General features: G+C 41.4%; 8 protein-coding genes across 10 annotated transcripts; all 8 read right to left on the minus strand.

Annotated features, from left to right (window-relative positions):
• Nucleotides 1-2,166: 2,166 nt before the first annotated feature.
• On the minus strand, nucleotides 2,167-9,878 carry LOC136365288 (leukocyte elastase inhibitor-like). The gene is made up of 6 exons (XM_066325601.1): nucleotides 9,656-9,878; nucleotides 7,936-8,073; nucleotides 7,206-7,323; nucleotides 6,828-6,970; nucleotides 5,070-5,237; nucleotides 2,167-3,598 (listed from the first exon to the last, which is right to left on the minus strand). Exons 1-6 carry the CDS (start codon nucleotides 9,821-9,823, stop codon nucleotides 3,113-3,115), a joined length of 1,221 nt encoding a protein of 406 aa, XP_066181698.1. The 5' UTR covers nucleotides 9,824-9,878; the 3' UTR covers nucleotides 2,167-3,112.
• Nucleotides 9,879-11,357: 1,479 nt separating this feature from the next.
• On the minus strand, nucleotides 11,358-21,093 carry LOC136365297 (serpin B6-like). 3 transcript variants are annotated; one of them, XM_066325614.1, is made up of 8 exons: nucleotides 20,970-21,093; nucleotides 18,604-18,712; nucleotides 18,043-18,220; nucleotides 17,035-17,172; nucleotides 16,294-16,411; nucleotides 15,915-16,057; nucleotides 13,478-13,645; nucleotides 11,358-12,506 (listed from the first exon to the last, which is right to left on the minus strand). In XM_066325614.1, the coding sequence occupies exons 3-8, from the start codon at nucleotides 18,208-18,210 to the stop codon at nucleotides 12,102-12,104; spliced, it is 1,140 nt and encodes a 379-aa protein (XP_066181711.1). In that variant the 5' UTR covers nucleotides 18,211-18,220; nucleotides 18,604-18,712; nucleotides 20,970-21,093; the 3' UTR covers nucleotides 11,358-12,101. The 3 variants fall into 3 exon arrangements, with proteins under 3 accessions (XP_066181711.1, XP_066181732.1, XP_066181721.1); XM_066325635.1 differs by having other exon boundaries at nucleotides 18,604-18,707; nucleotides 20,970-21,087; XM_066325624.1 differs by lacking the exon at nucleotides 20,970-21,093 and having other exon boundaries at nucleotides 18,604-19,193.
• A 300-nt stretch (nucleotides 21,094-21,393) lies between these two features.
• On the minus strand, nucleotides 21,394-33,019 carry LOC136365279 (heterochromatin-associated protein MENT-like). Its single transcript, XM_066325590.1, has 8 exons — nucleotides 32,919-33,019; nucleotides 31,279-31,454; nucleotides 30,163-30,249; nucleotides 28,456-28,593; nucleotides 26,388-26,505; nucleotides 25,486-25,628; nucleotides 23,283-23,450; nucleotides 21,394-22,395 (listed from the first exon to the last, which is right to left on the minus strand). The coding sequence occupies exons 2-8, from the start codon at nucleotides 31,444-31,446 to the stop codon at nucleotides 21,994-21,996; spliced, it is 1,224 nt and encodes a 407-aa protein (XP_066181687.1). The 5' UTR covers nucleotides 31,447-31,454; nucleotides 32,919-33,019; the 3' UTR covers nucleotides 21,394-21,993.
• A 5,078-nt stretch (nucleotides 33,020-38,097) lies between these two features.
• On the minus strand, nucleotides 38,098-48,259 carry LOC136365328 (heterochromatin-associated protein MENT-like). Its single transcript, XM_066325687.1, has 8 exons — nucleotides 46,118-48,259; nucleotides 44,697-44,873; nucleotides 44,273-44,356; nucleotides 43,742-43,879; nucleotides 43,100-43,217; nucleotides 42,275-42,417; nucleotides 40,662-40,829; nucleotides 38,098-39,592 (listed from the first exon to the last, which is right to left on the minus strand). Exons 2-8 carry the CDS (start codon nucleotides 44,862-44,864, stop codon nucleotides 39,179-39,181), a joined length of 1,233 nt encoding a protein of 410 aa, XP_066181784.1. The 5' UTR covers nucleotides 44,865-44,873; nucleotides 46,118-48,259; the 3' UTR covers nucleotides 38,098-39,178.
• A 273-nt stretch (nucleotides 48,260-48,532) lies between these two features.
• On the minus strand, nucleotides 48,533-56,327 carry LOC136365320 (serpin B10-like). Its single transcript, XM_066325675.1, has 8 exons — nucleotides 56,069-56,327; nucleotides 54,806-54,983; nucleotides 53,688-53,801; nucleotides 51,962-52,096; nucleotides 51,470-51,587; nucleotides 50,941-51,083; nucleotides 50,214-50,369; nucleotides 48,533-49,386 (listed from the first exon to the last, which is right to left on the minus strand). The coding sequence occupies exons 2-8, from the start codon at nucleotides 54,971-54,973 to the stop codon at nucleotides 48,985-48,987; spliced, it is 1,236 nt and encodes a 411-aa protein (XP_066181772.1). The 5' UTR covers nucleotides 54,974-54,983; nucleotides 56,069-56,327; the 3' UTR covers nucleotides 48,533-48,984.
• A 10,059-nt stretch (nucleotides 56,328-66,386) lies between these two features.
• LOC136365363 (ovalbumin-like) lies at nucleotides 66,387-71,479 on the minus strand. The gene is made up of 7 exons (XM_066325744.1): nucleotides 71,301-71,479; nucleotides 70,614-70,664; nucleotides 69,938-70,066; nucleotides 69,161-69,278; nucleotides 68,353-68,495; nucleotides 68,021-68,176; nucleotides 66,387-66,924 (listed from the first exon to the last, which is right to left on the minus strand). The coding sequence occupies exons 1-7, from the start codon at nucleotides 71,466-71,468 to the stop codon at nucleotides 66,529-66,531; spliced, it is 1,161 nt and encodes a 386-aa protein (XP_066181841.1). The 5' UTR covers nucleotides 71,469-71,479; the 3' UTR covers nucleotides 66,387-66,528.
• Nucleotides 71,480-85,516: 14,037 nt separating this feature from the next.
• On the minus strand, nucleotides 85,517-90,034 carry LOC136365370 (ovalbumin-related protein Y-like). Its single transcript, XM_066325758.1, has 7 exons — nucleotides 89,867-90,034; nucleotides 89,181-89,231; nucleotides 88,466-88,594; nucleotides 87,592-87,709; nucleotides 87,216-87,358; nucleotides 86,716-86,871; nucleotides 85,517-85,941 (listed from the first exon to the last, which is right to left on the minus strand). The coding sequence occupies exons 1-7, from the start codon at nucleotides 90,032-90,034 to the stop codon at nucleotides 85,540-85,542; spliced, it is 1,167 nt and encodes a 388-aa protein (XP_066181855.1). The 3' UTR covers nucleotides 85,517-85,539.
• Nucleotides 90,035-99,332: 9,298 nt separating this feature from the next.
• On the minus strand, nucleotides 99,333-104,917 carry LOC136365374 (ovalbumin-like). Its single transcript, XM_066325771.1, has 7 exons — nucleotides 104,750-104,917; nucleotides 104,145-104,192; nucleotides 102,705-102,833; nucleotides 101,819-101,936; nucleotides 100,898-101,040; nucleotides 100,452-100,607; nucleotides 99,333-99,734 (listed from the first exon to the last, which is right to left on the minus strand). Exons 1-7 carry the CDS (start codon nucleotides 104,915-104,917, stop codon nucleotides 99,333-99,335), a joined length of 1,164 nt encoding a protein of 387 aa, XP_066181868.1.
• Nucleotides 104,918-106,444: the final 1,527 nt, after the last annotated feature.

Genomic DNA, 106,444 nt, shown 5'->3' on the forward strand with positions numbered 1-106,444 from the left:
GGTATCGTAAAGCTCTTTGGGCAAAAGCATGGTTTCCATTGTGGTGTGTTATATAGTCAGGAATAGTGTATTCCCCCACTGGATTTTCAAAGGTGAAATTGCCCCTTCTTAACACAGTCATCTAGTCCTCAGGCAACCTTGAGAAGGAACGAAAGCAGAATTTGTAAGCTGAAATATATGGGAGAGTCTTTTGCCAAAAAATAGCTCACAAAAGGTGTGGAGCAAAACCGAGTGCTACAGTGGTGTTTGCTAGCTTTGCTTGTTTCTTGCAGTGCAGATTTGCCTGTGGAACAACCAAGAGCAAATGTTTGGGAGATCTTAGCCAAGGCAGCAGGTTCAGATACAATTTGCTCAACTGGAACCCAGAAAAGCCTTTTTCAACCTGTCTAGTAAAAGTAAAAGATTGGCTGATACCTATGTATTATGATCCCTTGACCAAAAAGCAACTTAATAGTAAGCCAGGTGAGGTTGCCAGTGGGAGCAATCCTGGGACATTTAGACCAAAGAACTTTCTAAGGCGTCTCTGAACCCCAAGAATTGGAAATTCTTGGTTCCTTAACCACAGATTTCTGTCTTCCATTTTCAAATAGCAATTGGCAAGAGAATGATGCTCTGAGGTACAATGTCACTCCCAACTACCTTGCTTTATAGGAACTCAAGGTTTTGGTGTAATTACTCAGGTAGCTGGGGTAGACTTTCCAGGGTTGACCAATATCCAAGACAATTACCAAAAGCATACTGGTTCATTTGTGGAGATAGGGCTTGGCAAGGCATTCCATTGTGCCTCAAAGGTGGTCCATGCAGTATTGGACAACTTACTGTGCTAGCACCTAGTGCTAAAACAGTCATTAAGAAAAAAACATAGAGGGAAAAAGATGCACCCATCTGTTGCAGTCGGCGGGAGAAATGCCGCAATCGATACGATGATCAGCAAGACTCGGTTTATTTAGAAGAGTTTACACAATTTATAACACACCTAATAAGCTCATGCATAGTACTAAAAGTAAGCTTACTATTGGCTATATGAAAAAACGCGGAACTAACCCCCACCTCTGCATTCCTGTGGCTTCTGCTACACATTTGATATTGTCCAGAGGTACCCTCAAGGACACAGTGCCCCTGACTATATAGATAAGGGCTGGCCAGCATCCTGTTGCTATCCAGCTGCAGATTGTTTACGTGACCTCTCGCAGCTAGCCATTCTCCTACACCCATCAATATGAAGAAAGCTGTAATTGTGGTTTTGTGCCTTGGAAAGCTGCCAAAAGGGTTTCAGCAGGTGTGTTACTCTCCCAACTTGCTTCTGCCATGGCATTGAAACAGTTAGATTGGGTTGGATGTCAGCTGAGTAAACAAACCAATGCCACATCCACTGCAATCGGTAATGTGCTGACCGACGTCAGCAGTCTTAGACATGCTACTTTTCAAAATCGAGCAGCAATTGATTGTGGTGGAATTTCTTAGAGATCAAGGACATCCTTTATATCTGGAGTGAAACTTGAGCAATTCCAGATTGGGCCCTTTGGTCTGCAGGGCCTGTGGACACCTGAGCCCACAGGGCCTGCAGGTCAGAGTGACGCAGTTAGAAATTCACGGTTGTGGCGCAGTAAAAATTCACAGTTTATATTAACGTGTTCTAATGGGAAATAATGGGTTTCTAAATGTAGAATTGTAGTTCTGACACTTTAGCCACCTTAAGACGTAGATAAGGGTGTTTGCATTCTCTGTATAGCCTGTAACTGTAGACTATGTAGTGAACCTATATAACTCACCGCGGGCTGGTAATAAAACGGAATTTGACGTGGTAGCCGCATCGGTTAGACGTGTCGTTTGTCCTGTCCGACCTCCTAATAGTTAGGGACCCTTGCTACAACTGATTTCCTTTTATTGGCACGTGGACATGGTTGTGAGAAATTTGAAGGATTGTGTTGTATGAACCTCTCTGATCACTCTGAATCCATTCACAAAAGTATACAAGAGCTGTAAGATTTAACAGGTCAGATCAAGGAAGACGATGGATCATGGCTAGATGATTTGTTCAAAGGATAGAACCCTACACGTTGGTTGAGGGAACTTTGCAAAATAGGTTCATGTGTGTTGGCCATTTCAGTCGTGGTACTAGGGGTGGTACCCTGTATACTTGGGTGTGTTCAATCCAATGATGGATGAAAGCATCAAAGAAGTTTTTATTGTACAAGAGAGAGATGTAGAAAGTGGAAGCACAGAAAGTACTCAAAATTCTATAAAGGTAGTGAATGCAAATATAGACATAGATGAAGGCTTTGAATTAAGGCCTTGGAACAGATGAGACTCATTAGAGCGGTAAACAGCAACTGCTACCGAATTTCACTCACATCCTTAAAATAGACCAAACCTTTTACAACAGTAAAATTCTTATGGTTTAAAAAAACAATGCCTAAAGCAAGCAAGAGAGATACTTTAGATAAGCAAAAAGAAGTATGAGAGACATATAATGTTGCTGATGTGCTTTTGTGTAGAAAACTTGTAATGTTGCTTTGTTAGCTGAAAAGACGCATATTGCAAGAGAGCTATGTAATGCAAGGTAGTTAAAAAGCAACAAAGTGAAGAGAGTTACTTTGTGGTTGTACCGAGCAGGAGAATTGTAGGAAATATTAAAGGTAATAAGACTTTAGAAATCTGAGAAAGCAGGCCCCAGAAACAGAAAGAACTAGAGAATTTAGAATCAGCTGTAATGGCAAAGTTTGAAAGTAGGAAAAGTTACAATAGTACAGCAAGCAAGGACATAAAAGAATATTCTGAGTCTTGGGGTTTGGCTAGGATAGATCTTGTGGCTGCAGAAGAATATGCTCAGCAAGACAGTAGAAAGTTTCAAGCTTAATCACGGAATATTGTTAATAGAAAGCATAAAAGCTAGCATTGTGTGACGCAGGTGTATGTCTGCTTTCTGTGATTGGTTAAAAGAATTGCCTGTAAGCTTTAACAATATGTTTGTTATTGGCTGGAAAACTTTTGAGATGCTCTGTAACAAAGAACTCTTTGGCTACTACTGGCAGATGTGACCTGATGCCATCCTTCAGCTATGTAAAATCCTCTTATGAGACTGGTGCCGCAATAAAGGTTTAAGAAACGCCTAGCAGTAGTCCCATCCCGTTGGTGCCTGAAGACCCAACACATGATGGCCCCTATGCTGCCAAGACATCTCCTCCTTAGGACAGCAAAACCTGCCACAGAACAAAATGCTGCCAGTTTTGTTGTGCCGGATGAAGAAGAGGAAGGGATGATCTGCAGTGAATTCCGCCTCTGGATCTATCATTTCAGAAAGCACGCAAAACTCTGCAGCTGTGGCAGCAGCTGCTTCAGTGCCTTCTTCATTGACTTCCACAAAGGACTTGTGAACCACTTCAGACAGCACCAGCTCCTTGCCAGATGAGATTCCTGAGAAGTCTGCCTTCCCCAAGTCAAATGCATCAGGCATTCCCATGCGGCTCAGAACAGGTTTCAGATCGTAGTTTTCTTCCAGTTTAAATCTGGGTAAATACACCATCACCTGTGTAGACCTCATCATTTCTGGACTGATCCAATCTATCATCTTCTCATAAGTAAGTTCTCTTTCCAGCTGAAGGAAAATCACAAATTCACTTCATTACAATGGAAAGATAGTCAAAGTTACTGCGCCAAAATACTGATGACTCTGTTTGTGCAAAAAAAGCACATAACATGCATCTTCTTTTGCCCCCACCAATTACCTCAAAGACAGGGGGGGTTATTTTCTTTTCATTTTAATATAGGGAAGAAATGTAAAGAAAACCTTCGTAATAAACTCCCTGCTCGCAGTGCCAAAGAGCCCAAACTTGTATCTTGCCCTCACCACAAAAGAGATGCTGCCCTTTCCTGAGAGCCCCTGTCCAGGCAGTGAGGCACACACCCCCTGCCAGCTGCTCAGCACAGAACATCTAGAGGACAAGCCACAGGACTTCCAAAGAGCCCACCCAAAATCCCCCTCTCCACATTCCAACAATGTGCCTTCAGCACAAATGCAGATGACCTCTGCTCCTCAGCAGGGACATCTCTTCTTCCACAGCTTCTGCCTAAGGCAGCAGCACACAGCCTGAGCAGCAAGGACATGGCACGGGAAGTCACTCTGGAGACAGGGAGCAGAGGGACATTTCTGCTGGCCTCGAGTACCAGCAACACAATTGCTCTGGGACTGAACGACTGAATGGATGGCAGAATCTAATAGGATGAAGTTTAATGAGTCCAAATGCCGACTCCTGCATTTTGACCACAATAGCCCCTGCAGTGTTATAGGCTGGGGATGTTGTGGCTGGACAGTGCCCGGGCAGAAAGGGACCTGGGGGTACTGGTGACAGCAGCTGAACAGTAGCCAGCAGTGCGCCCAGGTGGCCAAGAAGGCCAACGGCATCCTGGCCAGTATCAGGAATAGTGAGGCCAGCAGGAGCAGGGAGGTCATTCTTCCCTTGTACTCGGCACTGGTCAGGCCACACCTTGAGTGCTGTGTCCAGTTCTGGGCCCTCAGTTTAGGAAGGACGTTGAGATGCTTGAACATGTCCAGAGGAGGCAATGAGGCTGGTGAGGGGCTTGGAACACAAGGCCTGTGAGGGAGCTGAGGGACTGAGGGAGCTGGGGATGTTTAGCCTGGCAAAAAGGAGACTCAGATGTCACCTTATCACTCTCTACAGCTTCCTGAAAGGTGGCTGTAGCCAGGTGAGGGTTGGCCTCTTTCTTCAGGCAGCAACTGACAGAATGAGAGGACACAGTCTTAAGCTGCACCAAGGGAAATAAAGCCCAGATAGCAGGAAAAAGTTTTTTACAGGAATGGCAATAGAGTATTGGAACGGTCTTATTGGGGAGGTGGTGGATTCACCATCTCTGGATGTGTTTAAGAAAAGACCAGAAGTGGCACTTAGTGCCATGGTTTAGCTGAGGTTAGGGTTGGGTTGGACTTGATGATCTCAGAGGTATTTCCAACCTAATGATTCTGATTTTGAACTGCAGGTCTCTGTGCAATATCAAACTTCTTCCCTGGAAGGATTCAGGCTGTCTTTGCACTCAGCTCAACAACTTACTCTTTCCAAGCCTGTGGATCCATCCCGGATTGCATCAGGGAGCAGGATGATCATGCTCAGTTCATTACCCACGTAGGGGAGCTCAAGGATTTTGGTCTGCAAGTCCCCAATGTAGGCCATCTTAAAATTTTCCTCTTTGAACATCATCTGCACAGGTCTGGTCTCATTCTAGAAATCAAGAGATGCCAACAGTTAGTGCTGAGCTTCCAGCTGGTCTCAAACTATGAAGCAAGCAGTGAGTTACTCAGGGCCTTTTAGGGTGTGACCAAAGACAACTGATCACACACCACAGAGCACAGACACTACCACTGTCTTTGGAAAGCACGAGGTAAAACTTGGCCAGGTGCAGCAGCAATGCACAATATTCCACCACAAGTCAAAAGACGATTATTCATCAGCCCTATATGCTGTTCGTGCTATATCTTCAAACGTGTCTATAAACTTACAAAGCTGCAGGGAATAGAACATGGAACAGAAACTGCCAATACTCCTGCCAGCTTTTTCAACACTTTCACACAGGGACAGAGCAAGGTGTCAGGAAATTAATCAGTCCAGCAGTCTCTGAAGTTCCTGTCAGAGGTAGTCTGGGGTAACAGAAACATTCCCTTATTTAAAAGCAACATTAGCATTTTCAAACATTCTGGCATTTATTTCATCAGTGCGAAAGGGACAGTTCCCAGACAGGCATGGGGGCTTCAGTCTTCCACAATGCTTCCTTCATGCAGGTGAGTTAAGAGTGGCACATTGCCAGTTCTTGTTAGTGACTCCTGGAGGCCAACCCAGAGCTGCAGGGGATCCTGAGGGGCAGCCACGGCCTGCCCATGCCACTGCCCAAGCCCCCATCAAAAGCACTAATCTGCTTCTAAAAACAAAACTGCAGAGCACACAGTTCTTCAAAGGAGATTTGTTCTCCATTTCTTTTGGAATGGCTTAGGGACGGAAGTGCAGCAAGGAAGCTCTGACTGAAGACCACCGAAATTCACAAGCTTTCACACCTCTCTTTGTGCTATATGCAAGGTTCTAGTAATTATGTCAAAGTTCAAAGAAGCTCAGCAAAGAGGGTGTTCATATGAAAGTGAGGGGGCATAAGGAATCTCACACAGCCTCTCCAAGCAAACCCTGCTTGAAAGGTTTAATTTCTTCAGAAAGGGGCTTGTTTCAGACAACATCCACCTAACGATGTGCCCTGGGTTGTAGTATAGGAAGTGCACAAAGTATTCTATGACCATCTTCATGAACTGATGAATCCAATTGTTGGAGCAGTGTCTTCCCAGGCCCCTCTCGCTCTGGGGTGCCTTATGTTAATGGCCCACCAAATGCCTTCCTGCATGACTCATAGGTAACTCCCTCCGGGAGCTATCTCTCTTTAATGGGCCATCAAGGACCCCCTTTATGACTCATCATCCCTTTGTGAGATGCTCTGCCCAGGGGGAGGAGCCAAGCATTCTCACCTGGATATAAGCTAAGATTTGGAACAATACAGGCAGCCCTTACACACTGGATGCCCAGAGGACCAGAGCTACCAGACCTTTCTACAGGATCACTGCTTCAGGAGCACCACCTCACCTGGACTGCTTCCATCACCCTGCTTAGGTTGTATCCTGATGATGTTAGAGGTCTTTTGTATCATTCCATTTATTTTATTTTACTTTTTTCCCCTTTTCTTCTCTTTAAATTGCATTTCTGACTTGGAGCCGCTGACTTGTTTTGCTTTCAAACCACAACACAGTGTATGGTTAGCATTTTAGCACATCATACCTTATTAATATGGAATGGCCTTTCTCTGGTACTGTCTTTGTTGAACTGCTCTCTCCAGCTGCCTTTGAAGTAGATGGCATTCACCAACACAAGTCTGGTCAGGGAATGGAGAATCCCCTCTGACAACAGGTTCTGAATTTTACCTTTACGGTACAAAAGAAAAATCCATATTATTTCATAGGTTGACATGCATCAAATTATGATCCAAAATAATATCTATTCTATATTTATTACACAATAGAGAAGAAATTTATGGACCATACAGAGCAATAGCCCTAATTTCAGTGGTTTGAATTCAAAATCCTACATCCTGAAGTAGGTGTTTACACCAACCATGGCTGCCATTCAACACAACTGGCCACTTGGCCAAGCACTCACCTTCAGTCCTTTCCTCTACCCAGCCATTGATTTGTTTCCTGCAATCCTCCCAAGCATGCACAAAGTCCATCTGCTCTAGGCCAGCATGGTAGGATTTCTGACTGGACTCTAGGAAAGACTAACAGGGACAGTCACAGCACACTGTCAGCAAGAGATTCACTCTCGTTCAGACACAGATGAGTCTTACGTTCTCCAAGGAAATCTGCCTGCCTTCCTTACACTCCTGCATACAAAGCCATTAAAGTTTTTGCTGACAAGTTCCTACTAGGACTTACATCACTTCTTTGGACTAGGAATCAATATTATTGTTATGGATTATGCACTCTACTACAAACTTCCACACTTCATTGACAATAATGTTAGGAGTATTTTTCATGTTTCTCTTTTGTGCTTCAGGGACATGACATACGATTTTATAGATCTGTAAAAGACTTTTGCTAAGAGATACATCAACCATTTGTCCCACAGCTAAATATGCGAATGGATGACAGAACCCCAGAGTGTAGAGACTGATGGATTTTACCCTGCTTGTGTCCACTCAGAACACTAATTATTTAAAGGACATTCTCCACCAGGTTCATACCCTGGGCTCTGGCAGAATCTATTGCACTCCTGGCAATCAGCCCAGAATATTTGAGAGGCAAACCCCTAAGCCTGCCTTCGATCTCCAGAAGAAAGGGGTAGCAAGTACATTCTACTAAGAATCATAACAAATTTAAGGGCTACTTACTGCAAGAAACTCCAAGGTCTTTTCTCCATAGAGCCGGTTTGCAGTTCTCAGGATGTATTTGGTGTTGGGATCATTAATTTCAGAGAGAAGGGACTGATACCCATTGTGAGCATCCTGAGCATTCTTCAGAGAAAGCACCTGCACAGAGACCAACATCCACAGCAGCGTCCAGAACTTCTCTAAACACACTTGGTCAGAATGACTCATTTAATATTAAAATTACTTTTAAGTGAACCGCTGTGACTTGAAGCCAAAAGATTTCTTCACCACACCACCCATCTGGAGCTTACCCTGCAGGGCATATCTGATGTACCCAGCAAGAGGTTGCACAAATCATAAATTAGGGAGCAGCAGAGCAGCAGCCCTGATTTTCATTCTGTAGCAATGCAGCCACATTCCCCAGGTATTCACAATGAGGAAGAGATTTGGGGTTCATTCTTTGCTTCACTTATAAAGCAAAGAAACAGAAACTTTGATGCTCTTCTCAGCATAATTTGCACAGTTACAACACAAAATCACCTGTTGGACAGTTTGAGCTGTACCTCAGGTACTGGATCTATTTCTGCTGTGCAGCATGCCAAAAAAACCCCTCCTAGATCTTACCTACTGAAAGAGACCAGGGAGACTCCGGGTGCATTTTCAGGGTGTCTTAGCAGGTGTAAGGGACCTCCCTACACCTTGAATGGCTTATTCACTTCTGCTTTGGAAAAATTTGTTATTTTCCCCTTTGACAAGGGGTAAATCAACACCTCTTGCTTTTCCAAACACCTCTCACTGTTTTTATAAGCCATGTTCTGAGGCTGTGGGCAGCCCTCAGGAGGTGAAGCACCTGTGAGGGGCTCATACCATTCTGGCCTCCTATAGAATGCATCACCAGCCCTCAGGCCAAGGGCTACAGGATCACAGAATGACTCAGGTGGGAAGGGGAAAATCTGCTACAAAGCCCTGCCCAAGCAGGGACACCTAGAGCTGGCAGTCCACAACTGCACCTAGATGGATTTGGAATATCTCCAATTATGGCAACAATGTAGGACTTGGAGAAAGTTTTATAAAGGGCATGGAAACAAGATACCAGTTGATACTCCCCTCCCACTTTGGGAAGGAAGCAAACATCAAAACCAAAAGCACTGGTTCTGCACCTCATATTGTCACTTCCTACATAAAATACAGGCCAAAAGATACTTGCTACCTGAACAAGTTCTTACAAAGGAGTAAACCAAGTTGCAGTTAGCAGTTTAAAATGCAGACAGTGACATTTTTTATATATTTCTTAGGTGGCTGCCTTTATTTTCGGTTTGTTTATTATGAAATAATATGTAGTATGTATCATATATATAGGATAGTATATATATGATATTATATCATATTATATGATATGTATTATGTAGCATATCATTTTAAGCCCAAGCAAATAAGGAAAAAAAAATTTATGTAGCCACCAACTGAGGATTAAAAACAATCCAGGTACCTCTTAGTTACATAAAAAAGATAATTGGTCTTAAAAACCACAAAATAAACCCAGGAAACTCTTAATCTCATCATGAACAAAGCCCACACTAAAACAAAAAAGAAAACGTGTTCTGTTTACACACACACCAGAGGAAGAGATCTGCTCTCTCACACCACAGTGACAACCACAACACGTCACAGACTGTAAGACACATCACTTCCTCAGATGATCACATGAAATGCCATCCATTTTAGATTTATTCTGACCTACCTTGTTTATTTGGGCTTCAGTGCTACCTCTTGCACCCTGCAGAACCATAGACAAAGCAGAAGAAATACTAAATGGTGAAAAGAACACATTCTGCCCACGGTTCTTCTCACACAGCTTTCTGAACAGCTCCACAGCAAAAGTGGTGTTTGCTGCACAGAGGCTTTCCATGCTTCTGAGCCTGGGACATAAAACACAGAACAACAATGGATCACATTGATTTCAATGCAAAACAGTTCTTTCTCTCCTTTAAACATTCCAGGGTAAAGTAGGCAGCAGAGGTTGGAAAATTATCAGCTCACTGGAGACTGATTTGGTGCCACAAGCACCTGAGATCCCACAATACACATTTGAGGAATTTTACCACTTTAGAGACTGCTACTGGATTTCCATCCCATACCTACACACCGTGGCATCCTTTGAGATGATAAACATTTTGGTCAACATTTTGATCAACATTTTGCACAACAGCATATTGTACAGGACTTCCTATGAAAGAAGCCTGTCTTGACTTCACACAGAAAATAACTGGCCTTTTTAGGGCAACCACCGGAGCCAAAGTCAGATGCGAGAGTGGTAGAATTACACACTCTTACCTTGTCCTAGCCAAGAGACCTTCAGTGGTAGCTGCAGCTTGCTTCTACGTGTGCACGCTGGGTTTGAAACCTGCCAGCCAGCCTGGGAGAAATCGGCAGAATGACATTGCATAAAAGCAAGAAAACCAGCAGGAATTTGTCACTGCAACATTCTCTTGCCAAAAACTCAAATCACAGCCATAAGAAAAAAAAAAAAAAAAAAAAAAAAAAAAAAAAAAAAACCACCCCAGAACTCTTCCCAAACAAACTAAAATCTTCAACCACACCAAGCATATGTCAGTCACACTCTAACAGAATATTTCTTCCCCACATTACTCAAATAACCCATCCTTACTGACCACTTCTAGTTAATTGCATTATATTAAAAACAATTCCTATCATTATAAGAATAAATTGGAAAGATTTGTGCTGGCCTGACTGCAGGTTAAAGTACTTCAGACTCACAGACCCTGCACGCCCCACACATTTCACTCACACAGCAGCTTTCCCCACACTTCTTACAGCAGAACTCTCACATTTGCTGCTTCCTCTCAGACCCAAATACGGGGAGGAGTTTATATCAGAATTTACGCGTTTCCTGCACGGTCCTCCCACAGAAATTCCAACTATCGCTGTCAGCTCTCCCCAGCGGACACACAATCGGCACGGCACCTTTCAAATGTTCTTCTACCGAGCTCTGTGCTAAAGAAAACGCCAGCACTTCCCGAGCCAGCATGGACAGCCACAGCCCAGAGCGCACCCGCACTTCCCTTTCCTCACTGCAGCCGCGCAAGCCTCGCACCCAAAGCCCTGCACAGCCCGCACCCCGCGCTGCCCCACCAGCGCTGCCAAGAGCGGGAGGCGAGCAGCGATCCCCGCCTCTCTTCCCGAGCCCGCCGCACGCCCGGAGGATGCCCCGCGGGCGGGGACAGGGCGGAGGCTGCCCCGCTCCCCTCCCGCCCCGCGCAGCCCCAGCGCAGCCGAGGCCGCTCGGCCGCGTCCCTGCCCGGCCGGGACAACCGCGGCGACAGCCAACGCTGTCCCTGCCCTGCGAGAGCTCCTCTGCTCCTGCCGCACACTCTGCAAGACGCCTGTAGCTTAGCCTTCAAACAGGAGAAAAACACCCATGCTGCGCTTACACGTCCTTTATTATGGCAGGAACAGGACCAACAAAGCACAACCCAATGTAAGGAAAGCTGGTGCAGCTGTATCCTTGAGAATATACAGGTAAACTGTGGTGTTTAGGAAAATATTAACAGTATAAACATATAACAGTGCAAAAAAAAAAAAAAAAATCAAGGCTTTGTCGTTCCAAGTGCATAGGCACCATGCGCCCCATTGTTACATTCTTTGTCAAAGGACCAGAACCAGGTGACAGGGAATAAACCCAGCTGTCCTGGGGTGATGAAACAAATAGACTCACCCCGCAAATAACTCAGAGGGACATCTGCTATAAAGGCATCCTTTCATTCACACCCTTGCCTAAGTGGTGGTCCAGTTGTTAGGACCAAAAACCCCACATCTATGAAGGATGCTCAGAAATACCTGGAACGACACTGCCACAAACTCCTCTCAGCTCCAGGCAATGGATCAAGGCACTAAATGGATGAGAGTGGAAGGTAAAAGGGGTGGACAGCTGCAAATATGTCAGCAAGAACCTGGAGACCTGCGCACACACGGGCAGGGGGGTTGGACATGGCAGCTGCTGTCTTTGTCTAAGCAGCTCTGTTATTCCTGCCAAGCCGGAGATCAAGACTGCAGAAGAGGGTTCAGGCACAGCTCAGAGAGACAATTAGTGCAAAAGGAGTCACCTTGTTCTAGGGAAGTGTAAATTTATTGTGTGATGACACCTATGCTGCCAAGACATCTCCTCCTTAGGGACAGCAAAACCTGCCACAGAACAAAATGCTGCCAGTTTTGTTGTGCCGGATGAAGAAGAGGAAGGGATGATCTGCAGTGAATTCTGGAACTCTCATTGCACAGCGCATCATCATCACTGCAGCTGTGGCAGCAGCTGCTTCAGTGCCTTCTTCATTGACTTCCACAAAGGACTTGTGAACCACTTCAGACAGCACCAGCTCCTTGCCAGATGAGATTCCTGAGAAGTCTGCCTTCCCCAAGTCAAATGCATCAGGCATTCCCATGCCGCTAAGAAGGGGTTTCAGATCATAGTTTTCTTCCAGTTTAAATCTGGGTAAAGACACCCTCACATTTGTAGAGTCCATCATTTCAGGATTGATCCAATCTATTAGCTTCTCATATGTAAGTTCCCCTTCCAGCTGAAGAAAAATTCAAAATTCACTTTGTTACAATGAGAATCAAGTCAGTGTTACATAAGTAAAAGAACTGAATTTTGGCATTTGTTTACACAGTATCAAAGACGCAACTTTTTTTTAACCTGGTTAGTGTATCTCAAGCCAAAACTGCAAGATCTATCTGTCACTTCAGAATACGGTCACCACCAAGATCATTACCAAATGTTTTTTTGGTGGGGGCAATAAGGATCAAGGCCCTCCATGTCAAGTTTACTTCAACAGAACATGTTAAATTGTTTGGGGGTTTTGGTTGTTTTTTGTTTCTTTGTTTTTATTGTTCACTTAAAGGAAAGAAAGGCACAGAAGAACAGCTAACAAGGATCCAAAGAAACCAAACCCAGTTCTTCTGTCTCTTTAACAAAGGTTCATCCTTCAGGCCAGTCAGCAGCATCATGAAAACAGTGCACTCACAAAGGCAGTTGGTCTTAGAAGACATAGTAATAAACTCCTTCGTCCAGAGCGCCAAAGAGCCCAAACTTCGGGCTCTTGTGGTATCCTACCCTCACCACAGAAGTGATCCTGCCCTTTCCTGTGAGTCCCTTTCCAGGCAGTGGGGCACACAACCCCTGCCAGCTGCTCAGCACAGAACATCTAGAGGACAAGCCACAGGACTTGCAAAGAGCCCACCCAAAATCCCCCTCTCCACATTCCAGCATCACCATCCTGTGCCTTCACCACAACCACAGCTGACCTCTGCTCCTCAGCAGGGACAGCTCTTCTTCCACAGCCTCTGCCTGAGGCAGCAGCACACAGCCTGAGCAGCAAGGACATGGCACGGGAAGTCACTCTGGGGACAGGGAGCAGAGGGACATTTCTGCTGGCCTTGAGCACCAGTGACACAACTGCTCTGCGACTGAACTGCAGGTCTCTCTGCAATGTCAGACTTCTTCCCTGGAAGGATTCAGGCTGTCTTTGCACTCAGATCAACAACTTACTCTTTCCAAGCCTGTGGATCCATCCTGGATTGCAGCAGGGAGCAGGATGATCATGCTCAGTTCATTACCCACATAGGGGAGCTCAAGGATTTTGGTCTGCAATTCCCCAATGTAAGTCATGTTAAAATTTGCCTCCTTGAACATCATCTGCACAGGTCTGGTCTCATTCTAGAAATCAAGAGATGCCAACAGTTAGTGCTGAGCTTCCAGCTGGTCTCAAAGTACAAAGCAGGCAGCCAGTTACTCAGGGCCTTTTAGGACTTGACCAAAGTGAACTGATCACACACCACAGAGCACAGACACTACACTCTCCCTTTTATGTAACTATATATCCTGAGATTTAAATTTTAGTTTTTAATGTAGAAATGTTTCTGAAAATTCCCTCAAGGCAAATATGTGTTCTTATCCTATTGTTCACGTCAGAACTAGTGACACTGAAGTGAGCTAGTAAGAAGCAGGGGCATTGTTCCTTGTTATAAATACGTAAGTCATTTCAATGTATGTATTTGTAGTCCATGTGGTTCCAAGCACTATAGCAAGACTTAAAATATTTTAAAATGTTTATTCTAAAACTACCAAGAAATTTAGAGTATTATTTTGGATTCTTAAAAGCCAGAAGGATAGTAAGAAGAGGAGAGATTTTATTCTCATTTTCATTCTCTGCTATCTTATTCCATTTCCATGTAGAGCATTAGCTACTATTGTTTACATAATTCTTTTCCTTCTCAGTTTCATTCCTTTCTCCCTTCTCTTCATGAGATTGTCACACAAGTAGCTCTTTGTTAATTAAGTAACTATTATTAATTAATTACGCAGAAATTATTTTGCAGTAACAGTGACACATAAAAAGGATTGACAAGCAATAGAAAAGCCACACAGCGATAGAAAATCATCCAGTGAGTCGTAAGTGCAAGAGTCACAGGAATAATTTCACAGGATATTGGAAAGGTTCCTGGGATGTCAAAGTAACTATCTGTTACTGAACAGGATGTAAAATAACCAGCTTAAGATTTCAGCTAACACCTCAGACTTCCAAATATTCACTGAAGACAAGGTATCAGGAACTGAATCAGTCCAGTCTCTGAAGTGCTCTTGTACAGAGTATGGGGTGAGCAGTAACACTTCCTTATTTAAAAGTGCTAGTGGCACTTAAAAATGTTCTTGGATTTATTTCACCAATGGTTAAGGGATAGCTCCCAGACAGGCATGAGGGCTTCAGTTTTCCACAATGGTTGGTTCAAGGAGGTGACATAAGAGCGGCACATTGCCAGTTCTTGATAATCAGTCCCAGAGGCCAACCTCTAGGGGCATGCGTGGACGGCAGGGACAAGGTACTCTGCAGACCTGAGATATTCTGGAAACATGCGGTTTTATTGCAAGGGTCATGGGTAAAGAGGGCTGCTTTCGGCCACCAGCCTCGGCTGAAGGGAAGCCCTTAAACAGAGAGGGAGAGAGAGAGGGGGGCTATGAGGTAAGGGAGGTAAGAAGAGTGCCGGGGTCAGGGCGGTAGGAGAGAGGGAGGTAGAAGAAGCAGAGAGAGAGAGCGGGCAAGAGAAGGGGTGAAGAGGCAAGAGAGGAAAAAGGGGCAAGAAGAGAAGAGGTAAGCAGTAAGTAAGAGAGTGAGGACCTTGTTCCAACACATTGTATCTCCTTTTGTGTTGAATATTCTAATTTACAGTGACCAACCGGCACAAGATACAAAACCTACAAACTTTCCATGGAACCTATGAGAACTACTAAATTATCATATCATCCTACATTCTAAACTCTAAAGACTATTCTTCTTATCTACTTTATCCTTGATGCCTTGGCAGGGGGGAGATGGACTGCATTCTTGGGCCCTTTTGTTTTCTGTCCTTTAACCTATCTCCAGTTAATCACCGTCTTCCTGCCTGCCATGCCTACATCTCAAAGCTGGCCTTCATTTCTGTTTCACTCACAGATTTTATATCTCCTATATTTCTTACCAGACAATCGTATCCATAAGCACTTCCTGTCCCATCTTTCCCAACACCAACCCAGAGCTGCAGGGGATCCTGAGGGGCAGCCATGGCCTGCCCATGCCACTGCCCAAGTTCCCATCAAAAGCACTGATCTGCTTCTGAAAACAAAACTGCAGAGCACACAGTTCTTCAAAAGGGATTTCTTACCATCTATTTTGGAATGGCTCAGGGCCAGAAATGCAGCAAGGAAAGCTCTGACCGAATTGACAAGCTTTCACACCTCTCTTTTTGCTATATGAAAGATTCTAGTAATTACACCAAAGTTCAGAGGAACTCAGCAAAGAGAGTATTCATATGAAAGGGAGGCGGCATAAGGAATCTCATACAGCCTATCCAAGGCAACCCTGCTTAAAAGATTTCATTTCTTCTCAAAGGTGCTTGTTTCAGACAACATCCACCTAATAGCATATTGTCAGCATTTTAGCACATCATACCTTATTAATATGGAATGGCCTTTCTCTGGTACTCTCTTTGTTGAACGGCTCTTCCCAGCTGCCTTTGAAGTAGATGGCATTCACCAACACAAGTCTGGTCAGGGAATTGAGAATCCCCTCTGCCAACAGGTTCTGAATTTTACCTTTATGATACAAAGGAAAAACACACATTATTTCACAGGTTGACTTGCATTGAATCATTATCCAAGATAGTATCTACTCTACATTTATAACACAACAGGGAAGAGATTCGTGGACCAGACACAGCAACAGCCTGAAATTTCAATTGTTTGAATTCACAATCCTGCATCCTGAAGTAGGTGTTTACACCAACCATGGCTGCCATTCAACACAACTGGCCACTTGGCCAAGCACTCACCTTCAGTCCTTTCCTCTACCCAGCCATTGATTTGTTTCCTGCAATCCTCCCAAGCATGCACAAAGTCCATCTGCTCTAGGCCAGCATGGTAGGATTTCTGACTGGACTCTAGGAAAGACTAACAGGGACAGTCACAACACATTGTCAGCAAGAGATTCACTCTCGTTCAGACACAGATGAGCCTTACGTTCTCCAAGGAAATCTGCCTGCCTTCCTTACACTCCTGCATACAAAGCCATTAAAGTTTTTGCTGACAAGTTCCTACTAGGATTTATACCACTTCTTTGGACTAGGAATCAATATTATTGTTATGGATTATGCACTCTACTACAAACTTGCACATTACATTGACAGTGATATGGGGGGTGTATTTTCTTGTTTCTCTTTTGTGCTTCAGGGACATGACATATGATTTTATAAGTTTCTGTAAAAGACAGAAAGAGATACGCTAAGAGATACATCAACCATTTGTCCCACAGCCAAATATGCGAATGGATGACAGAACCCCAGAGTGTAGAGACTGATGGATTTTACCCTGCTTGTGTCCACTCAGAACACTAATTATTTAAAGGACATTCTCCACCAGGTTCACACCCTGGGCTCTGGCAGAATCTATTGCACTCCTGGCAATCAGCCCAGAATATTTGAGAGGCAAACTCCAAAGCCTGCCTTCGATCTCCAGAAGAAAGAGGAAGCAAGTACATTCTAATAAGAATCATAACAAATTTGAGGGCTACTTACTGCAAGAAACTCCAAGGTCTTTTCTCCATAGAGCCGGTTTGCAGTTCTCAGGATGTATTTGGTGTTGGGATCATTAATTTCAGAGAGAAGGGATTGATACCCATTGTGAGCATCCTGAGCATTCTTCAGAGAAAGCACCTACACAGAGATCAACGTCGTCAGTGCTTATACAAGTAATAAATTCAGGAGTAGCACAGTCACAAGTTCTGATTTTCCTTCCCTCAAGGCAAGCGCTACAGGATCACAGAATGGCCCAGGTGGGAAGGGACCTGTGGGGACAATCTGCTACTGCCCAAGCAGGGACATCTACAGCCCATAGTTTAGGACTGTGTCCTGACGCATTCTGAGTATCTCCAACTATGGCAACAACATTAGGGTCTGAGAAATTTTTGTAAATAGTAAATGTAAGAAAAAAAACCCAGAGTTTTTTGTCTTCTCCCACTTTGCGAAAGAGCCAATCATCAGAACCAAAATGTCTGATTCTGCACTTAATATTGTCTGGTCATATGTAAAACACATGGCAAGTACTATGTGACACCTGAGCAAGTTTAAAACAAGAAAGTGTAAACCATGCTAACAGTTTGACTTTCAGTCACCGTGGATTTCTTTTTTTATGAATCTGGCTACATTTTGAAAACATATATTGCCTGATATTAAGCCCAAACAAGGAAGCAGAAAATGATAATTTATGTAGCTAGAGATTGATCAAGCCAACAACAACAAAAAACCAATTCCAAACCACATCTCTCAATTACATATTAAGGAGAATTGGTCTCAAAAACTACAAAAAGTCCCCATAAAATAAACCCAGGAAACTCTTCAGTTGATAACAAAGTAATCTCCTCCTTCAAAAACAATGAAAATTGATTTTGTTTACACACACACCAGAGGAACAGATCTGCTCTCTCACACCACTGTGACAACCACAACATGTCACAGACTGTAAGACACATCTTTTGCTCAATATGATCAAACCAAATGCAATCCACCAAGTTTATTCTGACCTACCTTGCTTATTTGGGCTTCAGTGCTACCTCTTGCACCCAGCAGAACCATAGACAAAGCAGAAGAAATACTAAATGGTGAAAAGAACACATTCTGCCCACGGTTCTTCTCACACAGCTTTCTGAACAGCTCCACAGCAAAAGTGGTGTTTGCTGCACAGAGGCTTTCCATGCTTCTGAGCCTGGGACATAAAACACAGAACAACAATGGATCACATTGATTTCAATACAAAACTGTTCTTTCTCCCCTTTAAACATTCCAGGGTAAACTAGACAGCAAAGGTTGGAAAATTATCTGCTCACTGGAGACTGATTTGGTGCCACAAGCACCTGAGATCCCACACTACACATTTGAGGAATTTTACCACTTTAGAGACTGCTACTGGATTTCCATCCCATACCTACACAGTGCGACACCTTTTGAGGTGGTCAGGCACAACAGCATTTTGGCCAGGACTTCTTGAAAGAAGTCTCTCCTGATTTCACACAGAAAATAATTTGCCTTTTTAGGGCAACCACCAGATCTGAAGTTAGACACCAGAGTGTCAGAATTACCAACTCTTACCTTCTCCAATTCAACAGACCTTCAGTGGTAGCTGCAGCTTGCTTCTATATGTGCACGCTGGGTTTTAAACCTGCCAGCGAGCCTGGGAGAAGTCAGCAGAATGACTTGGCTTACAAGATAAAGAAGGAAAGAAAAAATTTATGTTGCCAGCATGAGAGATGACTGCAATTTCCTGCTGTATTACAAAGAAAAAAAATCAAAGTTCATTTCTGTTCCATTTTATTGCTTGCAACATGGCAACGCACACAATCATAAACTCAGTGCCTGTCATACTCTATATACATCTGCTATAGGTAGTGAATCTGAGATTAAACACCACACCTATTAAATGAGCAATAAGTACTGAGTTAACCACAGATGAGTATCATAAGTCATCGTAAGATAAATGCTGATTGTTTTTACTGTCTCTGTGTTTTGTTCTTCCCTTTAGGCAGGGCCTAGCGTTGGCATGTTGCTACCAAATACAAAACCACCACCTAATTCATAGTACTGATTCATTATCTTAGCGAGTTGAAAAGATCCAAGTTTCCACATGCATACTTTTCCACCCAAGAAAATTCCTTGCTAGCACCTTTACTATAAACAGTAGCAATTTTATCCTATTTCTTTTCTCCTATAACTTAAAAAAATACAAACAAAAAAGCATGCTTAGATGGAAACAATCCTCAAGTTGTGTCTGAACAAATAATCTATGCACTGCACAGCATAAAGAAGAGACACATGGCATTCACATTGGTTACAATGACGACCAGAATTTTCCTACAGTCCCAGTACATGCAGACTGCTAGCAGTAAGGTTCTTTTGACCTCCGGGTCAAAACACACAGGAATAGTGACACCAGCATGCAGTTATTTTCTAGAAGGTGTCTGTAGGGCTTCCACAACAGGCAAGAATTTACAGACAAAAGGACGCAACTGACACTATTTGCCTGCCTAAAAATCAGGGGCATTTAACCATATCACATAATTAATATGTTAATAATATTCAACAGCTGGAACACAAGCCTAGGAGTGACATCTGCCCAGTGAACTATGCTTTCTCTGCAGCTCAGGAGTAGCAAGATAACTACAGACACCCTTCTCATCAGAGACAATACACAATGACTGCACTTTAAGGAACGAAAAACCTTATGATACATGTACGTATTGTCAGTCAATTGTAAACTGCTGCAAACCTCAGCCAAAGGGTTTGCTGTCAGCAAACCTCATTCCTCACTCTGCTCTCCCCATGCTCTGCAGGCCAGTGATGAGACACTTGTGCGGAGGTTTTATGTTCCTACCACTCTGAGTTTGAAGCATATATTCTCAGCAGTTGACACCTGTGCTTCAGGACAGTCTTTATGGATTGAAAGGCTGTATGTAGATCAATCAGCAGACAGTCACTGCAAGGTATCACCATGGGGAAACTACGGCAGGGTGTAGCTCTTCTCCAGCCTGAGGCCCAAGAGACACTTCCCACCAAAACTATGACGTGCATCAGTATCCAGCAAGCAAGGAACACTTCCCCAGGTCGTGTCAGCTACACTAGAGGAGTCTCAGGCTGACTCTTTCAAACTCAACCCCAGAGGGAACTCAGGGCAATAAGGGCCAGGCCGTGTCCACTGATAAAAGCTCTGTCTGTGGCACAGACACCCCTTTTCCCACACGCTGAATCAAAGTAGGCTTCTTTGAAGAAAGGCTTCATTTACGATTTGGAGAGTTGGGAGCGACGTTAAAACACCCGCAGGTCGAGACCGCGGACAGCTCCTGGCGGCGGCCTTTGGCACCGCAGCCTTCCCTGGGGCATTCCCTAAGCGCCGCCGCCTCTTGGCAGCTGGAGCCGCGGGGGAGCGGCTGGCATGCTCCTGGAGGGAGCGCCGGGAGCACGGGACACCTCCCGTGGGGCCAAGCCCGGGGCGGGGGCGGAAGAGGAACTCTCCGCTCCAGGGAGGGCCAAACCTTCGGCTTTTTGTGCCTCAGCTTGCTGGGGCAGTGTCAGAGTCCTCCCTGCCCTCCCTCGCCCCTGCGGAGCACAGGGGCCAGGAGCAGCGGGGACAACCCCAGAGCCCGGCCGTGCTCCCGCCGCACCTCCAGCTGCCAAGAAGTGGCGGTGTTTAGGGAATGCCAGGAAAGAGGGAACAACAACAACAACAACAACAACAAAAAAGACAAAGCACAGGAAAAGCAACGCCATTCAGCTCACTCCAAAAAATATCAAAAACACACACACACACAAAAAAAAAAAAAAAAAAAAAAAAAAAAGCCATCAAACCCTCCAAAAACAAAACCAAACTGCAAACCAAGAAAACCCTAAAAATCACAGGGACAGGACTCCCGTAGAAAACCTTCAGGACAACGCAGCAACAGCAGCGCGGCCGCGGCACTCACCCCGCCGGCCGCCGCGCTCCCTGTTCCCGGAAGCGCAGCCGGGCAGAGGGAAGGGACGGGAGCCCGGCCCCTCCCGGGATTTAGCCAGGGGCGGAGGCGCTCCCCCCCGCCCGCCGGGAACGGGAGCGCTCCAGCTCCTCCCGGCGAAATGGCGGCCGCCGCCTCGGTGCGGCCTCTCCCCTCCGCCCGTGGCTCCGCCGGCCAGTGCCCTGTTCCTCCTCCTCTGCCTCCCTCTCGTGGCAGAGCTGACAGAAAACACTCGTGGTCCGTGCGGCGTTATTAATTACCATTACTTATTTCTGAAGCTAGGATTGCTTTAGGCCACACTGAGCTGTTGCTGTAGGCAGACATCGTACGGGCTTAACCCTTCCTCGCATTCCTGAGGGTCCGAGTGAGGCAAATAGCCCTAAGAAGGGTATATATGTAAACATATATTATTTTTTTATTTTATTAAAAGGAGTCTGTGGAGCAACATGAGGGTTATCGGGAGCTGATAAACACTTTCAGCTGAGATGTGGAAAGAAAGCAAGGGAACGGCCGTAAGGTGAAGGTTGAGAGGATCTGCCTCCAGGCATAACTCAAGGGCTTAGTCTAGGGCTGGAAAACAGGAGCTGGGTCCCATTGCTACAGGCTGGGACCGCATCAGGATAAGCAGCCTTTACATGAGGGTGAGGAGAAAGCCTTTAGCAAAATATGTTTGTGCACAGTCCTGTGAGTGGGAGAGGTAGAAATGCCACAGGCTATAGTGGTAAGGACAGAGCTACCCATGGTAGCCTGATGCGAATGACAGCCAGGATTGCTCTGTGGTGATTCCTCAAGGCATCACACATTCCTTGTGGCACTGCTATGGTTGTCCTTTCAGCTCAGGAAGGAGACACTGGAGGAGATGTGCTTCAAGCGCCAGGGTATGTGGTCTGATGAAGAAAGGGTTCAAGTCCCACTGCCCTGATTGCAGAGAGCTTCAGGTTTGGGGTTTGCTTCTGTGCTAGCAAGCAAACCCCTCTTCTGGGCAAGGGCTCACTGACTAGGGCGAGCAAAGCCTGCCGAAGAAGAGGATGGTTTGTGATTTGTTGTGTCTGATGAAGAAAATAAAAGGGTGGTCAGCTTTGAAAGTCGTTGTTGGGACTCTTGATCTCATCATCAAGACACCTGTGGCAGCTGCTGCTTCGGTACCTTCTTCATTGACCTCCACAAAAGCTTTGTGAATAACTTGTGAGATGAAAAGATCCTTCTTCACAGACATCCCTGTGAAATCAGCTTGACCTGGATCAAAAGCATTTCGTATCCCCATGCTGCTCAGAGGGGGTTTAAGATCATAATTCTCTTCCACCTTCAGCTTGGGCAGGTACAGATCCACTTCAGCTTTCATCATATTGGCTGATTTGGTCCATTCAGCCAATTTCTCATACGTCAGCTCTCTTTCCACCTGCAATGAGTTGAGGAAGAAAACATTTGGAATGTTAAGGACAGAGACAAGACATGCACAGACCGGTGTCTTTATGCTTATCAAGAACATGTAAAACAAGACCCAACTACCAGCAGTGACTACAGATGGAACATGCATTGTATTTCAAGGCATGATCCTACAAAGTGCTGAGTGACTTATACTCCTGTTTATTTTCTTAAAGGTGGAAAAGTGTAGGCCTGAAGCCTCAGAGTAGTTCATTATTTTTTTTTTCTCTGGTGTGAAGAACATTGCTCTTTTTGCAATGTATTACTTATAACAATTATAATAGGTGCGTGATGTGTGCGTGTATATGGATAAATTTTCTCTTAGTAGTGATGATTGAATGGGATGCATGGGAACTGAGGTACAAATAAAAGTATTTGCCCTGCTCTGTTTAGAATCTGAAACTGATCCTGGCATAGTCATGAGCTGCTGTCGACACCTTTTGAGTCAGAGTACTCAGCACTTACTTTGAGAAACCTCACCATAGAGTATCAGCTGGAAATCTAGACTGAAAATGATATAAAAATGAATTAATACAGCCCTCAGGAGAAGATAGCTCTAGGGCATGGTGATTCAGTGGTGATCCTTGCTTTCCCTATGCTATACTGGCAATAGAAAAGGGGATACAAAAAAGTCTGACGCTTGTGTGGATATAGGTTTTAGATGTACTATGTTTGTAATGATACCCCATGTCCTGAATCCTAAGCTGAAAATCATGGTGTTACAGTTTCTGAAACCTAAGTATGAACACATCAGAGCTATTCTACTGTGATTTTGAAGCTACTCTACTTCTTCCTCACTTTTTTCATCTGTTTCTGTTACTGTTTCATAGTGTATGTGATGCAATGGTAGGTCAGCCTTACCAACTCCAAGCCAGTAGTGTTATCATTGATGTCATCAGGTAGGAGGATGAACATGCTGAGTTCATTTTCCACATATGGCAGCTCAATAATTCTGATTTTCATGGTGGTTTCATGGAGTATGAAAAATGTGTCTTTCAAAAACATCATCTGTACTGGTTTAGTCTTGGTCTAGAAAAAAATCAGACATAAAAATTACCTTATACATTAAAAGGATGATAAAATTTACTTGCTTCATTGAACTGAAAACAAGTACAAGATTCAGCAGCATCTGGATACCCTTTTTCTTTAGACAGTATCCCATACACCCCCTTTTCAACATCTTTGAGATCTTTATAAAAAATTAACATAAACACACAAGCTAAATACCTACTAACTGAGTCCCACGTAATGTATTTCTAAATTTAAAATAAAGAAGTTACCTTTGATAACCAAGTAACTCTGTTTGCAGGCCTTGCTTTAATTTAATTCACCCTGTGAATTAAATCCTCTCTGGCACCAATGTATTTGGTTTGCATGGTCGTGGGGAAGTTGCAGGAATGGCTTCTCTGAGGAGACATCAGAAGATGCCTCTGTCAGGCAGAGCCAGTTTCAGCCGGCTCCAGGATGGACTTGATACTGTTCAAATCTGAGCCAGTCAGTGACACTGGTAGTGCCTCTGTGATTGCATATTTAAGAAAGGGTAAAAACTGCTGCACAAAAGAAGCTGGGAGAGCTGAGTGAGATAATGTGGAAGAAACTGCCCTGAAGACACCTAGGTCAGTGAGGAAGGAGGAGAGAAGGGTGTTCCAGGGCCTGGAGCTGAGATTCCCCTGCAGCCTATGGTGAAGACAATGGTGATGCAAATACCCACCCTACACCCCATGGAGAACCCATGCTGGAGCAGGCTCCTGGCGGGACCTGTGATGCTGTGGAGAGCAGCCCTCTCAGGAGAAGGTTTTCTGGCATCACCTGTGACCCCACAGTGGACTCACACTGGAGCAGTCCTTGAAAAACTGCAGACCATGGAAGGACCCACACTGGGTGTGAAGGACTTTATCCCATGGAGAGGACCCCACATTTGATCAGAGGAAAAGTGTGAGGAGGAGGAGGGAGCTGTAGAGACAACGTGATGAGCTGACTACAACATTAGCCCATGCCCAGTCCCCTGCACTGTTTCGAGGCACAGGTGAGTCATGAGTAGTGTTGAGCCTAGGAGAAAGGGAGGGGTGGGTTGGAGGCACTTTGGTTGGTTTACTTCTCACTAACTTACTCTGAGAATTGGCAATAAATTAATTTCTTGAAGTTGAGCCTGTTCTTCCCATGATGGCAGTTGGTAAATGCTCTCCCTGTTCTTTCCCTGACCCATGACCTTTTCATCCTATATTTCTCCTCCTGTCCTATTGAGAAGGCGCAGTAATAGGGAGTCTTGGTGGGCGCCTGGTGGCTGGTCAAGGTCACCCACCACAACCAACTTGTAATGGATCCTAAAACTGCTCACGTAGCGTAGTAGGTTTCGGGTACACAGTCACATCAATTGCTTCACATTGTCTGGCATACAAAAGGTATTTGCACCCTTAATCTATGTCAAACAAAAAGCTTGTTTCCATTGACAAATAGTTTTGCTTGCTTTTGACACAGTCCGAAAATATGCGTGCAGTCAGCTACCGGGAATTGTCGATACATGATAGTTTTAAATACTGTTAGCTCAATGAATAGATCATCTGAATAGATCACCCTCGCACACTCAGCTGAAACGACAAACTCTGTGAAAATTCCCTGTGAGGTTTGGCACAGCACCCTGGGTGGGAACAACAACTGGATGAGATCCCACAATTGCAGGGTTCCGAGAGCAGAGTTGAGCTCTAGGTGTGTAAACATTGCTCTCAAAAGCAACTTGATCCCATCTGAAAATGTTACTTAGGGAAATTCCTTCTTGTCCTTAATCTACTTCCCTTAACCTGCTTAGTTTACTTTTTTTAAAAAGTCACTTTAACTGTTCTCAAGTATTTTGATACTGAGTAATAAATTAAAAATCCAGTTTTCATGGATATGCATAAATAAGACAATGCTGAATTATATTCACAGTTAGTATTCTCCCTGATATTATACCACTTTCTCATCTAAAAGTTGTGTTGTACTGGCATATGAAATACAGGTGAAGTATTTTCCCCTCAGTAACAGACATATTGACATAGGACAGCAGGCATATTGACAAGGACTTTACCTTGCTTATTCTGAAGGGCATCTCAGAAGTATTTTTCTCCAGAAATTTCTTTTCCCACTTTCCTTTGAAATAAATGGCATTTACTAAGACCAACACAGTGCGAGAATGGAGAGATCCTGCAGGCAGCAGACTATGTATTTTCCCTTCAAAATCAGACAAAGAGATTGTTATTCCAGTGTGACTGCGTAACTTGCCAATTTTAATTGTTCCTTGTTTATGCTTACCTCTCTTTTAAAAATGTTTGCATTTGGGAGGGCTTTTTACTGTACATTGTTACGTAGTACCTGTGGTAAAAACGACCTTTGAAGTGTCTCTGTATCCTTTGTTCAGAGATGTTGTTCAGGGGTGCCCCATCCCTGGAAGTGTTCAAGGCCAGGTTGGATGGGGCTTTGAGCAAGCTGGTCTAGTGGAAGATGTCCCTGTCCATGGCGGGGGGTTGGAACGAGATGATCCCTAAGATCCCTACCAACCTAAACCATCCTATTATTTATCTGTGGTTTTAAAAATTATATTTATTGGAGTTTTGGTAGTAAATGGCATTGGAAAGTGGATAAAGAAGAATAACTTGGATGTTCTGTGAAGTTGCTTGCAAGCAGCTGAGAAATGCAGAAATAAACCCCTCACTAATTATTGTGCAGCCGCACAGTATCTACCTGTGCATCTCCTTGAACAGCAATGATTCAGAGGCTACAGCATAAAGAATTGAGGGAAGGACCTTGTAAGCAGCAGCAGTTAGGTTGCAGAGAGGCATTCTTCAGACAATTTAGCTGCTGTACTTCGCTCATCACCTTCCTGCCCTGACTTTCCACCTTTTATGGACCCTTGGCTGCAAGAGCAATAAATGCAGAAATACAAAATATTTGAAAGTTAGACAAGAAAAAAGCCATCAGATTCATACTTACTCTCAGTTTTATTTTCTACCCATGAATTGATCTGTGCTCTGACTTGTTCTGAAGCTCTCTTAAAGTTTACAGGTTGTGGCTTTGCATTGTAATAGCTTGTAATGAGTTGTAAGAACTTCTGAAAGATAGGATTAAAGAATGTGTGCTTATTTACTTAAACTTGAGTCATAAAAATATTAATAATAATCAGTTTAACAGATTATACAATCTGCTAATACATAATTTAAGAAAATTTTGTTTATATGTAGTAACCTTTATAATAAGGTCTGATACATTCTTTTCTAAATATTAAGTAAGGACTGATCAAACTTCAGTGTCAAGGAAACTGATACTTCAAACTTTTGTGTTTGAAATTAAAGGTGGAAATTTTAAATTTTGAAATATCCATGAAACCCTTACATTTTTTAATTTCTCAAAATGACATTTTAATATAATCTAAATACTCTTTTCCTGCTTTATGAAGTAGTCTTCTGTACAAGTTGGAAGAATAGTCTCATATAAAGTTGAACAAAGGCTTTTAGTTTGCTTCAGAGGTGAGGAGCCTGCCAAAAAATTTGTGAGGACAATAAAAGGAATGTTCTGCTAGAATAAAGTCATGGCAGAAAAGCAGAATTAACATTTGCATTGCTATCTGCTGTGAAATCATTCATGGAGATTCCCAGCAGGAAATTCCCTCGATTCTCTGTAGAGCAAATGTACATTAGATTATGGAGAAAATGAGCAATACACATTCAGGACAAATTGCTGATTACTCAGGAAACCAAACAAACTCCAAAATCAAAGAACAGTAATCTCATTTAAAACCCTCTTCCAAAGACCAGGAAGATGATTAATACAACATTAGTTTTAAAAAGATTTCAGAGATATAGATAATTACAAGCTCATGAGTTGGTGTGGGGCACATTAATAGAATGAGCGTAGTGGGTGTATGGGTTAACGTGACTTATTGGAGGAGCATCAACAACATTTTGTAATAGGAAATCCAAAATCACAAATCTCTTGGAGTTTTCTGAAGGTGTTAGGAAGCAGATGGGCAAAAGGGCTGTGCCATTACAGTCTTTTTGGGTTACTGAAACACATTTTGTAGGGACTTGTCACCAAAGGCTGAGCATCCGTGGGACTACAGAGACAGACCTCATCTGTTTAAAAGAGTGAAAACCAAGAGTAGGAGAAAACAAACATTCACAATGAAGGGTTATTATTACTGGACTACCAGGAATATGTGTACTGGCATCTGTGCTACGGTATTTTTTCTATAAAACTAAACCCTAGATGTTTACATTAAAAAAAAATATATTAGCATATTTATAGGTGATCCCATAAAGTGTAAGATATAGGAAATGATTGTTATGGTTTAGGAATAGGGTATTGAAGCTGTAATGGACAGGTGCATAAGAAAAAAACTGCCTAATCATGGCCAAAAATGCAAGTAAAAATTAAAGAATTGTGAAGAAAAGAGTAGGCAACAAAAGAGAAATTTCTATAATGGCACTTTATAACACTATAGTGTGCCTCCACTGTCTGAGTATGCAATGCAGCTGTGGCTTCCCCACTCTCAGAAATGCTACAGTATGAAAGATACAGATACAGGGGATGAGGGTGATCAGAGATGTGGAGAAATGTCCATCAGAATAGAAATGAAGCAGCAGCAGTGCCAACAGGCAGCAAGCCCAAAGAGAACAGGGCCTTCTTGCAGTATATAGCTGAGGTGTGGAAATCCTGGTGCTGGAGTAGATTCAAAAGACAAGTGTGCAAAGTCCTGAAACAGTAGCTCATCAGGGTCTCTTAAGCAGACATGCCCTCTGGTTCAAGAAGTCCCTGAGCTGCAGATCAGTTGGTGGCCACAGCAGATTCGGGAGAAGAATCACTACACAGCTTTCTCATGCACTTGCCAAACTATTGTCCACTGCGAAAAGAGGTGGACCTGTTGCCTGCCCAAGGCTAGCCCACTATGGCTGTCCTTGTGTTCTCACTCAAACGCCAGTGCTATCATTTGGAACTTTTTATCATCTCTATTGATAATCACTCTTAATGTCAGCACATTCCCAAGTAAAGATGTTCAACTCACAGGCAATAATGGGTAGGTCTTTTCCTCGTACAGTCGGTTGGCACTCTTCAGCAAGTAAGTGCTTCTGCGTTTGTTGATGTCAGACAGGAGCTTTTTGAAGCCAGAGTGGATGTTTTCTGATCCCTCATGCTCAGGATCCTTGGAAAGAGACACCAATTAATATGTTTTTTTTTTTTTTTCCTGTTGCACCTGCTATGTTTCTTTAAATTATTCATGTTGTTTTAATTAAAAAGAAATTTCAGAGAATGAAACTCTTTTTTGAGTATGTTGCATGTTTGCAGCACTGTGTATAACTAGGTAAATGGATTTCTACCTGTAGAGCAATTAGTGCTTTGTAGGCTTTTGGGGGCATCACCTGATGGTGCTCCAAGGAAGCTGAGTCTCTTCATTTTTGTCATTTTCAGGCCTGATTTTCAGTTTCACAGGACATTTCAGTTTCACAGGGATTAATGCACCCTGGCAGCTTTTGAGAAGCTGTTCTACCCTCACAGAAACTAATGCCAGGGCAATAATTTACCAACTATTCAAATTTTCCCTGTTTCACATGGGTGTTTCTGTTGTTGTTTGGATTTTGGAGAGGGCTTGTTCTGGATGTCAGTGCTGATGGTTTTAGGGAGGATTGCTTGCCAGCTGTTGCCAGCTGTTGCTTTATAAATGGAGGAATGAGCTTCCAGCTGCTCCCTGCCAGCTCCCTGGATGCAGTGTCCTCCCCCACATCATGTACTGTGCCCTGCACATGAGACACTGAGAGTCTCTGCCACTGCCTCAGGGTGACTCAGGTCTGTCATTCCTTGCTATGGTCTTTTCTCACTCATGCTGCGATGTGGGCTGCCAGGGAGGACACCCAGGAAAGAACTTGGTAGCCAGAGGACACAGGATAGCAGAGGCTGAGTTTTTCAATGGGATGGGAGCAGAACAAAGAGGCAGTAGGGGGAAATACCTGAAGGAAAAGATTAGACAGACTTTGCTACAATTTATGACGTCAATGAGTTGTGTTCATTCATCTTGAAGAACCATCACACACCATCAAAGGAGAGAATTATATAATCCCTTTGCCACTTTTATTTGCCCTTTTTTATATTTTCATTTGCAGTTAGTCTAATTTCATTTATTTCAGCTGTCTTTTAGCTTCTATGCTGAAATAACCGTGGCTTTGAGTTTAATACTTTTCAGGGATTAGGGAGTTCATTTGTTGAAAAAGATCTGGGCAGTTTCTCTTGCTGGCAAGTCTCTGTGGAGATGATGAGCAAGAGTGAGTCAACACACATTACCTTATAGTGGAAATTTGTCTGCCTGATGTGTCTGTGCATACAAAGGGAGTAAGGGACTTTACTGGGTAGGGCTAGAGTCAGGTGTGAATGCAGTAGTTGTTTATAACTACAGAAAAAACCCCCACCCACCAACCAGAAGGTGATAAGAAATGGAATTGTCCAAAACATATTAGGACGAGCTAAAAACAAGTGAGACAGTATTATGGCCAATCAAAATGTTGTTAGTGTCTCAGTTCTGCTTTTGAAAGACTGAATTCATAAGTTTTACAGTCATATTACCTGCTTGTTCACTTTTTCTGTATATAGTTCTTACTGAACCAAGACAGTAGATAATAGACTGAAAACAAGCATGTGTTAAAAGCCTAAAGCAGTGGTTGCATTGGACTATCCCATTCTCAGAGATTTTTGTCTCTGAGTCTTTTATTGTAATAAATACCATCTTTCTTTTCTTTGGTCTTGCTGGGGAAGGCCTTGTTGTCTCAGATGAACCTTCTTCTCTTGCAGTCTGGTTAAAATGAAGAACCTGTGATGATGATGATAAATATTCATAAAGACAGCTTGTTTTTTTGAGATTAATATGCCCAAGGGTTGTAAGTGTCTTAGTTTTCTACAGTAATTCACTAATTCAGCCATGCCCAATGATCGTCTGTTGAAGTTGTTGAGAACAAGACCCTACTCTTGATTATATATCTGTAAGTGTATCATTACTATATAGATTTTAGCCACATGAACTGCTTAATAATAGATCAGTGTTGTGACTGGAACAGGCTCCCCAGGGAGGTGGCCACAGAATTCAAGTGTTTGGACAACACTCTTCAGGCACATGATGTGACTCTTGTGGCGTCCTGAGCAGGGCCAGGAGTTGGATTCCATGATCCTCATGGGTCCCTTACAACTCAGTACATTCTATGACTCTGATATTTTCAGTACTCACATGTCTGTGTTGTTTGTAGAAGAATTACCATTTTTATGGATGAACTATGTCACAAACAAAGATTTGTGCCTCTCCTGTGCAGCCAAACACATGTTCAGGAGAGCTTGCTAACTTCTGTGTGCAGTATGAGAAAGCAGAAATATTGCTGCCAGAACCAGCTGAGGTCTAGAAGTAGTGATATTATCCGCATCTCCCTTCTCTAGCATATCTTAGCTCCATATTAATTTTTTTTTAATAAAGGTGTCTCCTCATTACTATTTAAGCTCTATGCTAGGTTAAACATTCTGTTCAGAGGACAGTTAAAATGGAACGTGGAGTTCCAAACAAGACTGACAGTAGCCTCTAATGTCAATAACTTCTCCTTGGCAGAACACTTGCAGTGTTCTGTGAACTGTAAGTGTAAGCTAAACGTAGGGTTGGTGGAGAGCAGAAGTCTTGGAAATAAGGTGGAAGTGACCTGCCATAGCGTTGGTGCCGAGGAGAGCTCTGCTCATGCTGTCAGCATTGCAGATCACTGTCCTGCCATGTTGTTCCTTGCTGTTCTCCAGAGGTAGAATAACAGTTCAATGTAGGTAGGAATCCCCTGTAAGGTGGTATACAGCTGATTTCAGAGCTTACCTCAGCCATCTGGGTTGCAGTGTCTCCTTTTGCACCCAGGTGGACCATGGCAAGAGCAGTTGCAATACTCCAAGGAGAAAAGAAAATGTTTTGGCCCTTGGAAGTTTCATTCAGCTTTTTGTAAAGGTCCAGAGTAAAGCGGTTGGTTGACACTGACAGAGATTCCATTGGTGCACCTGAGACAAAGGAGTGTCAGAGGTGGTAACTGCCTCCTCACTTCTTTTAAAAAATACAAAGTTAGCAGTGGGAAATTGCCTGCACCTCTCAAATACAGTCTGAAGATATCCCTGGGTAAAACACTGCACAGAGACCAAATACAGTCAGCTTAGTAGGTTTCCTTCTAAGACCTGCATTAATTTTTCTATCATCATCACTTTCAGTGTCCTTGCCAGGTTTATCATTTGCGTACAATTTTAGCTAGAAATGTTTTCAGAGTTTAGACTTGTTTCAAAGGCTTATTTGCTCTTTCCCTAATTTTCATAGTTTTTCTTCAATTCTGAAAGAGTGAAATATTTATCACCATGCTGCGTTGGGCTTTTTTCTATTTGTTTGAACTTCCTCTCTAACTATTTTCTGCTGAAAACAAAGCTGAATTCAGGTAGTTCGTTACATATATCCTGAAGGCTACTAGAGAGATACAACTTACACATTCTTGGTGTAGGTAAACCCATATTTGGATGCAGTAGCTGGATTTGTTAATTTCTGTTTTTCAAGGAAATCCCTTTATCTTGCATACAACCTCAAGTAGTTCCTCTTTTAACCAACAACAAATTTTCTCTGGTTTCCTGCTTGTTTATCCTGCACGTTTTCCATCTGTGTTCTGCTTCTTTTCCTAAGTATGTTTTTAAAGGACAAACCCAGAGAAAACAAATAACTGCAACCCCAGGATTAAACTGATTTTTCATACATGGATCCAGAGCAAACCTGTACATCCTATTAGCATTTTTTCGAGAAAACCTAAAAGAATACTTTGATAAGTATTAGGACAAAATCAGAAATTTCCAGTGTCTTCATCAGCATAAAGACTAATGGAATGTTTGGTAAAGCCAGTGTAAGATAGCACCAAGTAAAATTTAAGCATTAGGTCAACAGCAGCAACTCGACATTTAAACCTATCTTCACCCACAATTTGTGTGGCTAAATCAAAACTGCAGTGGTCAAAGCAGGCTGCTCCCATGAAGTGTCAGAGATGCCTGGAGCCTCTGAGGTACTCAAATTCTGTTTTTAAAGCTTCCTAGAGCTCTGCAACAGCTTTGAAGCATTCCCAGAAATGCTTTAGAGGTGAATGCCATGCAGCCTAACTCATACCTAAGCATTTTTAGGTCCTTCAAATCACATCTCTTACTGCTGTGCCTGGAGATGTTGATACACCCTGATAATTAAGGCACCCTTCCTGCAGGTCAGGAAACCTTCTGCTCTCCCAGGCTCTGCAGGTTTTGCCCAACTCCAGTTTGCATTCTGTCTACTGGGCCTTGGCACAGGGTTTTCCTAAGGGCTACACTTCACAGTAGAAAATAAACACTCGCTGCCCTTGAATGACTTTTTTCCCATCATTTAACCACTCAGTTCCAAAGAATTTTAAATAAAATTTTAAGACTTTCAAATAAAAGCTAGTTATCTTGAGACTAATATCTAATTACCTGAAATCCTGAGAGAGAAAAGAGTTAAGATGCGTCTTCAGTCAGGATCTGTGGTGGTCTGTGGGGCAATAAGTACTTTTGAAAATGTAGAACTATTTGGACATCCCTTTTCTCATCTACATCCTCTTCTGGTAGATGTAGAATGGGCACATTCTCTCCTTTATTCCTAGTTCTCATCTCTATGACCTGATCTCAGAATTTGGAGACCTCCTCAATTCAAAGTCACTGTTAGTGGGTGTATGTCCTGGAACGTGAAGGCCAATATTCCACTTCCCTACAGGTGTCCTCTGCAGCCTTGTAGTTTGGCCCGCAAAAAACTAGGAATTGCAGGAAATAATTCCACCACACTGGATTGCCAACAGATATGGTGAAGTAATTTTACAGCTTTCTTTTCTCTGTACCAGCTGGGGAAATTAATAGAAAGTGATCTCAAAGCTGTGGCTAAAAGGGAATATTGAAATAGACTGTTAATCTCATTAATCCTCTGGTTAAATTTGAGGGGGAAACCCCAAATACTTGTAGACCTCAGGTCACATAAAGCTCTTGGTTCCCACAAATGATATTTTGCATTTTTGCTAATTTCTTTAAAAAAACAGATCACAAAGGAAGTTCAGAAGCTATTTACACGGTCACCTAAAATAAGTAATGTAATAAGAGTGAATGCTGGGCTCATTTGAACTGGTGGATGTTGTTTTGAAAGACTTCTGCTCCTAGTAAAGTCAGTGAAGGTGCTTTCGATACCTACAGGCCCTGGATTGTACTGAGTTTATCATCCCTCTCTGACGGATTTAGGGAGTTTGAATCATCCACCAAAATTTGAAAAGCTGCTTGGAAGCTCTACTTGTAATAATTTCTTTTACTGAAAGTGCCATATAAGAGTAGGGAGCAGAAAAAGGAGAATGTGTAAAACTGGATATCAGCAAAGGTGTAATGTAAGATGTACATAAATGTTTTACCTTAACCCAGTGTAATTCTGATCTTAATCTGTGTAACTCAGTTTAAATTGTATTGATAAATTTCATTTGTGATCATTATCTGTCTTTTCTGCCACATTGAACCTTAGTAAATGGCCCCTTCCCACCAGTATGGCACATGCAGAGTAAACAAATCACCTGCATGCTGTCAACTTATGTGGAAAAAGCCTAAGGATGAAGTTTGTGTTTTGAACCAGGATTATATTTTAGTGCTTTCACACACTTAAAATCTGACTGCTGCATGTGCCATGAAAGGTTTCAAGAAATATGTGCCTCACTTCCCTCATACCATTTGTTTCTAAGTGCAGTTTTTGTGCCTTGGATATTTTGTGCCTTGAAAATACCTTATTTTCTTTCTTCAGAAATGTATTATGTATTGTTATATTTACTTATGAGCTTAAGAAATGTTTCTGATGTGTATCCTAATCAGCTGTTGTTTGTTTTCTATATAAATTCATAGAAGAAAACCTTGCAAGCAGTTAGTGGTACTACAAGCTACAAAGATTGGCCAAAAATACAGGAAAATTAAGAAAGGGCTCCCAAACTGTGTAGACACTCTCTGTGGTATAAACCAGCTGCTGCTGCAAGATCCTGTTTGGTAAGAGGCATTGGAGTTACAGAAGGGAACACATTAGCCAAATAAGTGCTCTTGGTTTTGCAGTTCCAGATGTAAACAGTGAGAAAAAATAGTTAATTGATGCAGACAGAATGGTAAAAACAATGTTTCACTGCATCACAACACCTGAACTAATGACTTCAAGTGGATTGACCTTTGATAAATGGTCATAAAAAACTTTTTTGATAAAACCATTCATTTTCCTCTGACATACTGATGAAGAGATTGGGTCTTTTTTGAAGCCATCTTTCATTCTTATCTGGCTCAGCAGGGAGGTTGTATCTTTCTGCCTGATTGATTATATAGTCCTATACCTGTACATTGTAAATAATCCATTCTGAGTAGGCTTTTGGGGCATTTGTTGAAGACGAATTCTTGCAGTTATTGCTAGTAATAAGCAGCAGAATTTAAAATCAGTGTTGGACTAAGTCAAAGAATGGATTTCTACTGTGCAAAAAAACCTATTCAGCTATGTTCTCTAGGAAGAAAATGGGACCAAGCATCACATCTGTTGCAACAGAACTTTAAAGACAGAACTATAAATAACACATGAAAAAGGGAGTTCTTGTGCCTGTTTCTGGTGGTAAAATAAAACCTTTAAAATATGGATGCATTTGCATTGCAGTTAGAAAGCAATGGGGGTTTATATGTCCTTGTCTTGAATACTAGCAGCACACCAACACTGTAAATTTTCTTGGCTCTATTAGTGTAACCTATGTCTACCATTTCTGTTTTTCATGAAGTCTATCTACCACAAAGGTGCCAGGGATTATTTTATGAATCTGAGATTGGTACTGGAACACAAAACACCCATCTTTCATTGTAGGATAAACTGAAAGCATGTTAATTTGCTGCATTTTGAAAAGCATGGAATCATTAAGTGACAAGCAGTCCATGCTCACAGCGTGTTATTATTGAGGCTTGCTTTATCAGTAAGTACTCCTTTCTTTAGTTTCCAAAGTTACTGTGACTTTTCAAAGAGGAGTTCATGGCCCTGAAGTTGCAAATTTTGATGATACAGAACAAACCCAAGGCTTCTTGAAAACAGTTTTTTGGAAATGCAGTCATGTTGCACCTGTTATATGACTAATGCCTTATGGGATGTAACAAAGAAGGAGACTGGCTCTTCTCAGAGGTTCCCGTGAGTTTTGCATGGCCTGGTTTTTGGTAGTGGGGAGGCCACAGAGGTAGCTTCTGTGAGAAGCTGGCAAAAGTTTCTACCATGTCTGGCAGAGCCAATCCTGGTGGCTCTGAAGGTGGACACGCTGCTGGCCAAAGCTGGGCCAGTTAGAGAGGTTGTAATGCCTCTGTGATAACATATTTAAGCAGAAAATCAAAACAAAGTGCACACAGGTTTTTTTTCTAACCAGAGAAGGGAAGAAGGTGAGAACATGTGAGGGAAACCACATGGAGACACCAAGGTCAGTGGAGAAGGAGGGGCAGGAGTGCTCCAGGCGCCAGAGCTGAGATTCCTCTGCAGGCCGTGGTGAGACTGTGGTGAGACAGGTGTGCCCCACCAGCCTGTGGGGATCCATGGGGCTGCAGAGATCCACCCACAGCCCGTGGGGGAGGTGCTCACACCAGAGTGGGTGGACACCTGGAGGAGGCTGTGATCCAGTGGGAGACCCAGTGGAGAGAGGGGGCCCTGCTTCCAGGCTGGAGCAGCCTGTCCTTGGAGGACTGCACCCCATGGAAGAGAGACCCACACCACAGCAGTTTTGAAAAGACTGCTATTTGTGAGAGTGAACAACTGAACATGCTGGAGAAGTTCATGGAGAACTGTCTCTCACAGGAGAGACCCCACAGTGTAGGAGGGGAAGGATTCCTCTCCCAGAGCAGTGGAAGCAAACCCCAGGTGATGAACTGACTGAAACCCCCATGCCCTGGCTCCCTGCACTGCTGATGGGAAGGAGGGAGAGGTTGGGGGAAGAAAAGGTGTTTTAAGGGCTTATTTTATTTCCTATTATCTTCCTCTGATTTGGTTTGTAATAAATTCACTTTGCACCTCTAAGCCAAGCATGTTTTGCCCTTGGAGCATTTCCTCCTGGTCCTTATCTCAATTCATGAGCCCTTTTTCAAATTTTTTTTTTTCTCATATCTGCCCAGATGTTTTAGGCGAGGATGAGTGAACAACTTTTGTGAGTGCCTGGTGTTTGACCAGGGTCAAACCACAACAAATTACAAGAAGCAATGGGCACAGGCTGAAAACATGAAATTCAATCCAGACATGAGAGGATGAAGATGGTCAAACACTGGCATGGGTTGCCAAGAGAGTTATGTATCCTTTATTGGTGGAGACAGGTGTTCAAAACCCAACTGGATATTGCCCTGTGCAACCAGCATCAGCTTAGCCTGTTTGCACTGTGGGTGGAACCAGATGATCTCAAGTGGCCACTTCTACCCTGACAATTCTCTGTTTCTGGAGGGGTTAGCCTGACCTGAGAGGCAGGTGCTAGTTACCATGACTATAATGCAGGCAAGCACAAATGAAGCATCTCCAGTGTTGCTTGCAGCAGATGAGCTCTACAGAGGGTCACCCCCCTGGATGGGTTCTTTTTCTTCTCTTTCACACTTTTCACTTGTATTCCAGGTCTTACACTGGAATGTGTACTCATCAGGGAAGGCTGAGACTGGGAGTGGCTTGGTACCCAACCCAGCCTGTTTGACCCTTTGCACCTCTCGCCAGCTGGCAGTCACTGTGTTGTAGTTCCTCAGCCTCAGAGGTTCTGTTTTCACTCTTCTTATTTTTCACAGCCTTCACTTACATGTTCTTCCACACCTAAAGAACAAACTTCTCAGTAGAACCAAGTCAACAGCACACATCTGGGCTGCACTGGGGTGGGTCCTGAGGGACAAGCAACTAAATCCTGAGCTGTGGCTTAGAGGCAAGGGAGTACACTGATTTTAGAAGCAGCACTTTGTACAGGGAAGAAGATGTGGATATAGTTTGATGAAGGGGGATGTAGTTCCAAATAGAATACCTTCTGGGGAGGTGGAGTGAGTTGTAATTATAGGTGGAATTTTGTTGAGAGTAAATACTTTTGTGGTACCTGCATTCAGATCCTGTTGTCTTATGTAATGTTCTCTGACACATAGCTGGACTACCACAATGGCTGCAAAACTTTATGCTATTCGTTATGGCCACAGGGATGGCACAACTGCTGCCCTTACAAGCCACAAGAGGGAACTGATGCTGCCAGTGTGGCTTGTTATTATTGTACATGGGCAAGAGGGATGTGTGGAAGGTTCATTTTCTTCACATTGCTTGTTCACTCTTGAACATGGTCAAAAGGGATATTTGGAAGGTGCTGTTCTGGGCCATAGCCTCTGGTCAGACTTCTTATTTCTAGTATGTTGTGAAAGGTATGTTTGTAAATGCCTAGGATGTCATGAAGAATGACAGTGTTTGGAGGCCTATTTGAAAACCAGTGAAAATAAGGCACCAGTGTGTTAAAGTTTCTCAGCTCTGTCAGTTGGGGTGGTGTGGTGGTTGATTTGGAATGACAAAAATGGAAACATGCTCCAGCTGTGCAGATTGCAGGATGCTATAAGAGAACTGAGTAACTCAGTGTCTTGAATAACACAAACACAACTTCAAGTTTATTTTATTAAATCGAGCTCATGGTAAAATAATTAGTTAAGCATCAATCAAAATCAAAATTTCACTGGTGTTTCTGTCAATACCACAAATATCTTTGCTGAGATGCAGTCATAAACAAATCAAACATTCGTCAATATTACAGGTGGCAAGGAAGCTTTGCAGGTATTAACCAGGAAACAGGCATAATTAAGTAAAATTAAAAAGAGGAAGCAGATTTAAATTCTAACAGGTTTTGATTACATATCAATAAAAGGTGGCAAGAAGATATGTTGCTAATAGTTTTCTTAGCATTTTTGCTGGTCTCAGCAACTTTATAAACTACAAAATTTAGAAAAATGAGGAAAAATGCAACATGATTAGAGGTCAACAATTTAATATTAAGGGTTGGACAATTTTCCCTCACAGCCTTACTTTTTCAGGAAGCTGAAAGAGAAAGAGAGAATAAATGCACTGTGCCTATGTACACGTGGTGAGACAGGGGATGGTAAGGGTCATTCTGAGATTATTCTGGATTTGTATAAAATTTTGTTAGTTTACAGCAGTCATTTGAAATTAAGGTGATGAAATATCATTACGGTACAAATGCAGGTTTCCAGGAAAAGAGAGCAAAAGAGAGCATACAGATTTCTATAAGTTTGTTTTATTTCTTTTCTGGATTCTTTTTCCTCTCTGTGAGAGTCAAGAGAATGAACTGCATTTCCCTTGAAGTCGGCATTTGACATAGGGCTAGATGATGGCCTGTGTGCAGAGAGCTTTTATGACTCCACCTTACTTTTAAACAACAAAGCCAGAAGAGCAGATTTGATAAAAGGGAGCAATATTCCATGCTTTCTTTTCTATTTAGGACTGTCTTGTTAGGACAATAGAAACAAGCAGTAGAAGGGTGTTTTTTAGTGGCTTAGGATGGTTTCTGAATGCTGCCTTCTTTGAGGGGGGTTGGATGGAAGGAAAAGAACAGGCATTTTCAGTACAGGTGGCTACATGGCTAAAGGTTGAGATTTTAGCACTGGAGTTCACATTTTTCCATTGAACAGTGAACCTTGGTTGCTGTCTGAGAGCAAGTAATAATTCATTCCAGAGGAGAGCAGAACCTACCAAAAAAGAGGATGCTCTTGGACTTGTTGTGTCTGATGAAGAAGTAGAAAGGGTGGTCAACCCTAAATTTGAGAACATGGCTAACATGTGCACTTGTTAGTTCTGTAATGACAGCAGTAGCAGCAGCTGCCTCAGTGCCCTTCTCATCAACTGCAACAAAAGACTTGTGAAAAACTTTGGAGATCATCACTTTATCCTTCTCAGTCATTCCACTGAAATCAGCGTTGATGCTGAAGGCACTGCGCATTCCCATCCTGATGAGATTATCACTGAGGTCATATCTCTCTTCCATTTTGAATTTAGGTAGGTACAGATCCACCAGAGTCTCAGTCATCTTCTTAGAATTGGTCCATTCGGACAGCTTCTCATACGTCAGTTCTCTCTCCAGCTATCATGTAAGAAAGGGAAGGAATTTGGTGTTTGCAGGGAAAAACAATTAATTAATGATGAATTAATCCATTTTATGGCTATGCAATGAATTCAACATTTTAAATAGCAAATTTAACATTTAGCTGAAAGCATGAAATAGAAATTGGATTTACTGATGATCGGAGATAAGGTGCATGAGAAATATTTGAGTCTTAAGGCTGCAAAGTTTTGAGCAGTGCTCTTTCCAAATTAATTGCAAAAGAGAGATGCGAAAGGCATTCAACAGCTGCCATCCTCCATGGTAGTTCTTTCCTCTCTTTTAATTCAGTCCTGATTAAAATTGCTGTGTGGCACATGGTTTGGTCCAGTTCTATAAAAACATGTGTTAATATTATTGCATATTGAATGACAAAGCTTGACAGCTTTGAAACAAAGTGCTTTCAGCAAAGTCTTTTACTGCCCCTCAGTTTACTGGGCACTATGCCACCAGGGTTCAGCTCAGATCAAAGGGAGGAAAGCAACTGAATTGTTTAAACTCCAAGAATTTAACAATCTTGGAATTATAGTAACTACAGTAGCAGATCTCATTGTAGCAAACACAGTCTCACCAAAATCCTAGTTTTTCATAGAGCAGAAAAATGATAGGAGGGGAGAGGGGAAAAAAAGAGTGAGAACAATATAGAAACAAACTTCCAGGCCATGGAGAAAAGGTGTAATCTCAGGAAGAACCTGTGATTTCTTGTGTGATGGTGTCTCTCCTGAACGTGCAAGGAAGGGAGATTTAACCATTACAGGTCATGTAAAATTGTGTGTCAGTGGAGGGTTGTCAGACATAGCAGTCATGTTGAAGAGCTGAGCATCTGATTATGCAGTGTTGCCTGTCTTCACTTCCTACCTACCTAAGGGTACTCAGCATGGAAGAACTTTCTTGGGATTGGATAAGTATTAGAGAAAATTAATTCAGCTGGTAGAGGAGGTGAAACAGCATGATAGCCTGTCCTCGGAAAGGGAGATATTATTGTCAGCCTGCCCTTCTTTTTTTAAACTATTGAGCAGTAGTACAAAATGGTTGTAGGATGCTTTCTTACCTGTTCAAGACCTGTAGTGTTGTCTTTGATGTCATCAGGAAGGAGGATGAACATACTGAGTTCACGTTTCACATACGGCAATTCGATCATTTTGAAATTCATTGTTTCCATTATAAGAACTGGAAATGTTTTTCTTATGTACATCATCTTTACAGGCTTGGTCTTGTTCTGAAAAGTATTTATTTATAAGTAAGAAATCATTCCTTGAATGAAAGAGTGATGATGTCTCAGTGCAGTGCAGGGAGAGGAAATTTCATAGGAAGCTTTTAAAACAGCGATTTTTCATCCATTTTCCAAAGCTATTCTTGACTGGATGACATTGCTTATCTTGGTGTCTGTCCCAAAGCTTTTGTTGGGGGCTGAATTGTGACATTTTTCTCTTCTCCCCAAAACATGTCCAAGGAGGAAGGAGGAAGACAGTTAGAAATGCCTGCAAGGATTAGGGGTATGGATCAGGTGTGGGATATGGCCTTACAACACTCTGGCAGAAAAACAGCAGTGGATTAAAAGGATGAGTGTTGTGCAGCTTATCAGTGGTTTCTCTCTGGCAATAAAAGGTGACCCGCTGATTGCATGACAAAAGATAACACTAGTGTCTGTCACTGTTAGGGACATGAAAGAACAAGCAGGCAGCAGAAAGGTCAGCAGGGAAAGTTCTGGACTTGATTTTTTTGACTCTGTCTTATATACACTTTGATAAGAGGACTAAAGATTGGCTACACAGGTAGCCACCTTTTCGACTTCATTGGTGGACATCACCATCAATCATCTTTCTCCTCCCAGAGGAGAAACATGTAAACAAAATACATAAATTCTAAAACTATACAAATTTTTTTGAAGCTGCATGAGAATAAAATGCAAACAGTGAAAAGCAGGCAAACTTGGGGTCACAAGTGTCAGAGCAAAAGGGCTCATGATGAGAGGAGTGCCTGAGAAGCAGTCACATTGTCAGGAGTATGTAACTTCTATTAACATCCATACCCCTTCATTCAAGGAATACCCCTTCATTCAAGGAAGCAGATCATGTATACATGCTAATCAGAAGATAGAAGTTGAGCAAACACACTTTGTGGAAGCTGCACAGAAGCTGCACAGCTGCACCCTTGTCTTTAACTGTGAATTCATTGGCATCTCTGTGATGGATACATGCCATTAACATTGCCTCTAGCCTCCAGCAGCCATACAACAGATAAGGGCACCCTGTTGCAGATGTGTTTGAGCAAGAATGATTGTGCCCACCCAGCCTGGTTGCACAGCACAGAGACCTAGTACTGTACTCATCCATGACATGCCATCTAGTTCCCATCCATGAAGCCTGGACTCTCAAAGTCATGTTTTTACAATTTAGTCAATTTCAGCACTGTTTTACAGAAAAGTGTTTAACGACTATAGTGATTTTGGAAACAGTAGCTGTTACCTGGATCTCACAAACATTTACCTGAGCACATCCTAATGTTTCAGTGAGCTGAGCACTGACAGATTTTGCCGCAACCAGCTTTTCACAGAGTCTAGTTACCACAGGGCTACCGAAGAGACTTACAAAATGGAAATATTTCAGCAATAGTTGTTGTAACCAGGTTGTTTACAGTAAGAAGGATACAGGAGGAACTTACCTTGCTCAGTCGGAAGGGTTGCAGCTCTGTATCTTCTGCCTTAAATTTTACTTCCCATTCTGCCTTGAAGTAAATGGCATTTATCAAGATCAGCTTGGTGGAGTTTGTCACATCTCGTGGACCCAGCAAATTCTTGATTTTGCCTTTTGAAAGCACAAGAATCAGATTTCATTCCAGCATAGCGCAGTGAAGACATTTTGATCAGTTTTTTCTCTCAGTTCAGCTTCTTAGTAAAGAGTCCATGCCTCAGTGCCCTGCTCCCTAAAATGCTCCCCTGACATAAATCAGTGCATTTCTTTACAATCTCTAAAGCTGTTTGCTGACCTGTCCTCCTGGCTCACTGAGAGGGATTTACTCCTTCCTCCAAAACTGTCTCAGCTTCATGGCAAGCAGCTAGAAGCAGAAAGCCTCACTGTCTGGCTACACCGGGTAGAAGGAGGAGCCCCTATGCCCTGTGCAGGGTGGTACAGCAAGGCAGGCAACCCCCTGCCCTGGAGCACACTGGTAGGCAGAGGTGTCTCTCCCCTCTGCCTGCTCTGCCAGTGGTGCCTGGGTGCAGCAGCAGGGCACAGTTGTGCCTGAGGACCAGCTGCTGCAGAGCACAGGGGAGTCAATGGGAATCTCCTCAGTGATCTCACTAAGATCCAGATCAGATGTTTGAAGCTGCTAAAGTGTGCTGCTCTTTCTCTGTCCTCCCACCATGTCTCTGCTCACTGCCCACACCCACACTGGAAGGAATGACCTGGCTGTTGCAGTAGCACCTAGGGAAGCAAGGGCACCTGACTTTGTGGGAGAGCAAAGATGTTGGGGTTGAGCTCAACTTACCCTCAGTTTGTTTTTCAACCCAAGTGTTGATTTCCTTTCCTGACTGTTCTGGTGCTGTTTTAAAGTTAACCTTCTGTGGCTCTGCTTTGTAGTAGCTCTTACTGAGCTGTATGTATGTCTGAAAAATAACAAAAAAGTGAGCAAAAAAGTTCTGTACAAGAGAAATATACTATTTTTAGTCCCAAAAGGAAGCTGTTAGCTCTTACACTTGATAGATTCTTGGACCTAGAGGACTGCAGAATCTTGCTTGTTACTTTCTGCTGGACTGTGGGTTGACGATTAAGAAATAACCAAAGAACAGAAATTTCACATCTTTTGTTCCACGATTTATCTGAAGAAGTGTGGAGGGCCGTGCACATCCTATGGATGTGCTTATTTTAATTTCTCATTTACTATTCTATATATTGGGGATTCCAATACTAAAGGCACACTGCATGTAAAGGAACCCCTACAATACAGTCAAAGGGCAATGCATCCTTAAATTCTGTGAGCAGACTGACTGGTATTTTCCAGTTAAGGTTATCAATGGGGTCCAGTGCAGTATTGAAGGTCAGCTTCCAACCTGTTTTATTAATGGCAAGTAATTATAAATGAGAAATATTTTTTGCACCTTTTCTTACTCTTCCCTGAGATTTGACTTACAGGCAATAATAGGAAGTTTTTTTCCACGTAAATGCAGTTGGCGCTTTTCAGGGAGTAGGTGCTTCTGGGTTTGTTGATGGCAGTCAAGAGCTTCTTGAAGCCAGAATGGATATCTGTAGCTTGCTTGTTCTCAGGATCCTTGGAAAAAGAAACCAAACATTCAGCAACTTCATTTTTGCATGAAGCTTTCAAAACATGCTAAGTGATGTATATGGGAGAGGATTTGGGTTCCTTGTCCTTACTTTTTATTTTCCCAAGTTTACCATCACTGCAATTTACAGGGCTCTGTTCATGACTGGATTAACTGAGTTGCCGTGTAACAAACCTTTCAGACTATCCCAGTGAGTCATACTTTTATGCTTCTGAGAGTCTGAGTGAGTGAAAGGAACTGAACTTCAACCTGTTGTGAAGTATGGTTGGGGTTTGTACTTTAAAGAGAGATGCAGACAATAAATACTGGACACCTAAAGCTGTATCTGGACATTTTGATTCTGGAGGTTCTCTATAATGGAACTTCAGTTCAATAGATACCAATTTTCTTCTCTTCGGTCTTCCCCGAGAAGGTCTGGTCACAGAAGAGGCTTCAGCTCCTGCTCCCAGGGTGAAATGAAGGACCTGCAAGCAGAGTTTCCAAAGATAAGAAACAGGCATGAGGGACCTTGTAAGACTTAAAGTCCAGTGGGGATCAAATGGTTTTCATGTTTCTCTCCTCGTGATAACTCACTGTGCTATCTGCTGCTTAGGTGACTAACCAAAGGAATGCTAAGCTGTAGTGACAATAAATCCCATGGAATAACAATGTGTAGCACCATCCCCCTCCCAGACCACCAACACTGCTCCTGTCTGCGTGCTGCAAGGCAGAACTCCCTTCCACAGCTGTTTCTCCCAACAGTAGGAATGTGTTTGTGCAAATCCAAATGGTTCTCCACACAATAATAGTACAAAAGCAACCTACCTCTGCCATCTCAGTTGCTGTAGCTCCTTTTGCTCCCAGGTACGTCAGACCCAGAGCAGCTGATATGCTCCAAGGAGAGAAGAAAATGTTTTTTCCCTTGTTGCTCTCATTCAGCTTGTTGAAAAGATCAATGGTAAACTTGCCAACTGATGTGGAGACCACTTCCATTTTTACAACCTGGAAAGAGTCAGCAGACAGAATTGTACTCTTTGAATGTTGAAAATTCTGCACACAGTACCCATTAGTGAGAAATGTTGCATGTTCAAGACAATCCATTTAAATCACTGAAACTAATAGCATAGTTGTATGTTTACCTTCCACACAGATACTGTTTGCCACCTGTTAGGAGCACAAATTTCTTTTAGTTTCTTTTTCTTCTTTTATACAGCTGCAGTTTTCTTTGTGATTCTTCCTGCCTTTGGTTTTCACAGATGTGCAGATTTGTAACCTCTGTATATATTTTCCTTTTTGTCCTTAACAAAAGATTTATCAAAGCAATGTTCCCTGGGGAATTTATATGCATTTTTAGTACATTGTTTCACAACATGTTTGAGTTTCCCACTACTACATTTTGGATCCATATAGAATTGACAGCTGACACTGTAAAAGGATTTAGGGGTAATTTTTAGGTTAATTTTCTTTTCCTGGCCAGCGATGTATTCTGAGTGGCTTCATGAATAGCAAAGCTGTTGTTTCCATTTAGATTCATGCAGTTTATTCATTGTGTGTACCTACCACCCCTTCTGTATGTTCCAGCAATTTTATTTTCCCCAGAAACTGCCAGATGCCTTGAGGTTATGGGTGTTCCAGGCTTTAAGATAGCTACCAGTAACACTGGCTTCATGTCATTTACCACTCAAGAGACCAGAAATGCTTATATTGTTGTTGGTGGTGGTGGTTTTAATATTTGTATCTCTGGAATGGAGCTACAAAAATTGAGGGGCAATCTCTGAAGTCTGCAGGTATTTATGAAGTGTTTGGTTCCCAAACAACTACATTCTTTCTGGTAGTCAGTCTGCCTTCAGGACAAAGTCGGTACCAAAAAGTGATTTTCTTTCCATGGAGAATATAACCAAGAGATGGGAATTTCTGTTTTCAGCTAATGAATACTCCTCTGAGTCTCTGGCCTGATAATGTGCAGTGCTGTGCCTTCACCTCAAGTACAGAATTCTTTTATCAAAGTTAAGATTTTACCAGTAAGATAGTCACTGCCTTAAGAAAACTTTCCTACCTGTGAATTCTGCCCCAACAGTAGTTTTCCATAGGCTTATTTTCTCTAATGGCTGACATTTAGAAAAGCACAAGGCAAGAATAATGCATTATAACACAGGTATATTATCATTTATCCATACAGTCACACATGGCACAGATTGCTTTTTAAAAACATCATAAAAATTACTTAAATTTATTCAAATATTTACCTTTAATCCTGTGAGAGAGAAGACTTAGGTCTTGTCCTTAGTCAGGTTCTGTGTTTGTGTGTTAAGCAATTTTTAAATTAAGGAACATAGTACTGCTTTCCCCTCTCTTTCCCTTTTATCTACATCCAGGTTGCTTCCACCTACCCAAAGTTCCTTTCTACCACATCCCCAAAAAGTCTTATGAAATTTTGGCCTTTTTGTTGACCTGGTCACTTTTCAGGTTGAGACATTTCAAAAGAACAATGGAATTAAAATCTGACATCTGTTGTTGCACCACAATAGCCTACTGACAGGATAACAAAGCAAGTTACTGATTCCAGAGTTTTTCTGGTGTTGTGGAGATAACTGCTATGTTGTTTGAAATAAGTGACTTGTAAAAGGGTTACACAATATTTGGGTTTGGCTTCTGGATTTAAGCAGATATAGAGAGTCTGAGTCTCCTCTCTGTGAATCCTGAGTTTCAAATGCAGTACCTCAGCATAAAACACAAAGCTTAGTGATTGAATTGGACACTGGGAGTCCAGCTTCAGACTGAAGATCATTAGGAACACAGACAGAGGCAAAGCTGTGAAGGAGGATAAGGGATGGACGCCCCACTGGTTGTGTTGGTGAAGAAATCTCATTGCAGTTATGGCTGGGAATCATTTGATATAAACACTGCAAAACCCTGAGTTACTGCACAGTAAGGAGGAGGGCAAGAATTGAAACAACTGTACTGGGAGGGCTCCGGCAAAGACAGAGAGGAACAGGAGAGGTAAATATGGCACAAGAGCTGTCACTTTGAAGTCTCAGAAGAGAGATAGTGATGGAAGAATACAGTGGCAACAACTCTAAGACTCTAGAGGGCAGGGGAAGGTGCAGGAAAGGAAGGAAATTGTACTGTGTGCTAAGCATTTTACTGCAAGCCTGATTACAGTGGGTCAAGATTTCTAAAAAATGTCAGAAATCAGTGTTGTGCAAGAGAGTGAAGAAATGCCAGGAATTAAACAAGTTCTAGTTTTAGTATGGTGAATAAGTCCTCCAGAAATCTGGATAGGAGAAAAGTCAGCCGAATGGTTAGATGGGGAGAAAGGCCAAGCCAGGAGACTCCCAAGTCCAAAAGATATATCCTGTGAGCAAGGTTGCCTTTGCTAGTCAAGATGCAAGGATGCAATGCAGGATGAGAAAGGGAGATGGCAAGGCAGAGTGGCTTTTGACAAAAGAGAAAAAAAAAATCACAGATATTAACTGAAAGGGGCATCCAGAGATGAACCTACTGCTTGGAGCAGGTCCATGAGTAGGTAAGGTTAGCCATAGCCCTTCCAAGGATGTAGATTTCACAACATTTCCTGCACTGCTGTTCACTCTGGGAAAATGTTGATCCCTAATGTACAACTCAGTTTTCATGTGTTTTGGTCACTGCCACTCAGTAATGATATGGCACAGCCAAAAGGACATCAACTCTGTCATCTTTGCAACCATGCTTAGAATAGTGAAGGAGAGAGAAAAGGTCACCCACATTTCCACTGACTTTAAAGCCTGAGTGAGTTTGTGTCCATGTTGTCATGTTGTTCCTCCTTGGCCTTCCAGGTATGGCTTTCCTATCTTTATTCCCAAGGCATATCAGGAAGTGCTTAAGAGGCTTATCCATGGGGACATGCCACTCTTCCATGAGATGAAGGAGGACATGGCGGAATTGGATCTGAATGCACAGGGATCCAGTGTCACATTTCATGATTGAGACAGGCAGAAGGCGTTTCTCTTGGGGCTCTATACGGATAGTATGAAGCACATGCTTCATAACACTTTTCCTGTGTTCCTTCCCATTTGGGAAGCAGAGCCAGAAGGGGTCCTGGGAGCAGCTGAGCACTTGACAGAAAATAGAAAAGACTCAGGGACTGTCAGCAGTCTCTTCTCTGCCAGGAAAAAGGAGTCCTGCTGTTTCAAGATGTGTTTATAGTAAGATCCTGTTCATGTGTGCAAGTCCATTAAGAAACCTGGTCCTTTGCTCTCTGTTATGAATTCAGAGAGTCAGGAACATTCCCAGCAAACATGCATGACTGATCAGGACACTGTCTTAGGAGAAAAAGCAGGGCCAGGAGTAAATATGAGCTGGGAGATTCACATTCATCTTCCAGATAGCACTTACGGCCATTATTATTACTTGTACTAGTATTAGACTTGATTCTCCCATTTGATCTTGTCTCAAACCAGTGAATAAGTGGCAAAGTAAAATGAGACCAAAGCAGTACAGTGCTAGGCTGGTATTGTGTTGTAAGGGAGAAGTTGACAAAGGAGAAGGTTGTGAGGCACGTGTTTTATTTTCCTAGTTCTATAGTGTTGTAGATATTTTCCAGTTGCTGTGGAACAGAGATTAGAAAATACATGTGTTGGCCGCTTTTCAAGCAAAAAGAAGCACCAGTATCTGGAACAAAGGTGATTTTTCAGGTTTATTTCATTGCCAGTTCTGCCAGGCTCAAAGTTGGTAAAAAACTGTCATGAATGTGGGTGAGTAGCATGCCTTGGGGTCAGCATGAGCTGAAACCAATGGAGAAGCAGCAGCATTCTGCAAGAAGGAGATTTTCCTAGGGCTTTTATTTTATTTCTTAGGTATCAAAACTTTAAAATTACTGGTTGAGCTCAGCTCAGTCTTTTCTGAATTGTGGAAGTTCTGGTTCAGGAAGTGCTGAAAAGACTAATGTTTGGCCAGGAAAATGAACCAGAGGCATAAATTTGAGGGTTTTTTTTAATAAATACTCTCTTCTAATATTGAGAGATTTGTTAACAGTACAGGAAAATTAAGAAGTGCACTGGTTATTGAGATGTTCTTTGTGTTGTGTGTTTAGTTCATTTTTGTTGTTGCAATAACCTGTTTAGTAATTGAGTTTCTAGGGGGAAGAAAACCTTCCCAAGAAGAGGATAGTCTTGGTCTTGTTGTGCCTGATAAAAAAGAGGAAAGGGTGATCTGCCGAAAAGATAACAGCACCAAGACTCCGTGATGCCAGTGTTGCTGAGCTGGCAGCTGCTGCCTCTGTGCCTTCTTCATTGACTTCCAGGTAACACTTGTGAAAAACCTGTGATAAAAACAGATCACCAGTCTTGGACATGGCTGTGAAATCAGCTTGACCTTCTGTGAAGGCGTCTTGTATTCCCATCCTGCTCAAAGCAGATTTGAGGTCATATTTCTCTTCTAACGTGAACCTGGGCAGATAAACTTCCATGTTCATTTTCTCCATTAGTTCTGGGTTGGTCCATGCAGACAAGTTTTCAAAAGTCAATTCTCTTTCTAGCTGCAGTAAATAAAAAGAAAATTAGAAAATTAAAAAAATGTTCAAAACTTGTGCTCTAAAGGCTATTTCTTCTCTTAAATGAAGAACTTTTCAAGATATTTTAAGAGTACAAGAAAAACAGTAATGAAACAGCAGTTTGGTGATCTTTTTAACTAAAAGAGAATGTTGTTCTATGGTTTATCGATGCAATATTTGAAATGCTCTCAGTAACTGTCAGGGAATATAGTAGAGTTATAATGGTCTGGTTGTTTTTCTGTTCCTAGGGCTGTTTTCCCCACATTTTAGAATTTACTGAAAAGTGCTTTCCCCCGCCCCCCGCCCAACACCTTAAAAATGAAAATTTCTTAAGGGTTTGCTATCCAAAAGCAGAATCAGGCTTTTTACAGAAGGTGGCAGTGTCCATACGTATTAGTTCTGGACATCCTGGAACATAAGAGAGACTGCCCAATTTTTGGTGGGTTTTTTTCAGAATGAAATCATATCTGTCTGAATTGGTGTGGACTGTGGATCTCAGCAGCGCTGGTTTTCTGTCCTCATGTTTGTTTGTCGGGAAAAGGGGCAGTCTTACAGGCTTTGGGTTACCTGTTTCCAGGACTGATCAAGTTTAGCAACCACAGATGGCTGGCCTCCAAGACTAAGAAATCTAGTCTGAGCTTCAAGCTCACAGTATTAGACCAGATTTGGTATTTGCTTTACCTTGAGCCTGATCAGTACTCTCCTTCCTAGAAACACGACTGCAGCCTCCTCTTTTACCTCACACAAGCATAAAGTAAGTAAATAATGGCACTTTTACTTTTTCACATGATTTCTATTCTCAGCTTTTTTACCTTTTGTAAGCCAGAGATGTCACTCGGTAGCAGGATAAACATGCTGAGGTCGTTATTGACATATGGAAGCTCAAGAACATCAGCCTGAACTGATTCTATGTAGTTTAAGTTAAATTTATCCCTCAGGTACATCATGGGCACTGGTTTAGTTGTATGCTGCAACAAATCAAATTGAATGTTTTACATTTGTTCTCTGAACAGTAAAAGGAGTGAGTTAAAGTAGCACAGTGGATGTTTATTGTATTTACTCTACAAGCTGCCCAATGTGTCTGAGACATCCTTATGGGGAGGACACAGAACACAGGATCTTCAGAGGATCCCTGCAAGGCACTGGAAAGTCACTAGGAGGCATGGCATGCTCTCAGAGCTGTCTCAGATGAAACCAATGGTAGGAAACTGTATGCCACTCTGACTTGTTGAGTGGTTAGAAGTGAAAACTTAAAGAACTAACCCATAGAGTTTTGTTCACCTCTTTTTTTCCTACCTTTGGAGAATGGAAATTTTTTTGAGTAAATTCTGACAAGTTATTTGTGCCTCAGGGCCTGGTATGTGTGTACAGTTTTAGTGCTCAAAGTGTGAAATAAATGTACTGAATATACTGAATGCTTTAAATAAAATAACTATCCCACCACATGGATTTAAAGGGTGACAGGATTTCTCCCTCCCCCCATATTTTTCAGGTTTTTTCCACCTGCAGTGTAGGAAATAGGGCAGTATATTACCATACCATGTTTATTCTGAAAGGCCTTTGCCTGGTAGCTTCAGCTTCAAACTTTGTTGCCCAGTTTCCTTTGAAGTAGAGTGCATTTATCAGGACTAGCCTGGTGAGTGAATCTACAGATCCAGAAGGCAGCAGATTTTGGATTTTACCTAGAGAAAACAGAGGGACATTCACACATCTGAAACAGTTTCTCTGAAAACTGAAACGGTTGCTCTGTTTCAGTCTAAGTGCTGGCACAGTTTCTGGGGGTATAATCCAGGGAAATTGTAAGTGCCAGGAGTAGCTATCTAGTTTGAGATTATTCCCTAGTAGTAGTTATTGGGGTAATCTTGATTTGCAAATAAGAATAAGCCATATTCCTCACACCTCAAGATGGAGGACACTAATTTTCGTAAGAGCTTGTCAGTAAATGAGTAATTTTGGAAAAGTCTGATTTACCTTTCTGAGGTGAATTGTTTACCTGCCATGGGCCCCTTGGGTACAGAGAAGTCAAAATTACTTTCTTTTGATTTGGAGAGGAGAGGCTGGAATTTACCTTCAGTCTTTTGTTCAACACTGGAATTGATCTCTCTCCTGACAGCATCTGCTGCTCCGACAAAGTCAACTGATTGTGGCTCTGCACTGTAATATCTCTTGGCTAACAATAAGTATTCCTGCAATGCAAGAGAGATACCTGATTTAGATTTATTGTCTGCCAATACGGGTATGACTACAGCCAGAGATAAAAATTTACATGGGCACAAGCACAGTGTTTTCTCAAAGGAACAAAGTGTTTTTTAGTGGAAACACTCAATTTAAGCATTTGCATCTAACTTCATCTACAAATCACTCTGAGACTAGATACACATCCCCAAAAACTATAATTTAGGGTGCAAAGTCTAAGGGAAAGTATAATGAAAAATATGCATATTGAGGATAATAACATAATTTGCAAATTTACTGAAAATATTTAAAGTACATGGCTTATGTTGCCATAGGTAGATCATGAAGATTAAATGACACTACATAATCTAAATAGAAGTCTTACCTTACTGAAAGGCAATGATTTTTCTCCATATAACTGGTTGACACTTTTAAGTAGGTAATTTTTAGTAGGTTGGTTGATTTCAAAGCTGAGTGCTTTAAATCCATTATGGATATTATCTGATTTGCCAATCTCTGTCTTGGAGAAAGAGAAATAAAAAGGACATTATTCATCTGTTGTGTAAAAATCCTGATTTTCCCCTTCATGCAGATCCAAGTAATGTATTTCCCTTCAGGTGATCTGTTACCTATATTACAACAGAAGAGGTGCTTTAAACTGGACAGCTATTAAAAGAAGCGTTTTAAAGTATTAGAAGTCGTAGATGTGGTAGAGACACTGTGGGTACCTTGGAATGAAAGTGTTAAAAGCCTGAACTATGTAAAATATTTAAGAGTTAATAGGAGGATATTGTGAAACTTTGGATATCCAGAATATAAGAGTCAGACAGTAATTCTTAAACAATGCATGAGATTTGGCTCTATCACTCCCCTAATTTATGAAAGTGATACAGTGTTACATGGAAGGTTTGCCCCTAAATTTCTTGATCTCTCTCTTAGTATTTTTTGTTCATTTTTTTTTAAACTTTCAGTAATTGCAATAAGTTCTCTATATTGAAGTGACAGGATTAAATGAATGGGGGTTCAGAGTCTCCAGTGAGCTCAAGGAAGAAGCTGTGAATTAGTAAATGAAAAATCTGCACCTGTGCTGTATTCATCTCATCATTATATCAGAATCATGATTTAGCATGAACAGACCCTTAAATCTGCAAAGTGTTGGAACCCATAGCACTACTCATAGTGCTACCCATAGCACCCTGTAATTCTTACAAACAGGGCAAATGTTACTCATGAAGAACAATCCCTCCCCTGTTCATGCAGTGCAAATGTCATGTTGACATAACCCCTAAAATAAATCTTCCCACCATGGGATTTGGCTGTGAGATGCAAATCCATTCATCAAAACTGGCGGCAGTTGGGGTTTTGTGGGCAGACTGCAGGGAAACAGCTCACCCCTCTAAAAAATAAGGATGACGGGAAAGAGCAGGGAGAAGGGTTTAATATCACCATCTTTGAATGGTCAACTAGCAAAAAGTCTTTACTGACTCAGAAGGATTACATTTGTTCTTCTGTATTGTTCTGCTATGGTAAATTACACATAAATTAGGACAAGATGCCTGCCAGTATGGCAAAGACATCTCAGGAATAAAATTGTTTAAGATTTATTGCAGACAACTGGTCTACTTTGGGAAATCTCAACATGTAACTTAAGAATGATACCTTCTTAATTGAAATGGAGACTTATTTTTGAAACATATGAAGGATAGGTAGCCTGGAAAAGTTAATGTTCTGGTTTTCATTGTCTTGATGCTGCAATCAGACATGTGGAAGAGCAGCTCTTTTCTTGAGATTAGCTCTCTGAGGTTCTAGCTTTTGAATAGTAATAGTTTGAGAAAGAAATCTGTCCTCAGGGCTAAAGGCAAAGGATCAAGAGATCTATTGATCATCAAGAGTTACATTTTGCAAATTTGAGGTTAGATTGTGCAATTCTGTGTAAAAGGCAGAAGCATGTAATAAGTGTTGCATTAGGTGAAGGTATCACAGGATGCTGCACGAGTAAATTGTGTACACTAAATCTGAGGAAGGCAAGCATAAATAATTGCAAATGTAGAAGGGAGATACAAGCAGGAGAAGATGTGACCACAGCTTGATCACCAGTTTGGATGAGATACCTTCTGGAAACATGCACGTTGATTTGACAGACTCTGTTCTGTTCTGGAGTAGACATGCATTCTTATGGTTGTGGTGACATTTTTGGCTCCTTCAGCTTTGTTAAAGTGAAGTACCTGCAGTGGGAAAAGCAGTAATTAATGCAACAATAGAAAATTTGCTGTTTCAGTGACAATCTTCAGTGTTGTCAAGGGGACTGGTAATGAGGACAGTCAAGGTCAGATTTTATTCTTGTGTTCAGTCCTTACTGAATAGGAAATGTTTGTCTAGGTCTTGATGCCCATGTGAACAAAATAGCTTGTGTAAGCTAAGCTGAGGGCTGCAGGGTAGAGCTCTTACGTACCTGGCCTTTATTGAGGAATCTGCCTGCTTGGAGTTATGCCTTGGGATGACCAGTTAATACCTGGAAAGAGCCAATTACCCCCAGATGGAGTCTACTAAAGGAATTGTCTAAATAGAGCTCTGCTATGTGTCATAAAGCCTGAAAACTCTGCAGGCAGTTCCATGCCTAAATCCCTTTCTTTGGGCTTGTTCACCTTACCCAGGCTACAAAGGGGTGCAAACAACCTTGGAACACTTTTCAGAAGAGCTGTGCCTTTTGTTTTGTTTTGTTTTCCCTTTGTCCTAACAGAAGAGCACTCCTTTTTTACCCCATGGGTCTCTCTTGTTCTGTAAATCAGGAATTAGGTCACTGCCTTAGCAGGTGGAGCAACTTCTGCCATAGCAGAAGCAAACTCACAAGCCCCTCCTCCTACAACAGGAGCTAGCTATCTGCATAAGTTGTTTGGTAACCATGCCCTGGGACTTTCCTCACTGTCCCCTGATAACACTGTGAGCTTTGAACAAGTGCAACTTGGCAATTTCAGTAAGTAATTTTGCCTGTAAAAATACATACCCCAAAGAAAGGGTTGTAGTCTCAACATAGTTTTTCTCTAACCTTCTAGATGTGGATTTACGTTTAGCAAAGTGTAAAACTTGAAATAACTATAGGGGAGAGTCCTCAAAGCTCTACACACAATACAGCTTTCCTCTGTTTCATCACAGCAAATTTATGGCATGGAGGACATAACTTGAAGAGATCATCTCTTTCAGACAGATACTTTTAGAAGACCAGACTCACCTTTGCCATCTGATCTGCAGTGTTGCCTTTGGCTCCCAAATAAACAGTAGCCAAGGCAGATGAAATACTCCAAGGAGAGAACAAAATATTCTTGTCACCATCTTCCTGACATTGATGTTTGAAAAAGTCAAGAGCAAAGCTTGCATTTGCTTTATTCAATGTATCCATTGTCCTGAAGCTGCAGGGAAAGAGAGAAAATAATGCTATTAATGAACCACCAACTATAAATACTAATTGTTTAGAAGTTCCTCTTCACTGTCTGAACCTTTTTGTGATTTAAAGGCTTTCTAAAATTGCCTAGATGAAGAATGAGGAGTATTAACTGCTATAAAGTCACATAAAGTTTAGCAAGTCCTATTTCACTGATGGCGCTAGCTATCATTTCTAGGGATGAACTAGCCTCTAGCTGTGTTTCATATTTCTTCTCCAAGAAATTTATTGCACTACTCTTTACAGCATCTTGGAGTGACAGCTGATAGTGTTACTCAGCAAAGCCTGGGCTAGAGACTACTGCTAAACTGTCTCTTATGACAAATCTTATGCTTCAATTTGTTCAAGAGCCTTTTTGATGCTCATCTCTGTAGTGAATACTCTGGTAACAGGAGCAGTCAAACTATTCCTTTAGATCAAGCCAAAACACTCCTTCCTATACTTTAGCAAGTACTGCCTCAACTGTGGCATGCTAAGCATCCTGAATACCTTTCTGACTTTTAAAAATGTCCTGTAACTGTCTTACAGCACTAACCCAGATCCTACCTTCCCAGTTCTTCTGCAATACGAGCTTTCTATATTCAGCAGACCACAAAGGCTATTTAACATTTGTCTTGCGGGTTTAGCTGAGGGCTCTAGTCAGGAATTAGGAGCTATTCTGGTTGGTATAGGATGGCCTTAGAGAAAAAGACAGTTTAGGACCCTAGTAAATTGCAAACCAGGACCTGTCCTGGTAATTCTAATAACTAAAAAGCATAAAAACAAATTACCTGACATAAGAAAACACAGTGGTTCATAGTCTGCTATAATATATATGCTGGTCAGTGAGCTCTAGAAATTATAGAACTCTGAACAACAAGTTGTCCTTCCTGTATATTTTTAAGACTTTCGTCTTCTAGACTGTGCCTGTGCCATCTTAGTTAATTGCTTTCCCAAGCATTAGTTGTTTCCTGTTCAAATACCTGCTCCATTTTTTTTCTTATGCATTTGTCAACAAAGCAACATCAGCCAAGAATAAGTGAAATAAACATTATCTAGAGATCAATACAGTACCTTGTTTTGTGCAGGGAGAAGCACTGCTGCTCTGGGTGTCTCCAAGGTTTCTGCAGTTCACATGAAGGGTAGGATGAATTTATAGTGTGCCTGGCTGGTTTTGCAGATGTTCTTATGACTCATGACTCTGCAATGTAATATGCCCTATAGGCCACATCCCTGTGGAAGAACTGAATCACCTCAGAGTAGGATGTGAAGTGATGGTAAGAATGATACCATACAAGAATTTTACAAAAGTGACAGCTTAAGTATTTCTATAAACACTTTTGTGGCAACATGCTAGTAACAGCTTGAACCCACACTACTTTGAACAATCTTTCCTTTGTGGTTTGAAGAGTTTAAAAAAAAGGCAGTCACTGACCTACTTCTTCTATGTTTTGTCTCACAGAATTTATCTCTGAGAAACAGACAGACAGAAAAAAAGAAAGTGACTTATATGTGAGTTTTTCTATTGCCCGCTTCCTTCTGAGAAAGTATTTGTCATTCCTGGTGGGTTTCTGTTTTGGGAAAATGGGTTTTGTTAATCTTGAAGGATTCTAAGACTGCACAGCCAGGGAAACTCTGTAGCTGTGAGATAGGGAAGGTTAAGAGAGAGACACCAGACTCTTGCTTGTTTTAGCAATAGGCAACGTCACTTGAACTTAGTGTGGGTCTTAGATTAGACTTCATTTCTATTTCCCCACCCAGTCTGGAAGCTGATTGACCCATGCAGCACGGAAAATATTCCTTATTTTCCATTCCAGAGATGAATATTCTGTCAAATCCTCTTTTTCTTCTCTCTTGGGCTACTAAAATACTTCCTTCCCTGATTTTCCTTGCAATCATGCTGCCCCTTCTTCTGTAGTCCTTCCTGTATCTGTCCATTCCCACTCTAACTCCTACCTGAAAAACCCTTTAAAATCCTACCTTGCCTTTTATTTATCTTTTTCTCTCTGCCCTGTTGATACCTCCATCTTGAAAACCTGATTAGGAATTGAATACCTCCCCAACACTGAGCGGGACTCACTCACAAGGTCTGTTTCCTCAGCTTTCTTCTGACCTGCTGTCTGTGAGCATACATTTAACAGGTTGTAGGGCAGAGGCTTGTGTGAAAGATCTCATAATGAGGAATGAACAATGGAAATACCTGCACAGTTTGGTGCTGGGCATAGGAGGTTATAGCTGGAAAGGATCCCTTGACAACAGTGAAGCTTCTGTATCATTAATTATGTAACTTGTGGACTGAAAGCTTTTCTAAAGTTGCTTTCCTACATGTGAGAAACCACATTACTTTAAATTGGATGGTGTTTTCCTGCCCTTCAGCTATTTTGAAATGGTAGCTATGCAAAATGGGCATGTTTCAGTGTGAGTTGTAATTAGATGTATTTGTTATGTTTTCCAGAGAGCAGCATAGTGCAGGAGAGATATTCACTGCAGAACTGATTGCTCCTGGGAAAGTTGTAATCTGTTTATATTGGCCTAAATAGTCTCCAAAGTATAAATGATTTGAGTAATCTTTGCAAATTTAGCCCTGTTGTTGAAAAGTGATAGACAGCCTGAAAAGACTTCAACCCTTAGAGCAATTGGTGTGGATTTTCTGGTTATAAAGCGGGGGTGAACTTTATTTGCTAACTAGTGCTAACGCTTGCTGCCTTACAAGAAGTGACTGAGGTGTTCTGTTTACACAGAAATGCTGGATTGGGCTGAATGAGAGGTTTGTGCTTTTGCACAAGAGTTTACAGATACCTTTTTAAAACACCTCTTGAATGGCATGGCTGGTAGTTAGGAAATAAAAATAAAAAAAGCATACTGAGTAACTAAAATTATACCCATCTCAGAAGACAAAATATGCTTTATCAATATGATGGGTTGATAATATTTTCTAATATCCTTTTAAATTAGCATCATCACTGGAGGACACAACTCACTGCATGGTGGTACTGCTGACTCAGTAGCAGTGGTACTCCCACTCCTTACTAAGTCAACACAGCGGCACACTAGGAGACTTATATTTGTGTTAATAGTGTCCTTCCTGTGGGAAGTAAACCTGTGGTCCCTTTCACTGTGGTCATTCATGTTTCCATTTGGTTAGGGCAAATATTGGCAGGATTCCAGTGCCCTGGCCAGCTATATAAAGGCATTTGGTTTTCCTCCAGTTTCAGTGTAACTTTACGCACGTCATTGTGACTATACAGTGTCTTGCTCTGTTCATTAGTGCCTGGATTTAGGAGTAGGTGACATGTTTCATGTCTGAACAGAACGTTATAAAGTGCCCTATAAAGTTTCTTAAGGGTCTTGATAAAAAGACTTGCTGTTACAGAAAAACGGTAGCTTCTGCTCTCACACAGTATTTTTAGGATACAACCTTCCATGGCTGGTTTTCATACCCATTGGTAGCTTATTTTTACTATCAACTCTGTATAGCTCTTGGAAATCTCATTTAATTCACATATATTAATGTGAATTAATATCCAATCAATTCACAACTAACATGTTCTATATTTCAGGTAGATCAAAAGAAAAAGTAGTGTTTGAAAGAAAGCTCTTCAGTTTCCCTGACATCCTCAAGTATTTTTCACAAGTACAAGCACTGTTTATTTACTTGGCAGGGAAGAATTTCTGATTCATCCAGCAGAGCACTCTGTTCAAGTTTTTGACTCAGCCAGAGTTGTCCAGTAGGTTTTAAACATGAAAAGTTTTTAAATACTCCCAAACCTTTAAAAGGACTTCATGAGATACAAGAAGCATGAGGAGGAGAAGAGTTTTGAAATATGGTAATATTTTAATCCTGTTGTAGGTTTGATGTAATTTTTTTTTGTTTTGTTTTAAATCTCTGCGCTTTGTTTAAACCTCTGTGAGGAGGACAGGAGCACACAAAGTGAGAAAATAGTAAGAGTGATAAGTACTCTACTCTGCATTTGTGTGGCCTCTTGAATACTGTGTGCAGTTTGGGGCACTACCATATAAAAAAGACATTGAGCTATTAGAGAATGTCTAAAGGAGGGCCATGAGGATGGTGAGGGGTCTGGAAGGGAAGCTGTACCAGGAGCAGCTGAGGTTGCTTGGTCTGTTCAGCCTGGAGAAAAGACTCAGGGCTGACCTCATTGCCCATCCATCCGTGAGGATGCTGGTCTTCAGGAGGAAGAGGAGGTGCAAGGAATTAGAGGTGCCAGTGCCCATCTCTTCATTCTCATGACCAGTTACAGTACTTGAGAAAACAGCATGAAGCTGAGTCAAGAGAGGTTCAGGCTGGATATCAAGTAAAGGTTCTTCACTCAGAGGATGATTTGGCACAGGAACAGGATCCTCTGGAAAATGATCATAGCACTGAGCCTGTCTGAGTTCAAAGAGCATTTGGACAACACTCGCAGGGCACATTGTGTGGCTCCTACAAGTGTCCTATGCAGGGCCAGGGGTTGGACTCAGAGACCCTCATGGATCTCTTCTACCTCAACATATGATATGTTTCTATGAGTAGGAACATAACATTTTCTGTGTTAAAGAGAGCTCTCTCCTGGGTGATGACTTTGTCATAGTGTAACTGAGAGCATGGCATGAGCTGTGCCTAACATTGTCAACTGAAGAAAAAACTATATGCATCACCTAGACTGATTATAACAGATTTGGGGCTGTGCTGTAAAAGAAATTTATGTATAATGATAGGTTTTTTATCAACCTGAAATCTCAAATAGTTTTAAAGTTAAAGAGATATTCATTGAGTGTCCTTTTTCACTTTAAAGCTTTGGTCGATAATACACGTCTTTATTTTGAAACAGAGTCGATAGTGATCTCTTGTGCACCTCCTACAAGTAAATTTGCAAGCCTTCCCTTGCCAAGTAATCCTTGCTGACATACTCTAACACTATGTAAAACCTTATGAGTTCCCAAAGGGTGTGGTGAGGTTCCTATATAAATATTATTGAGGCATTTTTTTCCACACCTGCAGAGGCAAAGGTGTGGTAAAATTGGAGAGTGCCAGCAGAATTCCTCTTACTTTAATATTACTTCTACATGCCTTAGTTTAGGCACTGAAATTAGTAAAGGCAGTGTTTGTCCTGAGAAATTCTGCTCTGGTAAGAAACGCAACACTTCTGATAAAGTAGATGATAAAGTTCTGATAAAGATCTGTATATCTGAAAAGAGACAATTTATCTCTGAATGAATATGCATACTCTTTCCACATGTGCAAGGGTGCAGTTTTCCTTTGAATGACTCAGGTGGTGAGCATTTTAAAAGTATCGCAGGTCACAGATGACATCAAAAATGTAAAGAGTGGCCTGAATTTCTCAGCCATGATTACATGGCTAAATTTCTCAGCCATTACCATTACATGAGTAATGATGTATGTGTGGCTTGTATGCACTTCGGCTGAAACTTGTCATATTTTCAAAGAAATCTCTCAAAGGGTGGAACTGTATGTCAGCTGCACAACTACTGAATCAGAAAGACGATCCCGTCTTCCCCTTCCAGAACTATAGTGAAGGATGTGCCACATTATGGGGTGAAGAATGTGAGTATCAAGTCAGTGTATCTTCAGCACACATTTCTAAACAAGTGCCCATCCTAAACAGGAGCCTTGTTCTGATGTGTCAGAGCAGAATATAGAGGAAAGATTCTCTTTTAAGAAACTAATTTAGACATTTGCTCCTTTTTTCATACAGTTTGATTGCAAATATTCTTGCTTGGTGGAATGGCCAGGAGTTTCTCAAGGTGGTTAGTGTTTTCAGGAGTTTCATCAGGAAAATTTTCCCAATACTCACTTGAGGAGTTATACAGAAAATCTTTGCTACTCACCGATCTGCTTGGCACTTGCTTGTCCCTTGCTACCATTTCATGCTCTTTAGGCTAACCTTGGAACTGATCTGAACAACCTGGTTAAGTGCACATACAGCAGCAGTAATGCTTCATCCTGGAAGAGGGAAACTCCAAAAATGGAGGCTTGGAGTAGAATTTCCTCTTTGGATTGATAAGGACCTCAGCTAAGCTATAGTGTCATAAGCATCACTTGAACATGTCTCATCAATGCCTTTGCCATTGCATCTTTCCATCTCCCACATTCCCTGCCTGTTGCACAAAGGATCTAAATCTCTTGAGACCTGACATACTTTGGGTGGTTAAGTTAGCAAGCTTTTCACAACTAAGGAGAAATTAATGACCTGATACACAACAAGTAATACAAGATGATCTCATGTTCATTTCTTCTCTCAGGTAAAATAAGATGGAAAGTTTTCATTTGGTTCTCAAACTTTTGTGAGAGTGGCAAAAATGTGAACTTGCAGGGCATTGCACTGAGGACCTTCTTTTAAACTATCCTGAGGACCATCTGCTCTTTAACAAAGCATTTCCAAACTCTTTTGATTCAGCTGTAAGGAGATCTTTGTGGCTCTATTATCTTTATACTGATATCTGTGGCTGTTTTAGCTCTTTGAAAGTCAAAAGCAGAACTATCTCTGTGTAGTTTAAAACTAGTGCAGTAGTCCCTTTCAGCTGCTTTAGATTTTTCTTTCTTCTTGGTGTATCTCCTCTCCTTTTCTAGACCTTTGGCTTTATCTTCTTTAATATCCTTTATGTTTTTTAATATCTCTTGCTTCTGTGGTTGCTAATTCCTTATCAGGGAAAATAGATAGACCAACACATAGGTCAAGACCAATTTGGATTCAGTGGAACAGAGGCAATTTGGGGAACCCACAGAGGCAACTTTCCTTCAGTCTAAGGAGAGTTACCAGAAGATGTGTAAGGAAAGGCTCTCTGTTTGTGGCTGGAGGAAGGGGCTCTCCTCTCATCTCCTGCAGGTGCAGCTGAGATGCAACTTGGCCTCTGCAGCTGACACAGCATAATTTCATAGCAGATGGTCCCTCCAGGCAGTAGGACGGGTAAAATGTCCTCCCACTTTCTTCCTCTCCCTAACATTTCTCCTCTTAGAATCAAGCCTTGACTCCAGCCCTGCCCTCTTCCCTCACTTCCCTCATTGCCCACAGAAGTAGAGATTGCTGAAGGGCAAGGAGGGCATGGTAAGGGTGGGGATAGTCAGCACATTGGGGAAAGATAGTTAATGAACCACATAAAAGGGAAATGAGGCAGAATGAAAGAGAGAAGAGGAAAGAGGGAAGAGGAACTGCTCCTGCAGTTCTTCACAGCTCAGTGAAGTTCAGTGATTCCTCCTCTGCCCTCTTTGATTTGTAATTCTGTTCCATACAAAAACACCAAAAACACATCTGGCACCTCACTATTCTCTCACTCATTGGCTTCTTATCACAGCCACAAAACTGGAATTTTTCCTGTGTGACTAAGAAGTCCACCTTCCTTTTAAGGATTTGCTCACCTCTAGGAACTTCTTTCTAGTCTCTGAAGGTGCCAGTAATAGAAATTCATTGTTTTCGTGCTGTGGGATGCTATTGCTAGCATTTAGAAAAAGCAAAAAAGTCATTCATATGAGTTAAAGAAACAAGAGCCCAAAATTAGTTTGGATTTTTTTTTTCTGGGAGTAGAATGCAATTAGAGGCTGTTTGTTCCTTTCACAAGACAGTTGGACTATATGGTATTAAACTCTTTTTTTTGTCATGTTGAATACTGTAACAATGAGGAAATACAGGCCAAGTGCAAACAATATTGCAGTGATATTACCATATAATAAAATGTAGATAAAGTATAAATTATGCTTCTGAACTAAAACTGTGTAGCATGAAGTTATCTATTATCTCACTTTTGTTCGTAAGCAATGTTTACTGTCCTACGAATTTCCTGTTCACATGGTTGACTAAACACTCCTTGGGATTTTCAGAGGTATTCTGCATTAGCTGCAAGGGTTTAAAAGTAAGGAAAAACAGTAAGAGCTTTGTGGACTGGGCATGGGAGAATCAAAATGAAGGAATCGGTGGGGCTCATTCTTAAGTGTGGCCAGCTCTTGGTGAGAGAAAGCTAAGCTGGCTAGATAATCTGCACTACTTCTACATTACTGATACCTGGACTTACGTTTCAAACAAAATTAGTCCTAACACTGTGAGTTCTCCAAATTTAAAGAGATGCAACATTGGCTAGGAAGGGCTCTGATGTGTTCCTGAAGTTAAGACCAGATGACTGTCAGCTGCCCATTCTAACACAAGTTACTCTCTCACTCTGTGAACTTCAGAAGACCAATTTTTGCAGATAACTGACTTTATTTAACCAAGCAATATTACTTGCATTTTTATGTATTAGAGCAGTTAGTACTGGAATAAACAGTAAGGCCTCAGGGTTAAATTCTGTCATCTCTATGGAATTACCTTCCCATTGTAAAACCACATGAAAGCAAGCAAGTGTGGTCTTGTATCGGCACAACTCACTAATCCTTTGAATTAATTTTGTCTCTTTAAATGCTTAAATTACAAATATATGTAGGGTGTGGTGGTAGAGCAATAAAAGCCTCTAATGACAGATCCTAAAGCTGTCAGTATGAACCTTCTTCCATACTTGTACTGAAAAACATTCTGTGGGCAAACTAGAGCATAATCCAGCTGGTACTTCATGACGCAGCAGAAAGCTGAAGCCTATAGGATGTAATGCTAACTCTTTTGCTTCTCTGAGGGTGGTGAGAAGAAGCTGTAGCCTCATTTGTTGGCACAAAGGAGAGGATTTGTTCCATGCGGAGTGGTGGAGGTCTGATATCTGGCACATAGCTTGGGGCTACATCCACGCTTGTTCCTCTAGGGGCCTGTATTTTGGGTGCCTGTTATTACAGAAGCCAGAGTACCTCAGATGTGGAAAGCCATTGAAATTTTTAATATTCTAACAAATATTTCTCTATCTGGGATCCAAGGACTCCAGCATCCATTCCTTAATGGGGGTATGATTTGCCAAATTCCAGAATAGTTCCTGAAAACAGTACTGGGAACACGTGGGGTTTTTTCTTTTAAGGTAGTGACTACTGAGGACAAGAATATGACTGTTTGTTGCTGTGCTGGCAGCTGAAGTCAGCAGAAATGAGGAGATAGCACTGAAAATATCTATCTACATACAAGCGGATATACTTCTTTGTGTCTTCTGTCTGTGAAGAAGTCTACTTTAATTGATAAAAACTAAAACAGCCTGGAAATATTGCAGTTTTAGAGCAAATCTGCTGAAATGTAAGTGTCCTTAGGAATTTAGGTGCCCTATTTCCATGACCAGATCAACAGAAACTCTAGGATTATAGTAAACACACTGTTATCTCTCTTACAATAAGTTTCCCCATTTGTTATCTCTCGATCAGCAATCAGCTAAGATAAAAGAAAGTGAATGAATATATTTGAACTATTTACATACCAGTGAAAGTGGTGTCATGTTATTTTTGTTCTTTTGCCAGATAATGTTTGCTGCCAGGAAGTCATGTCCCCTAGGTCCTGCCAAGTATGTGTTATTTTGGAGGATGGAGCAGGGGAAGCCAAAACAAGTAGAACAAGCAAATATTGTGTGACAGAACTGAAACAACATTCCACCACAGTCTTCCCAGCACTGGTGCTGTGCTGTACACACTGAAATCAGAAAAGAGTGTGGCCTTCTTGCAGTAATTGCTCCCCTCAAAATCTTTATGTTTCACTTTCTGGTGCTTCTTTGTGACAGTTCCTCACAGTTCTATTTCTTTTCTTCCTTCAGTGACAAAGAGATGAATAATTAATTCCAGGGAAAAACTATAACTCACCATAGATATCCCATTTCCTAGCATGATTATTCTCTTTAGCTTCTGAATAAAAGCTCATAAAGCTTTGTAAACACACTCCAAAGATAAATAAAAAAAAATCCTTTCCATTTCCTATTCCCCTGTGTTCTCTCAGGCAATGCAGTGTCTCAGTGGCATGTAGATTCTGCACACATCCAGCTGCCTTCCAGACTGCTTATCAACTCCTGTTTCAGAGAAACTGGATGAATCATGTTTTATGCAGGAATTGCTGTACCTGACTAATTCCAGTGGACAAACTGTGGGTCACACAGGTCCCTTCCTGGCAGAAAATTTGTCTCAATATTATATCTTAGTCCAGAGTTATGACAGATTCAGTCCTCACCTCTCTGAAATCAATGAACCAACTCAGACAGAAAAATTGCAGAAACATAGAGTATCTCAAGTTGGAAGGATCATTAAGTCCATATACTCATAAGGATCATTAAGTCCAACTCCCTGCTCCTCACAGAACTATCTATAAATAAACCATATGACTAAGAGCATCGTCCTGATGCTTTTCCAGGCATGGCACCATGACCACTTCCCTGTTCAAGTGACCAACCCTCTGGATGAAGAAACTTTTCCTAATATGCAGTCCTGATACAGCCTCATTCCATTTCCTCATGCCCTTGCTGGTCACCAGACAGAGGAGAGCAGCACCTCTCTCTCCCTTGCCCCCACTGAGGAAGTTGTAGGCTGAGATGAGGTCACCCCTCATCCTCCTCTTCTCCAATCTGAACAAGCCAAGAGACTTCGGGCACTCCCTGTGATTTTTGCCCTTAAGAGCTTTCACCATTTCGGTGCCCCTCCTCTGCACACACTCTCAGAGTGTGATGTTCTTCTTATATTTTACCACCCAAACCTGCCCCCAGCACTGGAGGTGAGGCTGTCCTAGCTCAGAGCAGAGCAGGACAATCCCCTCCCTTGCCCACCTGGCCATTCTGTGCCTGATGCCCCATGGACACCCTTGGCCCTCCTGGCTGCCAGGGCACTGCTGGCTCGTGTTCAACTTGCCATCCATCCAAAGCCCCAGATTTGTACACATAACCAGGATTACCCTCTCCCAGGTGCATTTAAAATACTCCAAATGAAAAGCATTTGCTTAAATAAGTTTTTATTATGATTAAAGGAGCAAAAAGTGTACATCCACAAGACCCATTATATACATAATAGGATAGGATACATGGAGAAAATTTGAATGGCAACCTGCCATGCTTGGTCATGACGATTGATCCAAAAAGGCTTAAGAAGAAATATGAATTATAAGATTGCTATAATGCATCTTTAGAAAGTGAGGAAGAGCCTTGCAGTATCAGGGGTAAAAATAAAAATCAATTGCTTTGTCAGAGCAGACATGGTTGGTAGTAGTTTAGAGTTTAATCTAGGAAATTTTCATTGACTTATTCCAGAGGAGTCACCACAAAATTTGTCTGTAGAGAAACTTGGCTGAGTTAGAAGACTGAAGTTGTTTTTTTCACCCAGAAAAGGTTATGTGCTTTTTCAGTGTGATGATTCAGCACTATTATTTTGAAATTGCACCAGGAACATTTCTGTTAATGCTCATACTTTCTGTGGGTCAGATTTTCATTCCCTTAACTCTTCACCTATGAGTAAATAATAATACTCATCAGAAAGGAGAGGCAAAGGGTCTCTGCTTTCCTGGATTTTTTTTTTTTTTTTGTAAATAAAGCCTTCTGGTTTTAGAGAATATGAATAAAAGAGAAGATCTGTGTTTCTTTTTACCCTTGATACTGCAGCACTTTGGGTCTCGCTGTGAGGGACATAAACTCTTTCAGCTTTCATCTCTTTAAGGGGAAAAGCATCTGCCAAAGAACAAGATGCTGTCACTTGGGTTGTGCTTGATCAAGAAGAGGAAAGGGTGGTCAGCCCTAATCTCTTCAGGGGCACTTGTGTCATCTACCCCAGCTCCTGATGAGCCTGCCACCTTTCTGCCTGCTTCATAGATCTCCACAAATGCCTTATGGAATGCTCCAGACACCTTCAGGCTCTCTGCTGAGGAGATGCCAGAGAGATTGGCTGATGAGCTGAACAGGTCCGTGATACCCAAGGATTTTAAGACAGATGTGAGGTTGTATTTTTCCTCAATCTTCATGCGGGGAAGATAAATTTTGATTTTCTTCTCTTCCATCTTACTAGAACTGGTCCACTCCTTGAGATTTTCGGAGGTGATTGAGGCCTCAAGCTGCAAGGAAACAAACGAATTAGATCTCTGAGATGAGAGCACAACTTCTTTTGTAGCAGTGCAGTATCATTTCTGAGGTTTTTTTCTCTTAAACTGACTGCTCTTGTAATGTTGTGTTTTCTGGATATATATGGATTAATGCGTTCAGAGAAGAAAGCAAACCATGACTCTCTCTTCTCTGTCCTGGTTCATATTTCTTTTATAGGCTTACTGCCAATTAATAATCTTAATTAGATGGCTACTCATCAAATTTCCCACAGTTCTTGCCTATTTATCTTCTTTTCTTCAGAAATGTATTCCAAAAGTCATTCTCTGCTGATGAGTTGTAAGCTCTATCTACGTCTAAGACCTCCAAGTAAGGAAGTGTTGTTAATGGTTTTACTAATAATGGAAGTATCTGGAGGCATTTGAACACAGCCAGATTTCTTGAGTAATAAATGAGCTATCAGCTATTACTCAAGAAATTCAGCTGTGTTCAAATGGCTCCTTATTTTTATCATTTAAGTTCTTTCAGTAAGTGCACAGCCATTTCAATGAACTTGGATTTATTGCATAACTTTTCCTATTCCAACTGCATTCCTGCTGATGGCTATATTATTTTCATATCAACAGCAATATATTATGTATGTTTTACTTTCTGAAATTGCTTTAGCCATTCCAGTATTCACATTCAATTTTTAGATAGTTTAATTTTTGAAGGTATGAGGGAAGCATGTTGAAGGCTGTTAAACCATTCAATAATTATAAATACTGAAGCTAACATAAACTTCCCAGTAAGTTCCTCAATATGCAGAAATTGAGATAAAAAGCTTTGGAGCTCAAGCTGCTGGAGTAACAGCTTCTTGTCTGAGAAGCATCTGTTATCCAGTGACAAAAATTTAACCCACTAAAGCTGTTGCTTAGCAATTCATCCTCAGCACAAGCTTTTGCAGGACCACTGAGACAGCTGCATGCCTCTGTGCAACAATCTCATGCTGCCAGTATTCAGACCTGTCCTAGGGATGTGCTTTAAGATAACTTTATCGTGAGGAGCTTCTCTGCACTTAAAATTTCACTGTGTTTATGGTTTTCTGAAGCCCAGCTGCCAGGGCCATACCTGCTCCAGGCCAGAGATGTCATCAGGCAACAGCACCCACAGGCTCAGCCGCCCACTGGCATATGGAATCTCCAGGATCTTACATTTCTCAGAAGGGATCTCTGCCACTTTAAATGTACCAATCTGAGACATCATCTGCACAGGTTTGCTTTCTTGCTGCAGAACCAAAGAAAATAATATAGTTTTCAGAAAGATTATTCCTAGAGTGTAGAAATGCCTACTTTTGTTTAAAGCTGATAATTGCTCTTTTTCAGGAAGATCATAAAGAACTTGTCTACTCCCTTAATAAATTCTTGAAGATGACACCTTCAAAGTGATGTATACCCACATACCTCAGTAATTCTGAAAGGAATAGTCTGGGTATCTTCTTCCTTAAATGCTTTCTCCCACCATCCTTTGAAGTAGATGGCGCTGACCAGGATCATGTCAGTTTCTGAACTCACAGAGCTTGGTTGAAGGATATTTTTGATCGTCCCTTCAAGAATGCATAGGAAGAGAGAACATGTGTAACACATCTGTGTATAACACATCTTACTTGGCAATTACAACATTAAGTGGAGGGTAAAGAATTTGTGGGAAGGAGGGTGTAGGGCAGGGACATTATTTTGCTTTTGTAGCTGTTTTCTTTAGTTCCAAGGTTGATTTGTTTACTACTCTTGGCAATGGCTGTTGTCTCTCTCCCTATAAAGAATTATAGTGAGATATATAAGATCCAGAGATTTCTGTGGTATGAAATTAGTATATTTTGTGACAGTAGGAAGAATCATTGGAACATTTATCCCAGGATGGTGTCCCAGCCACACATTTAATAATTTTTGCTTCAAACAAAAGTTGAAGCATTGGTGTCAAACAATTTGTCGATGTGTAAAAAGCATATTTTAGTGGTGTCCCTTTTATCAGGACTGGAAGTATTACATATCCACAAAGCCTCTGCAGATAGAGAGTCCTCTAACTGGGGTATGTCTGAGGAGAAAAAAAATTAGATGATTGTTCTGTATCTGGGAACTGATCTATTATCCAGGAGAAGGAACAGAGGGACATGTTTTGGTTTTTCATCACCTGACTTAAATGTTCTCACATGTTGTTTAAACATAGTGGCAGAAGGGAAAATACCTATGCTGATATTTGCCTTCCTCTTACCATTTGTCTGACTTTCAACCCAGGAATTTATGAGCTCTCTGGATTTTTCTGCAGCTGTTTGAAAGCTGATAGATTCCAAACCTCCCTTATACAGTTCCTTCACACATTGTATATATTCCTGCAAAGAAAGAGTATGCCATTTTCAGATAAGAATGGCAAAGCATTTTGTAGATGTAAGAGGCAAGAATGAAATTAACAGATATGAGCAATCTGCTCATTAAGGCTAATCAGTAAACCATGAACTAGTTCATAAGCATCTTAAGATTTGACATGCATCGTTTCAAGCAAGAGTATATGCCCATATTTTAAAAAAATATTTTCCAGAACTTAGTTTTATCCAAAACCAACATTCATTTCAGTTAAGTATGGGTGGGGTGTTTTCTCTTTGCCGACTTTTAATTTTTTTTAATGGTATTCTCCTTGAATTTCAAATTAGATGTTCCTTTCAGTGGAAAACCTTGGAATATTTTTGAGAACCTGAAGGGTTTTTTCAGGTTTGTTTTGCAAGTTGAGAAAAGAGTTGGATTTATCTCTTGCCAAAAAAATTACCTTTATTATTCATACCTTGACTTGATTTGATCTTTATTGTACTTTGCACAAGCATCTTTTTGTCTAGTCACATTTTTTCTCAAGACTTTCAAGGGTTAGGGCTGTGATAGAGAGAATCTTTCCATATGGAAGAAAATTTCTTTAGGAGAGCCTAGACTTCTGGCGGTGCTTTTTGCAATAGAGAAAGTTACAGTTTTGACATTCACATCAGCTCTTAGTGCAACTCACCGGGACAATAGGGTATTTCTCTTCAGCATAAAGTCTTCTGGCAATGCTGATTGAATAATTGCCACTTGGTTTGGTGATTTGGGTGAAGATGTCCTTAAGTGCAGTGTGGATGCTCACAGATGTGCCGCACTGATTGACATGAATACAAATAAACATACAGATGATGCTATCCTAGTTTTAATTATGAGTAGGTACTACATACTGTGTGAAAGAAGTAGAGTAGCTCAGATGCTTCTGCTTACAAAAATGTTCATCCTATGCTGGTGTGGTAATTTTGTAATATGTACAATTTGCTGCTGTTTTTCAACTATAATTTCCTCATACCGTTCTTGAGGGGGCTTTCAATTACTTGCTACAGTGATCCAGCTCCAGTATATCAGCTCCCAATCAGTCCTATTTAACCACCCAGCTACTTTGTCTAATCATACAAATATTTATAATTCCTCCTTATTGGTCCAATATGATGGTGAAGGGTTTTATTTTATGCTTGCTCTGAATTCTCTGTTACCTACCTTTTCCATTCATTCTTATGAATGAAGTGTTCCCCCAAATGCTGGATGAGGAGCACTAGCTGCACATTGGAGTAGGATTGGAACTGCTATGAGACTGATTGAATCTGATAAATTTTGCTCCCAGGAGAAGCTGACATAGAGAAGGAATGAAATTGTTTCTGTACCTGAGATTCAACACTCTCTCCAAATCCTGGGATTTTATCAAAGTGGATAGCCTGTAATTAAGAATAACAGTAGTTGAAATAACTGGTATGACAAGAAAAAGGTTATGCAACTGGGATTAACACATAATGTTTGAAGCAAACCTATTGACTAACTGAGAATGACTCAGAAAGTGCAATCTTTCTGTACCATCTCTGAATAACCGTGCCTACTGTTGCCTGCTTAGATGATCCTTTTTTTCTGTTGAACATCTAGGATTCAGCTCCAGTATGTGCTACCAATATTACCACCTTCTTACAATTAACAAGCCAGACACTCTTTATGAAGATAGTGAGAGATGTAGGAAATACCTGAAACATTTTGCAGTCGGGGGATATGTTTTGGCTCTTTCCCTATAGATTTTGTCTTCTTTCCCTCTTCCAAAAAAATGGTCACTAGAATGTATTTTTGTCTTTGAGAGTTCTACTGCTAAACTATGATAGAACTTAAATCCAGTCTCAAGATTTCAGGCTAATGCATTTGTTTAACAGTGTGGGAGTTTCAGATGGCCACAGCTTTTGATAACTCTGGGTCCACATTTTGCTAAGTCTGCATCCACATCTTTTAGCCTCTGAGGGACATTATCATGTAACTAAGGACCGTGGCTCTGTTGAGCAGCAGGAGGGTCTAAATCCTCAATGTAGTCTCACCTTTTCTATCTGAGCCTTGGTGTTATCTTTTGCACCTATGTAGACCATGGAGAGGGTAGAAATGATGAGCAGAGGGGAGTAGCAGACATTCTCCTGGACACTCTGGCTCCTCAGCTCCCTGAATATGTCACAGCAAACTTCCGTGCTCACTGGACCGATGGAGCCCATTGTGCAACAGGATTGCCTAGAGCAAAGAGCAGAAGTACAGTAACAATGTAATGATGGGAATAGCATACACACACAGCATATGCACTTTAATAGGAGTTTTCAGGCTATACACCATAAACAAGTAATTTGGAAATCATTCTATGTTAACATGTTGTTTCTGCACTCACCTCTCACGCGTGTTAGAGACTCTGTTTTCATAAATCTTTTTCCTTCTGCATTTCTATACATTTACCTTTTTGTAACAGTTCCCCAGAGCTCTAGAATCTGTACATGATTTCTGTTTACCTTTTCAAAACAGTCAAACAACAATAGCCTGTACTTATTTTCATTCACTGAAGGCTACAATTCCTTAGTACTTTGGAGTAGCTTGATGAAAGCAAGAAAATATTATCTCTTTCATATACTTGAAAAGCTGGAAGTTTAATCCTAAATTATATTTCCATTAGGTCTAGGTCTGAACAAATATAGGTATAAGGCTAGCTATTTTTATTTTCTAAAAATAAGTAGGTGTAGCAAAGTATCTATTTGTTGCACAGTACTTACTGTCTGTAGATCTTCAAAGGCCTGTAGTTTACCCTTGTTTTAGTAATGGAAGGATGGACAGGCAATATAATTTGTCTAAGGTCACCTAATCTAGGAGCAAGGCTGATGCACAAACTTCATGTTTCATTGTATTGTGCTTTCAGATATGGCTTGCTTTGCTTAAATATGCTATATTTTCTCAGACTATAACCTGTCTGAGAAATTAAATTGTTGTTTTTCAAAATCCAGCCACTTATGTAGGAGTTAAATGCTAGGATCTCAAGTTTCTCTTTGTAGTGTTAAACTCTACCAAATTGTTTTGTGATTCTTAGATATACACATACAGATACACACATATTTCTCTCACTTTCCTTTCTGTATACATGTTCCCATTTATAAGTTATTTAAAAATTCTCCATCTGTCCACCCACGTACCTTTTTATGTTGTCTTGTGTTCACCAACTGTATTTTTCAAGAATGCAGCTCTCAGAGAAATATCACACTAAAATAAACTTAGCAAATTCACTGAACACCACAGTTCTGCTCTCAATGCACTCTTTCGAACCAGAGGTCAAGCAAGGAAATTTATTACTTGTCAGTCAAAATTAATCTTAAAAGATACTGAATGGGAAGATAAGATACTCTGAAATAAAATCATGTTTTGAGCATAAGATAATATTTTAAGCACAGAGAATAACTCTCCCCAAAACCACAAATGTTCAGATTTTACACATAATAAAATACTGTAGAATGCATATACACTGGTGAGATTTGTAGAGAATATAATGTAAATATCCTGAAAAATATCAAACCCAAGATAATATTTTCTCTTTTTTTAAGTTTAGACAGAAACAAGAAATAATGTGGTCAGAGAGTAAATTTTCCTGGAGAAGTGCTTACCTTCAAGCTTCAGCACCAAAGACAAGACAGCTTTCCAGCTGTATGTGGGTATACTGGCTGAGCCCTTGGGAATTTATACAGTCTGAGTTGTGACCCACCCATTCTTGTCCTTCAGAAGTTTGACTTTTGACACCATAAAAATAAATTAATGGTATTAGGTCAGTTTTTTGGGTTTTTTTCAATGGGTTTGGGGTTGATTGAAGGGAGAACAAATATTAGTATTTTATTCTGTATAACAGTTCTTTCCACCAGGATGTCAGGACCATTGGGCCGGATAAAAGGCTGGGAAATAATGCCTTATTTGCGACTAGATACTGGGATGGCAGTAAAAACAAAAAATGAAAACCTTAGTGATGGTACACATAATTGGCAGTTATTAGTTAATATGTCAATAATTAGTCAATTTGTTATTATAGTTGTAGTGATAGAGCAGAACTCTCTTTCAGTTAGTCTTTCTGCGTGTACAAAATGCAGCCAGGCTAGACAGAAGAGAAGGGAGGACAGGACTTTGCATTTTATTCTTAAAAAATTTGGGGAAATAAACTAGAGTGCTTGTGACAAAACCAATTGAGATGAAAGTCAAAACCAGGAACATTTTCTTTGAGAAGCTGGCATATTTATAAAAGATCTTTCTATGATTTTGGTTTTATAGCAAAGTATTTTATTTTCAGCGGTTAACACATAATTCTAGACAAAGTAAAAACCAGTCAGTTCCAAATGCATTTCTGTATGCATGTACCCTGTATCTCTTAGATCTTTCATGAGCAAATTAATAGCCTGACAGATGATGGAGGAACCATGAAATCCAGCTAGAGGAGTGTTCATGGTCCGTGGGACAATCATAATATACAATAGCAAATATATTTCAGTTATAAAAGCATTTCACTTATAAAAGCTATTGTTCTGTATTAAAATAATAGAATGGACAAACAGTTAAGAAATGATTTTGACCTCTCCAAAGCACTGTGTGATTTCTAAAAGCAGGGAGAGAAGGGCAGAAAAGCAGGAGGAGGATCCCAAAGTTTGTATGATGTAATTCTTTAGAACATACAGGACATAACTGCGATCTCTGTTAAGAAGAGCAGGCTCCTGTACTGCTGTCAAAAGTTTAGGCAGTGCAGTGTTCTTTGTCTCAGTCTGCTTGCTCTTGTGAAAATAAATGTGCCATATAAATCCACATTGCCCTTGATGACTTGTTGTATCTCAGCAAGTAGATCAGGAGGTGAGGTGGTAACATGGGCATCAGGAGAGGCAGAAGTGCTTTCTGGTGCCAGGTAGCCAGAAGAAAATCTGACATATAATTAAACAGTGGGAGGTGTGTCTGGACCCCAAGTGACAGGATATGTATCACGGATTGCTTTCCTTTTAGGCTTTGTGCCCCCAAAATAATGATTATGAGTCATCCTTCTAAGATGATGATGAAAAAGCTGAAGTAAACATGCCAAAGTGGGCATATGCCAGCTATGCTGAACCAGGAGGAGCTGTGGACTCCTTCAAGGCTCTTGGAAAGAGATCTGGATAGATGGGAGAGCTCAGCAATCACCAAGTGTATGAAATTTAATGAGAGCAAGTGTAAGATTCTCCATCTGTGGTGGGGCGATTCTCATTGCAAGTACAAATTGGGGGATAAGAGGTTAAAAACAGCCCTGGATAAAGAGATCTGCAGATCTGGTTCAATGGCAAGTTGAATATTGAGTCAACAGTGTGTCCTGGTAGCCAAAAGTACCAACCACATACTGGTGTGCATCACTGGGTTCAGCATCACCACCTTCTTGAGGGAGGTTATCAACCCTGCCAAAGGCACAGGGCATCTTAAATGTCCCTTGAACCCAAACTATTCTCTGATTCTATGATTTTCCCACTCAACTCAGTGCTGATGTGGCCACACCTTGACTCCTGTGTGCAGCTTTGGGCACCTCAATGTAAGAATGACATCACACTAGAAGAGCGTGTACAGAGGAGAGTGATAAAGATGGTGAAAGCCCTCAAGGACAAGAAGAGAATGCTGAGGAGTGACCTCATTTCAGCCTACAACTTCCTCAGTGGGTGCAGTGCAGGGGGAGGTGTTTCTCTCCTCTCTCTGGTGACCTGTGATGGGCCACAAGGAAAAGGAATGAAGCTGCATCAAGAGAAGCTTAGATTGGAAACTGGGAAAAGGTTCTTCATCCAGTGTGTCAGAGTTCAGTGAGTGTCTGGACAATGCTCTTAGTCATATGTTTATTTGTAGGTAGTCCTGCAAGGATCAGAGACCTGAACTCAATGATCCTCATAGTTCCCTTCCAATTTGAGATACTCCTTGATTCTTTGAACTTGTGTGTCTTTACTTAATAAGCTGTTTTCTCAAGTTGTTTATAGTGCATCTGACTTATACCACTACCTTCACTCTTCATCCCTTTTGCGTTCAAGACCACTTTATGTCCACAAGGGTTTAGTTCTACTTCCACCACGCTAGTCTTCCATTGTTGCATGTAACAGTTGGTCAGTGTATTTAACTCAGTCAACTCTGCCTTTCAAATGTCCTTCAAGACACTCTGCTAAACAACCATGATTCCTATTCCTTTAGTCTGGTCAATCACACATGAATTACAGAAGTGTTCAGATCTGTATCACAAGTCCAGCTCATCACATATGGCCTGAATTTTAGGACCTACAAACATATTCGGGAAGCAGCTGTTTTGTTAGTGATAATTTTTTTTTTTTTTCACACCATCACACTGCAGGAATAGAATAAAAATTATCCCAGTGGTTTTTGTATCTGGTGAGTTTGACTTCTGTGTAGTGTCCTGGTTCCAGATATTAAGAACAGCTTTGTATGCAGAGCTTTGTTCCATGAGTTATACAAATATCATGTTTTCTCTCCAAGAATTGGAGTTTCAGGTTCAGAACACACCCACAGCAAGCAAATACATGGAGGATAATAAGCTCTGCTGTGATAATGTTTGATAAAGGCAGTCTGTGTTCTTTATGAGAGGTCTGGTGTGGTTTTCTGTGCTCAGACTGGGAGTTAATGCAAGGCCAGTTGTAAGCAACAGAATATACCCATGAGCAAATGAAGAACTGGACCAGAGCAGACCATCATCATAGCATCAACTAAAAGGTCTTGTACCGTCTGCTTGATGTGAGGTCTAGAGTAGGCAAACCTTCCTGCACTTGGAAGACTGCTGGCAATGGATTGTCCAGCACAGCTGTGCAAAGCAGTACAAACAGTTCAGTCACACCTCCTTGTTTGACAATGCTTGTCCCAAGAAAGAGGTCAGCTAAGGCTTGGTTGCCCTTTCCTCTGCTAGGCATTTCATTGTGGAGCTGTCCCTAAACCAACAGACTCTTGAGCTTTGGACAACTGACAGTGTAAAAGGTACTTCTTATCCAAAAGGATATGAAGTCCAGGTCAGCTCACAGAACAAAGCCTCTCATCCAATCACAAAAACCTACTCAGAACTCAGGATTGTGTTCTGTCCTTGTTCCTTCTCTTTTGCCCATAGAAAGGAGCATGTTAATTGTTTTGTGTTTGTCTTAATTCCACACTGTGACTCTTAGAAGCTGGCTTTCAATCAGGGACAGAGGCATTCATCCCACAGAGAGATTTACTCATTGCAGCTGACTGTCCAGCTAGTTATCATTGCAGACCTAGGTGCTGCAGCTATCGATGGTGGTTTGTCTCTTCATTGTTCTGTGGTTCTATCTTTTCCCTGATACAAAGCAAATGGAGTATCTGGTCATACTCCTTCAGACAGGTGCCTATAGCCTGCCTGGCACCTTTCTGCAACAGCTCAGTGCCATTGGAGATGTGCACTGTTGCCTGCAGTGCCACCTTGACCTCTCACGGACTGTGACAGGCCATTTGTTATTGCTCTTGATTGTCATTGCAATATCCCGTATGACACCTCACATCCCTTTATTCATTTGAACCTGACACACGCTTGGACTTCATTGTACAGATGATGATTTCTTACTGCACCCCCATGGATTTTTTACTGCTTCCCCTAACATAGGTTGATGTGACCTTCGTGGCATAATTTTCGATGATCACATCCTACAGGCCAGCAATTTGTTGGATGGGACTCTGACTCAGAACTTGAAAAACATCTTCACTGTGGTTGAACAATTTTTAGCCTCACATACACACAAAATCTTTGCCTTGCTTCCATACAGGCCACATGTCTTTCTGTGGAAGCAGCATGTATCTGATGATAAAGGTGCCTTCATTCTGTCCAAGCTCAAGTGAGAAAATCAAGTGTACAAGAGTTGAAAGCAAGGAGAGTCCACCAGGCAGGAGTATAGAAGCTTTCACCGTGCAAGCAGGGATGGAATCTGAAAAGCAAAAATTGTGCTGGAGAGAAAACTGACAAGGGATGTGAAGGACAGTAAGAAAGTTTCTTTAGGTACAACAGCAAAATGAAGACTAAAGAAAAGTCAGGATGATTGGAGAAGGTTCCTAATGATTTGAAAAAGTGACTCATTTTCAGGAAGGAAAAGGAGAAGAATTGATGACACTTCAGGTCTCTGCAGTCACTGAAAAGGTGTAGTGCCCTGCTGCAAGGCACTAAGGGTTAGTACTCCTTATGATCTGTCAAGAAAGACACAGTCTCTAAGTTACTGCTTAAAAATATCATTTATTGCAGCTAGCATTGAAAGGAAAAAGAGGATAATATAGATAATTTTTATTGTCACTCACTACAACTACTTGAAAGGAGGTCATAGCCAGGTGAGGGTCAGCATCTTCTCCCAGATAAATAGCAATAGGACAAGAGGACGTAATTTTAAACTTCACTAGGGGAGATTTAGGTTGGACATTAGGAAAAAAATTCTTCATAGAAAAGCTGATTGGGCTGCCCAGATGGAGCCACCATCATGGAGGTGTTTAAGAAAAGACTGGATATGGCACTCAGTGCCATGCTCTAGTTGACATGGTGGTCTTAGGTCATAGGTTGGACTTGATAATCTCAAAGATCTTTTCCAACCTAGCTGATTCTGTGATTCTGTGACATTCCCTTAGCTGCAGGGAACCCCAAGCTGTTCAGCCTTGGAAAGATCACCAGTCAAGGAATGGCATGCAATGCAAGTCCCATCCACAGAGATAAGTGTTCACTGACAGTTCAGTCTTTAGAGCTCTTGAAGGAGTTTTTAAAGAAGAAAACAGTTATTTTTCTGAGAAACAGAAGGATGTTCACATGAAAACTTGCTGCTTCACTTTGTGATAAATGCAAGGATGCAGAGGATGCAGTCAGTCATGCCAAGTGTGAGCTACCTACTGGTTCCTCCCTTCTGACTTGCCTGCAAAGTTCACACTGCAGCCCAGGGCAATGTGCAGGACAGCGCAGGGTGGGGAGACAACCTCCACACTCGGCAAGCTCAGGCCTGTGCCTTCTCCTGTCAAGTATTATGTGGGTCACCAATGCCCTGGTGTACAATTGTATTCGAGCTCAAATCCCTGCAGAAGGCTTCCAAGAAAAGCCTTCTGGGAACATTTTGAGACATGTAAAGGAATAAAAGATGATGGGGAGAACAAGCACAGATTTACCAAGGACCAACCTCTCCTGACAAACATCACTGGCATCTAGGATGGGACAGCTTGTTATAAAAACAAAGGGAGAGCAGAGGATATTGTACACCTGACTTCAGTAAGGCCTTCAGGGTGATCTCCCAGTATATCCTTGTAGTCACATTGGAGAGCTATAGGCTGAGTAAGCAGGGTGGAACATTTTTGGGTGGAAACATTTTGGGTAGAAACATTTTGGGTGGAAAGTTGTCTGTACCGAGAGAAGCAGCAGGAACAGGACTGCTCCATGAGGACAGTGAGCTGGGACAAGAGTCAGCCCCCAGGGAGGGCAGTGCCCTCACCTTTTGGTGCCACACCACAATATCTGACCACAGGGAAGCAGAACCAAATGTCAGTAACAGGATCCATCAACAGCCATGGACACAGCAAGAGAACCAGGATCCATTTCCACAGCCTATGGTTAGGGAGCAATGAGAACTGGTTGCTGGCTGTGGAATGAGAGGCTCAGTGACCAGGGCCCAGCCCCACAGCACCTGAGCAAGGGAAAAAGAACAGACCCTGAAAGGATGACAGGTCCAACCAGCCCTTCAGAACATGAGGCAATATAAATGACAGCACATGTCCAATACTAAGATGGGAAGTCTCCACAAGTGAGGACTGCAATCAGATCCAGTGACTACCATGCAGGTCAATAGTGACAGTGTAGGCTCAAGTTCAAGCCAGGAAATGAGTGCACAGGTTGGTCTCAAGATGGCCCATGGCCAAGCAGGGCAGGACTGAGGGGAACAGAAGAACAGCCCCTGATGTGGTGTCACTGGGGTAGGGGCTGATGGCCTGGGCTGGGGGGTAGCATGAGATCTTGGGCTTTCATGGGAGAGGTCCCATGAAAGATCAAGCCTCCCTTCTGAGGGCAGTGTGCCCTTGCTGCTTAGGGAGACTGGGCTCAGGAGGGACTCACTTCAGAGTGATTCACTGGCTGTGAGGTGTTAGGGGGCTCAAAGGGACACAGAGCTTAGGGGTTTCAGGAGACACAGAGCTGGGACAGGGGCATTGGATAGGAAATGGGCATGACACGAGAGGTCAGGAATGAGATGGTCAAGCCACCCCAACAGGCCCAAAGGCTGGCCAGGAACAAGCCAGGCAGATGGTCTGGCTGGATGTAAGGGGGTTCACTCAGGAGTCTGGCTCTGAATAATGAGTGAGTGCTTTGTGGAGATCAGGAATGTTTGTAAGGACAAAGGCCTGTGTGGCTGGAGACCCAGGCTGCTTGGCGCTTGGCAGAGAGCTCAGGGAGGACTGAGCTCACTCTCAGGGAGAAGCAAGGGCCAGCTTTTCCCAAGGAAGAACAAACCAGGAAGCAAGGGGGCTACCACAGCTGGAGCCTCACCAGCTAGGGATCAGCAGCTGAGCAGAGCAGGCCTGGAGGCCATGGGCAGTCCAGATCATAAAGCAATGTCATGGCTGTGAGGCAGGTGCAAAGACAGCATTGACCACAAACTCAATTCACACAGCAGATGTAGGTCCAGGTCCAGTGATCACAAGGCTGGGCCAGGGTCACATTAGGAGTCCTTGGCCAGGAATGGGCACAGCTGTGTTTGAACTGGAGTCTGACACACCACTGATGTAATACAGATGGGAACTGAAAGTCCGGCACGTAGCTTACAGCTCCTGGGGTCACAAGTGTGGGAGAGGCTCCAGGTATGGCTGAGGACTATTGCAAATTCATTAGTGCACTCAGAGCTCTGTCATACACATGCAAAAGAGATGAGCCTGGAGACAAGACTACAAGGCTTGGAACTGAGGTCAGTCAGGAGGTAGAACTGGAGACAGGAACCTGCACTGTACTTCAGTGCTAGGTCTAGTTTGAAACAGGCTTCTGTTGTGGGCAACAGCTTTGACTTGGGGAGTTTCACTTAATTCCATGCTGATTAACATTAAATTTTTGCTGTTTATTTGGGAGCTGACAAAATAGATATTACAAACTATGAAACAAACAGACCTTTCATCCTGCTTGCCTACATTTCACTTCAATACAGTCTCGTCTTATGCTTATTTGTTTCAGCTTCCTTGTTACACTCAGTGCTCACCAGTCCCTTTGGAAAGCAGCAAGCAATGGAAGAGGTTGCAATTGGTGTTTATATCTGCCAGATATTGCTGCTCAGTTTTATCCTGTGCTCTAGTCTGCTTCAGGAGGGGCAGTTCCATAGGGATCTCCTTGCTTCAGCATCAGTGACCAGCAGGCTGCAGTCCCTCTGGAGTGTTGCTGACCTGGCATGAGCTGCCTGTGGCTGCAATGCCCCAGAGGTGACTCCCAAGAGTGTGCCTTCAGCTGTGCTCTTAAAAACATCCCCTTCTTATAAACATCCTCATGTCTTCTCTCTTTCTCCAAACGCATTTGTCACATCTCTGTCTTCTCTTTCTTAGTTACACTGGTGATATGGCATACAATGAGTTCTCTTCATTCATTACAGGATCTGCTGCAACTAGACAAGGAGAGTTTGTGTCCTCCTCTCACAAATAGTGCCAGTGCCCAATACAGGCTACAGACCCATGTGCAGAGGATATTGGGGAAATATGTTGCTGAAGCTGGTTGTGCTCTCAGGGTCCTAACACTGGCTATTGTCAGTCCTGGAACTTAAATAGCTGATAGTATTTTCTGTATATTTATTACCTCTCAATAGATTTCTCTTCCACCCGGAAGAGAGTTTCCCTTAAAAATCATGTGATATTTTATCATCTTCTGCATTCTTTGACCATTAATTCCATCATTCAGCTGGTTGTTGTCAGCTACACCTGTGTGCTGGGGTTTTTTTACTGCTTTCTACGAACCTCTTTTAATGCCATTAAGTTCCTGTGTCAAAAGATACACCGAATAGCCAACCTCTGTCACTGCCTCCATAACACTCAGGACTTCAGGAACCTCTGCTCTTGAGATCATCCCTCTCCTAAGAATTGGACTGTCTGGGCTCAGGCACATAAGAAGCAGCTTCCAAGCCTTGAATCACGGCACTGCTTGTGGCCGAGCTGTGAGATGCCTCCGTGGGGGTCTACAACCCCCTCACTCAAGAGAAGAATTTAAGTGGAGTCTCTTGACTGCCCCTTGCTAGTTTGCATGCCTTTGCCTGGCTGTGAACCTCAGCAAGACAGACACTGCAAGTGTTCATTTTGGACACTAGTGAGAAAATTATTAAAGTAGATTTTATTGGAAATTACATGAGAGGGGGAAAGGAGAGGGCATAGACAATTTCATGTCCCTTCCAGTGGTCAGATCCTGAAGTGATGCAGCATTGCGTGGATCTTTATTCAGGGAACAGCACACTGTGCATATCCCATGCATGAGGAGGTTCAGTGGTAGTGTGATCTTAGACTTTTATAGGTTTGTTCTGTTTATCATTTCTACTGATGAATGAACATATGTTGTTTCACTTCAAGATGAAGACAAGGATATGCCTGCAGCCTCATCACAGGATGCCAGGTTGGGACTGTCTGTGAGGTTCTCCATTATGATTAGCAGATGAAGTTTAGCCCACAGCCACAAGATACATTCAGCACTGTTTAGTCCCAGACACCAAGCATTATATGAGGCATAACTTAACACAAAACTGCACACACTGGTCAGCCTGATCAGATCCATTTTTACGCGGTCACTAACTCCTCAATGTACAAAAGTATTCTGCTTAGGAACACTACAGAGCCTGATTTGTGGATTTAACCTGCTGGCTTGGTATTTGACCTACTTCATCACCACAGGCTTGTTTGGCAATCACTGGACTGTAGCGGTAGCATAGGGGACAGCAGCATTTAATATTTCATGGGGAAAGCCCTGGCCCTTCTGGTCTTCTTGTCATCTCCTGCTCTGGATCCTGCTTCCTTGCCAAGCAGCCCCATGCTTGCCACTTTTTGACAACCGCCTCTATGTCCCTTTTCCTTATTGACAAATCTTAGCTCACTAGCTACAAGAATCAGAAAACTGAAGCTCTGCTCTGTGTCAAAGACTTTCTAGCAGACAAGTAGCTTTCAGTTTGATTCAGCATGCTGTGCTTTCTCAAATACCATTTGGGAGCCCAGGACAGCTTTGCCCTGCAGTCCAGGGGGGTCTCTGCACTTCCTCTAGTGACTATGGTTAAAGCACAATGCCTGCAAATCTCGCGCCTTCAGCCATGGATTTGGTTTGCTTAGGAGAGGGTAGGCCTCTCTCACAAGTCATATAGGCAGAGGGTTGTGGAATGGTCTCAAAAATCTATATTCCTCAAAGGGCAGGGAAGATATGTCATCTCCAGCCCTTCCCCAAATGACACAAGAAGGAAAGGCACATTTAGATTACACAGTATTTCAAATGCTGTCCTATGAATGTATCTGGTTTTGTTCCGCAGACCCTTGGCAATACAGTAAATCCAGAATAACATGGCACATAGTGAAAATGGAGTGTAGTAAATGGACAGATGGCAGTTTATTGACATACCAGCTTCCTTGATGCTGCCAGGAAGCAACAAGGACTGCAACACAATACCCAGACTTCGTGGGAGCTGGGATTCATGTTATTAATTTCTTGCTGAACTTCGGATCTGGGAAACAGCAAGCAGAGTTTGGTGTCCTCATGGCTGTTCTTCCCTCATCCCTTTGTAACACTCTTCATGCTGGTCTTTGCAGAAGTGCTTCCCATGGGAGCTGCACAGCCACACTGACCATGGCAGTGCCTTTGCAGCAGGTCCTGCCGGCCCAGACCAGCAATGCACAGGTGCAGTAGAGGGCCCAGCCATTGCCACAAGGGTCTGGATCTTATCCAGCCTTGCTGAATCTGCACATTTACCTCTCATTTTAGCCTCTTTAGAGGATGGTTTCCCTTTCATAAAGAAAACAGCTCTATCCATTCTACAGTGTTTGACCATGATATTTTTTTCAGAACACAGACATCTTAAAATGCCTCTTATCTTTCACCAAATAATATTTCAGTCTTTTTCTTCAAAAATTACTGGGTTTCAAGCCCATATCCACCCGTTTACATTTTCAGTATATTGATCATAATCATCTGCTTGCACAAAAATTAAGAAGAAACTTGGAACCTACATTAAGTTCCCAGACCTAGTTTTCGATAGATGTCTCACTGTCAGAAGGCTTGAGGTATTATTTTGTATCCATAGTGACACCTAACGGCCCAATGTAAAATGAGTCAAATAGTTCTTTTTCACTTCGAGGAGATTAGGTGGACCTCTCTCATATGTGGTTTTAGGAAACCATTTCCCATTAACATTCATTTTCATTTAATTACCATTGATTTTCTCAATTTCTTTTTTTTAAAAATAATCATCAAGCAAAGGAACAATTAAACAAGACAATAGTTATTTTTTATATTCAGGTTATATAATTCAATAAATATTAATTTTATTTTCATTGTACCTAGAAAGTACAGAGTGACAGATATGCTTGTTTCAGTTTAATAACAGATCTGTAGTTGTTTATAAACTTTCACCCTTTGCTTCTTAGAAAAGTATTTTATAAAGCCTGCCTTTTTCTTTTTTGTTTTAGTTGTAGCAAAACTCTCTTTACTGCCTTAGATTTTAAGGGAAGCAGAACATGATATGCATAGCAAACCTTGAAATTGCATATATAAGAATACATTTTTACTTGAATACTTCTGTTAACCGTAGCTAATATCTTACAACTGTCTTGGGAAAACCAGTATTTGCTGTTCTTCCATAGGCCTCATAGCAGCCAAGATATGTTTCCCTGTAGTCAGCATCATCATTTCAAGTTATATTTAGTGCTTACTTCATAAATGTTTGAGACAGCTCCAAATACTGCCAAGTGTCTCCTTTTTTTCAAGCACTTTTTAAATACTGTGATTTGCAGTTCTGCACGTCTATGCCAGCAGAAGGAAGAGTGCTTAACTCAGTGATTAACACAAATAAGTCTTTCAGTTGGATAAATTGCAATCTGAAGAACCTTCCCCCCAAAGACTCTGAAATAGGAAATAATATCTCTAGGGGATTATGTTATCAAAAGGCAGTAGCAAAGATTTCCAAGCACAGTTCTTGTGGGTGTTAGGCAGCTGAAGCAGTCCACATTTTAAGAAAAATACTTTTCTCATGTTTTTAAATTGTATCTCTTAGGCATCACCTCTGTGTATTTGCTGAGGGAAATTAGAGGAAACCTTTCTAAACTATCTGGAAATACAATAGCAGATTGAAATAGTTGTGTTATTTGATATGTCATGTGGAGATGAGTGCAAGGTAAAAACAGGAGCTGTAGGGCTTACCTTGCTTAAACTCAGAATTTTAGAAAAAAAATGTTAAGCTCTTTAATGACTTCTTATATGGGTACATTCTGGTTTTGAAAATAGTATCTAAATCCTAGTCTAAACACATTCTGTCAATAACCACAATCCGCTATATTGTGTATTTTGATTGTTTGGTGCAGTAACCCAGAGCAGGTAGAGACATGTTTAGTTTGCAATGCTTTTATTAGAATAAATAGAAGAACCAACAACTGACATTCACAAAGTCAATGACATATCACAGGAATGAAAATGGGAAGTTGTATCAGTCAGGAAGGTGTTGTGTTTGGAGATGGTGATTTAAGAAGAAATAGTAAACTTTCTGTGTGCTCCCTCAGAACAAAAGACCGTAGCCTTACGGTACGTGCAACACAAAGAAACACAAATGCTTTATTCATAGAGGAATGATTTTCTGAAATTAAGAATTTTGTCTGCAAGTTGTCCAGGCATCAATTCAAGGATGGTTGCCCAAAGAGTTCAACAGCAAAGAACAGGATGATTCTAAAAGCTGCAGGTTTTTTTCAGAGAATTCCTATTGGAAAACTAGACTCTCAATAACAGCATCTGAATTTCTCACAAGAATCAAAACAATGGTCCTGATTCTTAAGTTATTCAATCACAATGGAAAATATTTCTAAGCTACCTCTTGAAGTACTCATTTATTCCTGGATATAAGTCCTAAGAACAACTTGTGTAAGCAGAAATATCTGCACCCAAAGTTCTGAAAAGTCACACAATTTTTTCAGGAATATCTCCCTAGATATTGAAGGCTTTCCACTTAGAGATAGTGAAGAGACGAGATTATACTACAGTACTAGAGTAAAGGGGGTCTGTTTCTTATGGGTTGGCAAGCATTATTTCCAGCCCTTTTATCCTTAGGGAGAATAACACCTACCGAAGAGGAGGATCATGTCACTTGGATTGTGTTTAACCAAGAAAAGAAATGGGTGGTCAGCCCTAAACTCTTCAAACTCAGAGGAATCTTGGATGTCTCCAGTCACAACCTCTGAGCCACCTGCCTCAGTGCCCTCTTCAGTGACTTCCATGTATGCCTCATGGATGGCCTCAGATACCCTCAGGCTCTCTGCTGAAGAGATGCCAGAGAGGTTGGCCGAGGGGCTGAACAGGTCGGTCATACCCAAGGATGTCAAGACAGATGTGAGGTTGTATTTCTCCTCAATCTTCATGCGTGGGAGGTACACTTTCACCTTCTTCTTTTCCATCACCTTGGAACTGGTCCACTCCATGAGTTTTTCATAGCTGATTTTGTTCTCAAGCTACAAAAAGAGACAGGGAATGAAATGTCTAAGACAGGAATTCAATGGCCTTAATACCTGTATTTTTACCACCTGTTACTGGCTTTTTCCATTTACTTTATGCACACAATAGAACTGATACTTGTTCTTAAATGCACTTGTTTAATCCTGTATGCTTCGTCCTGACAATGGAGCCTGTATTATCTGTCTGTCTTGAGGAAGTTCCTCAAACCTTTTTCATCTGAAAATTTCTACATCACATCAAGACTTTTTTTGTAAAAATACAGGTTTTGAAAACATAAGTCAGATTGGACCTGAAACTGTTCCTCTTGGAAGATATTTTATTGATCCCTTTCCTCAACATTGTTTCTTTCTAATGTTACTTTTCTCATTTTCCTTTTAGTCATCTCTTGGAATGCTTTCTCCATCACTTTGACTTTTTTTATTTCCCCTAGGACAAACTTTTCTTCTTTAGCAAACATCTGAAATCACTCACAGTGCTAGAAATCCCACTCCCTTGACTGCTTCTGATACGCAATAGAGATTGGTGCATATAGCAACGTCCTCTTCTGCAAAGCTGCAGCAGCACTACACTGCTTTACCTTCATTTTACAAAATTGAGCTCAGGAATACCCTGAGAAGTTCTGCCTGAACATCTGACAGATTTTGTGCTCCCCTGCCTGCCCAGCACACCTGTTGGGGGACAGCTGGGATGTCAATGGACAGCAAAACATCTGACAGTAGCCAAACCCCACTGAGGTCATCACTCTTCTGCTTGCCCTGCCAGGGCCATACCTGTGCCAGGCCAGAGATGTCATCAGGCAGCAGCACCAGCAGGCTCAGCTCTCCACTGGTGTATGGAAGCTCCAGGACCTTAATTTTGTCTTCAGCCACTCTTCCCACTTTGAAGGTGTTGTTCTGATGCATCATTTGCACAGGTCTGCTCTCTTGCTGCAAAAACAAAATGCAAACACAGTGAGACAATGTGATGTTGGAGCAATCTTTTTCTTTGGTCAGACAAATGTACAAGGCCTTTGAAAGCATGGGACTTGATCTTCAGTCCTGCTGCCTTTGGAGAAGACCTGTGTCTCCATTTTTCTCTTTTTCCCGCTTGCGTGCTCTGGAAGCCTGGTCAAACACAGATCTTGAAAACATTACTTGGCTTTAGGCCCAAGCACTGACAATGATGGACTTGTCTATATCACCTAACCTGTGACAGGTATGTGTAATGCCCAGGCTGCTGGCTGTGTGAGCCAACAGCTTCCCTGGCCAGAGGTGTGTCTGTGCCCTCCTACCTCAGTCACATTGAAAGGCTCTTCCCGAGTGTCTTCTTCTTTAAATGCTGTTTTCCATATCCCTTTGAAGTAAATGACATTCACAAAGACCAGCGCAGTATTGAGATCAACAGAGTCTGACACAAGGAAATCTTGGATCCGTCCTTTAAGGAAGAGACAAGTCAGAGAGGGGTAAGATAAAGCTCCTCTGGTGTGCAAAAATATCTGCGATGTTGGGGTGAGGGTGGGGGTTCCTGCTTGTGGAGTTTCATTTTCATAACAATAAGCAACCTGCTCTTGCTTGACCCACTTTTTCTAGAGATTATGAGGAGAGGAAGACAAGGATAGTTCATGGTAGGTGAGGGAAAATACCTGCTACCCATTTTTCAGTCCTTACCATTTGTCTCTTTCTCCACCCAGGAATTGATGAGCTGTCTTGTTTCCTCTGCAGCTGTTTTGAAGTCAACTTCTTCCAGCTCTGCTTTGTAGAATTTCTTTGCACACTTTATGTATTCCTATAAGCAGAAGGGTTACAGTTGTCAGAGTGATGTGAACTTAGCATTAGATGGATGTGTTATGCAAAATTTGTGAAATAAAGCAGAATAGTTTAAGGAACAGTGAATATTTACTCCTGGGTTTGAACATGTCAGACACTGAACATCTCCATCACATCTGTCTTCCTGTAACTGAATCTTAAACCTGTACAAGAAAGACTGCTTCACATATATAAGTTTGGCACTTTTTGATGAGACGGTGTTCTAAAATAAAATTTTGAGGTATTTCCTTTGTTTTACCAAAACAGATTCAGTTTAACAAATATTTCTAAGGAGAGACAATGTTTGTCTCCTTCTCTTTGTGTTCACTCTTTAGGGTTTTGAATACTGTGATCTCACATTCTTAGATTTCAAAAGCAAAGCTTCCTTTTACTAGGAAAACTGACAGTTTCAATTTTCATTATTTCAAGTTATAAAGTTTATTTAATTTCCCTTAAAATTTCATCTTTCATTAAAAGCCATTTTTCTGGTAAATTAACAGCAATCTTGATTACTCTCTGTAATTTGCAATATAGGCATATTTTATGCCCTTATACCTTTTGCCTTCATCTAACAGACACAGAAAGGTCCAAATTCGTTCTGTACTAGTTCCCCTCATGGCCCACAAGCACCTCTTCATCAACAGAGACTGGGCTACTGTTGGTGGTTCATCTCTAGGGCAGAGTCACAGGGGATTTACAGGAAATCTCATGGAAGTCAGTTCATAATAAAACTTACCTGAAGAATGGGATATGTTTTGTCAGTATAGATTCTGTCAGCAATCCTGAGTGAGTAAGTAGCATTTTGCCTGCTGATGTCTGAGAGAAGACCCTTGAATGTTTTGTGGATGTGCTCAGCAGTGCCACACTGAGGTGATGACATGAAAAAAAAAGAAGATAAATTGCATAAGGAAATAAGATCCTAAAGTATTGACCCTTTCAGTTAAGAGTGATAGTACAGGGCAGTCATTCCCCACAGACTGGTGCTGTGGTGGTGGTGCATTGAACTGGGAAGTTCATCCTTGTCAAGTCCCCTGAAATGTGCTTTTTAAAGGATGCTGTTGAGTTCCTGTCACCGAGACTTCTGGGTTCTTCTCTGCTCAGCATCTTCCTGCCCAGCTGAAAATCCAACTGCTGTTCCCTGGCTCTGGGTACTGAGCCCTCTTCATCCATCCCCCAGCAGCACTTTCCTGGGAAGACACCCTGGTGCCCAAAGCATTGTCCCCACACCATTACTTGTTCTGGTGCAAAGTAAGCAACCTGCTGTCTTTCTATGTTTGTTAAAAACCAGGTGAATCACACCCTTCATCTTTCCCTCCACAGATCCCCTTGGTCTGAGGCTATTACTGTAGTTTTTTTCTGGGTCTGAAACTTCCAGGAGGAAAGGCATAAAAATTCTTCTTTTGTTCTAAGGAGAAAATAAGACAGAAAGGAATATTAAGTTATTTCTCTACCTGGGAGTCAGAAATGTCTCCATCTCCTGTAACATTATCAAAGTGAAGAACCTGCAAGAAAATATACCAGTGTAGAAATGAGAATCATGACCAAAAATAATGTGAATTTAAGATTTACACGTGTTGCTTGTGTAAAAAAAAAAAAACTGTTAGCTCAGGAAAAAAAAAAAAAGGATGCTGAGAAAATAGATTAACTAAAAATTTACAGGCAAGCTTGCAGCTGGTCTATGCCCTCTGTGACCTTGGAAACTGCTACTCTTTGCTTAGATGATATTTTTTAGTGAATATCTAGAAATAAATTGAGTTACTGTTGTATTGTATTGCTAAAAATACTCTGTCTTCCTGTCTTTTTGGGATTTATCTCTTATATATATATTAAGAAAGAAAGTCTGATTACATTATTTGGAACTTTGAGGAATTAAAAAATCTTAAAATTGCCTGACTGGTGATTTTGCTATTGTCCCTGAGATTTTTTTTAATGTTGAAGTCAACTGCCTGTTACATTGAAAATAACCACCTTTCCTGTATATAACTCTTGATTCAGTTCTCCATTTTGTGACTGGCTTAGTTCTTGTGCATTGAAACAGGTGAGAACCTCGTCAGTGGATAATATTTTTCAGTGATGTTACTTGGAAGGAGCAAGTAGCACACGCAGAGGTCGCTTTACACCTGTGTAAGTGACTTACCTTCTCCATCTGGGATTGAGTCTTACCCCTTGCTCCCATATACACCAAGGCCAGGGTTGAAAGCATGCTCAGGGAGGAAAAGAGCACATTGTCATTGCTGCGGTGAATTTTCACCTCTTTGAATACGTCAAAACAAAATTCTGCATTTGCTGCACTGATGGAGCCCATTACGAAATCCCTGTTGTATGAAGGAAACAGAAAGAGTCTGACTTACTGTGGTGAAATAGGTCAATTGTAAGGCAAAAAATTCAGTGCATGTGAACCCCAAAGTTAGTGCACAGGGTTTTTTTCAGCAAACAGAATCCAGTGGTGTGGATTTAAAAGGCAGACATGCTGTTGGATTCATGAGCAATCAAAGTGCTGGACATCTCCCAGCTGTGCATAGGCTGGTGAAAGAAGAAAACACAGTCTAGAAAATACAGTACTTTGAAGTCTAATGCAACGGTATAGTGCTTATATCACTTATAACTTAAGGTCTTCAAGACCTTCAAGCATTTTTTTTCCCTGTGCAGCTGCTGGAGAACAAAATCCAGGGTGGTGTGCCATATGTATCACAGTCCCTATGGAATCAACATCTTCATGCGACAGTCATGTCTTAATGTGAGATAATTTGAACAACAATACATCTAACTCTTCCTCTGATAGAATGGATGCTCATTCTCTTTCTAAATTGAACTGATTGTATAGGTGATTTAAGGTGGAGTTTTTATTATTTACCTATTCTGCTTACTATTATATTTTAGACTTTAATTTCTGTTTGTGTTCTTGGTGAAGAAACAGATTCATGAAGGAACTGCTTGGGGTTTTTTTGTTGTTGTCATATATCTTTGAAAATGTAACTATTAAAGATAACACAGAGCTGTAGGATGATGGGATCATTTGAACATTCTGCACTCCTTGTTTCATTCAGAGAATATCTTACATAACCCCTGGAATTTAAACAAATTCAATTTTGTCTTTTAATACTTAATGAAAAAATAAAGCAATAGAGGAAGAAAGTCTCTTGTAACTTATCACCAGCTTTTTAATGTGAAAGAGTTAGTAAACAAAACTATAATTCATAAATACAAATACTTTGGCTTTATGCATGGCAGATGTGAAACAGCAAAATAATACAGAAGATACACCTGAAGGTAGGTAAGGTTTCTGCAGGAAGTGTCCTGTGACAATTAGTTTCTTTAACTGATGTTGAAGGCCACAAACATGAAATTACATCAATATTACATCAATAGCAAAGTAAGTATTGTAAAAGACAGTTGTTTTTTAGCTTGCAGATTAGAACCTAAATCATAATTGAAAGAAATGCTTACCTTATCAGATTCACTAGGGAAGGTAGAGCACAGCCTCCCAGCTGTACTTGGGGCAGACTTGACAAACCCCTTGAAATATATCTTGTGTTATTTTGTGACACGCCCCATGCTGCCTGTTCTGTGTTTGCCCAATAAAGTGATGGATGGAGCTCAGTGTCAGACATGCATTTTCACTTGGAATTACTCCATTCTTTGGAACAAATAAAAAAAGCCTGGATGGAAGGATTTTAACTTAAAATTTCCAGAAATGGAGATTTATTCATAATAGCACATGAAACCTTGCAGAAAAGGCAGGAGAACATTAAAATGACTGAAGCAAAAATAATGATAAAAGCTATTCAATGGAACTTGAATAGTAACTATGATTTGGTTAGGGCAGCAAATAGTGTAACATAACTTGTGAAAATAAAAAAGAATGGTGAGGAATTCAGTCTTGCAGATTGTCTGTAATGAATTTTGTCTTATTTTCCTTAATATTCTTCTGTCTTGAATACTGATAGGCCAGATCCATCTCAGAATCACCATTCTGTGAACTCAAAATTTTTGGTAAGATTAGCATATGCAGGGCTGTATTTATTGCAACTTCTCTTCTATTGTTGGCTGGACCACCAGTATCACCAGTCTGTCTTCCCACCAGAATCCATAGCTCTTCCTAAGGAATGGAGAAAATTTGCCACCAAGGAATGTAAGAAGGAGTATATCCTTTCAATGCTTATTGCCAAATTTAATAAAATTTGTGTAGATTTTTCTGCAAGAAGTTATATGTATTTGCCTGGTGTCTCTTGCTGCAATGTAAATGACCACAGACATGGTGTTTCACAGAACACAGTTTTTCATTCCAGAGCAATCTAGCTCAAGGAACTCAGACATAGTCACAGTCTGTGCAGCACATCAGAGAAACAAAACCCTCAGTGACAGTATTTTGGGAATATAAATTAACTTCAAAGGCAATTTCAGTGCCTCTGTAGAGGGAAGAAATACAGAACTAATGAAAAAATGTGTTGAGGAAAGAGAAGTTGATAAAATAAGAAAGACAAGATGTCAGATGCTACAAGAAAAGGATTTGAAGTCACTACTATAATTTTGAAGGGTAGTTTGAAGTGTGCCGTTCTTTTCCACAGGTCATAGCACCAGATGCTAGGTTCAAATGTACCTTTTGTAGAGACTGTTCTTACAAGACCATTTTTACATTCTTCCTCAAGCAACTTCATGGCACATCAGCTGAACAAACCAGCTGAAGAAACATTCATGGTCTGCAAGACAGTCATAATATACAATAGCAAGCAGAGACCAGTTGCATAATTCCTTTGAAATAAAAGAATGGACAGACAATAAAAGAAACTGCTTTGACCTCCTAAATGCCACATAATTTTAAAACAGAAATCCAAAGTCAATACACAGAACGGCTCTGAAATTGTCTAGAACAAATTTTGCCTCAGGAGAGTAGAGGTGGACTTTTTAACCCTTTTAGTTGTCTATGCAAGAGGAAGGCCTCTCTAGGACAGTTCTTCATAGTTCCATTTAGCTGAAGTTGCTCTTGCAATAGGAGCCATGAAGAGCTTGGTCTGGACTGGTGCATTTAACATTACACTGGTATTTTGCACGGTACAGTGTGTGGTCCAGGCCAGTCTACTACAACCCTTGTTATTTAGGAACAGGTCTTTTGAGGAAAGACCAAGATTTAGACTTTGACCCATTTGAATGGCTCATCACTGCAGATCTGCAAAGAGAATGAGATATCTTCTCACAGGAACAGTGTGTAATCTGGTCACCACTGTTGTGAGTCCCATTTAGCTGAAAGGGTCCCACCTTGCTGGAGGACAACACGTCAAATGAGTGCATGTGCCTGTGTAGGGTGAACCTTCAACCATGCAGCTGGGAGTGCTCCCTAGACTGCAAGCTGTTCCTGCAGCTGCTGCTCTTTTGCCTTTCCATCATGAAACTGCTTTGTTTCTGTCCAAACTGCCTTCTACACTCGTGGCCATGGTCCATTGCAATATACTTGACAGCTCAGAAGGCAAAGGATTAGCCAGTATGTTTGTCCCTGTCACTTCTAGCATTTGAACATGCCTTGACTCTTTTTCCTTGACAATCAAATTGTCTAGTGGTGTGCTTCAATTCACTATATGTGAGCCACCTTGGCACTTGTGCACCATCTACCTGAATCACATTTGAATCATCATAGACAGCCTGTACCTTGGTAGCTACAAAGATATCCCATGAGTTGGTACAGGTGTTTTGTAACAGCCAGCTCACAGCATTAATGTTGTTAGCAAAATATTTCTTAGTTAAATATATTCACTAATGAAAGAAATTCATTGGTTTACAGTAGAGAAGGGGCAGTCCACTGCTTGTGAGAAATGTGTTAATGCACAACCAGGTTACTGTTTTTGTTAGAATTTCTATTTTTTATTGGTCAGATGAAGATTAAGGTAAAGCAAGTTGCAGAGGCAACTGAATCAGTCCACAAGTAAGTAAAATCTTGATTATGATCAGCTATCAGCACAGAATTGTAAGAATATGTGAGGTAGTGCCTAGTGAACTGGGCAACTTTAGATCTGTCATGGAGTCCAGTGAGGTTAAGCAAACTTTCCTGCAGCTGAAACACTTCCTCAGAGAAAAGATAATGTATTGCTTTGTCCAGCACAGCTGTGTAATGCAGCATAAACACAAAAGGATGTGTTTATCCACATACCCTTGTTTGACAATGCTTGTCCCAAGAAAGAGGTCAGCTAAGGCTCAGTTGCCCTTTCCTCAGCCAGGCCGTTTCATTGTGGTGCTGTCCCTAAACCAATAGACTCTTGGACATTTGGACCTTTACAAAAGGATATGAATTCCAGGTCAGCTCACAGACCAAAGCTTCTCATCCAATCACAACATCCCACGCAGAGCCCAAGATGTAGTTTGCATCCATGCTGCTGTTCTTTTGTCAGTGGGAAGGAGCATTTTGATTGTTTCATGTTTGTCTTGCTCAGAGTGAGTGCCAGTGATTGTTCAGTTGGCTGCCACTGCAAACCTTGGTGCTGCAGCAAATCAATCATGGTTTCTCTCTCAGTTGTCCTATAGGACTATGTTCTTCCCTCAGGCTGAAGAAACTTCAGGTGCCTGGTCAAGCTCCTTCAGACAGGAGCTCTTAGCCCACCTGGTATCTTTCTTTGGCAGCCCTGTGCCATCCTGAATTGTTGGACATCTTTGCTTGCAGTGCTGCCTTGGTCACTCACAGCTGTGACAGAACTGTACATACCTCAGTGTTGGCAGAGTGAATTTCTCCAGTGAAGGCATCTTCAGAAGGATCCTGTGATGAATTTGGTCACAAGTCACTCACCCTTACTGCATCTGCTTAGCAGTGCACACAACATCCAGGGCCTGCAGCTGTAAGGTTCTGGACCAGCTGTCCCTTTCTCGGTCACCACAGCACACGTGAAGTCCCTTCTTCATCCTACAAGTCCATATAATCAGCTGGCAGCCAGGGTGATGCTGTGTATGGCCTTACTCACTGGCTCCTAAGGAGGCAGAGGGTAACAAGGGTCTTACAGTGTACATGCCCAGTACACACAGGGCAGGAAAGATGGCCACTGGCATTGGCACTACAGTTAATTGGCTGTGTCATGGGAACTTAGTTACCAGCATTCCTCCCCACAGAGAAGCCTGTTTTGGCAGTCTGTGACTAACACTGCCCATGTCACCATGCCTGTTACATTACCTCCCATCACTCACTGGAAGTCTACCCTGCATGTCCTTTATCTCAGCACACACTCCCAGGAAAAATAGCATTTTTCTTTTGCACAAAAGAGGATAAACTGATTTCTTGGTTTGTTTCAACACAGATATCATTCCACAGAGCCTTTCTCTCCTCTGAATAGCAGCCTACTGAGGTCCTTGGCAGTATTCCTGGCATGTCTCCTGCAGGAAAAGACTGCTGCAGAAAAGGCAAAATGTCACCTCACAAGGGCCCATGCCATCATGCTTTTTTCCTTTGCAAAAAAGAACTGGGAGGCCTGGCAGACACGAAGTTGACTGTGAGTCAGCAATGTGTACCTGTGGCAAAGAAAATCAACAGCACAAGGGAATGCCTTAGGAAAAGCACTGCCAGGAGGTAAAGGGAGGCTTTCCTGCCCTTCTACTCAGCACTGGTGGGACTGCAGTTGGAGTGCTCTGTGTGGCTCTGGGCTTTCTGTTACAAAAGGGATAGGCATGTAGTGGATCAGGACAAGAGAAAATGATTAAGTGGTTAAAGTATCTGTCATGATTGAAGACACTCAGAGACATGGGACTTGTTATCCTGGAGAGGAGAAAGTGCAGAGGGATCTTGTCCATGTGCATAATCTTCATAATGGAAGGGTAAAGAGAAGATGGAACTGGACTTTCTCCTGTGAACAGACAAGAGAGAAGAGACACAACCTGGAACAGAACAAATAACATCTAAACATAAGAAAATACATTTTCTTTTGGATAGGGAGGAAAATCTAGGTTGCCCAAAGAGAGGCTGTGGAGTTTCCATCCTTAGAAATATTCAAAACCCAGAAGGACATGATCCCAAGTAACCTGCTGAAGCTGACCCTGATTGAAAGGGGGAGCTTGGAATAGCAAATCAGCAGAGGTCACTTTTACTCTCAGCTGTTCTCTCCTTGCATATTATATCTAGAGGAAGATCCCAAGGGAGATGGAGAGAGCATGGTTATTGCATATTAATATGTAAAGAAAGTACAGTGGTATGGATGAGGCACTTGTAATGGGAGTGTGTGGCACGTTTCACAGACAAGCACTGTTTCCATGCTGTATGGAGAGAAATGCTGCTTCACAGTGGCAGAGCTTTGGATGTCTCTTTGTGCTTTCTGGAGAGTGCAATTTGTGCCACTGGATGCAAAAGGTTTCAGATTTTTTCTTGTTACCTTCTAAGCCTTATTCCTGGTACTGCACAGCAGTCTGTAAAGGAGAAAGGATCTCAGTTCTTCAGAAAACCTATTGGAGGGCTATGACAAAAATGCCAGTCACAACAAGGACATTTTGAAGGTTTATTTATTTTTGCCTTTTTTCATTAAAAACTTTTGGAGCATTTCAATATTGTTAAAAGCAAATATTAAAGCAAGTTACAGTTTTAGTACAGTATTTCTGAATTTTCACTTATTACTGCCTCCTGTCTTTTCTTTTTTTTAAAAGGGGAAGCTTTGTACTTGCCTCTGAGTCTCATGGCCCTTTTGCTTTTTTCCCATTCCTTCATTTTGACCATTATTATTGTTCAGGAAACAGCATTGGTCACTGAGGCGTATCTTTGTACTTCAAGCACTCTTCATTTTAATAATCAGAGGAAGGAAAATTTTCAAATTTAACCCTTTTGAAGTCTTGTTGTTTAAGCATACAGTGTAAATTTAACCGACTGGATCAACTTCTTCTGGCTACAAGAGATGCAGAAAATTATTAAACTGCTTATGGCAAGCCTTGAGATGTTTAAATTTTGCATCTCTTGGAACAGTGTAGACCACTGCTTTAATTTCTAAAGAAAAAGAACTAAAATGTACTTGTTGAGATGGCTGTCTTTAGCAATGAAAAACAACTGGGTCTATATCACAAACGTCCTGATGATATTCAAATAACGTGGATGTCAGATGGGTAGCACCACCTTCTTTCCCCTACAGATCTGCTTTTATCATGCCACACTATGTAAATGTGGAAATAGAATTACAGATACATAGAATGTCCTGAGTTGGAAGGGACCCATCAAGATCATAAAGTCGAACTTTTGGCCCTGCATATGACAGCCCCAGTAATCACAGCATGTCCCCAAAATCACTGTCCAAACACTTTTTGAACTCTGTCAGGCTGGTGCTGGGACTGCTTCCCTGGGAAGCCTGTTCCAGTGCCTGAGCAGCCTCTGGGTGAAGAACCTTTTCCTAGTATCTAACCCAAGCCTACCCTGACACAAATTCTTGATATTCCCTCAGGGGAATCTTGATATTCCCTGTTATAAATCACCAGAGAGTGGATGAGTTCCTGGTCCTCTGCTTCCCACCTAAGGAAACTGTAGACTCCACTTAGGTCCCCCCTCAATCTCTTCTTCTCCAGGCTGAACGAACCAAGATCTCAGCTGCTCCTTCTATTGCTTCCCCTCAAGGCCCTTTTACCATCTTCATGGGCCTCCTTTGGATGCTCCCCAATAGTCCATTATCTTTTTTATACTGTGGCACCCAAACCTGCCCCCAGCACTGGAGGTGAGGCCACCCCAGTGCAGAGCAGAGCAGGACAATCCCCTCCCTTGCCCTCCTGGCCGTGCTGAGCCTGATATCCCCAGGACAGGGCTGGGCCTCCTGACTGCCAGGGCACTGCTGGCTCAGATTCAGCTTGCCCTCAACTAGGACCCTCAGGTCCCTTTCTGTGGGGCTGCTCTCCAGCAACTTATTTCCCAGTCTATATGTACATTCAGGGTTTCCCTGTCCTTTATTATTGGAATAGCTGATATTAAAGACAGAGTACATCCTCTCAAAACTCTCAGTGGGGAAATGCTTTGCCTAAGAGTTGTCCATCTACTTATTCTTTCTTATGCCCTTGAAGTGATGTGATTTTTCAGATGATTTCATCAACTCAAATGGCAGAGTTGCTGGAATAGTTTTTCCTTGAAATATTTATCTGACTGATAGTGCCTCTTTAATACCCATTGGAACTGTATTGAAAAATACACAAGAACAAGTTAATATTTCACTGGGGCTTTTTCTTGGTAATCAGTACAACACAGAGGAATCAAACTCTAGATGCGTGCATTCATTTATTTCATAAATGGGTAGGAAACTTCATATCTACATACTTTATTAATTCTAAAAACTGGAGGATTTTGTACCAAAATCCCATTTTGCTCAAAACAGTTACCAGTGTAATATATTTTAAGGGTTAGTCATCCGGAAAATTAAGAAATCTCACATAATTTCATGACAAGCATTTGTGACTTTCTTTTATTGTGTTAAGAAAGAACAAATCAATTATGTGCATCAAAATCAGTAACATATGATTAGAATGAAAAAAAGTCATAATATTGTGCCAATGGATCTGTATTTGGAGATGCTAGTGGACACATAGAAAAAAAAAAAGCAGAGGAAAATAGAATTCTCATGTATTTCTTAAAAATGAGAGATGTAGCCTTGAACTACCGTGGGAACAAAGAAGCCCAGCTACATTCATGACATAATAATGTTTTTGAGTTTTGAACAACTGAGAGCTTTCCAGGAACAAACTGATGTTTACTTGCTAAGCAAGATCAACAGAGACAGGAATTATTTTAAAAGCTGTGTTTTTTCACAAATCTCCCATGGAGAAATCAGATTCTTTAATATCACTTACCAGATTTTTCTAAAAAATCAAAATGTTCTGAAATTTGAAGTGACTTCAAGTGTTTTAAACAAGAATTCAGACAACTCTTTTGCTTGGCAGTTCTGAGTCCTGGATCATCCAGATCTGTGTTTCAGGCTTTGAATCAATATTCTGTGACAAGACATAACTGCACCTAAGTCAGGTCTCTTTGAACATTGTGAAGTGGAAGGGAAACTCTCCATGACTTTGGAGAAGTTCTGAAAGAAATTCAGTATTACGTGAGGTACGCATGGTAAGAGGACAGCTCTGGTCATAGCAGAAATGTGTGCCATTTCCCAACAGATGATAAAAAAAAAAAAAAAAAATTACATAGGCACCAATTAATACCCTGCATAGCAGAATCTTGTCCACAAGAATCTCCTCCAGACTGGGGATCTCAAAGCCAGTGTTTTGGGAACTGCATGGGTTTGTTAGCAGGGAATGGGATGAGCACAGCCCACGGCTTCCCATATAATGGAATACCAAAGACTTGGAGCCCTGTCTGCAACTACTTCTTCAAGTGAAAAACATTTGACCCCTTCCTGGCTTGTGAGGGCCTTTATTCTCTGTGAGTTTAGTCTTTGCTTGGCCCAATCAACACTGAAACCAGACTGAGAAGCAAAATGAGCAAACACACTTGCTGCTGTTTCCTCACCTGCAGGTGTGTCCATACTATGGAAGCTTCAGGAAAGGGGATGACTTAGAGTAGCCTTTCCACTTGCAGAAAGTATTGAAGACATGAGATTATACTACAGTACTAGAGTAAAGGGGATCTGTTTCTTAAGGATAGGCAAGCATTATTTCCAGCCCTTTTATCCTTAGGGAGAATAATATCTGCCAAAGAAGAGGATCAGATTGCTTGGATTGTGTTTAACCAAGAAAAGAAATGGGTGGTCAGCCCTAAACTCTTCAAACTCAGAGGAATCTTGGATGTCTTCTGTGTCATCTGCTGACCCAGCCTCCTCAGTGCCCTCTTCAGTGACTTCCATGTATGCCTCATGGATGGCCTCAGATACCCTCAGGCTCTCTGCTGAAGAGATGCCAGAGAGGTTGGCCGAGGGGCTGAACAGGTCGGTCATACCCAAGGATGTCAAGACAGATGTGAGGTTATATTTCTCCTCAATCTTCATGCGTGGGAGGTACACTTTCACCTTCTTCTTTTCCATCACCTTGGAACTGGTCCACTCTGCAAGCTTTTCAAAGCTGATTTTGTTCTCAAGCTGCAAAGAGAAGCAGGGAATGAAGTGCCTGGGATGCAAATCCAACTTCTTCCATTTCAAGGCTATCATATAAATAAAATCCCAGCCAGAATGGTTCCTGAAGCTCATCCTCTTGGCATCCTTCTGGTATTTTATTAATTGCCTCTCCAGTACTGCCTGTGTCACTCTCCTTTTATTCAGTTCTTTACTAAATTAACACATTCCCCTTTGTCCAAGCAATATTGTGTCTCATAAGGCAGAACCCAACCGCTTCACAGCCTAGCAAATTAGTCTGCTTGTGAAAGATTGCAAAAACAAGGCCATGAATGTTTACCTACAGTTTGTAACACCTAAAAAATTCAAACTCTTCTACATCTGTAATAACTCTACAATTTAAAAAATATTACTGAAATAGGAGTAATTGTTCATGTATTTTAGACTATGTTGGGTTTTTTCCTTTCTTGAGTACATATGGATAATTTTATAACACTGTCCATAAATACATCTTTTTCTGCAGGGCTGCAGCAGCACTACACTGCTTTACCTTCATTTTATAAAACTGAGCTCAGGACTTCTCTGAGAAGCTCTGCCTGACCACCTGAACAAATTTTGTGCTCCCCTGCCTGCCCAGTACAACTGGAGGGGTGCAGCTGGGATGTCAATGGACAGCAAAAGGTCTGACAGCAGCCAAACCCCACTGAGGTCATCACTCTTCTGCTTGCCCTGCCAGGGCCATACCTGTGCCAGGCCAGAGATGTCATCAGGCAGCAGCACCAGCAGGCTCAGCTCTCCACTGGCATACGGAAGCTCCAGGACCTTAATTTTGTCTTCAGCCACTCTTCCCACTTTGAAGGTGTTGTTCTGATGCATCATTTGCACAGGTCTGCTCTCTTGCTGGAAAAACAAAATGCAAACACAGTGAGACAATGTGATGTGGGAGCAATCTTTTTCTTTGGTCAGACAAATGTACAAGGCCTTTGAATGGACAGGACTCGATCTTCAGTCCTGCTGCCTTTGGAGAAGACCTGTGTCTCCATTTTTATCTCACCTGCTGGTTTGCTCTGTCAGACACAATGTCGTAAATCTGACAGTCAGGCACCCAGGTAAATCACCCAGCCAATGACAACAGAACTGTAAATACAACAAATACACATCTGGCCAGAAGCTGTGTCTGTGCCTCCCACCTCTGTCACATTGAAGGGCACTTCCTCAGTGTCTTCTTCTTTAAACCCGGTCTTCCATATTCCTTTGAAGTAAATGGCATTCACAAGGACCAGAGCAGTCTGAGGATTAACAGAGCTAGGTTCAAGGAAACCTTGGATCTGTCCTTTAAGAAAGAAGTAGGGCACAGAGTCATAAGTTTTATAGCAGTGGTCTTGCATTTTAGAGGTCAATCAATATACTGCTCCTTCCCTTGACTTTTCATTGTCCAAAAGTCTGCACATGGAATTAAGGTTCCTGAGGATGATTTAATAATGGACTGAAAGTCTGGCATCTGGCAAGACATTTATGCAAGAAGACAGGTACCTTCAAGAGTGTTATACATTTCCAGGAACATTTCTAACCAGCGCTTGGAAAAAAGAAATATTTATATAGAAAAAAGGAAAGAGAGGTGGAGGAACCAATACATATTTTCTCTTTCTCAATGTGTTTGTTTCTCACAATTCACTCTAGGTTTTCCCTCCCACTTCAACACAATAAATGCACACAAGATTCTGAATCATTTATTTTCCACCATCAGCTTAATGTGCATTACTTTCTTCCCTGGAAGCTCACTTCTTACCTATCCAGCACATCCTTGTAAAAATATGCCAGCATTCTAGAGAAGATGGGACTAACCTTGCATGAGTTAATCTCTCCAGATACAAAACATGTGCATAAAATATGCATATATTAAGTGTGCATATTGTGGCTCCTCTGCGTTTGCCAGATGTGTTTAAAACACTGTCACTGCCACACAGGTGCAATAGTCATCCCTTAACACAGAAAATACCCACTTATGGAGACAGAGGAAGGAAATTTCTCCTCTAATGTTTAGTTGTTTCAGAAATTGCTAAAATACAGGGGTCAGAGGGAAGTATATTTCATAATCTTGTCTGATTTACCATTTGTCTGATTTTTCACCCAGGAATTAATGCGCTGTCTGGCTTGATTTGAGGCTGTTTTGAAGTTGACTGTTTCTAGACCAGATTTGTACAGTTTCTTCATACATTTCAAGTAGATCTGTAAAGACACCAATTAATCGTAGCCAATGAACTAGCAATTTTTAAAAAACAATATGAAAGTGAAATAAAATATGGCTAATAAGATTTTATAGTGATGTCATGATTAAGGTGTTCTCATTGCTTATTTCCTGAAAGAATTTGCTAAAACTGGACCAGAAAAATTATTTTGATTCTTGACAGTTTCAGATTTGACATCTTTACTACATGACCAGTTAAAAGCATATACTAAAAATGTTTAAGAATTTCTAGAAGAAAGCCTGATCCAAGCCCCTTGTTTACAGGTTCATTTTAGACTGTTTTATAATCTTTGAGTCCACTTTCTTTTTTAAAGCATTTTTCCTGATTTTCAAAGATAAGAAGTTCCTTTGATTTAGAATATTTGTATCTTTTTCTTTGAAAATGTGAAAGACAGATTTTGACACTTTCAAAATTTGGGTTTGAGGTGAGTTTTCAAGTGAAGAAAACACTGAAGTATAATTATTTTCTAAAAACCCAAATAACCAATTAAAATGAAATACTTTGCGGGAGCAAGTGAGGAGTGAGGAGTTATATTACTAATAGCTTTGTTTGTTACTCCATTCATTTTTTTAATAGGGCCATATTTTTGCCTCAAATTGCTTTCCATTTAGACTGTTGCCAGGGCCATGGCAAAGGGAAAAGACATGTAAATCCACACCAGTAGGGACTATTGAATTAACTGGTCACCTACTCTAGCCAGTCCTCCCAGATTACAGGATTTTACAGGCTTTAACAAGAGATCACTTACCGGTAGGATCTGACTTGTCTTTTCAGCATAGAGTCTGTTGGCAATGTGCAGTGAATAATTGGCTTCTGGTGCAGTGATATCAGAGAGAATTTCTTTAAACAGTACATGGATATTCACAGACTTGCCACACTGCGTTGTTGATAAGAAGACAAAAAAAGCATAACTGTTAGTTTGTTTTATGTGAAAGAGGATTATTTCTAAGGTACAAATAACGTGGGAAAATACACAGTGTTTGAACATCTGCAAATGAGCATGGAATACAGTCTAAGAGTGCAATGGGAGGGATGTTCAGTCTAAGCAGCTAATTATGTATAATTCATTCACAGCTTATGATGCCCCTCATTGTAGTGGTTAATTATTGAAATTGGTGACTTGTCATAGGTACAAAGCCTCTAATTCCCAGGTGCTGTTTGCATTTTCATGGGGCTTTTTTTTTTTTTTTTCAGAAGCTGCAGATGGAAGAAGAGAGCCAGATGGCAAGGGAGTCAGGAAGCGTTTTGTAATACAGCAAAAAAAATGGATCGCCTGTTTCAAGTCCCAAGAATGGTGACACAGGCTAAAAACATTTAAGAAAACTGCACAATAATAAACAGTAGAGGGGGCTTTATTTTTTGAGCATAATTGTGTTGAAGAGCTCCTTTCTAAATGCTTAAGGGGTCCCTAAATACTCTAGCTTTAGATACTACCTTTATATATAAAAAGTCTCCTTTTTTTAAGTCCCACCTGGTGTTTTAGATCCCAAATGAATGGAGACAGACCAGGCTCCATGGTTTTTGTTATCTCTACAGAGGAGCAGATTAACATGGACAGAAGCATACAGGTGGTATCAAGGTACTGGAACCCCTCATGATTCTCTTGGGGTAGCAGAGGGAATTGGAGGCTGAAAAAGTCCCTGTAACTTTGTATGAGTGTGGTTACTTTACATCCTTTGAGGATTCTGGGCTCTTTTCTACTGAAGCATCTTCCTCTCCCACTTTGGAGTCTCAGCTGTAAGTCTGCCTATGGTACCCTGGCTTCAGGTACTGAGACCCTTTCAAGGGCTGTACCCCATCAGCACTTGCAGGTGTGGAGTTCATTGCACCAAAGTGTATCCTGGTGCCCAAAGTATTCTTTCCTGTCCAGTCCCTTGCAATATGTGCAGCCTGTCTTCTTTTTCTGGGGGTGTTTTGGTGGGGTTTTTTTTATTTATTTTTTTTTGTTGTTCCTTTGTTTTTGTTGTTGGTTGTTTGCCTGGCATTTGTTTTGTTGCTGTTGTTCTTTGGGCTTTGGTGGTTTGTGGTTTTTTGTTGTTTTGGGGGGTTTTTTTAGCTCACATCTCTTAGATTAAGAGAATTAGCAAAGGTTTGGCAAGGTGTTGAAACTACTAAAAGCACAATCAGAACAGTCAATTGTCAGGAAAAGGATGTGAAAGAAAAATCAATGTACCTTCGATTTCTGTACCTTGGTCTGGATACTTCCAAGTCCGGCAATTTTATCAAAGTGAAGAACCTGCAATTGAAGGTAGAAATTAGGTATGTGAAGTCCACTGACAGTCACTGATGTTTGTGCTAAAACTGTAGGTTTCACTAACCAAGTCTGATTAGCACATAGATGGACTGAGAAATCTCATGTTAGCTTTAAACCAAGCACTGCATTGAAAATTTGGGATTGTGATCTTCAGCTTAAATCCCTTTTTTTCCAGTTAATGGCATTGTCCATAAATCAGGTACAGCCTTACAGCATTGTATTTATAACTACAACTCTTGTTTTCTGAACGTTTCATCTTTTGTATGTTTCAAGTTGTCCTTTCCACCTGGAAGGAATCAGGTCTTGAGATAATATAAGCTGAAGCAAGAGACCTGCCTTAACAATCCTCCAGAACTGCTCTTTCTTAATGAAAACCAAAGGCTTTCTTTGCCCTTCATGGGGAAATGCAATAAATGAAAAGTAGCTCCAGAATTTGGAAAGCCATTCTTTTGCTAGGCAGGTTTGAAAGATAGAAATGGAAAATCTGCTGCCTCTTTGAACAAGATCAAAGAAAGTTTGCACCCATTTATGTAACTTACCTTCTCCATCTGATACTCGGTGTTATTTCTTGCTCCCAGATAGACCATGGCCAAGGCTGCAATCATGCTCAGGGGGCAATAAAAGATGTTGTCATTGGGATGATGAGATTTCACCTCCTTGAAGACATCAAAACAAAATTCTGCATTTGCTGCACTGATGGACCCCATTGTGAAATCAGCGTTACCTAAAGCAAACAGAAATATGACTTTATGGTCACAATATGTAGTGCTTGTTTTAAAAAGTACTGCCAATAGGCCAGAAACTGCCAGTTCATTGCTTGTTTTGTGATGCTGAGCCAGTGAATGATTTGAAGCCAACAAATTCTGTGATCATTAGAAATACTGTAATTCCTGATTCATTTAGATGCAAACACATGTTTGTTTTCTTTCAACAAGATACTATCAGCAAGATAGCACCTTGTATTTGCCTTTTAGGAAACAGAAAGTTTCATCCACCCTTCAGTATGATAAATATAACATTGAATAAATGAGTTTCTCTATGGCCATCCAGAGAATGGTGTTTGAGGCAATGCAAACTTAATATTTCATTTCTTCTGTGGCCGTTCTCAATCTTTACATCAAATGTGGTCAACTCACTACACTCTTTGTGTACTTCTTAATGTTGCTTAGTACAACCAGCCACAAATTTGGAGGTTGCTTTCCTGTAATTGATATCAATAATAGGAGTAAGTTGTTCTGTAAGACAGCTGCTTAGATGCTGACATATAAATTTAGGGTTTTCCTGTGGTCTTGTTTCAGATATTTAATCTCTACTCATGCTTTTTAGCACAACCATATACACACAGGCATATATATATATATATATATACATATATATAATATATATGGGTTTTATCAGGAAGTGAGTTTGAGAAAAGAGAAATGCCTTTATTCCCAATTATTAAAATTTTAAAAGGATAGTTTTAATGTAACAACAGGTTTTAAATGAAAAAGAACTATTTCTACTCAATGTTGTGGTGCACAAGCCACATATATTGCACACCTAAAAGTATTTGACAGTCAGACAGTATAAGGTATATTGAGAAGGCAAGGCAAAAACACTCTATATGCTGTCTTTTTACATACCTCTCTTATACTTACCTTAAGCTTCTTTAACATAATATCTTTTTTTTTTCCATCTTAAAGAATACAAATCAGAAATTACATTTTTTTTTGAGAAATACTTACCCCACAAACTTCAAAGAGGCATGTAATAATCCAGCTTGCCAGCTGAACCTAAACAGCTCCCTGAGCTGTTGGTGATATATATTGCACTATTTGAGACACTCCCACTGTTGCCTTCAAGGAGTCATCTTTTCAGTCACTGCCTTTTGTCACGACCTCTTGATTCATTGCATTTTGAAACATGGAGCAGACCAATGTTAAGCTGGTATTCTATCTGCAGCAAGTCAACCTTTATTTACTGAAGTGAAATTTGATTTTAAAATGAATAATTTAAGCTCATATTGTAACCTTCTCTTCTCCACAGCAGTGAGGCAGTGCCAGTGCTGGAAGCACTCTAACGCAGTACTCACACCAACTATGAAGGGAAAGGTGGATGCTGGGCTAACTCTTGAAGGTCTGGTAGATATGCAACAACTCACTGCAGCATCTCTGCAGTGGAACAGAGGGAAGTTCCTCAAGAACAATGGCCACCTGACCTTGCCAAAATAATGTAATTCCAAGCAAAGCCTG

This window comes from Sylvia atricapilla, chromosome 1, assembly GCF_009819655.1.
Source record: "Sylvia atricapilla isolate bSylAtr1 chromosome 1, bSylAtr1.pri, whole genome shotgun sequence".
NCBI classification, from domain to species: domain Eukaryota; kingdom Metazoa; phylum Chordata; class Aves; order Passeriformes; family Sylviidae; genus Sylvia; species Sylvia atricapilla.

Coding starts and splice junctions, on each gene's coding strand:
- LOC136365328 (XM_066325687.1), bottom strand. CDS start 44,864: ATGGAAGTGGTCTCCACATCAGTTGGCAAGTTTACCATTGATCTTTTC. Junction 44,357..44,696: donor CAGCAACTGAGATGGCAGAG/GTAGGTTGCTTT, acceptor CTCTGCTTGCAG/GTCCTTCATTTCACCCTGGG. Junction 42,418..43,099: donor GGTTGAAAAACAAACTGAGG/GTAAGTTGAGCT, acceptor TGCTTTCAAAAG/GCAAAATCAAGAATTTGCTG.
- LOC136365288 (XM_066325601.1), bottom strand. CDS start 9,823: ATGGAAAGCCTCTGTGCAGCAAACACCACTTTTGCTGTGGAGCTGTTC. Junction 6,971..7,205: donor GGTAGAGGAAAGGACTGAAG/GTGAGTGCTTGG, acceptor TGTACCGTAAAG/GTAAAATTCAGAACCTGTTG. Junction 5,238..6,827: donor GGCCATTCCATATTAATAAG/GTATGATGTGCT, acceptor CTTGATTTCTAG/AATGAGACCAGACCTGTGCA.
- LOC136365363 (XM_066325744.1), bottom strand. CDS start 71,468: ATGGGCTCCATCGGTCCAGTGAGCACGGAAGTTTGCTGTGACATATTC. Junction 70,067..70,613: donor GAGAGAGTGTTGAATCTCAG/GTACAGAAACAA, acceptor CATGTCAATCAG/TGCGGCACATCTGTGAGCAT. Junction 66,925..68,020: donor ACATCTCTGGCCTGGAGCAG/GTATGGCCCTGG, acceptor GTTTCCTTGCAG/CTTGAGGCCTCAATCACCTC.
- LOC136365370 (XM_066325758.1), bottom strand. CDS start 90,034: ATGGGCTCCATCAGTGCAGCAAATGCAGAATTTTGTTTTGACGTATTC. Junction 88,595..89,180: donor GAGACATTTCTGACTCCCAG/GTAGAGAAATAA, acceptor TCATCACCTCAG/TGTGGCACTGCTGAGCACAT. Junction 85,942..86,715: donor ACATCTCTGGCCTGGCACAG/GTATGGCCCTGG, acceptor CTCTTTTTGTAG/CTTGAGAACAAAATCAGCTA.
- LOC136365320 (XM_066325675.1), bottom strand. CDS start 54,973: ATGGATACATTGAATAAAGCAAATGCAAGCTTTGCTCTTGACTTTTTC. Junction 53,802..54,805: donor CTGCAGATCAGATGGCAAAG/GTGAGTCTGGTC, acceptor TTCCCACTGCAG/GTACTTCACTTTAACAAAGC. Junction 51,588..51,961: donor AATCATTGCCTTTCAGTAAG/GTAAGACTTCTA, acceptor CTTGCATTGCAG/GAATACTTATTGTTAGCCAA.
- LOC136365279 (XM_066325590.1), bottom strand. CDS start 31,446: ATGGAATCTCTGTCAGTGTCAACCAACCGCTTTACTCTGGACCTTTAC. Junction 26,506..28,455: donor AGACCTACCCATTATTGCCT/GTGAGTTGAACA, acceptor CCTATCTTTCAG/AAGTTCTTACAACTCATTAC. Junction 25,629..26,387: donor GGTAGAAAATAAAACTGAGA/GTAAGTATGAAT, acceptor CTGATTTTGAAG/GGAAAATACATAGTCTGCTG.
- LOC136365374 (XM_066325771.1), bottom strand. CDS start 104,917: ATGGGGTCCATCAGTGCAGCAAATGCAGAATTTTGTTTTGATGTCTTC. Junction 104,193..104,749: donor CCGAGTATCAGATGGAGAAG/GTAAGTTACATA, acceptor CTTCAATTGCAG/GTTCTTCACTTTGATAAAAT. Junction 101,937..102,704: donor AGACAAGTCAGATCCTACCG/GTAAGTGATCTC, acceptor GTGTCTTTACAG/ATCTACTTGAAATGTATGAA.
- LOC136365297 (XM_066325614.1), bottom strand. CDS start 18,210: ATGGAAAGCCTCTGTGCAGCAAACACCACTTTTGCTGTGGAGCTGTTC. Junction 16,412..17,034: donor AGACCTTGGAGTTTCTTGCA/GTAAGTAGCCCT, acceptor TGTCCCTGTTAG/TCTTTCCTAGAGTCCAGTCA. Junction 13,646..15,914: donor GGCCATTCCATATTAATAAG/GTATGATGTGCT, acceptor CTTGATTTCTAG/AATGAGACCAGACCTGTGCA.